Source organism: Electrophorus electricus, chromosome 14 (genome assembly GCF_041902795.1).
Source record: "Electrophorus electricus isolate QZ-2024a chromosome 14, ASM4190279v1, whole genome shotgun sequence".
In the NCBI taxonomy this organism is placed as follows: Eukaryota; Metazoa; Chordata; class Actinopteri; order Gymnotiformes; family Gymnotidae; genus Electrophorus; species Electrophorus electricus.
Genome location: NC_137510.1, coordinates 18,418,725 through 18,545,000, shown reverse-complemented (window position 1 = coordinate 18,545,000; position 126,276 = coordinate 18,418,725). Strand labels below are relative to the sequence as shown.

Here is a 126,276-nt window from a genome sequence, read left to right as displayed (position 1 = left end):
TGTTTTATGTTGAATTCAAATCTGTTTTTTAATATTTTTTCTATCATATTTGTTTTTATATGTTACCTATACAGAAATAAGACTGTTATTACACTTAAAATGTGTACACATATTCTTCTAAAATGTACAATGTATGATTTTTGCCTGTATTTGGCTTCAGGAGCATCTCTCTGCTGTGTCCAGCAGTAGTCTAACAACATAGAGGGGATCCACTTTCCTTAGTACTTCTTTTCCATGCTATAAGTAATAACATATGAACATACTAAAAACATTATGGGTGACAGAAAAATTCTGAAACCATATTTGGATTCAGTGTGCAAAAATACATAATAAACAGGTATTTTTTGCAGAAAGCAAAATAACTGTTTTGCTTCCGACCGGTGAATTGGAAGCAGGGGAGATTAGTCTGAAGATGACTGAATGTTTGGCACGTTAACATATTGAAAAACTCAAGCCATAAGTATTTTATTAATACACTATACCAGCAGATATTGACAAAAGCTAATATGTTTATACGTTTATGTGTTTATCACACCACTGTAAAGCACTGGAGAATAATCATTTATATTTTTTGATTTCCAACTAAATTTATGTAATTTATAGGGCATAGCTCAAGGCTGTTTTTTCAGAAGGCTGAGATGTGTCTAATGGTATTCCAGACATATTTCATATGTTTGCATCTCAGACTGGGAACTTTGGTGTAGTGGAAACAAAGTATTAAGAGGAGTTTTGGAAAGCATCTGGTTGAATCATACCTCTTTCACACTGCACGTCAACAGAGGTTTGGCACAACAACGACACCAAATAGTGTTGAATACAAATGGCCCTTGGGTTACAAGCCACTGCCTTCCTTTCTCCGAGAGATACATTTTCTCTGGCGTTTTGCAAGGGCACACATACTCCAAATAGAAAAAGAAAGGGATCTTTCATGCATAACCAAGTAAATGAAAGCTGAAAGCAATGAAATGTAATTATGACTGCGGACCAAAAAATAAACACATCCATTGTGGTGTGTGTGCTTTCATATGAAGCTAAAGGAGCAGAATTTATGGCAGTGGGAGGTGAAATAGATGAGGCTCTGACCAGTAGGCTGTTGAATTGACCGTCCATTTATGGCTGGCAGAAAAATGAGTCCCAGCTCCCCCGTGATGGGTCAGAGGATTTAGGGTTTCGTCGGGCTTGTAAATGACTCTGTTGCTTGTCATTGTGTCATTACACCATTATGGCGCCATTCTGCCTCATGCTTTGTGGTTCTGCTCTAAAGAATTAGAAGCATCAGGTCTTGCAAAGTGGGAGCTACGGCAGAGTTGCAACCACAGCTACTCAGCTTCATATGTGGCTCCCTCGGAAGCCTACATACTGCATTTAGCTTAATATGTTGACGGGGTCTCAGTGAATCGTCTCATCTTGTCCTGCTCTTTTTCTTTTTTTGCTTGTGTGGCGATGTTGCCTCTCATTAATGCAAAGAGCCTGAGTCTGGCTGTATCTGAAGTGTTTTTTAATCAGCTTGATTTGCTCCTCTTGGTGATGAAGGCAGAGGGATGAAGAGGAAGCAAGTCCAAGCCCCCTTTCATTTCTCCACCAGCAAACATCCTTGTTCTCTCTCTATTCAAGCACTTGGATGTTCTCCATTATATGGCTGATGGGTCTGGACCAGACCTCTGGTGCTCAAAGCTTAGCACTGCTGATGAGGCCCGAGCACGGACTTCAATGTAAAGTTGCATTTTCTACACTTCAAACCTCTTGTCAGCAAACGAAGGAGAAGGGAAGTTGAAGGCATGCGTGAAACTGTCATGTTACAGCCCCGCCCCCCTCCTCAAACGTCTCCGTGTGTGCGTGTTCATCTGTGTTGCCACGCCCTCTCGTGTCGTCCACCTGTTCTGTGTTATGTGTAATCGTCTTGAGTGTATATGTCTCCTGTGTTGTAGTACGTGTTGCTGGTGTTTGAGTCGTGCATAGCATTTGAGGTTGTCGTATGTTTTGCATGGTTGTAAGAATAAAGCTGTGCCTCGTCCCCACATCCTGCTTATCCTCGAAACGTCACAGAAACAGTGAGGTAGGGGTAGTGGACGGTGAGTGTGCTGCCTGAGCTTCTGGGTGTGCTCACGGAGAAGATGAGTGGCAGCCTGATTGACTGCTGCAGCTACTGTGCACTCTGTTACGGCCACATGCCTAGGCCCCTTGCTGGGCTAATAATGCCTTTTGTCCAATCAATAGATGGGGAGATATTACAATGCAGACATCTCTGTTTACCAAAGAACCTTAAAACAATCACCGCAATTTGATTTTTTGGTCATTACTGCAAATGTTCTTGTCCCTGCGGCAGACCCAGGGTAATGTGAAGATTTAGAATAATTGCAATCGATGAGCACGTCATTGAACACAGGGCTTCCGCACATACACTGAGGCCCTGCTCAATAGCTTGCCTGACCTGTCCAGGATCAGCACCATCTGTTCTGTGGACAGCTCCCCTTCCTAACAGTCCACTCTAGCTAAACATGTACTGCCTTTTTTTTTTTAGAAATCAAAGACAAGAGTTTCTCAAAAGATGTCTCTTCTAAAAACCATAAATGTAAATGTAAAATGTCATCACAACCACAAAAAGAAAAAAAAAAAAAAGCTAAAAAAAACAAACAAACAAACAAAAAAACAACTGAAATATCTTCTGGAGACAAATGGTTCACTTTCGACACCGATATTTGGCACAAGATCACTCCAAAACATTTTTTACAGTGACCCCAGCCACTGCATGATGATGAACAAAAGGGAAGGGAAGAGAGAGAAAAGGCTCGAGTGAAGAATTCCCACCCAGCTGTCCCGCCGGCTGACGTGCTGAGCGTGCTGATGAGACAATAAAGGGGAATCAAAGTTTGGGGCCATCTTCTGAAGATGATTGTATGGAAGTAGATGAAGGGCTGTACTGAGTGTGACAGAGAGATGGCCTGGCTCATTAGGGGGTGGCCATGCTCCCCTGCCAGGACGAGGGGCACCCGCGCTGCGGCCCCCGCGCTGCGGACCCCTCTGAGACCGGCTTTTGTTTCTTAATGTTCCAAGTCGATTAAGAGATGATCAGGGCCGGGGCGCTAATTAAAAAGGAGCAGGTGCCAGGAAGTAAATAGTGCCAGCGCCAGGAGGAGACGAAGGAGCCTGCAATTACTCATCCCAAACGTTCAGCCCTCATAAAGCCAAAAAGGCACAGAGACATTAAACTAATGGAGATTTACTTGCCCTGAGCAGTGCTGTCCTAAGCATGCACGCGCATGCACGTGCACGCAAACACACACACGCACACACACACACACACACACACACACACACACACAGAGTCAAACTCCTAGAGGCAAAGAGAGATGCAAGGTCCCACAAATGACAGGAATGACGGGAGTAAGAGAAGACATGTATTTCTTTGTCCTGCACTTTGCAATTACACACACATGCGCGTACACGTATAAACACACTCCTCTAGCTCCAACTATCTGAGTAGCTCTCAGGTGAAGCCACAAACTCCTAACTCACACTGCAGAGGTAAACAAGGATTTGTCTACTGTTGAAGATATCTGAAGTCAAACAGATAAAGTTAAATAAGCACAAGAAAAGGGCGCAGTGAGATTCTCCAGGGTTTTATTTCCAGCTGTCCTCAGGTGACTTTGGATGACTGAAGTTCAGCATCTCTACTGTAGTTTATGGGAAAAAATATCACACATACTGCAGTGTCAGTGTGATCAATGATAAATCAAAAGTTATTCATAGAGGGAATAATAATAATCTGTAGAATAAAAGTAGGACTGCAAGACACTTCTGCCTTTCCTCACCCATCTCCCCTACTGACAGACAGAGGGAGGTACATGAATTTTCATTAAAGTGTAACACACTGAACATAAATCACTGCCTTGAATACACACTGGAGAGTGACAGACAAGGAAATAACTCTTGGTGACATGTGAGCTCAGCTCCACAACACTGTGGATTTCAGCAGGCTATCAAATACAATCGTGCATTCGAGATTTATGTCTTGTAATGCATCCTAGTGGCACCATTTGTAGCATTAGCTATTACACTTTAAATTAGGAATTATATGTCTTCTGCCCCAGAGTCATAGTATGAATTAAGAGATTTGTTCTTGAAATTGGCACAAATTTAGACAGTGATATTGCAAACACTGTAAAACTAGAACAGCATTGTAGTGGTGCAGACAACTGGATCTTTTCAATCAAACTATTCACTGCAATTTTGAAGAATAAAATTGCACTGGACACTGTAACAGTTTTTCCACTGGGTTCATATGAAAAGATTAATAGTGTTCGTGAATTATATTATGAAACACCTGTAGGCTGAAATTGAAGGTCAGCTCGTGTTCTCTGAATGCAATAAATTCACATGCACATTCAAATTGCCAGGGATTCCTCCAGCTTTTCTACCAAGTGAATATGCAGAATGCTGTACTACAGACTATTCCAGAGGCAAACCTTTTCAGATGACATTGGGATGCATTCACTGCACCTGCTGCCCTGCTCACACGTGCACCTCCCTCACATGCACTCCACCTTTCCCAGGCATTCAGCTCGTCTGCGGAGCCGTGCTCTGACCCGGTCGATATTCGGAACGAATACCCGATCTTCCATGAACGGCTAAAGCATATTGGCTACTACGCCAATCCATCATGATGAAGACATCATTTGTTAAGGGCAATCGCTGAATAATATTTCATCTGCAAAGAATAATGCTTTCCAAGGCCATCGACCATGCTCTATTGGCTCAGAGAAGCATGGAGCTCTACCAGTCATGACTGAGTGGAGAGACCCAATTTATTTTATTAAGACATTGCCCATCTGAGTCCAATCAATGATGCGAGGGCCGATTTGGGGTTATGGATGGTGAAATCACCCTGGACCGCAACCAGGTGCACCATCCGTAATTGCCACTCAATTGGCTCACATCGCCCGTATCGGTAATAGTTGTAAATCTGACCTTTTAAACTGCAACAATTAAAAATGCATCAAAGAGTGACATGGAGACTGGTGTGCGAGTCGTCCCTTCAGCCCCTGCCATGCAGGCCACAGAGGGAAGAACAATGGTGAGAACAGAAGCGTTATTTGAGTGGTACAACACGGACACGCAGGGAATCAGCTACAGAGGCGTGCAGGATGCTGCAGGGCTTATGGTGTATCTGAGCATGCAGTGCAACCTTTGATTCCCTTCCCAGTGAGGGAAGCAGACAGGGACGTGCTCCGAGACCTGCACGCGCGTCTGTGCGGATGCTACTCGACTGGCAGGCAGGACGGCAGATTTGTATTATAATTGACCTTGTGAATCACAAAGGCATTATCTGGGAGACATTCTCTCTCCAGATCCAGGTGCAAAAAATCCTTGTTCAGTAGTATCCTGATCATACCCCTCCCCATCCTCCCAGCACACACAAGTAGGCATCCTCAGAAGCAAAGATGAAGGAATTAGATGGCGTGAGGTGGAAAGGAATGCTCTTGGAGAGCCGACACAAACAGCAGCTCATTACTTCCTTATTTCACGTGATTTAAATAGCACCAATTAGGATGTGGTCTAACAAACACTCCATCCAAATATCAGCTTCTCTATTCATAGCATGGCCATTGTAGAACATCACATTTGTTTATGTTGGTATAATTATTCACTCATTCTCTCATATGTAAGACGTCATCACGTCGGCTGTAGCAGTGTGTGTGTGAGACTAAGAGATGCAGAGGAAGTGGCTACAGGCTGGTGAGCTCCCAGCATCCCTTGCAGCCCAGAAAGACATATTTTGTTTGTTTACACTGTTTATGTGCTGTTCCTTGTTTTTATTGTACTGGTTTTGCTGGGTATGTGTTATTGAGGGGTTTGGGGAGTCCATTCTGTGTAATTTTCAGGGAGGTGTGCTAGGCAGTATGGGATAGTTTGTAAATTTTGTTAATTTTTTTTACTTTTTCTCTCCTAAAAGAACATGAAGTGAACATGTGTTTCTCTTCTTTCATCTCACCAACAGCATATTATTCAAATGTATATAGAGTACTACTGAGTGTATGTTCAGTAATACTGAAAATTACAAAGAATTTTCATTCTTTGTTGTGCCCTGGAAATATAAAATATGGGTTTTCACTGCCCAGTGCTTGATTTAAATTGGTACCTGCTCACAAATGAGAGATTAACAGCACATCACAAACCTCATATTTTCTGTATGACCATAAACATGTAGAAGTAGAACACGTATCATTGAGCACACATTAACACTAATCACCCATTACAGCATAGCTTATGGCAAACCCAACATCACACTCTATGGAATTTATACACTCCCCTGAGACAGAACACACATGTGGCCATATGTGTGCATGTGTGTGCGTGTGTGTGCGTGTGTGTGTGTGTCTGTGTGCATTTGTATGTATAAATGTATGGTGAGAGTGTACCTGTCTGTGAGTAAATGCAGAAGCACTACATTGAACCCAGTGACCCTCCTCCTTAAAGACATTCTATTTTAATTCTGTCTCACTCTCTCTCTCACTCTCTTACTCTCTCTCTCTCTCTCTCTCTCTCTCTCTCTCTCTCTCTCTCTCTCTCTCTCTCCCTCTGTCTACAGCAGAAGTGGACAGATCTTTGCTCTCCTGATGCAAGGCTATCTCAGGTTTCCATATGTGAAGTTATTATGTTGTCTGTGCAGAAGAATGAGTGCTGTCATCACTGCCTGCTCCATGGAGGGAGGGGGGCTACACTGTATTACATAAAGAGTGCAAGCAACTATGAGTGTATGCATTGAAAACAAAATCCCACTGTGAGCTTTCTGAAGAAATTTCATAAACAATGACTTCAATCGCTGAGAGTGACAACTAGATATAATAGCTTTCTGCTTTCCTATTAGCACACTAAGTTCAGATAAATTGTTGAGACTCATCTAGTACCCAACAAGCACTCATGCACGTGGATTAAATGTACACAGATGAAGGCCATGTCTTTATATTAAGGGTGAAATACATGAGGAAGTACAGTACATAGCTTACTGCATTTAATATACATTATCTACAGTAAAGCAGTAAACAAATAAGTCCACATTTTTTTATTATGATCTTACTTTTTTTTTTTTTTTTGCTAGTTAAAAAGTTATATAAAAGATACATAAATGACTTAAAAGGTCACTCCTGAGATCGGTAAGCTCAGAGCCATAATGGTGTCTGGTTTTGTGATGTTTAATAGTGTGAGACTAATAATGATTTTAAAATGGCTGCTATTCATCCATTCAGTGTCCATTAGCTTATCTGAACTTTTACAGGAGGTACAGCATATTTCTTTCTTCATCCCACTGCTCTCTTATCGCTCTGTTGTTGTCGTTTCTGGGGACCTGCTTGACTTCCATCATGAATTGTTGGCCGTAAACATGTGATTCATTCCCTCAATCTTAAATACACGTTTGAAAAGCTGCAGAGAGAGCAGTCTAACATGCATTATCTCAGCAGCAAACCACAATGCAATGAGAGACAGAAAGTTTATTTATAGGGTGAGGTCAGCAAGAGCCCTGCCCCTTTCCAGAGTGCGAATGCTTAACATGAGCTACTAGGCACATGTCAAAGCAGATAAGAGAATGACTCCAAGATTAAATATCTTCTTGGTGACCCCCAGCCAGGTGGAGCTCAAACAATTAAAATCTCTCTGCACTACAGTTATAAAGTGATTACGCTTCCTGGCAGTCCAGCTGGGCTCGGACTGTCTCCTCCGCATTGTCTATACTACCATCTATTGTTTCTTGTTTTTCTCAGCTTGTCAGCCTCATATATATATATATATATTCTGTCAATAATAAACACTTACACCCACTATAGCACTCAAAGGTGGGTGCCAGGCAAGAAAATAAACAAATATTAAGCTGTCAGTCAACAAAATTACACAGATCTCCATAGGCTGTGAGCAGGGCTGGTGATGGCTGTTTAAGCAGGTTGAGCCTCCCCAGGGCAGGCGTGGGGGTGGGGAGGGCTGGTGGGACAGGACAGCCAGCCTGGAGCTTCCTGACCTCACCCTCCCACTGAGACTCTATCTCACCTTGGCACACCAGGAGGGTGCATAGCCAGCAGCGTGGAGACCTCATCACCTAAAGCTCATCACCTAATCCTTATTAAACATCATCATTCACTAGAATTGGTGGAGATTAAAAGCAGACTTAGTCCTTTAAGTCCTTTAAAGTGAAAATAGAATAGCCTATAGAATAGTCCAACCGGCAGCTTGTAGCACAAACAGTATATGGGTATACTGAACTTTAAGAAGCTTGCTTTGTGTACTTTAGGAATGGAAGTATTCTCTCTATTTCACCTCATCTTTTTGCAGTGCGACAAGAAATCCTGGTAATGAGTAAAGACTTGTATCTCAACTGAACCCATTTTTCTGCCAACATATTACTGTCCTCTCTCTCAGTCTAATTACCTATGTGTATGAAAGCGATGTGAGCAGAAGACTGGCTTTCAGGTAACGGTGTGTGTCCAGACCCGAGCCGAAAGGCGCATAGCCGGCAGCTTAGAGAGCTGCCAGAGTGAAGTGTTAATCAGAATAGGCACATCCTCCGCCCCTAATGAGCTGCACTCATCCTCCCCTCACACGCCACCACACAGCCGGCGCACAAAGTGCCCAGCCGAGAGAGGTGCTGGCCGTTTACTGTATGCTTTACAGAATAGCAAAAGACCAGGTGCTGCTGTGACAACAAGTATCAAGTATCACTTGTTGTCATTATGGAGGCTATCCCGGAAAACATTATCATGGTCTTATTCATTGATGATTGACTTGGGTGAGGTGTGAAAGAAATGAACACCCAAGCCTGTGATTTCATTGCTGGGAATGGTCTGAAAAAACAGCAAATCTATCACTTGCAGTTATTTTTGTCCAGCTTCACTTCATGTTTTGAGACGCCATGGATTTGCTAAATCATTGTAGGGTTTCCTGTTATGGCTATAGTGAATGAGATACACAGACTAAATATAAACATTCCTGTAAAAAGGTTTATGCTTCTGTTCCCTAACATTTATTTCCTTGTCTTTCTCAGTGCTTGTCTTTCTCAATGCTGGCCTAAGTATAGCTGATTGGGTCATAGCTACCTGAAGCCCATACATAAGGTCTACAATGAAGCCCAGACATAAGGTCTACAACTTTCCCCAAGCCTATATTACTGTAAAACAATTTTACAGACTTTTTGCTGTCATAATTCCTATTTATTTGACAAATTGACTTAATTTATCAGTGTTGTTCAAATGACAGAGTAATCTGTTTTACATTGTGTGATCTTAATTTTTTAAGGCAATCAAATTACATACATTTGAAAGTACAACAAAACAAAGCATTATTAACAACATTTTAAAAAGTTCATAAAAACATGGGCCCTAAGAGGTTAATTGACAAAAATCACACATAGCACTTTTCCACTGGTGCCGATCATGGTGCCAAAAGCTCGATCGGTGCCATGCTTTTCCTTACCACCACTTACAACTAAAAGCACGAGAACTTCAGCAAATACAGCAATAATGAATCAGCAGTGGTCCTTGGAAGAAACAAATGCATTACATTGCGATATGGCCATGTAGTTTTACAAAGTCTTCTGACTTCTGTTTCCAGGTGATGATGGGACTCCCACATCCACATACGTAATCACTGGGCTCTCAAACTAGTGGAAAGGCGGGTCTGTTCTTAAAAGGTTCAGTTTGCAGAACAGGCACCAGCTCTGGCACAAGCACCAGCCCTTTGTTGGTGGACAAGTGGTAACAGCCATTATTTCTTCAGATAAAGTGATTAGCTCTTAGCGTCACCAGATATAGCACAACAAAAATTTGCACTAAAGTATGCATCTGGCTGATCATGCTTCTATTTCAAGGAGAAATCAAAAGAGTGTATCATATATTTCACTGTCCTGGGTCTTCATATGACACCAGTCTAGCGCTATCCTGCTGCAACTAGACCAAGTCAAATGTTCCCTAAAATCCTAATTTGACCAATATCCATACATTTCCGCTCCAATAAACATTATTCTGTCATGACAGAGTCTCTTAGCATCCACATCAATAACTCACTTTGTATGTATACATCTGAATGCACTTAACAAGCAGTGAGGTCCATACCTCTTCAAGCGAAATAACTAGATGACTAGAAACAGCTTAGCAACAATTACTGCAGCTGAGGTATACTTTCTCCACTATTGAATCTACTGCCTGGAGAGGAAAAGTTAAAACTGTGAATTGATGCAGGAATTTAAAGCTGGGCTCAGGTGGGGGCATGTTAATAGCAGACTAGGAGGGTCAAAAAGAACACATTACTGTGCTAATAACCAGACTTTTGTCTCTCTACAGAAATGAAAAGGTGTTTGTGGAGAGAATACCTCTCATTCTCTATTCTCCATCAGTTGTCTTCTCCTAAAGCCAGGAGGACCTGAGCTCTCTTTGGGACAAACCTTTAGCTAAACCAGACCAAAACAACTCAGCTATTGCCACCAACCTTCAACACCCTTTTGTTAATTTGAGGATTACCTTGGCTGGTGTGGAATAACATAAAGATATGTGGAATAACATAAAGATAGTCTGAGAAAAAGAAAAATGAAAACTGAACTAGGAAAGATTTGCTAAATTTAAGAAACAATACAAAGGCAATTCACTCATGACATGGCTCGGAAGCAATTTAAATGTTTAAAGGCTGGCTAATTTAATAATATCAATTATAAATGGAGTATTCTAATTTCCAGGCTGTTAGTGTCAACGAACTCTGCATTTCTTTATCTTTGTTCATTAATCCCTCACCTGAGATAACTTTCATTTTTCATTAAAAAGAAAACTTGAGTATGTAATTTATCAACTCTAATTTGGTGTCCTCGATAAAATGTTTGGTGAGGTATGACATGCAGGTAATGTGCATTTCCGTATGTATTTGTGAAAATAGCAAAAACAGGACAATGGAGGAAAATAGTATTCATTACACCATATAACTACACTATCACATAATTTAAGATGTGGATTCACTCCGTGCTGCCTATTCTAGGAACACTGGTCAAAACAGACGATAAAAGTTAGCTCAAATTTCCCATTTACAAATTAAATGGACAACATCAGACAAATTCAAGGGCAATAAAATGATTTGATCAAATATGTTCTATTTTTTCAAACTGACATTTACCACTGAGGATTAAATGTGATTTTTTTATGAACACAAGTTTTTTTGTAGAAGAACGGAGGCAGAGGTGGAATTCCTTAACCTCAATACTTACACACACACACACACACAGACACACACACACACAGGACTCTTAGGGGAATGCTAAAGTGATCTGAGCTCACTCCCTGTACTTTCTGATGAGAGATGAGATTAACTTGCAGCCTCCTTATGCCTTTTTACTGAATCAAAGTCAAAATAGATTGGACAGAGTTTTGAGGTTTAGCTTTGCAGGGCAAGTTCTACAAGTCATGAATCAGGACTGAAGGTTTTCAGCTTTTTGATGAATATTTAAAACCCTAGAAAAACAGTATTAAATGCAATGGGCTGCATTGATTTTTACATGTAAGGATATCCATTGTAGAATGAGATGTCCCGGGCCAGATGCTGGTACTTAAAGTGATATGTGGCTGGGGTTTTCATCTTGTACTGAAGAGACTAGTCGGTGAAAACAAATCTATTTGTGAAACTTTAATGCTTTTATGTGTGTGTGTGCGTGTGTGTGTGTGTGTGTGTGTGTGTGTGTTTGTGTCTGGAATGTGAACAAAACAGTGTCCATTTAACACTTTTACACAAAATGTCCTTGCAAACATGTATCCTTCAAAATTACAGAAAAATGTAACTCTAAAAAATAGAAGCTCTTCCTATAACTCTTTCTCTTTCATGCCATACACCCAGTTCATGGCCCAGGAGAACAGCAGCAACTGCTACAAATATGCTTGCAATATTATTCATGTATTAGTTTTTCATTTAAGAATCATCACGAAAAGCTGCAAACATGAAATAACAGTATCAAATTGTTTGTCAAAAATGTTTGCCAGTGTAGTTCATTTATAATTTTTAGAAATCTTTGCAGTTCCAAGTCACCCAATTATTTAATGAAGGAACTGAAAATTTTCACATGAGTTTCACATGATATTTATTAAGAAAACTGAAGTCTGATAAATGATTAAGCCACCCATAGCATATAAGCCTATAGATTCTGAATACCAGTGTAGAGAAATATTCAAAGGTAGTATTTCCTCAAATATTGCATGAATGAAAATGTGGAACAAAAATTCTATGATTGTAGTTACAGCACACAGCACATTGCATATCAAAAAAACAACACAAACCACAACATCAACCTATCAGCACTCATTTGGTTTCAGTGTAGCTATAAAACATAACTGGGTCCCATGAGCATAAGCAATTGCTATTGATAGTGATCAGGTATTTACTGGTAATTGTTTCTCAACACATAGTTACATAGCTGGAAAACAGAACTGAGGGCTGCTAAACAATTTGAAATTATATACAAATTTATACACAAACAGAATGATACACATAACTACTGAAATTTCATCTAATTTCAGCTATTCTCTCTGCCATTATTCTGGTCAACCAGCTTCTCTCTGTGCATGTGTACAACAGGGCTCTCATCTGAAATACCCCTGATGTGCTGCATTTTAGTCTGCAATTTTGTATCTTTTCACTATTGCTTTCATAGGCTGTTTGCATATACACAGAAAACATTCATCTGGTCTTCTGGACCAATGGCGTGATATGCTGAGTGTCTGAATTCAAAATAATTCATTGTTCTCTTTTATTTTATCAGTGTATCAATTTATCTATGGAATTCAATTTGGAGGCACTATTTCAAGGGCACTGGCTGCCTGTGTATGGGATGGCAGCAGACACTGCTATTAACGCAGTGCTTCTCCCTCTATGGCCCATTGAAACAGAACCATTTTCCAACTCTTTACCGCACTGCTATGGGCACATTGATTTCCAAATGCCTCGTATTCTGTGGCTCCTCATCAGCACACACAATGGCACGTACTGGTCAGCAACATCAACCTTGCTCCATTCTGCCTTACTGAAGTGATCCTTGACTGAGTACTCACTGGAAATTGCACCACACAAATTCAAAAGCTAAATGCTGAATGGATTATTATTGCAGTATTAATCATTTATTATTTTTGCAGCATTTTGAAAGGTTTTAGGAGGCACATTAGCCTAGTTCATTTTCTAGGCTATAGAGATGACATTTTAGCAATCTTTCATAATGAGTTTGATTAATATATAGCAGGAGCTCTACTGGGAGTAACACATTTTTGATTTGTTCATTTTGAGCAAATACTAGAACCTTCTCAAAACTAGAGAAGCTTTTTGCTTTTGGTTAACTGCCACTTTACAGTGAGGGTGCAAAAACACACTAGTTTTGTGGGGATTTCCTGCAAGCCTGTTATTGCATAACTGTGAGCCAGGTCAAATGTATCCTTGCAAAATTTGCCCCAGCATCATCTCTGGTGAAAAAAAAAATGTAATGAAATAATAAACACACAAAACTCTGATATTTCTGAACACGTATGGCCACAACTGTGATAATAGTTTAATTAAAGTAATTAAAATGTAAAAAAAACAAAAACAAAAAAACAGTTAAAAGGCATTGTGAAATTGTCATCACAAAACAACAGCAATTAATTTTGAACTGACACATAAACACATAAACTGACCAAAGTCCACAATTGTGCTTACAAAATTTGCAAATATATCACGCTACAATAGAACTGTAAGCCTTCCAATCACTTGTTCTTAAAAATTATTATGATTAATCCTGAAGTAGTTTCCTACAGACAAGAGTGTATACTAAATGCTTACTACACATCATATTGTAAAATAGCAATAAAACTAGATAAAAAAGCACAATTTTCATTTAGAATGACAATTACATAATTTCCACTGATTTGCACATTTCAGGCATGAAAGGACAGCACCAATCATAAATTGAAGAAAAGGCCATAGTTGATTTTCAAGGTACTCTATGAGTACATTTGTTGAATTCCACCTTGTGTATGTAATTTTAACTTCAGTGGTGAGTGAAATAAGTTTACTCTTTATATGAATGTCTAACCACACCACAAACACTCTTTCAGCATATAGCATTAGAAAAAGCATAACTTAGTTATAACAGTTTTTGTGGTCCTCTAAGGAAATTTGCAGGACAGTTATTATATGTACATCAATTTTCTTTGTGGCTCTGAGTGGCCTGGTAGGAGCTGCCAAATAAGGAGTACTGCTAAGAGACCTTAGCATATCTCCCAGGATACAATTCCAGCCCAGCGTGCACGTTACCCAGAATTCTCCAGGTGGAGAAGGTCCTGGCTACCCTCTCTGAGCCCCTTCTCCTCTCCAACTCTCGCTTCCTTTTTAGACCTAATTGCTGTAATTAATTTGCATGACCTACAGTCAATCCAAGTTCTTGTTATACCCTGGTCAGGTTATTAGTGAAGTGTGAAATCAATTTACTGCTCTCAATAGAGGGGAGATGAGAACATGCATTAGAGGTGTGCAGACCTGCATTCTGCTGAGCCTTTGTTGCTGCAGTGTAACAAATTAGGACGTACAATATAACTAAAGATGAGACCAGTCAATTGAGGGGAGAAAGCATTTGGAAAAAGTAACTTGGCCCTTTGGTTTCTACAGAACCTGAGGGTTTGATTCCAGCATTACCCAATCACAGTGGGCACAGAATGAGTAATAAGTTTGTGTGTGATACTTGTGGAAATGTGTGCAATTTTGTGTGGTATAGAGTCAAGTTAAGATAAAGAAAATTAGGTTAATTCATTACCATAAGGAAGCATGCATCTGCATGGATAGTACAGAGATGTGTTTTCCATGAACACTGTGATCATAAAGTGATGCTAGAGAGAAATGTTGTCTTTAATAGTCAAGATGGTTTTAAGACTATGCTACTTTTGAGAAAGCCTATGCGCCAACTGCCTTAAGGTTCTGCTGGAACATATTAAGAATGAACAGATAGAACTGAATAATAATTCCACTACATCTCTCACTGTGCACCAAGTGAAGCTATATTTATAAACCCAAACAGGTAATGAACATCTTCCACTGCCCATGAAAAGGGTTTTGGATATTCATAGAGCCTGGAATAGCGCAACAGGCTTTATACAGCACAGGCAGAAGCTAGCAAGTGAAAGAGACTCAGGTGACAAGAGTTTCCAGCATAACTACTGACCTTTTCAAACAGCACATAGAGGTTCACGCAGTCCTTTCCACTCTGTCTTTTTCTGTCACTAATGCTTCTATGGCCAAACGCATCGGTCGAGCCCTTGATGCCGATGTGACCCACTACTTGCCAAAATCAACCCTCTCTCTGAAGGTCAGTCAGCGAGGGCCCTGTCATCACTCCCTCATACAGCTCTGGTCTGACACACAGCTGTAAGAGGGGCACAATGCATCATATCATATATACGATGCAGTACCAAGGCCAAGCCGCTGCTTGAATTCCATTGTTTGTTCTGGTCTTGTGATTTCCTTTCAGAATCAGCCGTATAAAGACTATTTGAGGACAGGCTTTAGTGTGGCTGGCATGTCTTTGAGCTTCTAAGGAAACACTGGCACCTGCTGTCAGAACAGAGCTACTAATGCTTTGTGACACGTGTGTTAATTTACCATTCTCAGACCAATTTGTTTTTTTTTTTGTTTTGCTCTTAATATAGTTCCATGTTTGCCTTCCCCACCCCCTTAACACAGATATGCTCATCAGGCCAATTCAAGTTCTCACTGGCCAATCCGGTTTCTTCTGCGCAGTTAAAGTGACCGTGGGATAAGTGGAGGTGGAGTGGCTGCCTGGAGCCAGTTCATTCGTATTCACTGCATGTCCCTGCATTCTTTTTAAGCCAGTGTGTCTTTTGGGGTGGTGGTGTAGTTCAGCAGCAGTGCAGCCTGGGGCTGGATCAGCGAAGCCTCGGCCCCAAGCCGGCATTTACCGAGTGGAGGTCAGCCCCTCCCCAAAGCTGCACACCCAGTGGAGCAGCCATGTGGACCTGCCTGTAGCCTCCGCTTCTGCATAAGGAGATGTGGGAATGCAGGCCTGCTCCTCCCACAGTGGCCACTGGGCTCATGCCAGGTAGGGCCAGTTCTTGCCATTGATCCCTGTCATGACATGGGAGCTGGAGAAGCCAAGCAAGTGTGATAGTGAAGGAGGAGGAGGGGAATGCATTCCAAACCATGGCACCAAGGATGTTTTTCGTGTCTGTCTCTCAGTATTATATGCATACATGAATACTGGTCATGTATGGAAGCTGATCAGGTTGCATGATTAAATAACAGTAATTAAAGGCTTTTGACATTTTGCATGCAATTTATAAAGCATAAGCAACATTAAAACCTCTGCACCCACCCAATGCATGAATGCATGCATTTTGTCAGACAATTATTACCTAAGGCATATAAAACTCTTCTCTTTCTCTTGGGCTATTACCAGGAAGAAATACTTCAAAAGAATTACATTGACAATATACACACACAAATCCACACATTAATCCCAGGTCAAATGTAATACTTGCAATCAGCAAATATGCTTTTTTTTGGGGGGGGGGGGGGGGGATTTTACACATTGCTGTCTAATGCAGTCTGGATGCCCATTAAAGGAGTACTTTTTTTCCCCCTCAAAGCTTTTGTTATGTATATTAAGGCTATTATGTAGTTGTGAAAAATGTTCGATGAAGGGAGGTAGGGAGAGCAGGGACCTTGGTGGTATTAATATTCCTCCGGCATCAAAGATATTTCCCTGGAGGGCCCCCTTTAGGCCACACTGTTATTACCGTGTCTCTCCATTATCTCTTGCTGTACTTGATATTAAGACAATAATGGAGGGAGTGGGATTATGGGCAGGCGACAGGAAAACGTAAAAGCAATTCATGGGCCTGGACATGGAGGAGTGGAGGAGGGGTCAGTAGGCCGAGGGTGTACGGAGGATGGCATCCGTGCAAGAACCTCACCAGATAAAAAAGACTTGGAATGAAATCTTTGAACTTGAGCAGTTTTTTCCCTGTTCCTTTTTCAAAAATGAATGGTTCCTCCTAATCCCAACAGCTTAACCCCCTTGGCAATGGAATTTGTTAAAGTACTCAGATTATGGAGAGAGGTGCAGTTCAGGCTCCAGTTCATACAATGCATTCAAAAACCCCTGCAGCTCGATTTGAACAGATTTCTACTCAAAGAGTAATATTATTTTTTTTCTGAATGATGTAGAAAGAAATGTAATATTGTGATAAGTAATAAGGAAAATTATATATATATATATATATATATATATATATATATATATATATATATATATATATAGAGAGAGAGAGAGAGAGAGAGAGAGAGAGAGATATGTAATTTGTCACTGAGGAATGTATACACATTTATAGAAAAAAGTAAGGTATTAACATATTAACATAATAAGACATATACAGTAAGACAACTTGATGATGAACACTTGCCTTGTTTTTGTTTCACTCATTCAGTCATCACAAAAACATTGTAAATTCGTTTTAGATAACTGTAATTTTACCATTTTAGCGCCATATACCAAACAGCTGCAATCTAGCATTTCGAACAGCAAAATAAATCATAGCTATGGGACAGCCAAGCCTCAGTATAAAAAATTGTATTCAATACCTCAGCATTCTACTTTTTGACCTGGATGACAGTACCTTAGCCCTCAGACCCACATTGTTTCACGGTAAATTGATTTCCACATAAGATATTCATTAAAGCCAATTGGAATGAGCAGTTAAGTTAGACTGGCTGTCATCAGAACTTGTGCCTCATGTTCTGCTGCTGCTCCCAAACAAGCCTGGCACCAGTGTTTATCGATGGGGAGAAGCAGCAGCAGTAGCAAACCAACAGGTTAGCTCCTAATAACAGCACCCCTGACATGGTGCAGAAGTGTGCTTTAGAAGCTGGCCAAGACATGTAGAGAGGAAACTGCTGGCGGCTCTGATAAGGTTAGCTCCGGGTTGAGACACTCACATGGAGTAAATCATTGCTTAATGAGACAAAATGCCTGTGCTCCAGGTTGTTTTTCAGGCTAAATATGGGAAGAGCTGTTCCCTCTGTGCAGTCATTTGTCTTCAGCACTTCCTCCCCCTCTCACCCTTCCACATGGCTCGGCACTAACCCACTAGTTGTTGTTTTCACCTGAGTGACACGAAAAGCATCAGGAACTCGTGTGGCACACATACAACGATTCCCACTCTCTATGAGTCATGCTTCAGAGTTTGTATTGGACCAATCAAGATAGAGTAAACTTGAGATTTTTCTAGTGTTTATACATATAGCAACATTATTAAAAACTGGAATGACTACATTTCAATGCTCTTACTTTGCTGTAGGATAAAAATCATTACCCGGAAAAAGACGTTCATGGCATGAGTGAAAACACTATTTATGAAATTTTTTGACTGAACAGAACAATCCTTAAAACATAACCACTGTGTAATTCTAAGATCTATTTATATATCCACAAACAAGGGCAGGGGTCACAGTGTGAGCATGAGCAGTTGTCATGTATGTTACCATTGAAATCTTAAAACATGATGCTATAAAACAAAGCAAATAGTAGAATCTGAAATAATTGATAGGCCTTAAAATCATAAAGCTGCAACTAAACTATTTTAGACCGAAAAACATTATTTTAAATGTTATATCCTCCAGATTTCCAAAATAAGTTATAAATTATAAAATCAAAATGAATGAATACACTGACTAACATACAGAGCTGACGTTACTGAACTCATGCTCTGAATGTAACCAAACCATTTAAAATGTGAATCTTATACACTCTGTTCTGAGCTTTATTCTTAACACAGACAGGTGCAGCCAACTGACTTTATTCAGTCAACCTATTTCCTAAGTGGTCTGTCTTTCTCCCCCAAATGTGCCCATCAAAGTTATAAAGAGAGAGAGAGGAAAATCTTTAAGCCCTGAAGAGCCACTGAAAAGTGTGGGGCGTTTCTGTCTTCCATTAAGAGTATTAGGCACCTGTCACCAACAAAATGCCCCTTAAAGCACCCTGCGAAAGATGGAAGCAGCGTTAAAGCACTACTTCTTGTGCAGCACGTCAACATGACTGTAGCTGAGTTTAGTAGGGGGTGTCCCCCCCCCCCCCCCCGGCCCCCATGAGTACCAGCAGCGTCACTAAAGGTGGATAATGCTAGGGGTCCTTGTCTTGGAGTGGGACACAAAAGCTTTTTTTGTTGTATATAAAGAATGTATTACTGGAAATAAATTGTGTCTGAAACAATGTTGTCAAAGTTTTGGAAAAAGCGCAGAGAGAGACTGAAGTGAAAGTTGCATTTAGAAAACTGAATAAATTGACTTTTTTAAAGAAGGCATAACCAAAACTGTGCAGGGATTCCTGTCATAGTTTAATCTTGGAGATTAAGGGTCCAATTTATTCTGAAGATGCAAAAAAGTTGCTTTTGCAAGTTTTTTTTTTCATCCCAAAAGGCCACTTCAGCACCTTGTCTGACACAATGCATTATAGTTTTGTAATTATAATTTTAATGTAAACAATTACCTAATAAAGTTATATAATAGAATACTGAAGCCTAAAAATGCTAGCTATCATTAGATTACATTAAGATTATGACATAGCCGATTTTCAAAGCACTTTATGATTAATGACCTGCTTGTTGGTCTGTTAAATAACATACTATTTTTTGCCTGAAGAATTTTGTGAAAAACATTCATGAATAATTTTAAGAGATTTTGATTCATTTATCACTAACTCTACTATGCACTTGTAGATATGAAAATGAAAATGAACAACCTGATGTTGAAATCGTAACATTCTCCAGCAGTTTCTCCTATGTTTATGCATGATAGATGAATGAGAGTGGTGCACATTCTCTGCACTAACTGACCCATTCCTGCCTGCACACAGAAACAAACTCAGTGCTGCGCCTCACAGGCCTCAATGAGAATGCTAGAGAGAGGAGCTTCTGCTCCTCCCCTTATCTACCTCCTTCAGACACACACTGACTCCTCACAAGCTCAACCTGAAATAGAACCAGGGCCATAAGAACCTGTTTGTCAATTGCCCAGAAAATAGGAAATGACAGGACACGTCCATCCTGCATGCAGAAATAGACCGCTTCCCTCCCCCCCCCCTGTGTTGTCTAATATCATTATTACCTCTCAAATGCACTGTGCAAAATTCATCATTCTGCTCTAAAATGCCAAGGCATCCTTCACCAGAAAGGAACGGTTTCTGAATAGGATGATGATTTTAACAACTGACGAAAGCATTCAGCATTCTGTTGAGAAATATGAGGATATTTTTGTAAGAAATGTTCTCTTTTTGTGCATTTCTCTTTTTTCTGTTGCAAGAATAACTCCTTTTAACAGCAGAAACAGTACTGATAGCTTACGGTGCATATTCAAACTTCTTTAAATAGTTGTTTTACCATTTCTTACTTAGTGTTCAAATGAATGTCTATAAAAGAAAAAAAAATCTGTTTCCTTGAGTTGTGAGGTGCTCCGAGCTATCATGTACAGTCATTTTGAGGCAGATATATTTGTCTGGAGAGCAGCAGGAGGGTGTAGGCTGACTGGGACAGATCTGGCCCCCTCGTTGGCCAGTGCGATAGCAAGAGTCCCCTGCGTGACATTAGATGCAGAGTGGGTGGGCAAAGGGGAGGAGCAGTGGGGGGTAGTGGTGGGAGGGTGGGTTCAGGGACAGGACCAGAACGCTCCCAGTAATTAATTGCGAGAGTTTTATTTCCAGAGTTGTGGCAGCTGGTAGATGCAGACCTTTTAAGCACTGGCATAGCTGTCATAGTGAGGCACTCATACAGGCATAGCAAATATCACAGGGCTCAGAATCAACACAAGCAGCCAGGAAGAGAAACAGTTTGTGCTTAACCTTCCCCATTCCTCAATTTCCTTGGGAGACAAAGGCCAGGGTGGTTGCATTTACAGCTGGGCTCAGAGACCAGCTTTCTGACCGGCTAGTGCAAACAGAATCATGGGAAATTGGAATTAATAATGTAGACTCTAATGTGTTTATTCAAGTCGGATTATCGTTTCAATAAAATATGAACAGTGAGGAGTGCCATCAGGAATGTCTACAGATGGGCGTCAGCTGCTGAGTAAACACAACTGAGCAGCCGTGAGGTCACCTTGCCTATTACACCTCCTTAACTCCTCAAACTCCCCTGTCCCCAGATAGGTAACGCTGACAAACCTGGCACTAGTGCAATCTTAATTTTAGGCCCGGTTACTATTTTTTTCATATTGCAGAGTATTTCATGCATAAACAATAAAATCAAGTAAAATACATTAAATTAAATATAAAAGTTTGGGACTCAAACAGTATTATTATTATGAACAAGCAAAAGCACTTTATTTAAAAGGAAAGGGTTTCTTCTTCACTCAGACCTTCACTTAGTCTTCTTCTGGGGGATACCATGGATCCTTCTATATTTAGACCCTTTCAGTTCCTGTGAAAAATGCAGTCTTTTACTTTCCCATCGAGCAGCCAGTGTGAATTAAGTAAGTGCTGTATCAACGCAAGCAGACAGTTCTTCAATAAACAGCAGACACTGAGATGTTGCCACAGAGTCACTTCCAGGTCCAAAGAAATAAAAAAAAAGGTGGAGGTGGGTGGAGGGAAAAACGTGTTCTTACGGATGGATTCCCCCTCCGTTGCCCCTACGCCTCTTTCACTCGCCAGTGAGGAAATGGAGAATTTGTTAAAAGGTCGCAGTGGATCAAAGTCATGTTGCGTCAGGCTACCTGCCAGGCTGCTGGAGTGCTTACACTTGGCAGACCGTAGAGACAAAGAATGTGCCATCTGCACCCAGATCAATGAACATTAGGGAGAAGGCCTAAAAATGGAGTGGGCCTGAGGACAGTGCACGGCCACCAATCACTGTCACATTACTCCCCCTGCTGGCCCTCTCCTAGTGCCCTCACATCCTGACACACACCCCCCATCCTCCCCCACCCCATTGCCAACCAGCCCCTGATGATTTGCTCAGTTGCCGTGGAAATGAAGATGCATAGAGTGTGAGAGAGGGCTGAGGTTTGTAGCAAAACAGGTGTGATTGTTAATGGGAAAGGTGGTGTGTCTTTAGAAAAATGAAGAGCCAGGGGTCCTTTAGTTTTATTTTGGGTCCATTTTTCTATTACGCTTTTTTCCCTCACCTTCATCTAACTCTGCTGAACACTGAGTAGCTGCAAAAGGACCAACAAAAGACAAATGAGCTCTTTCTGAGAAAATGTATTGCTTTGATTTTATGTTTTTTTTTTCTAGAGAGCAAAGTAAGCCTGTTTATAAAGAAAACATTATTTTCTGATTTTCCTTGTCCCTGATTTGACAGCAGCTGTTTCATATTCATGCTGAATGAAAAGCATCTTCATACATAAAAGGATCATTTTGGGAAATCACCAATAATATATTTTTTAATTTTAAAATGTAGAATCTACTCTGGTAAATAACAAAGATGTTCATAGTAAAATACTGCAGCTGACATGTCCTTTAAGAATACATTAATCTTATCATTTTTTTCTTAAAGTACTTTTTTAACCTAGAGCTTCCTCTTTTTAAAAGCTCACCCAGAGGAGTGAAAGGAGCTCATGTGTGTGTGTGTGTGCAACAGCTGGACCTTTCTGTGTGGAACAGGTTGAAAGCATTTGGGGAGATTTCTGCAATTCGAGCAGTGCTCCTTCCTCCAATCTGCGGTGTTTCCCTGTGCTCTGCTGCCCCACGATCTTACAGACACTGCCAATTCCTGTAGAAACTCCCCAAACTAAAGGGCAGTTTGACCTATTCAACTCGCTCGGATCAAGTCTCTTTGCTTGTCTCCCTCCATTCCTAACTGGTTGAATGGATGCAGTCTAATCCCCCTCTCTGACAGCCAAGCCTAAAGTGAATATATTACTTTATGATTAATAGACATGACAATCCCCTCTCAGCTAGCCAGCTTCAATGTCCCCCCTTCTCCCCTCCACCCCGGCAGCTGAACCCAAGCTCCATTACCTGCTAAATGCCATGGTGGTCTGACATGAACAGAATCGGGAGGAAGGAGGAGCAAGACTGTGGCATGCCCAGCAGAGTCCCGGCTATAGCCTGGCGTATAGGAGAGCTCAGGCAGGATGAGAGCATGCGTTTGGTCTGTATAGATTAGGGGTTAGAGAGATACAGAGAAGGCTGCCAGAGGGAGATACTGGAAGAGCGAGAGCTGGCTGGGTTTTTTTTTTTTTCCCTTCCGTCCTTCCTTTTCCTATAATGGAGCCATGGGTTGTCAGAGCGAGAGGAAAAGCACTGCTTTCCTCTGAATGAGTCTGGTTACAGAGCTCCACTTACATCTCAGTGAAGCCCAGACAGGCAGCAACAGGGCTGCTGTGCTGGCGTGTGCTATATACTGTAGCGGTCAATGTGTTTAAATGTCACTACAAGGGAGGAGAGTCTGGAAATGGCTTGCTGGTGGAGGTTGCATTTGCATGTCTTTGAGCACTGAACAGTACTCCTCTATTCACCTCTCAGTAATCAGCACCTAAACAGAAAACTCCCAAGTGGGACCTATGACAGAATTACAAAAATTAAAAGGTGATTTAAACCCATACATGATTCCAGCAAAGAGATGCAGTTTCAGATCAAAACCTATGCTGTCTTTCTCTTTGCCGAGCACCTATTTTATGATATGCGACCAAAGATAAAGAAAGTGTGACTCTAGGTATCATTGGTTTTGATCTGACATCAAGCTTTCTAATTTACAGCTCAGGCAGCCTGGCACTCATATCATGCTGTGGCACTTAGAGTAGTCGACAGTGGAGACCAAAGACATTTTTAATAAAGCAGGGAGAAACGGGGAGTCCTGATAAATTGGATTGAGGAGAATCTAACATTGGTTGGTGATGACATTAGCCTGTGATGCTTAGGACTTACCTTGAGAGAGCAATTAGATAAAGCAAGAAGAGATTGTGCTGCCTAAGGTTAGGGTAATGGCTTAATTGCTTGGAAAAGTCCATTTCACTGAGCGAATAAAACTTGCAGATCATTCATAAATGACCACGAATAATGAAGCCCATTATATTCCACTGTAAGATTTGGTAGCTGAACTTTGATGTCACGTAAACCAGATATACTTCCTGGAAACTGTAGAATCTTAGATACGGTTTTAACAAAACGTAGGAAGTGTAGGAGAACATTTTCTCAAAATGGTATGATTTTTTTTATCAGGATAACTAAATAAGGTTTGCCCAGAATGGTTCATTAAACATAGTGTTAGAGATAAAAAAAAGTCAAACTTATCATTGCAATGCCCATAAAAGCTCTGCAATAGCAGGATCATCTATCTCAGCTCGAAATTGACAAATCCTATTTTCTCCCATTGATTTGGCACTTGTATTAAGATCCTGTCATTTGATGTAGCAACAAGCAAGAGGTCACTGTCAATCTACACCTCCTCAGCACAGCCTATCTGGAGATCTAATCCCCTAGCCCAAACAGGCAGATCGATGCCCTGGGTTAGGACTATTCAGCATGGGTCAGTGTAAAAACCCAAACAGCACCAGTCATCTTATCCTTCCAATCATGAAACTCTATCATACAGAGTTTCATCTAACTACATAGCAGTAATCGAGCAGCATGACAGACAGGTGCAGTGCTGAATGAAACCCATACACACACAAAGCTAGAAACAAGCAAAACCACACTTCATGCACACTACACAAATTTTATAAGCAAGTATAACTTAATTTTCAGGCTGGCACATTTCTGCCAACAGATAAGCACACCATTCTACCAACAGATATTCACACCAGTCTATATATGCGACTTGAAAGAAACTAAACAATGAAATATGAGGGCAGACAGTACTGATGTCACTAGCGGTAAACTACATTACTGTGCACTATTTAAATGTGAGGTTATATTCCCAGGGACAGAGCACACCAAGAGGGGTTTGCAAGCAGTAGTTTTTATTACAAAACAAATTGCAGTCCCACAGAAAACCACACAGAAAACAATGCAATACCCAAAATTATGACTAGGAATGTATAAGCAGCTATGCAAAAATTTCATCCTTTCTATACTGAGAGAAGGTGCATTGCACACTTCCTTACTCCACCACTGCTCTCTTCATTTTTATTCTAAAGTGCGATATAGTCCATCACATTATTTAACACTAACACTTGGTTTAGATGCTTGTGTATACGGCTAAAAGTGGATTAATCTCTGGTTCCTACATAGTCCACCTTGTCTGTTTGTTTTCTCAAAAAACAATGAACAACAAACAAATAAACAAAAAACAACCTAATCGTAGTACTGTTCAAAGAAAAAGGTTTCTTATCCATGATAAAGAAATGGTTCCATAATACACTACCCTGCATCATGGCATCTACCACCCCAAACCTTTAGCTGGTTATTGCAGCCAATTACTCTCTATAGCAGGATGGTGACACTACCTCTGGAAAGATCAGAGCACTTGATATAATCATCATAACCAACTATTTCACACCAGTTCTAGAAAAACCCCAGGGCATAGAGGCAACCGTCTACCTGTCCAAAACAGATCTTGGATAAGACTGGAGATCTGTCTATCTAGGGATAAAATAGCCTCTCTTCTCCTTTCTCTAATGACAACTGGTACACCTTGGGACTGGTACAATGCACTACTTTTGCAGGCTTGTCTTCCCTCTGCTCTAACCCTATAAACCAACAAGTTGGGTTTGGCAGCTTCTGCTGCTATCTATAGCTTAGGTCTTCAGCAAGGGAAAAACTCACCCTGGACTCACTAATGAAAACAATCGCTAAATGGTGGTATTCTGGTTGTTACATATTTTCAGACATCCTGGTAAGATGTGTGAGTGCTTGTATGACAATACATCCCGTGTGAGCAATTCTTCATTTGGACAAGGGCACCCAATTTGAAGACTCTCCTTCCTCCATGGAGGCACTTATCTTCTGGTGTCCTAGCATTTCTACCAAAAACCAAAAAAAGTAGTAATGTGTGCTTAGTGTGGACAGCGTTCTTACAGGTTTTACCCAAGATGGGTAGCTTTTCTGGCTAATGAGGCATTGTCTGATTATGCTTTTTATATGCTTCTTGCAGATGCTTCTTGCAGATGACACTTCTTACAATACACCTGACATATACATTGCTTTAGCTCATGTAATCAAAGACATAATCCATTATAAAGCTGTACCGTGAAAATAGCCTTTATGGTAGTATAGACTGACTAGAAACAAGAAACTAGAAAATCATTTGCCCAGAGCATTGTGCCTTTTCTTAATTTTGTGGTCTACTCAGTTCATATGTTCCATGGCATATTCAGTAATGGATCCATTAAATTGTCATAAATTCTCATAAATGATCTTCATAGTTTTGTTTTTGGCATGTGTTCATTAGAATTATGAATTAGCACAAAAAAATCCTTATAAGGCTAAGCACCCTACCTGCATTATCTAATTAATTAAAAAGTAATTCATAAGATCTGTACCATAACAGACATAAATACAAAATAATTCGATATTAAATCAACTAAAAAAAAAGCTACGTTCATGACTAAAATGGAAGGAAGTCAAAGGGAGGACACATAACCAAACACATGAAAACACATAACCAAACACATGAAAATACATAACCAAACAACATGTTATTATAGGTGATGGTTCATTTACATTTACATTTACGGCATTTAGCAGACGCTCTAATCCTGAACGATTTACAAAAGTGCTTTGTCATTTACTCATAGAATATATCCAAGTACAGTATAGTAGGTTAGAATTAAACATACTAATGAATTGTCAGATATTCCCCTGGAGGATGTTTGCCTGGACAGCAACTGTCAATATTAACTTTACGTTCTGTTAAATGACTGAAATTAAGTTTAATTAGTGTTTAATTTGTTATTGTATATAAAGTCAATGGGCAACATCATAGCATGTATACCTGATCAGATGAATGGCTACTGTCACAATTTAAAATGTCATGGGAGATTAGCAGAGCACAGGCAAAACACCTATGTCAACAGGACAATTGGATCATGATTATACATTAAATTTTGTATTTTATATTAAAATTAAAATGAACTAAAAGTTAATGAAACAGATAGTTAAAATAGACACAGTCCTTTCATCCATACAATTTTTTACTCTGACAAACAGGACTGAACTACTTTTAATTTTAGATGTTCCTAAAATTTCTAAACAAGAAAATTTGTGACTGTGGCATGTATGATCAATTGATGGATTTCAATGATGGATTTGTTTGTGAGTTGATACCAGTCTCCAGCATGGTTCCACCTACACTGCATAACATTCATTGAAACTCTTGTGCAACAATGGGCAATTATTTATTTATTTTGGGACAGTTTTTGGCCAGTCGACTTGGCAATGTGGTAGAAAAATCAGTTCACCCAAAAGACAAAAATGCAAACTTCCCAACTGAAACAGTTTATTGTCTCAGTGAATTGAACAGGTGCGTTTACCTCCCCCCTTTTAGACACTCATCCAACCAAGCCTGGAATCTTAGCTCATCCTGGGCCATAACAAATACTAGCTTCCAATGCTTACTAATTCTCTCCACAGAGGTGTTTTGTGATATGTCTCCTGCAACATCTTTCAAATAGTTTAATGGCAAAATTGAAGGTTCCCTAAAACTTCTAACATCCCCATGCGATAGCCCTGCACCTCAAACAATGTAGCATTTCCTGCAGGGCTTATTGTTCCTTCCTTTTAACTGCACAGCCTCTGAAGTTTCGTGTATCCCTGCTGTCACTTGTGCCACTGGCTAGATAGAAACAATGATTCTTTATCTGTTCCATTTACACATATTGCCCTGTCAACACTGCTGTTCTCCACCTGGGACTCTGGACAAGGCAACAACATTTCTCAGATTGGTTAAACACTGAATTTAAAAATCAAAGTGTGAGAGATGGGCTTGTTTCACCATGCCCAGCCTAGTATCTCTCCAGTGTACGAGAGCTCAGTTATCAGTAAATACAAACAACAGAGAGATCCTGATTTAAATCAACTATAAATGCAGTTGTTAAAGTCACTGGAGATTAAACTATAATTTGCACAAGAAAACATTTGTTGTTGTCCGAACTGTACCTGTAACTTGACTGCATGTGGTATACACAAGCTGCCACCATTGTATATTCTAAAAAGTCCACATAAGCCAGAGCTCATGCAGTGCTAAGACTTGTTTTCAGCCTCTCAAAAGCTTTTTGGCAGCCAGCTGCACAGTTAATTCCCTGGTGTTCCTTTTTCTCTTGGCTTTGCACCTGTTGGTTCATAGGCCCTGCTATCTTGCTGAACTCAGGCAAAAATCTACAATAATTCCCCCTCTTGTAACACCTCCTATTCTAGTGCCTTAGTCTCCACACAAACATCTGTAGATTTCAAGGTTGGAGCCCAGAAAAATAACCTCTGTATCTTTGCAGTTTGAGGCCAAACTATAGTCCTTATCTGCCTTAGTTGGGTCATTTGCTCACTAGCTATGGCACTGTTCACATAGACAAAGGCTAAAAGCCCCTGCTCCTTCACTTGTATTTTTTTCATAGTGAACCGCATACCTAAATGAACTGTGAATTCTTATCTTTGAACTAATCATCTACATTAAATCTAAATATGGACTTTATAATTTGCTAAGGAAGGCAACAAACTCTGTTGCTTAGCCACTCTTTCTAGGATGGATGGAATCTACTTTTTGTTTTCAATTAAGTTCTTGAGCCCTAAGGAAAGTCTCTGCCTGGGTCCATCACTCCATAAATTTTACATTGTACTATTTTCTACTAAAGGAACCCCTGAGCATGAACTACACTGGGATTTCCCCCAGTCATAGCAGCTCCTTGGTCCTCCATCTTGTCCGTAGTGCAGCTGGGAATATCCTCCTGACAACACCAGAAAATAAAGTGTCTTCTGTAGGAAGCAGCACTACCGCAGAGTACTTAAATGTAAGGTTATATCCCCAAGCACAAACCACACTGAGCAGGGTTTGCAAACAATAGTTTTTATTACAAAATGAACTGCAAAACAAACTGCAGTTTAAAAAAAGGAAACAGCAAAAAGTTTAATTCAAAACATCCAAGAGCCCTGAATAAAAATACACCACAAAGTCAGTAGGGGACTAATGTAGCAAAATATTTTTTATCACAGCAAAACACATGATAAAAACTTCCAACCTCAAATGCCACACTGTAATATAAGCTACAAAATAAGCTCCTGACAATTTTATTTTCAAAATTGAAACAGGTGACCTTATTCTTTTTTCTTTGTTTTTACCTCACTGATCTTCCCAATTACTAGCTCCATTAAATATACAAATACAAATAACTGCTATGTTTGAAATAAAAAGAAAAAAAATCAGGCTTCTTGTCTCCAATTTCCCAGTCTGTCCATATTTAATAGAATCTGCTGACACAGTTGTCAGCAAACAGAGGGAAGGAAACCTTCTATGATGACTACGGATACCTCAAATGGTCTACATGTACAGTCTGAATTCCCCAAGCAGATGCTCTGCTCAAGAGTTGCCCTGGTATTTTAATGTATAAAATGGCTATAAATGGCTATAAATGTCTTTTCTTGGTTAACCTTGTACATGCCATACTGGAAACACAGAACTCCAAATAAGAATTAAGTAGCTGTAAGCACTCAAAATTTGTTTACTGCTTGCTGCCCCATCCCAAAAATCTGTCTTGTCTTAATCTTTGTAATACTACTCCTAAACATGCTAAAAATGAGCAGTGGAATCAAACGTTTGTTATTTCAAAATATACATATGTGAAGTCCACAACATTTCACTACAATTCAAATCAAAAGACTAATTTCCGATAAAGAAATAGTTCCATAACACATCATATTTGTCTTGCAGTAATTAAATATTTCTAGCTTCAGAATAAAAAATACATTAAATAAATCTAATATTAACTGCAAGACAAATTTGGACCTCTCCTACAAGTGAGCGGAGTATTTATTCAGGGTCAAAATTTGTTATATCCACTGATGTTGGCACAGCAATGCTTCTTCTACAGGCTTGTGTTTCAAATGGTTGATCCCAACTATTAGAATGCAGGCCAAACAGGATCAATTTGCCAACACGACAACCACATAATCATAGAAGAAATATTTCTTCTTAAAAGAATGCCATTTGAATTAATCATTTTTAGCAGTTGGTAATGAACAGAACACAACCAAGTAGAGATTTGAGTAATAATCTGGATGAAGCCTGTAGTCTGCAGACAGTAACAGTCCAATAGGAAACCTGTCATAATACTTATACACTTCAGATCCTGTGTGTGAGTGCAAACAGTAAGCTGTGATCCAGTAGAAGAAATTGGTCTCCCCTGTAAATAGACAGTAGACTGTGGGGAGATTCCCAGACTCTGCAGTTGAAGATAATGAACCATGGATAGCTGATAATGAAAGGTACTTGCTATTCTGGAAATTATATTTGTGTGTTTATATGTTCATTTAGGGATTTTGCTCTATTTACTTTTATATTACTAGGTCAAATTTTTGTTTAATGCAGATGTGCTAATAAGTAATTTTGTGGACATAAAAAGCATTTAATTGTATCGTATATCTTTAAAACCTAATATATGTAACAGTACAATTTCAGTCTGCTGAAGTTTTGTTTTGTTGAAGTTATTTCATTCCCACATAATTTTGTTAGGCTGCATATGCTTAAGCTCCTTGAGTTCTTTGCAGCAGAATTTGCATGACTTGGTGACGTTCTCTGCTGATCAGTGAGCACACTTTAAAGAAGCAAAAAGAATGATGAGTTCCCCACTCAACCACCTGCTCCCCTAACTGCGAATTTGTCAGGATTACTGCTGTTTCCCTTAAAGCAGTCTGCAGCTGAAGAATAATTTGAGACAAGACTGCTTTCTTGCTCCTGTACATATATTAAATAATTGCAGTGCATGAGCCAGGTGAGCTCAGCCTGATATCCTAAAGTTATATAGTGCAGTTAAAAGGGATAAGAAGAAATCATTAGGCACAGTGATATAGTCAATCACCAGCATTTTTATTTTCGATCATTAGGCTGAAACAGTCAGCCATATAACGAAGAGATGAAATAAAAACAGTGATCAGATAAGGATTTGGGGAAGGCCGTGGATTTTGTGATGGCATATTGGCAAGTGTTGGACAGATTGGAGGTGTTTTGAATAAGATTGAAGATCTGGGAGTAATTACAGAATGGACTAATCACCTATAGAGGTGCATTGGACAAAGATTCACATAATCTCGTGTTTTATCCAGAAATTACAGGCTGTGCCTCTATAGTCATAGGTCATCCCCACATGTGTGCACACATACACAAACAGACACACTCTCCCTCTCTCTCTCCCTCTCCCTCTCTATCTCTCTCTCTCTCTCTCTCTCTCTCGCTCTCTCTCTTTCTCTCTCTCTCTCTCTCTCTCTCTCTCTCAAACACACACACACACACACCTGATAAGAAAGATAAATCCTGATCATCCAAGATGCCCAATAAGGACTCATTCTTATCCCCAGTTATAAAAAAAATGGCCTATGGGCTCTAATCCTGCACAAACAATAACCCACACCATCAGATGGGTGACACAGATTTACTGAGTTCTTCATTGATTTGAAGACATCCTGTGAAGTTTGACAGATATCTTGGTTATATCGGACAGTTCATTGGGAGACCTAAGCAAATAATTACATCGAGAGGTCTCTACTATCACAGATTTCAGGATAAAGTAAAATTTACCAACACAACTTTATTATTAAAGATTTATAGCACTGTTTCCAAAATTTTTGTTACTTTTGAGAAGACATATTTCCGCATTCCATGGTTTATAGGGTAAAATGTTGGTCAGAGCAGTATCGATGATTAAAAGGTATAACATACTTCTTTGTTAGATTTTTCATATTTTTCATATTAGTGATACAGCACAAAAACATTCTGAAACAGGGGCTTCTCATGATTCGGAATTTCAGAATGATTAAAAAAACATAGCAAGTCATAGGAACCTGTCAGAAATGTGTAAATTGCTATTTATTTTATTAACCATTCACATTTAATGATTTTGCTCCCAAATGACACCTCATTTAAGCTAGAGACTTCATTAAAGTAAATGACTGCTTTTGCCAGAGCAATATAAACTTCTGCCCTCACTTCCACAGAGCAGCATTTTGTAGAACCTCATGTGAGGGCAGGGCTCTCTGATTATTACTCCCCTCACACCTGACAGTGTCATTATCCATGTGCTCCCATTTGATGACTCCCAGTAAGGCCCTTTCAAAGGCTCCAGGGGAACTGGAGTAGGCCAGCATTTAATGAACAATGTTCCAAACAAGGATATATGAAGGCAGCTGTGGTGAGGAACAGGGCTCTTACGGGAAAGGTACGATTGTAATTACCACTCTGGGTCTGTCTCGTAGGAAGCTGAATAAAGATGGCATCCAATGGCGACAAATGTTTTACAGCTCTCCATTGTGAAATCTGAGTGAGGTGTACATATTTTGTTGCTCATACATAATTGAGTACTTGTAAGTCATGAATTCTTTTTAGCACTCACTCTTTCTCTTTCCAGATTGCCTTTTATGTAGCCATTCCAACAATCTTCTTCCATCCTGTTTGTTTGCTAGTTTGTTGTATACGACACAAAAAGGAAAATGAGATTGCATAACCAAGATAACCCAGACAAGATCAAATTATCCTGCAAAGTGCATTTTTCACGCCACAGTAATTATAACACTGGGCAACAAAACTGTTACTTTTCTGTCCCACAAACTAAAATAGGTCCTTATGGCACTTTTTAGTACCTTATAGTACTTTTTCATACTATACATAATGATGTGCAATTTCCCTGGAACAAAAAGCAAGATGACTGAAATAGTCTCAAAACATATTTGGATGTGTAAAAATATTTATGAAACAGGTATTTTTGCATGAGACAAAATCTTTGTTAACCAATGCAAGTACTTATGAAATTTGAATCATTTTTATATATTCTGATGGAACATAAAAATTTGATTATATTTAATACTGTTTAACATTGTAAGTTTAAGAGGCATGCAACATTTATTTCACAGAAGCTTTACATTATTACTATATTTTACTATTATATTTCTATAAACTCCCAAGAGGCATTAAATACATTTTGAAACTTTAATTATTAACAGGAATGAAGATCAAAGTCCTCAGATGAAAAAACTGATCACTTTCTTCACAGATTTCAACCTTGGTATTTTAACCTTTTCTTGTTTAAGATCAAAATGTTGGTCTCTCTCTTGTCATCTTCAGTCTTCCTCAGTTAACATCTCCTTTGTCTGGAGTCAATCAAGCATTCCAAAAAATATTAACAAAAGGAAAGGCATACTCAGAAGCCCTGGCAAACTGGCATTTGAATGTATGCCTTTTTGATTATGCATGAGAGAACTCGGGCACTCTGCTTTACCTGAGTTCAACCACTGACACCTGGATGAAGGGGCACACTCTCTCAAGTGGAGAACAGACACGCCCGTAGATCTGCTGAACCCGCGACCCCATCACGTTGCCCTCCTCACGGCTCGGCCAGGAGCAGCACATAATACCACTCCTTATCCCCAGCAGATTAAATATTCCGTTTGATCGAACTGGTGAGGATGGGTACACAGCAGAGCAGCTCTGACCTCGACTCCTGACAGGATAGCGGGCAGCCGGAGAAGACGGCGGCTGCAGATCTTCGGCCTACTCCTCATCCTCAGAGGTCTCCAGGCCAAGCAGGCATCACGGAAGCATCCAGTGTCTTAAAGAGGCCTGCAGTTCAGCTTAGGTGAAGTGCAGGTTTTGTTTTGGGTTTTTTTGGCAGCTGTTAGGAGCATTGGTGCACAGATTTTACCACCAAGATATGAGGCAAGATTTGAGCATTCATCCAATGTCCTGCCAATTTATTCAGCGTTACCTTCACATTAAATGTTGAACTTTATCCACTACTATGCAGTTACCAGAACCGCACTATAATTCTTTAGTCAACACATATTCAAAGGAAATGCAACAGCAATAAAGGTTAATACAAAAAAAATTTATAAATATAAAGAGGAGGTCAGCAATTTGGATGAGCTGAATTACAACAGCCAGGAGATTCATGCTTTGCTCAGGGGGCCAGTGGTGCTTGACACATAGCCTTCTCCCTACAGTATTACTGTGAGGATGTGGAACCCAGTTTGCAGATCACTGTGTTAGCACTGTGTTAGGTCCCCATTGAATGTGTACTGCTTTTTGCCTTTTAAATGTATTAATTTAGCAGAGGTTTTTATCCAAAGAGACTTACAAATGAGGCAAAATACAATGCAAACATGCAGCTATTACAGAATAAATTTTGATACAAGTGGCCTGAGACCCCAGGTTTTCAATAACTACCCAGATAAAATTACATAAGCTGAAGAAAATAGAAAAGCTCCAACCTAAGAGCAGGGCTCGAGTTCTGGCAGTCATAACACTTCTATAAGCAGCTGTCATCAAGGTCAAGCCTGAGGATTTTAAACATGCTACAATCAAGATACATGTTGCAATCAAAATACAATATACAATCAATACAGTCAACATGAAATATACAATTTTACCAATCACTCAAGATGAGGACTAATAAGAATGTCTGGTGATATACATTATGGTGGTGTAAACAATGAATATTGAACAAGTTAGCTATAGGATGGGGGTCTCTTGAATAGTAGTGCTGAGAATTTGAGTTCAGGTAATCAAACATTCAGGTGCTCACAAAACAGCAGTGTTTCTTCTTCTTCTTCTTCTTCTTCTTCTTCTTCTTCTTCTTCTTCTTCTTCTTCTTCTTCTTCTTCTTCTTCTTCTTCTTCTTCTTCTTCTTCTTCTTCTTCTTCTTCTTCTTCTTGAGATAGCGAGGGGCTCTGAACATTAGTGTTTTAATGTGTAGGACCAAAACACACACTGTCCGTTTGCAGGTTTTTTGGGGCAAATGTACAATTACATTTCTTTATATGTTATTTGATGAGTGGGATGTTATAAAATACATGTTTCATATTTTTAAAAGAAAATTGGTTGGCATAAACCTGCCAAGAGTGATCTGGGGTAAAAAGATTTAGGGATACCAGAAATCACCATGACAACAGGATTAGATCAGGGAGGTTAATATGATCTCAAATGTGATTAAGTTAGATGATATATGATTAAAATAGATGAGATTAAATTTTTATTAGATTTTTGATGGCATCATCTCTATAGTTTACTTAGGTTCTTAATGAAGGGGAGACAATTTAAAAACAATGGAATTACATGAAATAAAATCAGTCCTGATATGTAAGTGGCACAATCTTCTGTCAGTGGCAATTAGTGAAATTAAATAAAAATGTTAAAATTCTTAAACCTTTCTTTTTATCTTGTCTGTTTCAAGTAAAGAAAATATACTTTAAGCACTCATTTCTATTAAAAAAAAAAGCACAGACCAACTTTATTTACTGTAGTACTCATTACTTTCTAAAGTACAATACCAGTAAAAAGTTTGGATACACCTAGTCTGTTAATTTTTACTATTTTCTAAAAAAACAGCAGAGGTTTCAAACATGAAATAACATATGTGATTGTGCTGTGATAAACAATATTGACTATCTTAGATTTTAGATTCTTCAAAGTAACTTTGCTATAGTTTGATGACAGCTTTGCATGCTCTTGATGTTCTCTTAACCAACTTCATGAGGCAGCTGCCTGTGATGCTTTTTTGTTTGTTTTGAAGACATTCTCATATATGCAGAGCACTTGTAGGGTGAGAAACTAAAGCTCTGAAAGAACACTATTTGCTGAGGGTGCATCTAAAATTGTGTGTGTGTGTGTGTGTGTGTGTGTTTGGAAATCGGGCCTAGAAATAGAACAGTGGAAGGAACTGATGGGCTCTGGGTCCAATATCTAGCTGGCTGGCACCCAGCTTCTTTCCTCAGGTCCATATCCTTCCAAGTTCTCCAGGTACTAGAGCCACCTGGAGTCCAGCAGTGTTGACATGGTAGGCTGGAGCTCCCTTCATGTCCAAGAGTGGCGGAGGACAGGATAGCTGGTGAGTACCCTCCGACACTGGAATGGGTTGAAGGCGTAAACATGGAAGGGCGATGACATGTGGCTACCCAGGTCACACTCACTGTGCTCCATTTTGTCAGCTTCACATTTTGTAACATGGTGCTGGAGTGAAGAGCGAATGAAGTGATAGGCACATGTTTAGTAAAATACGTGGAAGGTTGATAAGACATTATTGATGCACTGGTGTATGGGTTAACATAACTGAGCTGCAGCTTGCCACCAGGACTAGTCCTGCTGTCCTTGGTCATAATCCACACCTGGTCTCCCGACTAGTAGAAAGGTGTTCTCCTGGAGTCAATCCACTTTTCACTTGAAAGTGGTGATGGCAGTATGGGCCAGACACTGTGTCCCCTCCCATCCCTTCTGGTTACCAGCAAACCAGGAATAGATGGCAAGAAGACCTGAGGACAGACTGTTCCAGGGGTACAAGGCCATTTGGAGGCATTGTGTACTCAAATGGAGTGAACCCAGCAAAAGCCTGATGCATGGAGTTTTGAGGTCACTCCACCCAGGGTAGGTTGCCACTCCAGGCATTGATGTGCACCTGGCAGTTGAGACTGAAACTTGCCAAGCTCTTGGTTGACATGCTAACAAGAACTGATGGTCAGAATCACACTGAGCTTGCTGAGGAATTAATTCCATACCCTTGATGTGAACTATATTCCACTGTCCAAGGTGATGTCCTCTGAAAGTATGAACCGCAGGAAGACATGAAGGAACAGCAGGTTGAAGCCAATGGTTTCATCTTGGGGCTCACACCATACTGCTGCAATAACACTGTTCCCACACACATGTCTGAGGCATCCAACTTAATTATGAATAACACACGGGGGTCAGAATGCTGAAGGACAATGGTGAATAGTCTGTTGCAGGTCTCCCTTAACTAGGCTGGTCATTTGGCCATGGAGGAGGGTGGGAAGGGGCTGGGCCATGCTAATAAAAGAGCAGATGAAAGAGCAGATGAACCACCTATAAAAATTTGTGAACCCCAGGAAGCATTGTAGTTCACGGTGCATCTGAGCTCAGGCCACTGTGTTCAATCAACATGCTGATGGACATATCATTGAATACATAGCCCAGGATACTGACCTGGTGAAAGTGAAATGTAGCACTACCGGAACTGATTCTCCTCTTTGAAGAGTGCAATCTGTGTTCTTTATTGGGGAGAAGACTTCAACAAGGTTCTAGTACGGAAAAAGGATAGGAATGTTGGAGTCTGCGCCCAGGCTCACTACGGAGGTGGACTGCAGGGGAATATTCATGGACCAGAAAGAGTGTGCGTGGCAGAAGGGGAACCAGTACATGATTTGGTTGTCAGGTCAGGCGATGAGGGGTTTGTGCTCAGTTGTGTGGAGTTGGTGTAGAACTGAAGCAGTGGTTTATTAAAAAGAAAAGAAAAGCAAGCTTGCCAAGCAAGCAGCAAAACAAAAGAATAACAAGACAGGCTAGGAAGCAAGCAGCAGGCTTGGAAATGAGCAAGCAGAGCTCAGAATGGCGTGACACTCTCTCTTGAGGAGGATACTGTAAAGCAAGGCTGGATAGGACCTGTGGGAATAAATACCCACAAAAAAAACCCAAGAAACCAGTAAATGCAATTAACTAATAAGAAGGTGATTGGAATAACGAGATGATTTGGGCTGTTGATTGTTGACTGGTGCAGGTGTGTATGGATGGCTGGGTGCTGAACAGGGAATGACACCATAATGTTAATGATTAACCATTTATACTGTAAAAAGAATATTAATGCATGCAAAATGTTACTGGTTTTAGAAACAGTGCATACTTTCATACTTTAGCTCTTTTTTGTGGTTTACTTAAAATCTGTGCACTGCCAAATAGACAAAAATTACATACAAGTTACATGAAGAGCAGAAGGTACAGTCCAGTACAGCCCAGACAATGAGAGAACAATGCAAACCATTTTCAAAAAGATTGATTCCCAACATAATAAAAGACAACATAGTTGTCAACAGAGAAGACAGAAGAGCATTGCTTTACTTTGTCTTTATGACAGTTGACAATGGGTCAGAGAAGGGAATGCGTGATTTGGGGTTGAGAAACACAATTTATGTGCTTAAATAGACTAAAACATTTTTTTAAAAAGGGTTACTTGCTCTGAATTAAATACAGTACAAATTGTAGTTAGTTAAATTCAGTTGGGTAAATTCAGAACAGCTAGTAGGATCTTTTCATAGTAGAAAAAAAAATGCTTTTTTTCAAGAAGGCTGCACAATCTAAGAGCAGATGGTGTTGTGGAATAAGTAAAAATGAGAAAGTCTCAAAGAGTTTGCAAGGATTATTTACAGTGCCTTGAACTTTTGTTTTTTTTAAAAAAACCTTCTTCAGTGACAGTGGCAAGCCTAGCTTGGAGTGTCTAATAAGCACATAAATTGTAGATCTGTTTGGTTTTCATCTTCTGTCAGTTGCTTACATCAAGGTCAAACAAATTCAAGGATTGAGGATTGAGGCAGAGTGTATCAAGGTAGTGTGATCTGATGCAGTATGTATTGAAGTAGTGTCTACTGAGGTAGTTTATTGATGCAGTATGTATTAAAGTAGTGTACAGTGAGGTAGTGTGTACTGAAGTATTGTGTTTTAAAGTATTGTGTACTGAGGTATTGTGTGTTACACTGTGTAGAGGTAGTGTGTATTGAGGCAATACGTATTGAGATAGTATGTACTGAGGTACTGTGTTTTGATGCGGTGTGTAGAGTAGTGTATACTGTATTGAGGCAGTGGGTTTTGATGCAGTGTTTAGCGAGGTGTGTGGATTGAAGTGTGTTGCAGTATTGTGTATTGAAATTATATGTGTTCATGCTGTGTGTCCTGAGGTGAGTGAAGTGTATTGTGGTATTGTGTATTGATGTAGTATGTGTTGATGCAGTGTGTACTGGGGTGTGTGGCTTGAAGAGTGTTGTGGTATTGTGTATGGAGGTAGTATGTGTTCATGCAGTATGTACTCAGGTATGTGGATTGAAGTGTATTGTAGTATTGTGTATTGAGGTAGTATGTGTGTGGTATTGTGTATTGAGGTAGTATGTGTGTGGTATTGTGTATTGAGGTAGTGTGTGTTGTAATATAGTGTATTGAGGTAATATGTGTTGTAGAATTGTGCATTGAGGTAATATGGGTTGTGGTATTGTGTACTGAGGTACTATGTATTGTGGTATTGTGTATTGAGGTAGTGTGTGTTGATGTGGTGTGGAAGAGCATGTATCAGCAGGAGGATTTTTTCTGTTTTTTTAGACTGCAAAATTTGCTTTAGTTCCTGATTTTATCAAGGTTTTCAGAATTTCCTGACAACAACATAAGGCAACAATAAATATGCTATTTAAAGTATTTTAGAAATTGACATTATTACTTGAATGCCCTTTATAGCTTGCACATTTCACGTGTGCTCCATCTACATTTATATGTATATGATTAATGGATAAAAACATTTACCTGGGTAGGTTATAATTGCCATATGCAAACCATTACATTTTGAGTAATATAATGCAAATAAAGACTTAACTAGTATAATTCTTTCAATAGTTTGCATGAGCAGTGCTGTTCTTGGTTTAACATGTTGCATTTAAAAGCATAATACTTGTGTGCCTTAAATGTAAAGAGATAACTAAAAGCACAGTTATCACTTAAAAAATCTAAAAATTATACTGAAAGATTTTTTGGTACACTGAAAATAAAAATGGAAATGGAAAATCAGAGTAAAGAGTGGTTACGGTGGCTAATCTGCTCCTGTGATAGACGCACATATCTGCTATGCAGGATTACAGTAATGTGCATCCACTTTAATACAACATAATGAAGTCTTCTGGATCTATGACTGCTAAAGCACAATAAATACTACATGTAGATTTCAATGTTCATTTGTTATATGTAACCATACAAGGCAATTCATTCTTAAAGCCAGACATTAACTCTATATACACAGTATACACTAAGTGACCACTTCATTAGGTACACTTTTGTACTTGTAATCTATAGCTGTACCTTATAGGCTGCCACACATTTTACAATCAATTGTAAGTTATTACTTACAATTGTAAGTAATTCACCACTGCTGGCACCATTACTGCACTCTGAAGGCAGCTCAATGACTGTAGTGGAATCCTGTATCCTGTTTGCATTCTGTCTTTACTGGCCTCTCTCTTTAGTGACCTGGTTTTGACCAAAGGCTATGTGTTACCTGGATCCTTTAGTATACACTGAGTCTAATTGCACTTGTAAATATTGTTTATTACAATCAATTTTTTAATCAATGTAAATTTCTTTTAAGAATTATTCCATTTATTTTTATTTCATTGCCTGTTTAAGTTATTGAACCATTTTAAGTTCTATGCACTCTTATTCTTGTTATGTAAAGCAATTTAAATGATTATTCTTGTTATGCAAAGCAATTTAAATGATTGCTGTGTATGTATCTTAAATGTGCCTTGACCTGCCTACTGTCTTACAGTATACCAACAATGCCTATAGATGGTAGATAGATTGCAGATTGCTCTTTATCTGGCTACCTTTGAAGTCATACATGCTCTTAAATCAGTATGGTAAAGCTCTTGTCTTGAGTCTGGTGATCTTTAAACCTTTGTGGGTGCTTGGTAGTTGCACTGAGTGGAACATCTAGTTAAATCAGGATCAGGATGAATCAGTTTGCTGAAAATATCAAGTAGCAACACATGAAATGCAAAATATCTATTGCCCAAAGTAATAATGCTAAAGCTAAATTTTCACTGCACTTTTTAGTCTCAGATGGTGGATAAAAATAATGCATCCAATCAGCATAGTAGAGAAGTCTTTCCTCACTGCTTCATGCCTTGTGTATGAATGTAAGACAAGGTGATATCAGGACTGGCCCTCGTTAAAGCAAGAGGCCAGTCCTGATGCATGCTGGCTAGACGTGTAGAACAAACATGTCTATTAGTGGGAGGGGGGCAGCCTACAGAGGCTGATTCCCTGCCAGGTCCAAATTGCTGCCTGAAAGTGTCTCCTTGCCATATGGGTTTTGCTGTAGAGTGCTGAATGGGACCCAGTGCAGGTTAAGATGTGTCACATTTAGCTGGGGATTAATTGGTGCTGGGAATGGACCATGCCATCTGTGCAATCAGTCTGTTCCCTGCTAGTCTCCCCACCCACCCTGAGCTCCTGTGTGGAGAGCTCGGGAGTTTTCCTCTGTGCTACTACCCCCAGCACAGTGAATGGAGCAGTGTGTGCACACCAATAATGGACCATTGAAAATCCTCAAATTGATTATCTAGAAAAATCATTTCTGTGTATGCTTCTCTTTCTTTCTTTTTCTTTCTCTCTCTCGCTCTCTCTCTCTCTCTCTCTCTCTCTCTCTCTCTCTCTCTAGTCTTCCTTCTCAGAGCACAGTATAAAGAGTGGCCCTGACACATTTGTCCCATCAGTGTAAAAATCAAGCATTCTGTTTTCTTTGTAAAACACTCTGGAACTGAATGAATGTGATCGCAATGTGAATATTCAAAAGTCAATCACTCACTGGGAGCTGTTTTTTCAGGATGAAATAGAATTCACTCTTTCTCATGCTGTAGTATACTAATCTTACATGTCTGTACATTTATGGAGAGAAGCCTCTTTGTCTTTTTGAGTTGTCAGAATTGTTGATTCTTTAACCTTTTAGTCCGTGCAAGCCTTGGCAGTTCTTACAAAGATGACAAAAATAAAATGTAACAAAAGAAAAATATCTGTAATCTAATCATCACATAAAGACTGTTCTTGGGTCACTATCTGTAATTTAATCATATAAACACTGTCCTTGGGTCACTATCTGTGAACTAATCATCACGTAGAGGCTGTTCTTGGGTTACTATCTGTACAGCAACTGGGATTTAGATTTTTGATCTATTCATATATGCACCAAGAGTGTAGCAGCCAACATCATTCAATTAAAATCTAAAACTGTAAGAACAATTGAAGCACCTACTCACTGACATCATTTAGATATAAGTTATCATTGGTAGGTGTACAATTATTAGAGTATACGATAAGTACAATAATTAATTTAGTCAACTTAAGTTACTGAGTATGTGTAACGATGAGCGGTAAGGAGGCGGACGCATGTGCAGAGAAGAGCGAGATTTAATAGTGGCAAATCCAGAATCAGAGTCGTTAAGCCAGTCCAGGGTCATAGAGCCGACACGGAGAGTACGTGGATACATGACTAACAAACAAAAACACACACGAAGGCAAACGGGGAAGCAGGCTATAACTAAGGCTAGGAAAACACTCGGGGATAAACAAGACAGGCTAACAAAAATGAAGGCTTTGGAACACAGATTCAAGAAACAACCACAACAAAACACATTCACAAATTCAATGAACAGCAAAAACACAGGGCTCAAGGCATGGTTTAAATACATGAACTTAACGAGGGCCAGGTGTGGAAATTCAAACGAGGGGCGGAGAAAACAAAACTATGGTATGGAACTAAAAAACACAAGACAGGGAGAACACGAAACCTGGGAGGGACTGATTGTGACAGTATGACATTCATGAATGAGATATTGTGACATCTATTATGATGTGTAGTCTATTATAGATCATTGGTAATTGTCAAGGCATTTCATCAATGTAAAGTTTATTTTGGGCACCTTCAGTCTTAATAACTTACTCATTTTAGCTTTAAATTTCCACTCTTGAACTATCAATGTCTATTCTTTGAAAAAGTTATATCATCACTGACTTTTGACCTAATCTCCAACCTAATACCATAAGCATACAAAGTGACTAATCGCTATACCACGTAAATAGTACATTCTTTGAAAGTCCTATTGATTTGTGAATTATTTAAATAAAAAACCATGATAAGGAGTCTTGTTATTTAATTATGTGGATTAGAGTAGTGTACAAATTAAACTATTTATATTAAACAGTAAAGCTAATATTAGTATATCAGTGTGAATCTCTTATTCACCTTCACTTAGTAAGTGCAGAAGACTTCAAAAACAAGAACAAGGTGAAGTGGAGGGCACTTATATTTACATTTAAATTTACATTTACAGCATTTGGCAGACGCTCATATCCAGAGCAGCATACAAAGTACTTTGTCATTTACTGATCGATTGCATCCTAGCCAGTACAGTAGGTTAGAGTTCAAGATGCCATTGAACTAGAATACTGTTGAAATACAAAGATCAATGCTGATGCCTAGAAGTGCAAATCACATAAGCTCTATAACAGACAACAATAAGTGCAATAAACAATACCCTACAATAAGTACTAGAGTTTTAGTTACTCAACATAGGTACAGGATCCGTGTTCATTTAAATATTCCAAAAATAGATGGGTCTTCAGTCTGCGTTTGAAGACAGCTAGTGGAAGTTCATTCCACCATCTGTAAGCATAGAATAGCTTCGATGCTTGAATCATGGTGTTTCAAGCCGAGCTGTAATTGAGGTTCGAAGTACTCGTGGTACAGATCAGGCTTTGACCATTGACATCATGTATGGAGGGGCTGGTCCATTTTTGGCTTTGTAGGCAAGCATCAAGGTTTTAAATCTGATGCGGGTAGCTGCTGGACACCAATGAAGGAAGCGCAGCAGTGGAGTGACGTGTGAACTTTGGAAGATTGGAGAACAGTCATGCTGCTGCTTTCTGGACAAGTTGTAGAGGTCTAATGGCTAGAGGAAGCCCAGGAAGTAGCAAGTTGCAGTAATCTAGCACTGAGATTACAAAAGACTGCACAAGCATCTGAGTAGCTTCCTGTGAGAGAAAGGGCCGAATCCTTCGTATGTTACAAAGGAAGAAATCTGCAAGAATGGGTCAGATTTAAAATATGAGTTGAGATTGACAACTGGTTGTCCAAAGTTATGCCCAAGATATGAGCAGCTTCAGATTCCAGGGAGTTCTCAAAGGAAACTGTGAGGTCATGGTAAGGGCTGGGAGTTCCTGGGATGTACAGAAGCTTGGTTTTACTGGGGTTGGGCTTAAAGTGGTGGGCAGTGTTGTGTAACTTGGCAGTCTGCTGGAATCTTGTCAGATTGGTCATTCTAAAATAAGAAAGTTGTGAAATTATACGATAGTGATTTAAACATCTGAATTAATTTAAACAGCTGAGATTTGTTTTATGGTCAGAGGATTCAGTCATGCAGTCATACATCCCATTGGGAGAAGGGTGATAGTGCAGATGAACAGATATAGACTGGAATAGTGGCACAAGTATAGGGTCTAGTGGACTCTTGTTAGATTAATGAAGCCTACTGTAACTAGTTGTAGAACGACAGCCTCTGGAATGGGAAACAGTGCCACAGACATTGGTGATTGGGTTACAGGGCCATCATGACAAATTTCCAGGCAGAAACAAAATGACAATTTCAGCCTCTCACCCACTGGCCCTCCTCATCCACAGCAGTAGCAAATTACATCAAATTACAAGCAAATTACATGAATATAGGAAATTCCAGTAATGATCAAGCTACTCTTTCAGGTTTTACAAATAAGCACTAGTTTGATTTTTTTTCCCAGCAGAATCTATTCATGTTCTGGTATACTGCTGCCTACTATCTATCCAACAAAACTCATCCCCACTGACATGTCAATATCCTATACTTTCTTAAAACCTCATCTTGAAACATCCAACATTGCAGATGCAATTGACATTGCAGACTGACATACATGCAAGATATCACATCATAGCAGAAATGTTAATGTTAAAGGTTGCTAGCCAGCTTCAAAACTGTGATGATAACCTTGTATAATAAGCTGGTTATTAAATGTTATTAGTTGTGTCTACACAAAGCTGGTAAGATAGGTCGCGGTGCCTTTACAACCAGCAGGTAGCAGAATTGCAGTAGTGAGCAGGACTGGTGTAAATCCAAAAAAGGAAAAACAGGAAAAACCTTTACTCCTGTAAGCTGCCATTTGAGAGCTGTGTGAAGGAGATGAATAACTATGTATTATTCTCATATAAATATGTAATGCCCAGATCCCCAATATCTCACTGTATAAATAATAAGAAATGTAATATTTTATGATGATATTATGGTATTAATGAATGGCCACTTTATTAGAGACACCTGCCCTTTCAAGTGTCTAGTAACTGCAGCATCCCTATATGGAACTTAAATACGTGACCCTGGAGTGCAGCATAAAATCAGGTGAACAAGTTTTTTATGGAGCACTTTCAGTGTAATTCTACATTAGAATGGGAAAATAGAATGCATGCATGACCATTGGTGCTAGACTAGCTGGGGCCAGTGTTTCTCAAGAACTGCCAACCTTGTGGGGTTTTCTTGTGCAATGGTGTTGAGAGTATACAGAAGAGAATGGTGTGAGCCAAGAAAAACATTCAGTGAATGGGGACATGTTCTGTGGATATATACAACTCATTGACAAAGGGGTCAAAGGAGGATGTCAAGACTTGTTCTGATGATGTCCCAGTTGGCCACCCCACTGGTGTCCCTGTTTCCGTGCTTTCCCTGTTGTGTCGTTTTCCTTCGCTTCCTGGTTGTTTCGTTCCTTGGTTTCGTTTTCTCTGCCCCCTAGTCTGTTTTTCCACGCCTGTTATTACTTTCACCTGTGTCTAGTTTTGTGTTAATTAGTTCATACATTTAAACCCTGTCTGATGCCCTATGCTTCTGCTGTTCATTGAATGTATGTCTAACTACCTGTAAACCTGTATCTGCCTGAATGTGTGTACGTTTCTCAGAGTTCTTCCTAGCGTCTTTGTTATAACCTACTTCCCCTGTTTGCCTTCGTTAGCTTTTGGTTTGTGTTTCCTAGCCTTCGTTATCCTAGCCCACGTTTTGTTTATCACATATCCTCGTATTCTCCGTGTTAGCTCTTTGACCCTGGACTACCCTTACGACTACGACTCTGGATTTGCCCTTAATAAAGCTCACTCTTCTCTGCACATGCGTTCGCCTCCTTACCACTCACCGTTACAGATGAACGGGCAGAAACTTTCCGACGAACAAGCAAATTGCAGCCAAATGCAACACTAGTGCTCCAACTAATGTGTCCGAACAAACAACTTGTCATTCCTTAGCACAGATGGGCTATAACAGCAGACAACCAGTTCGAGTGCTATTGCTGTCAAAGGGAAACAGAAAGGAAAGACTTCAGTGGGCAAATTAGTGCAAACATTCGATCACTGAGCAGTGGAGAAACATCACCTAGTCAGATGCACCCAGATTTCTGTTGAATCATGCTGATTGGAAGGTCAGAATTTGGTGCAAGCAGCATGAATCGATGAGCCCTTCCTATCAGGTCTCAGCAGTTAAGGTTGGTGGAAGTGGAGTAGGCAATGTTTTCTTGGCACACCATGGATTCTCTGATGCGTGTGGATGGACATTTGGACAGTAGGTATGTGGGCCTTACCTAAGAATTACCTAAGTATTGTGGCTGACCAAGTTCATCCCTTCAAGGAAGCTCTTTACCCTGTGGCAGAAGGATACTTTCAGCAGGACAATGCACAATGCCACAAGGATCATATAGTTATGGACTGGTTCAGTGAGTTTTCCTTGCATTCCTGGCCTTCAGAGTCCTCTTAATCCTAGAGCATTTCTGAGATGAGAGAGAACTGAGGCAGAACTGGCTGTTCAGAGCATGTCAGTACTTCCATCTAATTTATGGAAACTGCAAAAATCTATAATGTCTGCATGGGCCAAGATTTCTGCAAAATGATTTGAATACTCAGTAGAAGTTGTAAATACTGTTATGGAATCACCTTTTGTACGTTAGAGGAGTAATAAACTGTAGTGTTCTGAGAATTTTTTTCAAAAACTCTTTCTGCTTTCACACAAATGTCGAGGCCCACTGGGTGCACTGTAAAGGTTAGGGAAAGTAGAATAAATTAGTTTTACCTCATTTATATTTTTCATAGGTGTAAACCAAACTGTTTTGTGTTTGCCATTCATATAACTAGTGTAGCATCAACAATTAACATATAGCATTGCTACATCTGCTTCGTCAAAGTAATGTTTAATGACTCTTCCATTCATGAATGTTCTGCACATATCTTGAAATCCAGCGGTCATGGATATCTTTTTTTCTTTAAAACTGAGAATGTAATATGATACTTAAGTACACTCAGTTAGGTTTAGCTTTGACAGATATTATTGTATGCCATTTAAGCAATAAGTTTGGTTTTTATATAAAAAATAAATCAATTAGTTAATTTTAAAAGACCTGTCTTATATTCTCTTTTGCATATTTACCATTGTTGTCTAATAAAGCTAAAGTATTTCTTCATAGATTCAGCATGAGAGTTCTCCACAGTCCAACTGTGTTAGTGCCCAGGCAGTAAATATTTGACGTTAGCATTAAGTTGCTATGAACTAAGCCTTTACATGCACTTCATCTACAGCTCCATACTAGCTAACTTTGTCAGTTAACAATGGCGTAACTAAAGTTGAAAATCTCCAGCATTGAGTAAAATCTCGTCTTTAGAGAAAGAGTAAGCTAAGGTCTATCCATCCATAAACATTCAGTATGCAAACTTGTCTTGCAGTCAAGCACCATATGATAAAAGATCTTGATCAAAGACTTTTAAAATGCTTAGCTAGGTTAGCTAGCTAGTAGTTTCTCTGATGATCTCACTTTTTTTCCATTCCCTTCTCTCTTCCCATGGCTGATGCTGTGGACACGGACTGGCCACTCACACATGAGCAAATAGGGCAAGAAAACTTAATTGAATTGATAGTACTTTACTTTCCTCCATATAATTTTATGTTTGTTTTACTAATAATGCCATACAACAGGCAAACCTTTTAAATAACAAATTTCAAAAAATATCTTTAAAAAAGATTAAAAAGAGAGTTTAATATCTTGCATATTTCTCGTATTTCTCTCTTTTTTAATCAGGCTATAAACTCAATAATATACTCAAGTAAATACATCTATGAGTCATTTTGGATAGACCTTGGAAAATAGCCTTTTGTGTGTGTGCGTGTGTGTGTATGTGTGTGTGAACGAGAGGCCTAAAATGTGCATGTTGTCATGTGAGTTTCTCATCAACAATTTGTGATCTTTTATATTCAGTTTGTTGACAATTTTGTATGAAAGGTAATGCAGAATAATGATATACGGTGAAGTGAAGGTGAACATGTTCATTTCTGTTTATGTAGCTATTGTGACTGAGTAATGTTGCCAGGTGTAGTCTATATGTGTTTTGGAATTTAACACATTCTGTACAAAATTCTGAACAAAAAAGTACAGACATAACCCTGTCACAGTTGGCCCCTCATAGTGTCCCTATTCTCCATGGTTTCCTGTCTCATGTCTTTGTTTTGCTTTACTTCCTTGTTGTGGTTCTGTTCCTTAGTTTAGTTTTTTCCGCCCCTCATGAGTTGCACCTGTGTCTTATTAAATCTTATTGTACGTGTATTTAAACCCTGCCTTGCTGCTTGTGTGTGGGCTGGTCATTGTGAATCCAAAGCTCTGTTTGTTTAATTCCCTGTTGTGGGTTTGCTGCATGTATTTGTATGCCTAGCCTTTGTTGTGTTCGCTTGTCATAGTTATTTGTGCATATCCCTAAATTGTGTTGTTCGTTATAACCTGATTCCCTTTTCTGTTGCTGTGTGTTAGGGTTTACAATGTATTCCTGGACTCTCCATGTTGAGTCTGGACTGTTCTAACGACTTTGAATATGGATTTGCCCTTAATAAATCTTGCTTTTCTCAGGGCATGCATCCGCCATGTGATCGCTCCACATTACAAACAGACAATCCATAATTTTAAGAGATTTTATTTGTAATACTATATAATACAGTGTCACTGGCATGGTCATTTTTATATTTATTTCCAAAACAGCTACTGCCATATTATTTGTACTCTATTTTCAGTTTTCTACACTACAGTTTTTTATTTGATTTGTCTTGATGTTCTCCTACTGCCTAGAACATCTAAAAAGGGAAAAGACCCACTAGAGCATCATTTGTTGTCCTCATCTGTCCAGGCTACACTTACTTTCTGGAAGGCTGCCTGTCTGTGCATCACGTGAATTTGATTGCATTTTCAGTCTCCTGCTCTTTTATTCTTTCTCATTTTACATGAGATACAACCTCGATTGCTAGCCACTGTGTGTGCTTTTATCAATGTAGTATCAATGGAACTTCTTTTAGATTTTAGATCTAAACCATTTACTAAACCATTTTTACCAGACAGGCCTAATAGATGTTGGTATATTTTGACTTACTGTTTTTTTTGGGGTTTTTTTAAGTTTTCCAGATTCCATCTCAGTTTTTTCAGACGTTTGCTGATGTTACACTAGTATGAATCTCAAATCTACCCCTAATGTCAATCCAAGGAAGTGCTCAAGAAAAGCAATCAAAACATATTCTGCACCTAGTCAGCAAAATGCAAATCCCCATACACTCAGACTTTGGCAGCATGCCACCAAAACCACTGGACTGTAGGATGTCTTTCATTGGTCACACCACAGAACAATGACATTTTTCAAAGCAATTCCTATTTGGCCATGTTGTATACAGCCTTCGCCACAGTTGAATTGCATGTAGTCAGTCTGCTATGAGCTAAATTTGAAATGTCAGCTTTGGCTAGGTCTTTAAGCAGCAGGGTCACAAGGTTGCTCAGGTGGAAAGGAGAATCTTTAAGTTTGTCGTATCTACCCTGCTCTCATCTTGGCACTGTCTCCAGAGGTCAGAGGTGACTTCCCGCAGAGCAGAGTGCTGGAATTCTGGCGGACAGGGCCAGCGTTGACATGTGGGCTCCAGCAACCTTGTGTGCACACCATGAGATGATAATGTGAAAACAATTAACTTTAAATATCAATATGGCACCTAAAGTTGAGAGAGATGTTCAGCCATTCCCTTCCCTTCATTCTTCTCTCCCATCCTCCCTATTGTGCCTTTCCTCTCCCTCGCTTTGCCACTCTTTCAACAGAGCCCAGTAGTTCCCTTAGTACTACACCAACTCATTTATCAAATCTACAGCTGCATAGTGGTTTCTTATTTTTTTCTATTTTAAAGGGAAACATTTCCACCTCCTCATCCAAGAGGGCCATCGTCACTGCCATTGAAAACCATTCAACACACAATTAAGTGGAGCGCTCATTATATACTTAGACCATGGGCAGGACCCACAGATAACTACAGCATGTTGTCTTGTATAGGCTATGTGCAAGCACACTGTAAATAAAACCATTATCATGTCATTCAAGCCTGTTGTTCATAATCTAACGCCTGTTCTCTTGTGGATGTTCTTCCCTCTATAGCTCTATTCTCCATGGCTTTGGTGTGGCAGCTGTCATGTGGTGTTGACCCTAAGGAAGGCTTTGTCTGTGGTAATAGGCAGTGGGTAATAAGAAGCTGAGCAGCACACAGCATGTTGACATGAGCCGCTCTCTCCAGCCGGCTCCCCTGGAAGTCCTATTGCTGCAACAGCAGCCAGCAGAGGGGGGCCTGGCCTGATTGCTATTCAGCCTGGCAAAAGCTGGCCTCCCCAAAGCCGCTTTCACAAGCGGCCCATGTGTGCTTTCAGAAATGGCTTATGATGCTTCAAGTAGGAAATTGAAAAAGTGCAGTAATCCTCACCCCCCTCTATGCACAAGCACACTTACACAGACACGCACACGCAGACACAGTGCCACTCAAAAACACACATATACACACCTGTCACACAGAGAGATATGCATGGCTAAGAAAGGCATTATACTCAGGCCTAATCCCCACCAACACCCACCCATTGGTGGTTGAAGTCTCAAAATGTTTGGAGATCCCTGTGCCAGATGACCAGTTAGGTAGAGAGAGGAATGGAAATTGCCTGCTAGCTGAGCTCCGCGACTGAACAGACCCCATCATCTGTCTCTCACTCCTCACTCTTTTAATTCACCTCATTCTCTGTTTGTCTCATTCTCTTACTCTTTCTGTAATCTTTCTCTTTTCTCTCTCTCTCTCTCTCTCTCTCTCTCTCTCTCTCTCTCTCTCTCTCTCTCTCTCTCTCTCTCTCTCCTTCAGTTTGGCACTGTTCATAATCAGGGGACTAAATTCCAGACTGCCAGTGGGAGATGGTGCCAGTTCCAGCTCTTAGATCTGGGGTGGTGTCTCTAACACTAATCCATGTGGATGTACCTATTTAGCTGCCGCTGTGCTGTGAGCTCAGACAAGACACCTCACTCCCCCTCCCCCTCCCTACTTGCCACATTAAACGCTGACAAATTACATTTGTTAAGAATTCAAACAGCTCATTTCTCTACAGTATCAAGTTGGACTGAGGTAGTGTATGCCTCTTTCTAGTGTCACAAGCGTGTGTTTGCTAGTGGATGCTCCCTGTCTTTTAAATTAGTATGCTGCAAGGAGCTAATCTGACTGCAGTGATTTCAGTATACTCTAAAATATGACCACAAGCTGCTTGAAGGTTCATACTTCACACATGTAAAAATAAATCTCCCTGTCGAAATGTTTTATTAGTAAAACAGTAAGAAAAAATAAAAAAGATCCCATGATAGCAACTGTTTCTTTCTTCTCATCTCCAGACTGACAAAAATGTATGCAAATAATTGTGCTTCATGGGAAATGCATTTACATGAATATTCAGATCAATCTTGTGGTTTTTGTTTTGGAAGAGGGAATCCATCCATGCATATCCTAAAGTCATATAGCTGCTTCCAGAGCGCATCCATCTCCTGTCAAGGCTCAACGGACAGGTCAAGATTTCATTTGTTAGATCAGTGAGGACCGGCGATTGGCCTCCTCTCACACGTCACAGTGCAGCGAGAGAGCTTCATTCTGCGCCAGTCTTACCTAATCATAATCAAAATCCATCATCTTTACATGCGGCGGAGGAGGGGTGGTGGGTATGGCTACGGTGCTACAAAGCTGACATATCCTACCCCTCCCTCCACCCCCCTTCTCCCCCACCAGCATATCTTTATTCCTGTGTACTAAACATAAACAGGAAACATTATATTCTTGAAAAAAAAAACAATATATCCTTGAAAAAATATAGAATACATTGCAGTATGTGTGTGTGTGATATGAATGTCCATTTAAACCAGGGTTGAGCACAGAAAGCAGACTCCCAGCTCCATATACACATGACTTGTATGTACATAAATATATAAATACATATTGCAAGCACTGAGCCTGTCTGTGTTCAGGAATACTGTACATGATGGATGTGTAAGACAGCCAGCTTTGCTGCCCTTGTGGAGCAGTTGCACAGGTGGTAGTGGTGCTAGTGGGTGGGCTTGGCTGTCTTGGATGTTGTGGTGTGGGACAGCTTTCCTCCACTATCCCAAGAGCCTCTTAATCATCTGGGTGAACCTGCAGCACCCTGTGTTTAAGGGCCAAGACCATAAATAATGTGCCTCGTCTGCACTTCTCTCTCACGGAATGAGGTCTTCCAGTCCTGAGCTGCTAGTGCACAGGTCTGTTCAAAGAAAGGAGAGCAGATCACAGAAGCACAAGACCCCCATCCAGAGAACCAGGGATCTGGTTTAGATGTGTTTATACACACATCTATACATAGTGCTGAAAGTGCAGCACATGCTTTGTGCTACAGTAACAGTGGAAAAACACTTTTTCTCCCTAATGAATGATTAATTTTAGTAGACTTTACCTCAGTCAGCTTTGAACATACAAACCATGTCATCCTTCCCCACCACTATAATCAGGATTTTTTTCTGCATACAGGACAGACGCCAGCTTGCCATTAAGCAGGTGGGTGTAGAGTGCCATTATTTCTTTTTACGCCAATTAAACACGGCACATCTTCAAGAGCTCTGCCAAAAATAAGCACTCAGTAAATATGCTCAGGCAGAAAACTTTTGGTGTGGTGGCTTCTGTCTGGGATGGGGATAAGTAAATAGGAAATGAATCATAGCTTCCATCATGTACATCCCTCATGAGTAAACAAAGCAGCAGGCAGAAGTTACTTGACCATACCACACAGAAAAAGCCTTCAAAGGCCTTCCAACACTTGTTTAAGGTACAAAGAAAATTTGTAAGGTGAGTGAATCGGATGCCCAGTAGTTCATATTGCCATCTGAATCTCAGGTGAATGTGTGAATTCAATGGTCCAGTTAAAGTACCATCTTCAAAAAGTAATCATTCTCATATCCACCAGTGTGGTAGTACACACTGTGTCTCTCTATAAATGAGAACTAATGTGATACTGTACTCTGTACAGTACTAATGTGTACTATATACTGTATCACACTACAGCATTCTTACTGTGTCACTCTATAGCTGAGTACTAGTGTGATACTGTACACTGTGTCTCTATAAATGAGTACTAGTGTGTACGCTGTGTCTGCCTATAAATGAGTACTAGTATGATACTGTACACTGTAATTCAATAAATGAGTACTAGTGTGCTTCTGTACATTGTGTCTCTATAGCTGAGTACTAGTGTGATACTGTACATTGTCTTTCTGTAGCTAAGTACTAGTGTGTTACTATACATTGTGTCTCTCTATAAATGAGTACTAGTTTGATACTGCACATTGTCTTTCTTTATAGCTGAGTACTAGTATGATACTGTACACTGTGTCTCTGTAGCTGAGTACCAGTGCATTACTGTACATTGTCTCTCTATAGCTGAGTACCAGTGTGATACTGTACACTGTGTCTCTCTGTAGCTGAGTACTAATGTGATACTGTACACTGTGTCTCTCTGTAGCTGAGTACTAGTGTGATTCTGCACATTGTCTAGCATGCAACATTCAGCTTTCAGATTCCAATTAGTCCTTTAATAGTAGGAGCAGAAGCAGAGGCAAGGGCCAAGCTGGTGAGAAACAACATCAGTCCGAGGGGGGACCAGAGGTTGAGAACAGAATGGGTGGGGGGTGAGTGGGGGGCACACATCCACACAAGCAGAAAGTCAGTAACAAAATGTGTTGTTCATTTTGGAATTAACAACGTGCTATTCAGAATAAGCTTGTTAGCCAGATAATGTAGAGCCAAAGGAATAAAGCAGTGAGGTCTGGAAGGCTGCAGTCAGAGCAGAGTGGTAAGATAATGGGAGCTCTTACCGTCTACTGGCTGATTAATCAAGCTCTGCAGTAGCACCCCTGATACACAACACACACACATAAACACAGTCACACATTCCCGCTTTACATGTGCTCTTCCGCATTGTTCCAGCAGTCATAGGCCCACTCTGCTGTAAAGCACACCACCAGGGTTACCACACCACCACGGTTACCATGCCACCAGGGCCCCCATGCTGCCAGGGTGCCCATGCCACCACAGTTCCCAAGCCACACACACCCTGTGCTTTACCTTGATGCTGTGACAATAATGAATTTGGTGCTGAAAAGAAACAACTTGTAGGCGTTGTAGGGAAAAGGGTGTGTAGCAGAAAGGGTGGGCAAGTGTTTAATGCAGACAACAATAATTCTTTGGAGGTCCTGGATTTGCTTGGGAAGCTGTGTGCCTTTGTTGTTGGGGTAAATTTCAGAGTGCTCAGAGTCTCTCAGATAACGACATGAAGTTGAAAGTCTCTTGTGTTCTCAGTGCTGAGCCAGTGCAGGGGAGGCAGAACACCAGCAAGATAGTCAAATGAAGCAGCCCTTATTGGATTGCCATTGATTCTTTCAGTGACCCTGTGTCTGGTGTCTGATGCTTGAAGGGAAGGTAGCTGGAACAGTCAGGTTGAGGTAACAGAGAGGGCACGTGCAACGTGTTTGGCCAGGTTTGTGTAAAAGGATCAGTGTCTGACTTTCCTGCTTTGTCTTATAACTCTTAGAATGGAGATTCAGCATTCTTACTGTTCTCTGTACAGTTTCCTCTCACTTGACAAAGAGCCGCAACCTCCCCTATTCTGAATCTATTGCAACTTAATACAGTACTGACGCTTCTTGGTATTGGTGCTGGCCACATTTGGAGCTCCCCCACCAGAAACTCTGCATTCTGCCGAATATGAACCAGAACAGGCTGTAATTATGCATCTCCCTTTGTCCCTGCTGTGATTTCCAAAAGCCTCTTGCTCCCCTCTGAACTCTCACGCAGACTCCCAGCTACAGGCCAAGATGAACATGCCTCCCTGGGCTTGACGATGAAGCAGGCTCAATCAGCAGCAGCATCAGTGTGGAGAAAGACTTCCTCAGTCCTGCGGACATCCGGGCTTTGGTTCGGAGAGCCGCTCCGCTCCGCCGATTCGTGCCTGCAGGCTGTGGGCTTTGCAGGGCTGAGATTTTTCGGCCTCAAACTCGCCGAAGCCAGAGCTGGTCCTGAGTGGAGGAGGGCGCCGTGCCAAGCGCCCAGAGGGCATCACCAATAAAAGACAAGAGAAGAAGGAGGAAGGGGGTGTACACAACTGGAGGAAGGAGAGTTAAGAGTCAACGAGTGTTTGAATATAGTCTTGCAAATCAATGGTCTTGCAAGCAGTTCACTGGGGCAAAGCATGCCTGATTTGAGAATAAAAGAGAGAGAGAAAGGCCAAACTGAGGTTTCATTGCACAGAAGTCCATCACTTGGGAAGTTTTATATGGTTACACATTTCTGCTCCCTTACTGAACAATTGGAAAACATAAATGTTCTCTGAAACAAATCTTGTGGGAAAATTATGACACATATATGAGGCAAAGCGGGAAAAAAAGAAAATACAATGCTGTAAATCTATATTTCTAGCACCCAACAGTGAAGGGGAAGTTTGATACTAGAACAAAAAAAGGACAAGTAATCATTTCCTGTCTCTGTGTGTCTCTCTTTTTCTCTATCTCCTGCTCTCTCTGTCTCTTTCACCTGGTAGCACACACTCTTTAAATATGCTCTGACAGTAAGTGTTATTTAAAGAAATCCAATTATACATAATTTTTAACATAATCTGTCTATCCACCTTCATTAACTTGAGTTTATATTTAAAAGAACTTGGGAGGAGTAGCAACATGAGTTTCAGGCATGCAAGGTGTGGTTTTGAACGGGGCAACAGCGCTCTCTGGTGTCCAATTGTTCTGCCTACAGCCAAAAAAGAAGAAATACATACTGCTTTTTGCTTCTTGCATTCATGTAGGTATATAATGCTTTGTACTAGCAAAATGACTTTTTGTTGCCTTTCTTCCATATAGATAAACAGCTCCCATGGAAATTGTACTCCCTTGGCCTTTTAAAAAGGTTTGTTGCCATGATGCTGTTCCCCTGGCATGATGTAGACAAGAGGACATTTGTTTTGGAAAATGTGGTGTTGCTACAGAAAGTACAGCACTGTGCTTTTTTAATGCACATTTTTAAAGAGGAGATCAAGGTGTTTTTTCACATAATAGAAAAAGAAGCTTTGGTAACTTCAAGGTGTATAGGCATTATGCTTGCTGATTAGCAACAAGAATATGCATCTGGTAGATAACATGATCAAATGACCATAGACAGGTCATTTCTTTAAATCTGTTGACTTGTCTTACCCTTTGGCAATTAATATGTATATTTGGCCTATTTAGCCCTGTGACTTAACAGGAGAGGACAGGCTAATTAGTTATAAAGTAATAATAAATCATGATAAAAATTCAAATATATTTATATATAATAAAAATATAATTATATGACAACCTGGACCCATGCTGATTGCCAATGCCAGCAACTCACAGTGATGATCCACATGACCCATGCTCCCTGTCTCTACCGTTTTTCCAGTCTAACAAAAGGATTTGGACATCAGAACACTAAAACCGAAACCACAATAGGTGGTTAATGGGTGACTTCACCAAAAGGCTACCCTCAATCAGCCATCTTCCCTAAACTTCGTTATAGGGCCAGTCTCCACGCTGATGTGTAGAGCCAAAAGCTACTTGACTGGGTACCCTGGGGGTAATGTGTAACATACTGGTCAAGGCTGGCTGCATTTTTGCCATTCGTTTCCATTAGCAGGGCTGGAATGGCGGTTGCGAAATAGTAGGGGAGTGGGATGGTAAATCCATTTTGGGAAAGAGAAGGGAGCGTTGGGCTGTAAAGGGCCAGGTTATATTGGAAGTGTTTCTCCCCCCCCAAAAAAAGGTGCAGCACAAGATATTGAGCTTATCAGGAAGTGCTGGGTCGGTATGTACACAGGAGTGCGATGTTGGTCACGGATGATTAAAAGCACCCCCCGAAAATTTCCAGGTTTCACTTATATCTGGGTAATAACTTCTCCATTGGGATGGCAGAGTTCGAAACCAGGAAGTGTGCTATAACATGAGACAGCTTGTAACGTGAGCCCGAGTGCCGAAGGGCGTGGAGGAGGACGCAGACAGACACTCAACGTGAGAGACATTTAATAACAAAACACCAATAACAACGCGCACTCAGGTGTAACAATGTAAACTGTAACGCAGTTAACAATTAACACGAGTTAGACCAAGTTACGAATGCTACGTTTAGACACTAACACACAATACGCTACAATGACCAACGCACCGCACACGTTGATATACATATATATATCATTATATACATATAGTCAAGGTACAGGTGTGTGCAGGCGTGGCCACAAACAAGATCCTCCCACCGCACGTGGCGGGCCAAACCACGTGACCCGCGAGAGGCGAGCGTTCCGTGACAGAACCCCCTCCCATGGGTCGTGGCTCCCGACGCGTCCTCCCAGTGAACGCGAACCTCAGGTCGCCGTGTACACGTAAACAAAAACACAGCACGGCAATGCCCGGCGCGCCAGGTACCGCCAGCAAGGGAGATCTCGCGGCGAGAGGGAGAAAGGTAGCTTCCCTGCCTCTACCATGGCAGTCCGTTACGTTCCCACCGATGTTGCGCCTGTAAACATATGAGCAGACAGATTATCTATCCATCTATCGAGAGCGAGCTTTGACGTGGCAGGCGCCTTAATGTGTCCGTGGCCTCAAGGGACACGCGGGGGTGCACGTCCGCCCCGGTTCCAGACGTGCTACCCTCCCCCACAGTCCTCCTTTTGCCTGCTGCTCTAGGAGGGTCCCAGAGGCGCTCTGCCTCCGGGGCTTTGGGCAGACCCCGCCAGTCTCGCTGGCGAGCCCACTGAAGGGACGGGACTCGGGCTTTAGCTCTGCCCTCCGGAGATCCCGCTGGCTCCACCCAACCGCCCTCTTTCTGGTTGTCGTGGGACACATCGGTCCTCCTCGGCCCAGGCCCAACAGCCCCAGGCACCCCCCAAGAAATTCCTGGGGGCTTGGCCCTCCCCCACTTCCGGAGTGGACACGGACAGCGGTCGCGGTCCTCTCCCCAATGTTCTAGGAGTCAGGCAGTAGTGCGGGGGGTGCTTACGCACCTCTCGCTAGGAAGTCCGTCTGTAGCTGAGGGAGCTGGCGTCCTGTAGTGGTTGGTCATCCTGTAACGTGAGCCCGAGTGCCATGGAGCAGGACGCACAGACTCTCAACGCGTGAGACATTTAATAACAAAACACCAACGACAACGGGGCACTCACGTGTAACACAAACTACATGAACACCGACGATGCCTAACATTAACAATTATTAACATGAGTTAAACTAACAGATACTAATGCTGCGTTTAGCCGCTACCACACAAACCACACGCTTCGACAATGACCAACGCACTGGACACATTGACAAGGGTTTATATACATATAGACACGACAAGGTACAGGTGTGTGCAGGCGTGGCCACAAACAAGATCCTCCCACTGCACGTGGCGGGCCAAACCACGTGACTCGCCAGAGGCGAGTGTTCCGTGACACAGCTAAACCTCGTTGCTGCTTTCACATTCGCAAGCTGCTTCTTTTGGGAAGCTCCTTTGTTGGACTGGTTTATTTAAAAAAAAAAACTGATAATAACAAAGGCATTTCTTACCAGGATGGTTTCTTTGCAGTTGTATAATTCGTTCTCTTAGCTGCTGTTGTGCAGTATGGGTTTGTGTTTATGCAATTCTGAAAGCTACATATCTCCGTGTTGTTTGGAAAATGAGAAAATTTTAACTTTGTAGGAAAGCATGGTTTTTAATTAAAAATTGAGCTTTTAATTGAGAAATTAAAGTGAAAAAAATGATTTCCATTTGGTTACTCAGGCTGAAGTTATGTTTAGGTTTAGATAGGCATAGCATTATTTCACTGCAGCAATATGTAAGTGACTGAAAATACCCCCAAAGATAGAACTACAAGACACGTACGTGTGTGTGCATGCATGTGTGTTTATTTGATATGGAACTGTCCATGTATCCTAGCGAGAATGACCGAGGTGAGTTTTCTCGGTTTACAATTTATGGCCGTAAGTCACTTCCTGGAAATTGTCTTGATTTGGCTCTTCCAAGACCAAAATTTATTTCTTATGTTAAAAACAGTTAATTGTATGCAATTAACAGAAAGGCTGCATGCTTCTAATACTTTATTCAAGTGCATGTGAGGATGCATGCTAATGAGCTAATGCATCCCTGCTGCTACTGCAATTAATAGAGTACCGCCAGTAATAAGGGGCATACTGTTAATGCCATGCCATCTCTGGAAGGTAACCATGTCCCCTCTCCAAAACTGCCCCTCATTAGAACTGTTCTGATTTTAGAGAACATACAGTTCTAAAAATGGTTTTTAATATTGTTGGTGGCTCACAAGAACATTTCTAAATGTATTTCAGAATGCTTCATTCAGAGTGGTGCACACACTGGCTGAGCACAGAGCACATTAGGAATGAACACAAAACCAACGACTCCACCAATAGCAAAACCAGCTCTTCCATCAGCATTTTTACCCACTGCTATGTGCTCATGAGATTATTAACCTGAACCCATTAGGCTAGAGGAAACAATGATATCCAACCATCCACAATATATCAGTCCATAGCCAGTCAAGTAAAATATAGCCTTTGTAATCATCAGAGAAAGTACAAGACAAGTCAGCTTCTGATAAAACTCTGCTTAAGAGCCTGCATCCTGGAATTAATGCATGAGTCTCAGGATGTGACACTTCACATGTCAGATAGCATATGACAGACAGTTCATCTGACGACTGATTGATTGGGTATCCCTGCGTTGCGAGTCTCATCTCTTCAGAAGTGGTTTTGCTTTGAAACCTCCTGGCACACAGTATCCATTCTGCATCCCACAATCCCACCTACCGACCTGCCGCGAGGACTCTATTTATCTACTGTATCTCCTGATTACTATCATTTATACTCGCTCATCCTCACACACACAAACTGGTATTATTAGAAACCTGCCGAGATAATCACACGCATGCTAAGAAATCACTCTCTGTACATTCGTTTTTCCCTTTGGGCAACAGTGTCTCCTAGTTTGACAAAAAAAAAAAAAAAAAAAAAAAAACAGCTAGAGGCAGGGGTGAGACAGAGAGAGAGGGTGAGAGAGGGAGGGAGTGCCTCTCCTCTCATTTCGTGTTTGTATTTTAGTGGCTCAGAATCAATCTGTCCCTCTGGTTTATTCCCCATCAGATCAGGCTGTGGGCTCTTCACCTGCCATCATACATCATCCCCCTCCCCCCCCAAAAAAACTCACATACAGGGGGTCAATCTCACGTTTGTCCTGCCTATGTCATCGCAGAGAGCAGGCACTTCCATGCCCTAAATCCGGGCCAATCCAATAGGCCAAGAGAGGCTTTAGTCCACTAATGAATCCAGCCTAAGCCTGCAAACACAGGTAGGCCTCCCAGGTCACCCACCCATAATTGGATAAAAGATAATCCTTCAGAGCCATTACCGTACATGTCCTGATATGAAAACTCACGACCAAGCCATCACCATTAGAGTGCATAATTAAGCTACAGCACACTTCAGACACCCAAAAGAGCTCTTTTTAATTCAACATTAAGAATTAATTTCCACTAAAACACTTGTGAGGCAAGAAAGCAAAGCTCAGAGTGATTAGATTTATACCCATGCATGGAGACACATGGAAAGGAAACTTCACCAGGCATCTACCCCAACCCCACCCCCCCTCAAAACACACTATATACCAAAAACATTGCTCTCATAGTGTAATGAGATTACTAACTTGGCAATAAAATTCTAAATTATACATGGCAGCACTGTGTTCTTGTCAGAAACAAATACAAGTCAATCATTTTTTTGAATAAGGTCTAGTTCTTGACTGACATCACCTTTGGAATTTTGTTGGTATAATAGGCAGGAGAAGACAACTCAAATATAACACCGATAATAAAAAAAAAAGAAAGAAAGAAAAAAGAAACAAACAAACAAACAAAAACAAATAAGTCCCTTGACTCTCCACTCTTTGTTGTAATTGTCCAGCAGAGCAAGGGGTGTGCTGCCCATCAGACAGGTTACTGAGCACTTTGCCAGGATCGGAACACAAACGCTGATTAGCACTATAGCCAAATCAAGGAAGGAGGGCTGCTCGTCTCAGCAGCACTTGGGGAAAATCAGATGTTTATGATGTTAGTCCATTTCAGTCCACATTAGTCTCAAATGCACGGGCATGTGGATAAGAAGCTCAGCCATTGTGGGGAAGCAGGTGGGGGTTGGCAAGGGGCCGCAGCCCATACTCCAAGCATTTAATTGCTTCAGCAACTAATCTGGAAAATAATTAGTGTTTGCAAGGCAAATACCTTCCAGTTCAGCACGAACAATAAGTAACAATGATGCAAGGGGACATGTGCACACACATACTTCATAAAGCATGCAGTGGCAGCAAATGAGGTCACAATGGCCATAAGTAATCGAAGTAATCCAACAGAAACACATACACAGTCTCTCGCGCTCTCACATACACATGTAAACACACACACACACATACGCATGCCATGTGCACACACACACAAACACACTATTTCTTTCTCTCTCTCTCTCTCTCTCTCTCTCTCTCTCTATACATATATATATATATGGAGCAATAGAAGAAAATACCCTCTGGTGCACTGTGGGAAGAAGGCAAGACAGTGATGGTAGTGTGATGATCGGAATGCTACCTTAGTATTGTTGTAGCCAAAGTACACTCTTTCATGACAATGGTATTCTCTAATGGCTTCTTTCAGCCCTGCCACACTGCAAAAATTGTTTAGTAATGGTTTGAGGAATATGACAAAGGGGTGACTTGGCCTTTAGATTCCCCAGATGAGGTGTCGATAGGATGTATCCATGGATGCCTCACCTAGCACCGTACAGCAGGGCAGGATCTAGTTTATTGTAATGGCTAATCGGTGTGTATATGTGTGTGTGTGTGTGTGTGTGTGTGTGTGTGTGTGTGTGTGTGTAGAGTGTATGTGCATGTAAGTACATATATCTATGTGTGTGTATGTACATATCTATGTTTGTATTATGTTGTTATATGCATGTTAAAGATGTAGAGGAAAGAAATAGTACCAAAGAAACAGGACATTTCAGGCAGAGGTCCTTCAGCTGTGTATTTTAGAGTATAGTATTTTAGAATTGCCTGACTTCCCTTTGATGAGGCAACACGGCTAAAGGATTCAGCTGAGTGCCCAGTGAGCCAAACAGGGGTAGTTTGGCTCCAGTATTGATCCAGCAGAGCAGGACAGGATGGCACAAGCACTGCTATAGTGATTACACTCATACTGATATCCCCCCACTCAGTTAGCAGCTTCATGGTTTCACCGGGCCTCATTAAAAAACAATGCTGGAGGAAACCTATCTTGCTGTTTGCTGGTTGACTGCACCATAAAAGTCAAGACCTCATCACTCCCAATTGAGTGATAAGCCCACACACAAATTGGAACCAGTTTGATTATGCCTCACTGAAGATGTTTTTTTTTTTTTTAAATCCACACCTCCTCTGCCTTTCTCAGCCTGTGTGTTCTCTTTTTTCATCTCTCTGCTGCAGTGTACACATGCTTCCTCTGGGATTTACATCTGGCTCTTTACCAAAGCTGTAGCCAGGACTCTGTGAGTCCTTTTTCATAACATTTGAGGTACTCATGCAGACGTTTACACACACACACACACACACACACACACACACACACACACACACACACACACACACACACACACACACACACGCACACGCACACACATCCATCACAAACACAACATTTTGAGGTCCATGCACAAATCCTAAAGTATTTAAAAGCCCACAGGCAGTGTGGTGTGTGCATAAATGAAGCAGGGTGAGGGAATTAGAGGGCTTTGTTGCTGAATACTAACTTGAGTAGATTTTTCCAACACCGAACAACATGGCTGGGGGGAAGCTGGACCTGCATCACTAGTCACTAGGTGAGTTCGAAGTAGGAAGCACCTTGTATATCACCTTTATTTCACTGCACGGTCATGTTTTCCCCTTTGTTATTGTTTCTATCATTATTCCTAGTTACTTCTTAGAGTGCGCATGAAGCAAGGTTGGATGCCTTCTAGATAATATTATAACTACATGTGTTCTTAGCATATCAATCCTGGTTATAACAGAACCTCGGTGGATATTCCCATCAATGTCTTTCGTTCTTGAATAAAGCCTGCTTAACTACTGTTTTATTCTCTGTGTTAAAGAGATTTGTTAAGTATTACACTGTCACTTACACAGATGCCTTATGATATTTTTGTCCATTTTCAGAAATTTCTGGATGCCACTGTAATGCTAAGCAAAGCTTTTGTAGGAGCATTGTTTCCAAAAGGAGCAGAACACACAGCAGACTGCGAAAACACAGACACAGAGCTCATGCTCATTCTCTCCTCCTTGAGTCATTTTTTTTTGTTTGTTTGTTTATTGATTGGATCAGATGAAGTTGAGTTGGACTTTGTTCTGTACAAAGTTGGGCAATCGATAAAGTCTGGGCACCCAAGGTCATCCAAAATCATCAACATACCATAGCTAATGGGAAAATCACAGATTATCTGTTCCTGGTTGTTGGTGACATGTCAGACATACCATGCATGCAGGAAAAGTGCACTGGGAATGCATGAATGCATGTACTATGTGTGTGTGTGTGTGTGTGTGTGTGTGTGTATATATATATATATATATATATATATATAATAGTGATTAATAAAGTGCTGTGCAGTTGCTAGGTATCGTTCAATTGCTAGACAACACAAGCTGTTGAGTGTGCAGGGGTCTGGCAGTTGTGTTCAGAGCAAGGATGGCACGGATGTCAGAGCCTGCTGCTCCCTGCTCTAGGTCAGTATTCCTCAGAGCAGCCCCTGATCTCTGAAAGCTAACAGTGCCTCATTCCTCCCTGCAGTGCCTTGCTCCCACAACAGTGCCTCATTCCTCCCAGCAGTGCCTGGCTTCCCCTTCCCCCCCCCCCCCCCCCCGCCCCCCCACCAACAGCCACTGTCTCCTCTTTTCTGCAGCCATTAAAGGGGTTTTTCAGTTCTTGGAACAAAGATAAATGCAGCTTCCTGTAAGGCATTTGCTCCTAGGGCACATCGTAGAATGACAGGCCTTTCAAAATGGTCTGATTCCATTAACCTAATGAAATTTTTAAAATAATGATTATTTTTCCTTTATTGTTTACATATAGCCAGAAAACACAAAGCACATTTCTTACCATTGTAAGCTTTTTGTGCTAGTGTTTGTGTGTGAGTGTGCATGTGTTTGTTTGTTTTTTATAGCTAATATAGGAGAAATGGAACTAGTTGTAATCAATTTAAAGCACTGCCTGTTAAACATGCAATTACTCTAAAGCATGTGACAATATGTAGTCCTATGACAGGCTAGATGCTGGAGCAATCATTTCCCATGGGAAGAGCTAAAGTACACTACAGGTCATGAATGCACATGCTCTCTGTTTCTGGGCATGAACATGGCATGTAAAGTGTTCATTGCACAACAACATGACACTTCATATGTTTGCTCATAGTGTACATCTGTGACACCTGTTTTTGTTGACATACACACAGTAATCTACACAAGATTCAGAAAGACTTAGTAGTATAGTTGTGATGAAGCCTTGGTAGTGTGCTTAGCATAGCACTGTATGGTTTGGTATGTAAGCAGAGGCTGGAGGGCTGTGTTGTGGGTGATGGATGTAGAGGATCAGCCAGTCGCACTGAACCACCGCAGGCTGGTTGCTCTTTACTCTGCACCACTGGGGCTTGCCTGTCTGCTAAGCAGCAGTTCTGTGAGAAATGTAACATGCACATATGTAAACTACTGCATCTATAGTTTCTGTGTCTGCATGAAGAAAGTGATTCACTGTACCATAGAGTATAACCTGAAATACTACAGCTGAAATAACCAATCAAACAGGTCTCCCGGAAGCTTCTCTGAGTGGGAGATGTCAAACTCTCACTACAATCTACAACCTTAGTGGGTTGAGACAGGGAACACAAGGCTTAATCTTGCTAGGAGAAAAGCTCTTTCCCACACCCACTCATCAGAAGTACACAAGCACCTGATCCCCTGCCACATGCACACGCTCACAACACACCTTTATTTGTTCCTCAGCCAAATTTCAAGGATTCTTCCACCTGTCATTTTGTGAATTCCTTAAACTTACTGCACTGGTTGGAGTGACCATCACCTATCAAAAACATCCACAATATAGAACCCAGAGTGATATAATCTAAACCTCAAGCATAACAGTTGAAAAGTTGTCCCACTTATCATCTGAAAAAGCAGATATATGCTTGTCTAAGGGCTCCATCTGCTGGCAAGCAAATCACACTGATTCTTACAATATATTCTTGAATTCACAAGACCTTACCTGGGACAATAAATGAGGGGTCATTAATGGTGTATTAAATCTGTGGGTTAATTATTTTGATGATAATACATTTCGATTCACTGTTATATTATGCTTACATAATCCTTGCAGTGGCTATGCATATATATATGTACACACATACAGTTAAGCATTGTTTTCAACTTTTTTTAAACAAGGAATACGCAAGAATTTGTTTCCCCCATGAGACTTTATTGTATTCGTCTACATTAGAAGTGCCATTAACACTGAAATACTTCAAGGAATTATAGCAATTTTCTTTTTTAAATGTTATGAGTAACACTACAGAACGCAGTTTAAGACAAAGTCTAGCCTCAAACAGGGGTCATTCCTAATCCTGGCAAAAAGTGTGGAAATTCAAACCACAAACCCTTACTAACAGATGTTGCCACTGCCCCAAATCTCTCCAAATGTACTCATTCCTCTGAATGTGCTCATTCCAAGTCATTCCAAAAACATTAGACAAGCCTTTGGGACTTTACTCATGGTAACAAATTGTTGTGTCCTTCCAAAGTGATTAGCCCTAATATGAATTTTCAACTTGGATATTTCAGTAAAAAAAAAAAAAAAAAAAAAAAAAAAACCCACAGGATTTTCAATGACTTCAGAACACAGATCACTTAAAATGGTAGAAAACCACGATTGTAGAACTGTGATTTACCATTCCCTTAAATCACATCACATACTAAATGCTACAAAAAAAAAACCCCAAAGTATATGTATGCTTCAGAAGATGCTTCAAAAACATTTACAATCTTACCCCTCCAGTTATGCAGAATTAAACCAAGACATTATATAAACAACCATTTTATTCATTCATATTTATTCATACAGTAAAATTCTCAGGGTTCTTATTTACATAATAATACAGAGAGATGTGAATGTGTTTTGGGCAGTTTAAGATGTCCAGCGCCACCAGGCCACTTTTATTCGGTCACACACTGCTTCAAGAGAGTCCAGAGCTGGACGCACATCCAAGACAGAGAACTGAAAAGTGTCTTTGTCAATGTCTCCTTCATAATAGTCAATCACATATCGCACTTCTTTTCCACAACGATCTACTATCCAGTCATGACGGTCAAAGGGTAATTCATAGCTACACATAAGCAGAGAGAGAAAAAAATAAGATAGACAGACATCTAGCCTTTAGGTAACACACTAGCAGCCACGCTACAGGGATGTTTCACCAACTCAGGACAGAAACGTTACATACCCCATCCAATGACGGATCCTGGCCCTGGGTGAAAAGTCCTTTGCTTTACCTCCAAACCTTTTTAAGGATGGACCACATGGACAGTCACTACAAACCAGAAACATACCAAAAAGTTAAAAACCATATATAGATGTGTATTGTTCTGCTGTATGTGTTATCCGTATCTATATAAACAATAACTGCAGCTCTTCTGTTCACCCAGCATGCAGGGCCTCCCACTTCAGGATCTCATTCCAGGCCTGCTCATTATTGCGATTGTGAATTTTGATGATATTGGTCATGTCATCTGGTGAAAGGTTATCATCCTTCCAACGCCATCTGTACAAAAACCACATAAGAGTTCTCATGCTTCTTATATATTTAGAATATCTTAATTTTCTTTATATGGAAAGTAGAATGTTATCACAGGTCACCGCATTGTCAGCCTTATTACTGAACAAAGTACCCTTGTTCTTACACAGCATGACCTCCAGAGACAACAGCTGTGTTGATTTTATTTAACTAAATTATAGGATATTTTAACAGGACAAACCTTTGTATGTTTGTATTGCACAATAATGTAACGAAATATAAATAAATCCTAGCTAGATTACGTTAATGGCATAATAGTTTCATAGCAAATATCCATGCAGCTTTAAGCACAGTGCATTGTACCACTTCCCACATGGTCTTAAAGCCAGAGTGGGCAAAGACCTGAATCATCTATGTGGAAACATTAAAATATCAGATTAAAATGCTCCACTGCACAGTATGCAACAAAGTTGGAATACCATAGAGGCTAGAGGGAACCGATGTGCACGACATGTAAGTGATCCCCACCCATGCAGGCCTATCATTCAGTAAGCTATATGCACTACACATTTCACATGTCATCTGCTCTTTAACTGGTACATATGATCACATTTTGATGATTCTTCTTTTTTCTTTTTCTTTTTTTAAACAGCATTACAATACTTGTTTAAAAAAAAAAGCAACGAGCATTTTAAGTCTGTAAAATGTTATTTAGTTTAACCTTAAATAAATGATGGTACATACAAAATTAGGATTATGTAAAAGTGCACTGCTAAAATTTAGCATTTAATAGAAGTTGAACTCATTTACCCCTTTCTCAGCATAGCATTCCAGAACATTTGTGCTGAGGGATACACCCAGTTTTGATCTGTTCCAGTTCTGGGGATTTTGGACTCCTCTCTGTTAACAGCCAGGAGAAAAGGCTGGTCAGGGGCTGGCTGCTGGTTAGGTGGTGGCATCTATCAGGAACACACAGACAAAAAAAATTAAAAATCTGTACACTCAACTACAATACAACACGAAACTATGAAACATCATTCTGCCATCAGTCATAAACAGATCGGAACTGGTTACCATGTTTGTTGGATCGATGTCAGACAGCCTCTGCGTGCTTCCCTCTGCAGCTCTCATTGGGCACTCCACAAACTCATAGGCCCGTTCTTGGTGTACTGGCCCAGCAGGAGGTGTGGCTTGAGTGCCAGCCTGATGCATAGGGCACTCTGATGGAGGGGCTCCTTCATGTTCAAATATGATATTAAACATGATTCAAGTCCCACAGAAATATGCAAAAAGAAAAAACACTGTATTAGAAGTCTAATTTGCATAATTCTCCAAATTAGCAGACACAACATATATTTTCTTTCTTTAGTTATGTACTGGAGCTAAAAGGCCAGTGTCATTAACTTGTAAGGAAAGCCTACATCCAGTCAGAATCTTTCGCAATGCTTGCTTAAATGACACTTTCTGTCTGTCTGTCTGACACTGTAAAAATTGACACCAAACATGAACCTTTCTGGTGTTGTTGATGCATAGGACAGCCCTGTTGAGGTAAGCCAAGCTGAGCTGGTACCGTCGCTACCTCTGCTTTCACAGTGGTAGCAGGGCTGGAGAGTGAAGCACCCATCGTGCTTCTACTGTAGCTACCTGCCAACAGAAATGAAACAGGGACTTAGACAACTAGGTTAACTAACCAACAGCATGTGTAATCAACAAGCATTTTTTTTTTCTTTGATCATATTAATGATAGTGTGCTATGTATAGGCGAACCTTTTCCAAGGTTTTCAAGGTTTACAAAACATCAAATATGTAACAGAAATGAATAGTCTGAGAGCTCCCAAACATGACATGGAGTTCAAAACTTTAGCAAACTAGCTAGTTAAGCTAGTAAAGAACAGTTGACTTGGCAGTACTAGTTAGTTGGTTATTCCACCCAGCCAGATGTCCACATGTCCACAACAATAAATAAATTACTTACATTTTATAGCTACACATTTGTCTTTCGTAAATACCAAGCTGAAGAAACCATACACAATTAAATACAAACATTGTTACAAAATCACATTTTGGCTTTCTAGGTCAAAACAAACAGTATGTTAGCTACGCTACCGGTAAGTAGCTGTAATGAACAGTTAAAACTGATAACCTAACTAGCTAGTTAGGTTTAGCTAACCTACGAAGATAAATCTTGCAGGCCAACCAAACTGTTTTAAAGAATCTTAAATATAGCAGTTACTCTCATGAAAATAAAATCTTTTTACACAAGTTAAAACACTATCGGTGTCATCCAATTAATTCATAAAGGTTTTACCTTAGGACTTAACCAAGAGTTGCAACCTGATCCCCAATGTCAACGTGCTAACCTGCAGTCATTACGCAAAAGGGTTTTCTGCTTCTTCTTTATCACTAACCTCAAACCTTACTACTGCCACCTACAGCTCAATATAGGTAATCGTCATACTTGGCGTTTGCAGAGTGCAGAATATTTTTTCTAAGGGTAGTAGCTAAAAGGTTATATAAAGATACAATGCACAGTAAAACAATAGTACAACGTAAAAAAGGGACCGTTAAGCCAACATTTTTTTTTTTCATCTGTGTTTAATAGGTAGACTGCAACTGGTAATGATGATACATTTTATCTGCATGCACCTTTCAAGAAACTCAAGATCACATTATAAGTAACGGAAGAAACGTAATAATAATAAACAATAAACAAAAATAAACAAGGGGGAGGGGCAATGGAGAAAGGGGCCAAGGTATGAGTTCTGAGGGATGTTTAAACTGGCCGTTTAAAGCATAGCAGTAAAAATTGCTGTAACGGGTAATTGAGGCATAGTAACTCCCCTAAAAGGGGGAGTTTTATTACTTCTTTAATCGGCACAAGAGTTTTTAGTTGTGCTCTAATAACTGTAAAATGGATTTATAATGAGTAACTTGCTTATTCATCTGTTAAACTTGGATTAGGTAACATCCAGTGTGCCACTTGAACACGAGTGACGGTAACGGAAAATGGCTGAAAATTAGCATGCCGACACTGCACTAAAACATTGTAATTTCCAGCAAAATTGTTGATCATGTAGAATATTAACAATATCTTCAATGTACTTCTGATCAATTTAATGTTAGTTTAATTGATATAGCTTTTCTATTAAAATAAATACATTTCTTAGTGAACCCAAACTTAACTAGTACTGTACGTAATTAATACGCTTCAAGTTCAGTAAGCACCATTACTAATGTACTCTTCCCCTCACCAATTCATGTTCAGTTTTGTCCTTTAAATGGCAGGCAAGGATCGTGTCGTTCTTAAATGTGGCATCAGAAAGTGACATCATGGTGGTCAGCATTTGTATAGGGACAGAGCATCTGTTGTTCAAGCTGTGTGCTGATCTTGATGAGACCAGCGCCATCCACTCTGCTCCTACTCATGCGCACGTATACCTGTCGTGATCATACTGTGTACTGGGGAGTTCAAACTGCTAATGACCTTTTTATCCATTTTTCTGAGGTCACAAGTGTGACTTCTGCCATTATCTTACTTTTTTTTTATTGGCTACCAGCGTTGGACGTCAAAGAAATGGCTATACAAACTCCTGGATAATCCATCAAGTGTTTGGCCTGTTGGGATGGGGGTTTGGTTTAAACAAGGATTGCACAGAAGATGAAACAAAATACATTTAGTTAATTCAGACATTGTAGTCTAGGATTGGTCAAGTAATTCTTCCAAGTAGACTACAGCATACTCAAGACTTCAAAAAACCTGCCATCACTTAACGTAATTTTGTAACATTAGTTAGCTAGCTAGGTAATGCCATTTGTCATTGTAAATGCTAACAAGATTGAACAATACTGGAAAGTGTTAGCTATCTGATAAAATCATCGAGATGGACGTAATCAGTAGTAGAACTTATTCATAAGAGTAGGCAGCTAACGCTAAAGTATGACGGACTAAATTCGAAAATGTTGGCGCTGACAATGTATCCAAATTTCTAACAAAAATGTTAGGTTTCAAAAGTAGAAATCCCCCCCATAACATTACGTATGGAAACAAACTTGTGCCACAAACCTCTTAACTTATTTCAAAAACTAGTTTGCTTGTCAACTTCACTTTCAAAATTATAAGACCATTCAAGACTTATTTATACCTTAAATTTGTAATATGTAATTTCAGACAAATTAATACTTTTTAAGCAACCGCGGGAACCCTGGTTATTAAAAAATAATAATCCAATTTTCCACACAGGAATAGATGGTGCTGAAACTTTTCCCTAGCGAAGTGAAATTGGCAGTGAAGATCTGTGGCAATTAACTTTAAACTCACTTTTCAGTTGGATAAAGTCAGTAAATGGCATTTTGGTTGGTCGATTTGATAACCTAAACAATGATTTTTCTTTTAACTTAAAAATTATTTAGCTGTTATGGGCCTTGCACACTTGGATCTGAAAGCAGGCCATAAACTACCCATGTAGGCTGCTGCCTGCGTTATATACTCATGTTATTTTTATGCAACTGCTGTGACAGTTACTGTCAATTTATTTAGTAAGAGGTACAAATATGTTGCAGATGTTGATTTCTGGTTACCAGGGGAGACAAGGTTATACTCAAAAATCAAAATTAACATATTGCTTTATTGAGGCAAATGGCATTAGGCTATGTCAGAAAAAAATAAGACAAGTCAAGTTTTGAAAATAAATCAATACTCACATATAAAACTCCAAGATCATCTTCACATATCTCTCATCAATGAGTATGTGATTATATATTAATTATATATATACACACACACACACACACTTTAAGAGATGCAATCTTTTACAATTTTAAGAAACATTTTACAAGATAAAGTGAGGAAAACAAAATGTAACATGAAATAACTGTCACATAGATAGTCAGGCACAGCAGACCTCACACTCAAGCTGTTTAATCTGTGAAGCTAGCTGGAACAGTAAAATGGTTCATTAGCCAGGCCAATGCAGACAAAGTTTTTTACCCATTAAAAATGTGATGTGAGCTGAATCAACACATTCAGAACTTGTTCAGAATGTAAGATGCATTCTACAAATAATACCCCGAAAGGGAAAAAGCAAATGACCAAACATTTACTGAGTTACAGCCTGCACTATGAGGTTTAGTCCTCAAAATTATCAGTACACTCTAGGTTCACCCGGAAACAGACCCAACATTTCAGCCTCGTACTTAACTATTACAAGACAAGGCAAGCCCTACTCCATTTCAACTAATCAAAAAGAGAATTAAGTACATTATCAAAAAGAAATGTAGTTTCTGTCATATTTAGTATGAAACTTTTTTGTACTGTATTTTATTCTACTGACTAGTTTAGAACGAAAGTCGACAAGGAAAGGTGGAATTGGCAGCAATGATTTCTCAAAATGTTAGAAAGGCAAAGTCTGCAGGAATTTGGAGATGTTTGGAAATTAAAATGTTACGACTTGTCTTGTGCTGGTGTACCTGAATATGCAGTTTCACACTAAACAGTGCAAGTATAAACATAAAAAAGTAAACTTTCAGCTCAACTTTCACACATTACCCAATTGGAGACCGCAATAAAATAGGAAAACCGGCCATGCCAGCCTAATACAATCAAAATTATATGATAATCTTACATCAATGTGACATGAAAATTGTAAAGAAATCGCATAGAAAAGACATCCACAAGAAACACATCTGCAAAGCAAGTCAAAGCATTATGACTGGAATTATCTTGCACATACTGCAATTAAAAGAATTTTCAGTGCCTGCCTTTCACAGTAAGGTAGAGCAAGGATTCAAGTATTTAATCATTTAAAAATAGAACTTCTGGCATTTTTAATGAACAGACCATTCTGATATATCTCACATCATCTTGCTCATATCCATACATAATAAATACTTTTTCAGTTAACAAAATACAATAACATATGGCATCCTCCATTTCTCTAATCTGTGTAGGTGAATTGCCATTGGATGCAAGAGTTGTATAGTATGAACACTCTATGCTAAAATGTCTTACAAAGTGACATGTGATGCATTCTGAACTGATTGTAATATATTTCCTTATATTGTCAATTCCTTTATTTTGTATATATCTACTTAAATAAATCACAAACACCCTTTACCAATACATCATACATTTCCTTTAAAACAATAAATATGTAAGTACATGCTGTTCCAGTGCTGGACTGGTTCAAATAAATAAGGTATGATGCAGAAAAAGATCTCAACATTTTGCAAGAGATCACATGAACGTTATCCATAACGTCCATGACTGAAACATCCTTTAAAATCCCTTTCCAAAATATTAGACCATTTATGTCCTATATTGACTGGATACACTGTACACAAAAATAATTAAAATGTGTATTTTGCATGTCTAATAAACATTTCTATCTACATTGCAAACATTCAGGGTACCACATCACCGCTGCATGCACCAATCATTTTTACAAAGAGGACACAGATTGTGCTGCGAGGACACTTTATTCGCATGCGTGAACTCTCTGTCTAATATGAAAAACTCTTCTTTTAAATCAAATAAACTCATCTTTTAAATCAAAGTGTACTGAAAAAGTATCAGATTATGCCTACCGTCTCCAAATCAAATCTGGGGTGGAAACATCTTGGCTGTTCTATAGACATTCCATAATGTCCTTTTCATGAGCAAGATTTATGATGTGTCCTCTAGCACACCAGCAAAGTGCACTGCTCTCCAATCATTATCTCAGTATAAAATACTTTACATAAATGTAAAATGTCTGTGTAGACTCACAGATAATCCTTCTGTTTTGTTGTCACATAGTTGGCATCTTAGGTTCTGTTCAGGTCCGGCCTGTAGTCTCAATGTATCCTGGTATAGTGCAGGTGAAAGGATGAATGCCTTTCAGTCAGTGTACAAGGTCTAACTTCATCGTAAACAACATGGGCAGATGCTTCTCACACTGGCCCTTTACAGAAGGCAGTGACTTGGATGATTAAATTAGAAGGATGTGGCACTTGCTGTTTTCAGGAAGTCATGGTCATTCTACCAAGGACTAACAGCCAAAAGTTTAATCAAATGAAGGTTAAAAATGTTTAGCTTTCAGGACATAAACAAATCAAACAGATTTGACATGAGCATTGGCCCCTTCAGCCTAGAGCACTAACATGGGCAGGGTGGCTTTACCAGCACTGGCCATCTCGATGCAACATCAGTGGTCCGCTCACAGCGTGAAGTTCTCTGAAACTTTAAATATTGCTCTGGTGTTTCTCTCATCTACTGTCACATGACGTCCAGCTTCATCTCTCCACTTCCCTTCTGAGAGCAGTGAGGAACAAACAAACAAACAAACAAAAAACCAATAGCACTGAGAGAGAAACTTTGTGGAATTCACCCCACTGCTGAGAGTGATCTCCTGGTCATGCTTAGTCAACTTTTCCATTCTCCTGAGTCTGAGCTTTCAACTGTCGACTGGAATGCAGCACTTTGTAGCAGCCACGAGCAATCTTATGCATCCACATGATGTTCATGATGTCCAAACAGAAGCTGGAGAAGATCCAGGCACTGCGGCCACCAAAGGAGACGTGGTAGAAGGCCTCCGTGCCATAGACGGAGTACATACGACTGTAGTAAACGGGCATGACTGCGATCCGTACCATGAAAAACACAACCGCCATCAGCACCCCGTTGGCAATGTTGGGCCTGGAGCATTTAGGGTAACCTAACACTTCAAAGAACCAGCTGCAAAACACAGGTGAGCACATTGATATACAGCACACAAACTGCCTTCGAAGGAGGCTGTCTGACAAGGTACAAAGCAAATCCTTAGAAGCCTTATGAATGATACAGTGAACAAAAGTGCAGCATGCTGAATATGTTTATTCTGCAGAATATACTGTAGACTCTGTAGGTCAGAATAATCAAGTTGAAAAGCAGCTTGCAAGTATCTCACGTTGCACATTAGACGGAAGCAGCGGAACACCTACCGCTGGTTCACACATGGGGTGGAAAACTCTGCAAGCAGACGGAAGTTAGCAAAATAAGGCAACATTCCTTGGCCCTGGAACAACAAAGTGAAGAAGAGACAATGACAAGACAAAATAAAATGACACACATAGCCAGAACCTATATTGTAAAGATCAGCACTTATAGACATTAATTTGCGAGAAACCCAAGTGGAGCACTGGTTGGTTGCCTGATCGTGCTGGTTATCCCCCATTCTCCTTTGAGAAATCGGCAATTTTAGTAAAGATGTGATCTGAGAACATCAAGACAATGTCTTGAATGTACATAATTTCAAATCTAAACTCTTTCACTAAAAATAAGACTTATTTTCACACCAAACAAGGTTCAAAATCCCTTGGAGATATTTTTATTTGAGCATTTTGATATAAATTTCCTTGCACTGTTCTCTGCCATTATCTGAAGGGGAAAAAACAGGTATATTTTATAAACAGTACACACACAGGACAACAGGAATTACATAAAATATAAAGATGGTGATCAAAGCTCAGGTAATACACCCCTAAATTTCCACCAGATAGCCAAACACCACAGATGCACAGGAGGCATAAATCAGCAAAAAAGAGAATAGTTAAAGAGAGATAAATGCCCTAGTTTTCACCAACTAGAGTATCAGTATACCATTATACCAACTTTGTAGTACTTTAGTATATTAGGCTATTTGATTAACTGACATTTTACATTTAGAAAGTTTCAACAGTAAATCATGACATTTATGATATACAATATAGAATGAAAGAAATCTGTATGAGAACACAGTAGCTTCACAGAACATCCAAGATGCACACAATTGGAGACTGCAGTGATCTGATATCCTGTGATGAATCTGATCCAATTCAAAGTCTACCCTGAAATATCAAAGGATTATTTGCAGAGCAATTTAATATGAAGCAAGTATGTTTACTTAAAGAGATATTTGATTATGTTTTAGCTATAACTGATTTTATTATATTTGGTATGAATAAATATTATACTCCAATAATATTTATAATAAACTGTCTAATTTAATCATACGTTCACATTGTAAATGATCTCAGGTGGATTTCTTTTTTGTGAAATTTTCCCAATTAAATCTGTAGTTTTGTATAAGCCCTGCTTAGAGCATGGTACTTTTAGATGGCTCAAGTGCTTTGATTAAAGACAACATATTTTAAAACTATCAGTTATATCATTCTACTCAATTTACACTATTATCTAAATACAAAACAAGAAACACTGTTGCATTTGACACTTTCAGGATAATTATCACAAACATTCAAGATATTACGTTCCAAGCTGAATATAAAAAATCTCAAACTTTCATAGGATGATCACTATATTGCTCTCAACTTTGTATGCACTGTATTTGAGTGATGTATCACACGCTGATGTTTTCTCATTGTCAAACAAGCTCTCAAAAAAAGTGCCTTCATACCAAATCAATACTGCAATTGGAAATAGACAATTACAATGAAGTTTCACAAAATGCTTTTCAAACTCTTACAGTTTTTAAGAATAAAAGTCTAAGAAAGGCAAACTACACACGTCTAAGGGAAAGGCCCAGAAAAAAATGATCATTATCATAAACTAAAAACAGAAACAGTCAAAAACAGTGAATGCATGCTGAATTTACCTCAACAAAGAATGACCTGAGAAGATGTAATGGAAAATGTTCAAATATAATAACAATGTCTAAATAACCTAATATTAAGAGTACAAAAAATGGTAATAATTCTAATTGCAAAGATACATTTTGGCATTTTAATAATGTGCAAAATGTTTCATTAAACAAAAGGTTTATGTTAACAGCCAGGTACAACCTTTAACAAACTTGAAGGATCATTCCACAATCTTCAGACCAGCACATGTTTACCTGGCATACAAATGCCTTCTTTAGCAAGAGGATCTGATTAAGGGTGATTAGGATCAGCTGTTCTGCATTTTGAACCAGTAAATGACCTTTTGCATGTACATACCAGGTAAAGCACCGGCATATGTATAGCTCACTTACCTCAAGGACTGAAATGAAATGCTGAGTTTAGAATACTTACTCAAGGGGAAAAAGAGAGAGACAAAGAAGGAGGAAGAGAACAAAAACACCAGCATATGCATGCTAGTACCCCTAGGCACTGGTAAGTCCATACTGTAACTGGGCTTCATAGCTGCTCAGTGTTCTGCAACAGCACAACAGCAGACAAGACAGGAAGGAGTCCATCTAGATCAGCCCGGCCCATGCCAAGCCCCTTTACACATTAAACACATCTAACAGATTCTGGTAGTTTTTGCATGAAGGGTTTGTTGGTCAGAAGAAGTGCTACTGCATTGTTCAAGAAGTCATGTTAGGTGAGGACAGAGACACACAGACAGATTCTTGAAAAAAGGGTGCGGACTGAAAGCAACAACAGAAAAGCCGCAACACCGACATTAAAGTTTTGTCTGACATGCACTATGGATAAAAATCAAACAACACACACACACTTCAGCTATAAACGTTTTTACTAACTTTCAGGACACAAGTCCTTTATAGGCCATGATATAAGCCTGCAATTCAATTTGGAACTTCTCAACATTAGGATGAACCATAATAATAAATGTCCATCAAAGATACCCAGAGTGTACTCTGTTTTCACAATAACTGGATTCTTAAAAACCCAAAGGTGTATTTTAATGTTTGACATTAAATGTCGCTAAATGTTGATTAAGTACTACATGTCTTTGTTGCAATTAATTAATCTTAGTGTGTGTATATATATATATATATATATATATATATATATATATATATATATAATAATGAGGCAGCATTATGCCAATGTAAAATCTATTTATAACACTGACAAACTGCCATAAATAACACAGGAAACAATAACAACAAATAATGCTTATGATTTTTCAAACAACAAATTTAGTGGTACCAACAGGAATGAAGCAACGCTGAGAGACTCAAAGCTTGATGTGGAATCCTTTCTGATCACGTTTAAATCATGTTTGTAATTGTCATTTTCTACCTGACTTGAGTTGGCAGTCATGAAAGTGTCCAGTGACAGTATGGCCCTTCTGGAGGATTCTCAGAATTTATCTGGAGGCAAGCATTGGTCAGCATATTGTCATTTTCTTTTTACCTACCAATATTTATGCTGTGCTGCTTTCTAGAAACAGAACTTTTTATAGACAGAACAATTATAGCACAGAGCTGAGCACACTCTAAGCACATTCTTATTTTGAGTGGGTCATTTTTGCTAGACTAAGCGAATACTCTCATGCTGTTTACCACAGACTGAATCAGAATTCACTGCTGTTGCTCAACATTTTTGCTTTGGTGATCTGACAGTTCAATAACCTCAGGTCAGCTTTTAGCCACAGAGTATGATTTTCTCCTAGAGTTGAAACATGAAATGCACATTCTGTGCCAATTTTGAGCAAGGGCAGTTAGCAAAACACAAGGCAAAGCACAAGAAAAAAGCAATGAATCTCTTCATGAGCCACATCTGTTTTGCAAAAGAGTAAAGCAATAACGATCTGAGATTTCTTCAGGCTATGGTGCACTATCATCCGCCTACCAGAATGTGGCCCTTTAGGTTTTGAAAGGGATGCAGGAGAAAAAGTGAAAGACGGCACACGGGAAAAAGGGAGCATAAACTGGGGCAAGGGGCGGGGAAGCAGGAGAGAAAGAGCGAGAAAGTGCTCAGCTCCAGCACACAGCAGAGGACAATCATCAGAGCATGCACACACAAGCCCCTCGGCCCCTAGGGGCCACACGTTGGCACGCCATGCACCCAGCCAGGCCTGGCTCCACCCAGAGCAGGGCCACTTCCTCAGGGGACCACGTGAGGGAAGCAGGGAGAGGTAAGGGGACAAAGGAGGGCTTCCGCCATTTCTATCAATGAGCATTCCATGCAAAAAATACCATTGTTATCATAGCCATAGTCAGAAACAGAAACTGACACCCTCGATGACTACAGACCAAAAGAGCCAAGGGTGAACAGCGATGGCCTTCAGTGTGTCTGGCCCAATGAACTTAACTTGCTAAAGGTAGGTACAGACCGATGAGAGAGAAAGACTGCTCCACCCTTTAATCTGTCCCACTCTGTGCTCTGAGAGGTCACCATTTAAGCAGTAGGTCTGTGAACAGTATGAAAATTTTGTCTGAGATTTGGGATTCAGTGCAAGAATCACATGGCCAAATCAGTGAAACCCAGCTCATTAAAACTTTACAGAGCTACTACAAGTGATCTTGTGAATGAAGCAACACAGTGTCTCAGACTAACGCTTATGTAGATCTGCTGTCTGCCTTCTGGAGTGCTTTTTGTCAGGAGCATCAGATCACAGAGAGCAGTCTGTTTTTTATCCAATATACCGAATTAGCATGTCAGTGTCATGTACTACCAGAAACACCTCAATGTGTTGACAGAGAACAGCAAGCTTTTAGCAGTAGCAGCTTCACGTCTTGGGCCGCAGCCTCCCACAGAGTAGCTCCACTGCTCACCCTTGGCCATCTCTTTCCCATCTTGCCTGCAAATTCTGCTATTGGACAATAAGGAACTCACCAGTACATAGTAGTAAGCATACAGCGCTGCCAGGTGGTGAATTACAAAAAACTTGTCCCCTATCGCCCTCCAATAGTAAAATATGAGCAGCAAATCTGAAAAAGATCACAACAGAACCTGTAAAATCAGTCAGCAATAATTACATTTTTATATAAAATCCAAATGAGACCAGAGTTACAGCAAAGTCACATATAACAAATTCTTACACAAAATTTTTTATTAGCTACTTCAAGCAGCAAACAGTTCTTTGCACCCAAAGATGCATTCCTCTGTGAAATGGTGCACTAACAAAGCATAGGTTCTTCCATTTGTGCTGCCTTATTCTGCTGGTCTGTTATAGCAAGGGAAAGAAAGGTAGTGGAGGTCTGAGGTTTGAAGGCTATACTAATTAAACTGAGGCCAAAATATGAAATGTACTCACTATATTAGAAAAATTTGAATCTTCTTATCTTATTATTGAATCATATCCGTTAATATTATAGCACTTATAGTATGCAGTATATCTTGGCCAAAGGTCTGCAATTCCAAACCAATGAAGTTATGCTAAGAACACCTGTGTAAGAGGAGTCCATCTTAATAATTGAGGAAGTGCAAAACTAATCTATGTAATAAATGTTCTATTTTTCCAAAACAGAGATAATCAAACAAAATAGAAAAAAAAAACATATAAAAAGCTGTGTACCCTGGTTTATTTCCCAAAATCATTCAGTCTGGTTGTGAGAGCACACTGCTGTCGTAATGGGGGAGGATGTTGCACGATTTAGTCAATTCAGGAAATGCACTATGATAAACGCTTATTTCAGGTGGTTTAATATTGCAGCAGCACTGGTCATAAACATTATCTGTCTGAAATGTATAACTGCCATAAAAGAAACCACTTTCAATTTATATTGTCTTTGTACTTTTTTAATCCCCTTTACACAGAAACAGAAACTTGCACAAATAATGTTCAGGCTAATCAAGTTCACTATATATTTAGCTCAAAGCTAAATGACAGGTTCTTGAAAAGTAGAAATACTCAAAAAGAAATTGAACCCAATGTCCAAGTACTCCAACTGACCATTTATTTGAACAGCCCATTATTGTGACTTTTACCCTACAAGTTCCACTGTGATGTGATATGACATTCACACTGCACTTCACCCAGCATTCACCGAATGCCCCATCAGCCCCTCCATACCTACTCAGACTGCATGAGTGGACTCTCACCAGATATGAGGTAACCTGTTGTTATTCCCACGTTTATCTTCACCAGCGTAGGATCTCCCCTGCAGAGATAAAGACATGGCAAATGGGTTAATGCCACTGTGCTCCTGCAGGGGGTGACAGAGAGGTCAAAAGCACACAGGGGCTGCAGGTGTCCAGGCAGAGCTTCTGCCTCTCCACGGCTCTGCGCATGAAGTGGAAGGGACCCGACCCAATGCCCAAGATGTCTCACCACACGGGGTCCTGGTTGACGGCTTCATCGAAGAGAAGGATGTAGAGACAGAAGAGGCCGACGATAATCGCATGGAGCGTGGACACCGTTCTGGAAAGCAACGACATGCACCACATGTAAGCAAAACAACATCCGGTTGCACAGCCTGTGGCACTCTGTTCTCTCTATACAATCTAGGAGCCTTGAGAGAGCAGGGAGAAAGAATATTGCTTGGTGACAGTAATACATTTGGCAGTAAGGGACTTAAAGCATCCAAAAGATGACAGATGTCTATCTGCTATTGTAATTCATGCCACTCCATAGCAACAGTATTACAACTGCAATTGTATAAGAAACAGACAAAACTTTTCATAAAAGGTGTGCTAATGGCAGATCAATGCCCAAAGACAGTGTTACATTTATCTAACACTTTTATCCAAAGCTACTTACAATTATGACTGCATACAACTTGAGCAATTGAAGGTTAAGGGGCGCAGGGGCCCAACAGTGACAACCTGGCAATGGTGGGGCTTGAACCAACAACCTTCCAATTACAAGTCAAGTACCTTAACCACTGAGCTACTACTACAGTGTTACATCCATATGTGTGTATATGTGTGCAGTGTGTTCTCTCTGCCTGTTCTAGCCTGTTCCTATGCCAGGTTTTTCAAGGCCCCACTCTGTTCCTCGCCAGATCTACAAGCCAGCCAGTCCTCCTATATAAAGACCCCAAAAAGAGGCTAAGAGAGGGAGATGAGAAGGTGTTAAGGAAGGAGATGAGAAAGTGTCGAGAATGCTAGAACTTTGTGGACTTTTTGTATTATCTGAACCTGTATTTGGAGTGATGTATGATCTTCTTTTTCCCATTGAGACACCAAGTTTGCTACTTCCCTTACAACAGTGGCTGCTATTGTATATTTGTACATTTGTATAGCGTATAGCTTTTCTCTTGTTTCAGGCACTGATGGAAGGGAGTGGCTGCCATTTTTTTGGGTTTGGGTTTTTCCTCTGTTTTTGTGTTGGGCAGTTAGGGTAGATCCATGTCTGTTTCTTTTTGGACTAGATTAGATAAATTGGGGGGGTTTTGCTCATGGAACGGGGTTTGTTTACTATTTTAGCCTGGGCAAACATTGTTTGTTGTACAGATGGTAAGACTGTTGCTAATACACCGGCATAACCCAAATATCCAGTCATTTCTAATTATTTTCGTAATTTCCCACACCCACTCAATAGCCGTACTGCTCCTGTTAAAATTCTAGAGCCTAGTTGAGTTCATAACACAGGACAAAGGTTGTGAAATAAACCTAGTTTTCAAAAATAAAACCTCAAATTACCCTATGAAATTCACTTTTCCTGATCAACACTAAGGCTTTAAGACAAACTAAGGCTTTAAGAGGAAAGTGATTTAAATGTTATGAAACAAGGCAAAAGGGCTACTGGCATACATATGGATATGTATAATAAAGTGGCTCACTTAAAAGTGACAAACATTTATTTTATTTGAAATGGCTATCAATGTTAGACTACATCTAAATCAGACAGCATAAATGTCATAGAGCAGTGACAGCTAAAGCCATCAATAACTATGTCACGGAGGGTCGGGCTCTCCGCAGGCGAACCACCCCCACTCACCGTGAGATCCACGGTAAACGCCTACCCCATTCCCAATCACCAACCTCCTAACCCGGTGCACCTGTTCTTTGTCTCTCCCATCACCTATTTCAACCCGCAGGTCGGTAGGGAGGACGCTGCGCATTAACAGATTACGTGTTAGGAATTGCCAAGCCAAGCCAAGCCAGGCATTTGTCTTTTGGTCTTCATTTTCATTGCCAGACATTTGTGCCTTCACCCATGGAGAATAAAGAACACTTTCTGGCAACCTCGCCTCTTCCTCCCTCTATGCCGCCACCGTCACCCTCTATTCAACTCTGTGTCTATTAAGACTCATTCTCAATTAAAACAAGGGGGTGGCTTTCCTCCTTATTTAGTTTTTTCATTCTATGTGCACTGCATCTGCACTATGTGCAACTGAATACTGACCACGGCATTAAAAAGAGAATCTCAGAATTAAAAGTTGAAAAATCCAAAACAGGCTGAAAACTATCATAATACCACCAGCATGTATAATTTGCTAATGCTAGAACAAGTCTTAAAAAGGCCTGAGATTGTTGTTGGTAAAATGACAATATGGCCATATGTACAGCTCCTATCAGTCTGTGATGAAGCTTTTGCATTGTTATGCAAATGTTTTGCACCCCTGGTAAAAATAAATAAATAAAAAATATATTACTGTGAATAGCTAAGGGAGTAAAAGAGGACAGGATTTCCAAAAGATTTAAACTTATGCAAGATTACTTCCATCTTAAATAACAAAAAAGGGCCCAAAGCAAAGGTTTGGGCACCCTGCATGTGCACTACTTAGCAACACCTCCTTTAGCAAGTATTATATTTTCGTAAATGTTTTTTGGTAGCCAGCTATGAATCTCTCAGTTCTTGTTTAGAGGATTTTCACTCATACTTCCTTGCAAAAGAGTTCTGTGAGATTCTCGGGCTGTCTTGCATGCACTGCTATTTTGAGGTCTATCCACAGACCTTCCCACTACCAGTGAAATGTTCCCCCTGCCACGGGCTGCAACACAAGCATAATCAATGTACCTCTGTGCATAAGTTGAAGAGGCATTAATTTCATCTAATTTTGCACCCTTTTCCTCCAAACACACCTTTGCTTATCAAAACGTTGGACAAAACATTCTATTTGAACCTCATTAGTTCACAGGACTGATGCATCAGGCTGGCTTTTTTTTTAGATATTCCTTAGCAAACCTCTGGTGCTGAATTTTGTGGTGAGGAAGCAGGAAAGGTTTTCTTCTGATGACTGCCACGAAGGTCATATTTGTGCAGGTGTTGCTCAAGAATGCTAAATCATCCTTAAGGTTTTTGCAGTCCAACGTCAGGTGCGATTTGTTTTTCTGGCAATCCTACAAGCATTTCTCTAAGAAAGTTTGCTTGGTCTTTCAGACCTCGTCTTAACCTCCACCTGCTAACTGCCATTTCATTACATTATGAACTGAGGAAATGGCTACCTGGAAATACCTCTTCTTCTCTGCTTTAGGCAGCACTTATTTGAGTTTTAGAGTGCTAGGCAGCTGCTTAGCACTACCCATAGAAGATGATTGTTGGGGCAAAGTTTGAGGAGTCAGAGTTTCTAAAACTTTGAAATTTGCATCACCTGGCCTTTTCTAACAAAAACTGTGAACAAGCCAAAGCCCTAAAATACATAGTCTGAAACCTTAGTAAAAACTATCTGAGAGCTCAAATCTCTTGGGGTTTGTATGATGTTCCTTTACTTTTTTCAACCCCAAATTGTACAAAACTAAATTACATTAATCATAGATAAAATGTTGAAAAGAACATTTCATCTTTAAATTTATGCCTTTTGGAGTTCAGTTCATCTTCTATTCACTTAATTATTTACAGTAACAGAAATACTGACCTGCGGTACACCACATAATCGTGTTGCCACTTTATTTATCAGACAGTGACAAAGAAGTTTAAAACTCAAACACATTTTGTCACTTTGCATTTTACTGTGGTGACTGAGTAGATGAAATAACAGTTATAGCAGTGTAGCACAGTCTTCATTATTCATACTGCAGACAAACGTGTGGGAGGTCCCATTCACGTGTCCACTACTATTTATTTATTTATTTGCTGCGCTGCCACATAGCTTCCAATTCCAGTAATTATTCCACCCTGGAAGCAAGCAACCATTTCAATGTCTCCCTGAGGCAGATAAATATAGTGGTAGCAGGGCCCAATGCTATCTTTTTTTGCAACTTGCATGGTCAGGCAAGCAGCTGGAAAATTCACTACCCTGAACCAAATTTCTATTGTCCCAAACAAATCTTTGTATTTTAAAAGTGTCATTCATATACAAATAAGTACACATAAGCTAATATATTTAAGTTTATTTATTCTTAAATAAGTATACATTATTGTTGTGATTAACTTTTGCACATGTCGTTTGCACATGCCCAGTGGTCCAGACGCACTAATGGCCATTTAAATCACCATTTTCCTGCACACCTCGCTCTGACGTCATTTGTCAACAGATAATATCATTACCTTTGTGCATCCAGTCAAAACAAACCACAGTTGTGGCCAAAGGCTTTGAGACTAGCAAAAATGTTGGTTTTCACAAGGTTTGCTGCTTCAGTTTTTATGGTGGCAATTTGCATTAACTCTAGATTGTGAAGAGTGATGAGATTAATTGCAAAGTCATTCTTAGCCATGAAAATGAACTTAATCACAAAAATTACTGCATTCCAGCCACTGCATTTCAGCCCCTCTACAAAATGGACTGCTAACATCATTTCAGTGCTCTTCTCGTTAGCTCAGGAGAAAGTGTTAACGAGGACATGGCAGCTGATATCACACTGTCATGCTGATTAGAAGAGCAGACCGGTTGCTTTAAAAGGGTGGTGGTGCTTGATGTTTTGTTCTGTCAACCATTGTTACCTCCAAGGAAGCACATGCAGTCATCATTGCATTGCATTAAAAGGGATTCACAGGCAAGGACATTGCTGCTTGTAAGATAGCACCTAAATCAATCATTTATCACACATCAAGAACTTCAAGGAGAAAGATTCAGTTGCAGTGAAGAAAGTTTCAGGGTGCCCAAGAAAGTCAAGGAAGCGCCAGGAGCATCTCCTATGCAGCTATGGGATCGGATCACCACCAATGCAGAGCTTGCTCAGGAATGGCAGAAGGCACGTGTGAGTGCATCTGCACACACAGTGAGGCGAAAGCTTTTGGAGGATTGCTTGGTGTCAAGAAGGGCAGCAAATAAGCCACTTCTCTTCAAGAAAAACATCAAGGACTGATTGACATTCTGCAGGAAGTATAGGAATTGGACTGCAGCAGACTGGAGTAAAGTTATATTCTCTGATGAAGCCCCTTTCAGAGTACTACCATGAGTCCTGTGTCATGCCAACAGTGAGGCATCCTGAGTCCATTCATGTGTGGTGTTGCTTCTCATCCAAGGGAGTGGGTTTGCTCACAATTTTGCATAACAATAATAATGAATAAGGAATGGTATCAAAACATCCCCCAAGAGCTACTTCTCCCAACGATCCAGGAGCAATTTGGTGATAAACAATGTTTTACCAGCATGACTGAGCACCATGTCACAAGTCAAAAGTGATAACCAAGTGGCACAGCGAACAAAACATAGACATTTTGGGTCCATGGACAGGAACTCCCAAGATCTCAATCCCATTGAGAACCTGTGGTCAATCCTCAAAAAGACAGTGGACAAACAAAAACAGATAAACTGATCAACTTCAAGCACTGATTAGGCAAGAATGGGTTGACATCAGTCAAGATTTTGCCCAGAAGCTGATATCAAGCATGCTAAGGTGAATTGTAGAAGTCTTAAAAAAGAAGGGTCAACACTGCAAATATTACATTTTTTGCTTAAACTGGATGTATTTGTCAATAAAAAGTTTAAAACGTATGAAATGCTTATAATTGTACTTCACTATATCATAGAAACATCTGACAAAAGGATCTAAAAAACTGAGGCAGTAAACTTTGTCAAAACCAAAATCTTTGTCAGTCTCAACTTTTGGCCAAAACTATAGAAGAATTTTATTTGCATTACAATGGCTTAGTTTAGTGAATTTTTGTGCAGTTGTCCCAATGTTGTGGCTTACTTGCGCTGGGAATTCAGGCAATCGTTACTAGTGAACCCTGGTGTGTTTGCAAAGTAGCCATTTAGCTGACACTTTTATCCAAAGCTACTTACAATTATGACTGCATACAACTTGAGCAATTGAAGGTTAAGGGGCCCAGGGGCCCAACAGTAGTAACCTGGCAATGGTGGGGCTTGAACCAGCAACCTTCCAATTACAAGTCAAGTACCTTAACCACTGAGCTACTACTACAATGTTACATCCATATGTGTGTATATGTGTGCAGTGTGTTCTCTCTGCCTGTTCTAGCCTGTTCCTATGCCAGGTTTTTCAAGGCCCCACTCTGTTCCTCGCCAGATCTACAAGCCAGCCAGCCCTCCTATATAAAGACCCCAAAAAGAGGTCAAGAGAGGGAGATGAGAAGGTGTTAAGGAAGGAGATGAGAATGCTAGAAATTCTGTGGACGTTTTGTATTATCTGAACCTGTATTTGGATTGGTGTTTGATCTTGTTTTTCCCATTGAGACACCAAGTTTGCTTCTTCCCTTACAACAGTGGCTGTTGTTGTTGGCAGTGGTAGTGGTGGTGTGTGTATGTGTGTGTGTGTGTGTGTGTGTGTGTGTGTGTGTGTGTGTGTGTGTGTGTGTGTGTGTGTGTGTGTGTGTGTGTGTGTGTGTGCGCGTGTGTGTGTGTGTTACCTCGAGTTCCACTCGATCTGCTGCTTGTGACTGAGAGTGAGGAAGCCGAGGCTGACCCTGGACGACACCCAGGGACTCACGCTGTGGAACAGCCACTGGAAAGTGCAGAAACTCACTACGGCGATGAGCAGGATCAGCTGGCTGAAGGCATCCATGGCCACGCGAGCCCACTGACAGACAGAGCAGAGCAGAGGTTGGGGGGCAGCAATAGTGTACGCAGCCTGTGACAAGAACAGCCGCGGCGCTATCGGCACGACTGGGACCACTCTCCCCACGCATGCCCCTGCCGTGGAAGACAATAGCAAATAGGCTTAACCTCCAGGCAGCAGCAAACCATGGATTGAACCTGAAGTCCAACTGCGCATTGCACATGCAGACATCAGCAGAGTATGTTCAGTGTACTTGTAACAGGATAGCGGGGGGATATCAAACAGATAATTATGCCAATAAGGGAGATTTATTTTCCTCAAAAGTCCAGTGACAGGAGCATGATGCCATAAACCAACAACAAAAAAATGTAATTCCAAAAAAACAAAGAAAAAAAAAATAATCCAGTCATCCACGCCAACAAAAATGAACCCAAAATAAGGCAACTTAACGTGCTCCCAATTATGGCATTCAATCAGCACATCTCTCTACTTGCATTCCAATGCCACTCCTTATATTTAATCTTCGCTCCTTAGACCAAACCATTTTAGATACCCAATTTATTAAATTCATAATATCTCTCCCTTATAATTCAAACAAAGGCCATCATTTAAAACATTTTCCCATTATCCCAATATTCTTATTAAAATAACTACACCCATATTCAAACACAGAGCCATTAATCACAATTTTATCCTCCCCCTTTCTATTTGGAAAATTACCTGCTCCAATAACGTGAACCAAAACGACAACTCCCCCTCAATTCTGGGCACGACTCTTAATTTGTCCCCTTACAAATGCTGAACAAAACAAATAGGTACATGCTTTGAACCCAAACTCCCGTTACCTTATTATAATAAATATAGCTGTATCTACACATATACATTAACTCTAGTAGTTATCTACAAATATACATTAACTCTAGTAGTTATCGACACAGTCAGTTGGCCACCCAGAACAATGTAAGACAATTACAATAACTTTATAGAACTCCAGGGAGAAAAAAAAGGCAGGTTTGTTCCCTCTAATAGCGGTGTCTTTCAACCCCCTATATTGTCCACATTATCCCGCTAATATTTGGCTCTGCTGTTTGTCCACATGGAACGGGCCGGAGTCCCGTTACAGTTCTGTACACAGCTTTGACAACCTATCATGCCTTACTTTATTTAAAGCGCCATTCAGATGCCTGTCATACACATACTACTGCCAATCATGTCATAAGATACTACTGCCTATAGCACTAACTCAAAAGAATTTTAATCTCAGTGCATTTTATGTGGAGGATATATAAAAGCTACTTTGCACCACTGTTTAACAAAGCTCTATGACGTTATCCAATAATAAATATGTAGTAAATAAGTTCATTTGGTTCTAAATCTTCAATTACATATCATAACCTGAACCCTACAGTCCATGCATCAGTTCCACAGTTGCTAGTACTGAGACTTTCCCAGCATTGTGATAATCCTTTCCATTTTGAGGCAAACTGAGCCAGAAACGTTTTTTTCCAGAAAATCAGGATGGTCGGGGCAGTTACCATTCCATCAAGGTGGAGACTCCACAGAGAGAAGATAATGCAGAGCTCAGTGTCACTGAACTGCACTTTCCAGTTTGTGCTGTGATGTTTTTTGTAGAGCCTGAAGAAATGTACTAACACAGGTAATGCCTTATTGTTAAATACATACACAGGCCTACATACATACATACTAGTATTGAGGTCTTGCAGGAAGTATAACATTCATAAAGTTACTCATTCGTGCTAATCATGCTTTCTGAGTTACGGAGTACACTGCAAATATTCATTGTGCAAAGTTTTCAACCTCACCAGTGCGCGAAATCAGTTTCCAACCCGGTAAAATGGGAAATACAGTCATTTTAACATGAGCATTTCAGACCAATCCATGAAGTTCTCATGTGTATTGTAGCCTACTTCACTGGCAATACTATGTCAGTCACGTGAGGTAATCCCATTACCAACCCGCATGTAAACAAACTGAAGTAACGTGAGGAAAAGTAATGCAATTTGTTCGGTTGATCTTGGTATTTGGCAATTGTCGTGCTTGTTGTCAGTTGTCTCTGTCTCCCAGTTTTGAAATATAGTCACATCCACCCAATAGGTAAGCGTTGGTAAAATCACTAAAATATCGTCAGACTTTCACCAGTTAGCACAGCTTTTCTGAAATGCCGATGCAAACATGATTTGTGGAATATTAGTCTACTGCAAGCGTTTCTTTTTTCGCATGATGGGGAGCAGTGAGTGTGTATCCTACACAATTCACCATTTCTGTTATTAATGGTAGAGCAGCAGACAACACACTGAATGTGCAATCTTCCATTAGTCTAACCTGCAGTCTGAAGATGAAGAAATGCACAGCCCCGTTTTAAGTGGGAAGCAGTAAATGCGAAATGGAAGGTTTAGGGGACAGTTACCAATCTATAATAAATGAACAGATTATTCCATGTAAAGTGATTAAAGCATACACTCATTTTTTTTGGATCAACATACTACCATTTTGCTATTTAAAACCCTGTTAGACCAAGCCTGTAAAACCTGTTAGGAAAGCAAATACATCACTTAATTGTCTAAATATGTTTACAATATAAAATGCTAAGTAATTTAATCTGCAAAGACTTTAATGGGTAATAAAAAATTACAAACTAAAAATAGGTTATGTGAGAACTTATTATATGAATATGCACAGTGTCACAGTTGTTCCCTCCTCCCTTTGATGGTTTCCCTGTCATGCATGTTATTTTGGTTCCAGTCCTTAATTTCGTTTTCTCCACCCCTCCTTTGGTTTTCCACGCCCATCATTGCTTTCACCTGTTCCTCGTTACTAGGCTTGTTAAGTTCATGTATTTAAACCTTGTCTGGGGGCCTGTGTCCAGTTCCCAGGTCTGTTTCCGCAGCTATGCCCCCAGACCTGCCGCTGAATGCTGCAGCCCTGGACCCGCCCCAGCCTGTGTCTTCTGCTAACTCCCCCCCTGTGTTCCTGCCCGTCCCGCCCCAGCCTGTGTCTTCTGCTAACTCCCTGTCTGTCCCACCCCAGCTTGTGTCTCATGTTCCCCATGGGCCTCTTATGTATCTGTTTTTGCCTTTCCCTGTGCCTGTTTGTTTTTGCTGCTGTTGTGTTGTCTGTGCCTGTTCCGGTTCCTGTGTCTGTCCTTGTGCCTATCCGTGTGTTCGTTCCAGTGCCCGTGTCTGTTTTTGTTCCTGTTCCTTTGTCCCTGGTTTTTACGTTTGTTTTCTTTGTCCTTTTGTGCCTCTGGTCGTACCTCGTTTGTCGTCTTGTTGTTTGTCCTAGTCCTCCCTTCCTGGCACTTTTTTCGTCCTCGTTCTGTTTCTGTTGTGGGGTTCTGTTCCTGCTTCCACGTCCTGTTCTGTCTGCTCCTGTGTCCGTTCTGTTGGGTCTTCTGTTCCAGTGCCTGCTCCTCGTCGTATCCCGTGTTCTGGCCTGTCTGGGGCCTGTTCATGTCTTGTCCTAGTGTCTTTTTTCCTCCCTAGTTTTGGTGGTTCTTGTCTGCACAACTCTGGGATGCGCAGCTTTTTTTGGGCAGGAGGCGGGTACTACTGTCACGGTTGGTCCCTCCTTGCTTTGACTGTTTCCCTGTCGTGTGTTTTGGTTCCAGTCCTTAGTTTCATTTTCTCCACCCCTCGTGTGGTTTTCCACACCAGTCATTGCTGTCACCTGTTCCTTGTTTCTAGTCTTGTTAAGGTCATGTATTTAAACCTTGTCTTGTTCCGTGTCTTGATTGTTCTTTTTTTTTTTTTGGATGTATGTCCAAGTTCTGAAAGCCCATCTGTGTTTCGAAGTCTTTGTTTGTTAGCCCATGTTGTGATTCTAAAAGTTTTTTTTTTTTCCTTACCGACGTGTGGGTTTTTCTCCTAGTTTATTTGTTATAGCCTGCTTTCCTAGTTTGCCTTTGTTTTATCATGTATCCCTATACTCTACGTATTGGCTCAATGACCCTGGACTGCTCTCACGGTTCTCAATCTGGATTTGCCCTTAAATCTCGCACGTGTCCACCTCCTTACCGCTCACCATAACACATTTTCTCAAAATGGCATCTCATAGTATGCTGTAAATTGAGTGTTTCCATTAAAGGAGGTGGGGGCGTGACCTGTGGAGATGCAAACATGTCTGACTGGGCATGCCGTGACAGCTTTTACTAGGATGACAAGAGTCCTTGGCAATCAGGCAGCTCTTAGTTTTTAAGGTTTCAGTCATAAAAAGCCAAGATAAAGTAAATCAAGATGTCTCACATATACACTTATAATTTGGAGACAGCATTGATAATTTTATTTGTCCACCCATGGCTTTGAATAACTATATATGAGACCTTGAGTGCAAATTTCTTCTCTATAATGTATTCCCAAGCAAATGGTAGCTCAAGGCATCCTCACACAGATGTAATAAACTGGTTAAACAAGCCCTTGATCTGTTTTCTAGTCTGATTAAACTACGACTGATCAGCCACCACTGAGATTAAAATCTAACTGTATATATATAGATTTGAATGAGGAAATTCACTTTTAAAACATCACCATTCTCAGCTATAAACCCATTCTGTGACTGTCATTTAATTAAGGAAATTATATTTTGCATAATGTTATCAGTCATGACACTAAAATGCTAGGCTAACTGAATTCTCAATGGGAATTACTGACATGCTCAATTTATAACCCTCTGCTGAACAGCATCGCAAAAATACATACACAACAATAAGCATGAATCTGACAAAGTGGCTACTCTATAATAGCCAGATCAATGGCTACATTGGCTAATTATCTAAGACTGACTAAATGGAATGTATCAGTTGCAGAATTCTGTGACAGTTGGTAAGGCCAAAAACTGTGATAACCCAAATAATTGAGCATCCCGATTTTGTATAAGACATCATGCACTGAAACCTAAGTCCTCAGCTCTTATATACTTATATCTTACTGATCAAGTTTATAAACCTGTAGCTAATAACCACATGCAGCCAATTAAAAACATTAAGACTGTTTTTACCTAGGGCTACAACAGCTTAGGTTACAGGATGTGCAGTAAACAATCCTAGTCCATAACATGAAATAGCTATACTAACCACAATGGGCTGCCATTTTCAAACCTGTCCCATTACAAAACACAGGCTAAATGTGTAAGGGAATGTTGACATGACTTTGGTCAAAACTATAATACAGCACTTATGGAGACAAAGTGTCATGGCTAAATCGAGCCTTGAACCTGCAACTAATAGGCATCCAGCGGGGGCATGTATGCAGCCGAACAAAGTCCATCACAGCACTGCAGTGTGTGCAGTCAGAGCGATCTATCACACTGGCTGATGCGCTCCGATCTGACTGCTTGGGCCCTTGATGAGTGGACCAGTCCAATCATCTTTACTGAGCACATCCCTCTGCGCAGATGTTCCTGCTAGTCCCTCAGCTTATCTGTACACCTGCTCTGGCCAGCACGGTGCTGTGTTGCAGAGGAAGTTAAACGCAGGGTATCAACACTAGCGTGTCTCAGCTTGCTCGGTGCTCCCAAAGCAGCAAATGCTCACTTCTCCCAGACTACTCACAAGACCATGAGGGCTAATATTGGCTGTACCTATACTAAAGCTTAATGAAGCATTTACTAAGCTCCGTTTTCCACAGGACATTCCCTTAACATGGAAGTATACCACAGTCATGCCATTTTAATAAGTGTACAGCCCTTATTAAACCCTCCAACAAGCATGCCTACATGGCTCTTCACAGTGTAATGTAATGTAAAGTGAGGAGTGAAATTTAGAATTTAACAGTATTTATGGCTACACATGCCAGTTGTCAAGGGCATGTGACTACAGAGGTCATATAATATATGGAGGCATACACAATGCATACCTTGATGTCCTAAGAACAAAACAAACATGAATCAAACCCAGTCATGTCAGTTTGGTCTCAATCTTTCAAGTGGCTTTTGTACACTAAATACTAAAGCACACTTAAATACATGGTTTGACGGAAGGCTGCATGCATGAACAAACATCAGTGTTAGTGTGAGATATCAGCACTGCAATTCCTGTCATTCTCAGAGGCAATCAAAAGTTTATTTATTCTAAAGATTTCAGCAGGCAATGTCTGAATTTCTTCATTTGTATAGTGAAAGCCTGGTCTAAATATTTCAGGATGTCTAGAACATAAAAGGATAAAAATGTAGCCAAAGCAAACGCTAAATTGTTTAGCCATCATGACCCTAAAAATCACAGCTAAATACAGACTGGGAAAAGGAAACAGTTGAGACAAACAGCAGCAATGATGTGACTTCTCCATACTGTATAATTGGTGATGGACAGGGGTGGTGATGTAGGAGGTTAAAAGTAGCTTGCAAATCTGATTACTGCAGTCAGATTCCTTGGTCAGTAATCTTACAAAATTACCTGGAAACTGCATGGGCTGTGTCTAACCCTAAATTACTAAACCAAATACTCAGCAACATAAGTTGCATCTGTTGCAGTACTGTTAAATGGAAATATGACATTAGGGTCCTATGCTACCGATACCAAAAAATAGTCAACGCTGTTAGCAAGGAGCTAGATAAGATACCTGAATTTGACAAGTAAGTTAACCAGCTAGATGCGCTTCATAAATGCCGCATTGATTCTCTACCGATGCTAAATATGTGGATATATGGAAGATGCACGTTAGCATAGTAGTTTAGCTAGCTAGCTAACGCTACGTCTGCTGCCTGCAAGTGGCCAAACGGCCTTCATCGTTGCGAAACAAGAGTCGATAAACGGAAATCTTCTCGTCATTACCAACATTTGTGCTGCCCTGGCCGGTTCTCGCCAGAGAATAACACAGTAATCAAAATACTGTTCGAAGTGCCATGCGATAAATGGATGTTCACATAACAGTTAGACTTACCTCTTGTCAATCATCAATTGTGTTCGCTAGCTCCGTCGCTTCTGTATCTACTTGTTTACTAGTTGGGCATGATGGCTGAAAACATAATGGGCTGGTAAAATCTGTTCACTGCCTGCCAGTGTTTCTAGTCAGTCAATAGCCATCCGCCCTCCACGGAAATAAACGTCCGTGCTCATTTTATCGCGATAACCCACCTAACGTATCCAGATTAGTGCCATGCGTTAGGTTTAAAAACATGGCAATAATAACACATGTCATCCAGGATGCTGCGGTGGATCTGGAGGAGGTTACTGCAGGGCAAGGCGCTTTCTCCTAGAAGGATCCAATTTTAGTTTCATTCTTAAAGAGATATTGTTACACATCAGAGCTTCACACGGTTCACGTATTCACAAGGTTCATGGACACAGCTCATGAACTCACGGCCTCCAAGTAGTTGCTCATAGCATTCATGATAATACTGTGTTTTTACAGTATTTTGTGCTTACAATTACATGTATGCATTCTGAGAATAATGTACATGCTCTCTTTAATAGTAGTCTGTCTAATACCCCGTGTATGTGGGTTGTTGTATGCCTTACTCCTAAAACGCCAAACACTAAACACACTGGTGACTCGGTTCCTGGTACGTTTAGTTCAATTTAGAATAAAATCAAGAGGACAGCTTTAATTTTAAGATAGTTGATCACAGTTGCAAAGCTCAAACGTTGAGTTTCTAGAAACATCTTATATATATATATATATATATATATATAGAGAGAGAGAGAGAGAGAGAGAGAGAGAGAGAGAGAGATATCTCGGCTTCTATTGGCTATTATAATTCAAGTGTTGGTTCACAGGACATATTTTACAAATCGACATTGTGTTTTTTTAACAACAGTTCAAATATTTGTTAATCCTTAGTAAAACATTAACAGTACAATCAAGAAGTCTACAGTCTCTGTACAAGATGGCTCTTGTTGCATATTTCAGTTCTCAGTTCAATGTGAGGTCAGTGCTGTTCAAATATGGCAGTAAGATAGGACACAGCACTCCTGTGCGTATCTTTCTTACAGCTGTTAGACCGCCACCTGGGACAAACAGGACAGCAAATGCTGTAAGTCAGCATGTGCACTCACGCCAAGGGCTATTTAAGTCACAGCATAACTGTATTTTTAGATTTGCATTACTCTGCACTTTCACTTGTAAGCGTCTGTCACGGTCGGACACTTTTCTCCTTAGCAGTTTGGTTCCCACTCGAGGCAAATTTAGCCAACTCTGCATCCTGCAGCAATGACCACAATTTATATTACTTTTGCTGTCCGCCAGAGGGCAGACTGTGCATGCTTCCTTCAGATTCTTAACCATGCCCTACAGTTGCCATTTACCAATATTATCCTGTTCTAAGGGAGGATGCTCCGCGTATGGCTGCGAGTAAAGTTTTCATGTCAGATGTCATGCATTGACTTTAGCTCTTCCACGTCCTTTCATGTTGGCACTCTGAGTCAGCTTTCATGGAAAGTAGTATAGTAATAAAGTAAAGTAGTAAAGTAGTAAGTTTCATTAGCAGAACTGACTGTTAAAAAAATATTAAAAGCTTATCGGCAAAGCGATGTTTGTTTGTTTTTATTGACCGAATTCCACATAACTGGAATCTCAACAGATTCCTTTGCCTAAAGTACTGGGGAATTTACCCTATGTATACACAGGCAGTGAGTGAAGATTGCTTCACTGAGGGTAGCTTGTTTTTACTTCAACAACAGATTGGTACTTTTTTATAATTGGTAGGGCCAAGCATCCCAAGTCATTAAACTCAGCAGAGGCATGTTATCAGAATACTCCCCATTTGCAAAAATTTGTAAAAAAAAATTCATCATGATTTTATAGATACTGCTTATTAGATCTTTTTTTTTTGCAATGGCTATAGCCACTTTTATATACAATAGATTTTGTATCTGTGCTCCCTATCATACACATATTACAACTTGGTAATTACACATGCAGGTCCTCTACTGAATATCTGTATTATGAAGTTTTATGTATGTTAAGGGACAATAATCTTTGTATAAATTATACTAATCCTATGCCAATGTATTATTTTTTAAAGTATTTTATATAGCATGTTTTATTAGCTAGGGTTGTGTGCTGTCCTTACTTTTTGGTGACTAGGGAATGCAGAGCTCTCTAAAGGAGAGGGCTCTCCTTTTGGTTCCATACACTGAATTCTATAGACATTTCACATGCTGTCATAATGTAATTACTCATTTTGCTACAGCAGACACTGTGTTGTTAATATTGCCACAGGATACCCATTTTTGAAATGCTTCCTATTTTCAGTAACATAAATGTATCCCTCTGTTAACAGTCTGTATAATGATGATCTTTCCCACCAGCCTCAACTGCATCAAGACTCCCTCCTGTCCAGACACTGTGGGAAACTCAGGTGTCAGTAGAGCCATCTCCATGGTCACATGGCCCTTGCATCTTTAACTTTCTGCACCTGTCTTGACCCATCCTGCTGTTTTCATCACACCCTGACCCAAAAGAATCCTGAGGAAACAAATAGTGACCCCACATAGCAGACCCAAACACAGGCAACAGGGATAGCATGGCTGTATGGGTGTGACTGCTATTCTGGATCTCTCTTGTCTAGGTCAAACTGTGGTAGCTTGCAAAGGTTAATGATTTTTTAATCATTGGAATGACAGTGTTGGCAGCATGTAAGAAACCCTAGGAGTGGATACTCATAGTGCCTTTTCAGCTAATGCAATAGGAAAATCTTACCTTTTTCACAGAAGAAATAGAATACTCATTGTGCATAGATATTTGTTAATGTTTTTTCCACTTTCACTTTTACCTTTAATTGTTGAATTAACTGAATTTGAGTGTTTTTCAGCACTAGATCATGAGATCACACTTTTGTAAACTTTGTTTATTATCACAAAATATTCATATACATGATATAAAAAAGACTTTACACAAAGTGCATGCAGGTAAAGTGTAAAGCTGCACAGAGAAAGATAATAGAATTAGCATATTTGCTTTATAGATTATTCTTTTATTTCACTAATAGACGTTAAAGGGGTGGTGTGGCAATATCAGTGACGTATTGTCTTGCATTGTACAGCGATGAGTAGGTGACTAAAAAAGACTATGGTAAATGAATAACTTCCCAAAAATGTTATTGTAGGGTCAGTGGAATGCACTACTGTAAGATGAAACCAGGCAAAGAATTACAGACATCTTGATAGGATATCAGTATAAATATGTGTATGAGTGAAAGAGACAGTGACAAAGAGAGAGGAAAGAAAGATTATAGACTATGAGGACTGTTACATAACAGTCCAGAGTTTTAGTCAGACCTATCAGCGCATAGTCTGGGCACTCCATCAGAATTCCTCCTCAACAAAACCATTCAGGGAGTTCTGGTCCAAGAAAACACACTGCTCATTGTCGAAAGGTGTCAAAAGAAAACACCAGTGGTGGCCCTTTTTTTAATGAAGATTCTTTTAGCAAGACCATGGCATGTTTTTTAATGATCACTGACTGTCAGTCACTCACTCAGTGTGTGATTCTTTTTCTGGACAGGAGCAATGAAATTTCTGTGTACCCTCTCCTGAAAATTACTTACCATTAATGGTTCCTGCTTGCACTTGTGGAATTTAAGGGCCTGATTATATCAGAGTTTTTTCTTAGAATTGAAGTAAATGCTCTAAAAATGTGCCATTCTATTATCAGATTACACCCACCAACATATTACACCCAAGCAAAGATTCCTGAGTCCTTAAATTATGAGGAAAAAATCCCATTGTGTGAGTTCCATCACATGCTGCAAGAGAATTCTGACTTGGCCTGTAGACATGTTTCTGTCCCAGGCCTGCTGAACTTTTAATGTCTGTAAAGGGGACATACTAGGTGACTAATTGGCTGTAAAACAGTGGAAAGCTTACCTCCCCTTTTTAGTAACTGATATCAGATGTCTGTAGCACCACATCACTCTGAAGAACCATTCCATTGTTCGAAGGATCATGGTGCTGGTTTGTTGCTTGGTGTTTAGGAAGTACAGATTTACATTCCATCACCCTTTCCTACCATGAGACCAGGTTGGCCATGAATGTGGCTTTGTCTGACTGGATGTCAATGCCCAGGAAAAGTAGACCTCATCTGAGCCTGAGAAACAAACAATTCAGAGATAATGCTATACACTAACTCTCATTCAGAATCCAGCTGTTTCTGATTAACATAAAGACACGGACACACATTGCATAATAATTACTAATATTGTCTAAACTATTATTAATAAAATCTATTTTATTATAATGTTAATAATAAACCCACTTTGGCAAAAGCTACTACTCCTGTCAATGAGAGTGTTGTCCCTCTTTTTTGTGTCCTGTCTGTAGAATAAGGGAGGACAGGCCTCTGGTTTGGCTGTGGAGGCTGTGGGAAATCTATGCTGCCGAACACCTTGTTTATACAGAGATTTTTTTCTTTCGACAACTGGGGAATTTACTTATTCTGCCTGAAAATGCCTACAGGCATGCAGGGAGATCCTGGATGTCATGGATCATGGAGTTGTTGGGGGGAAAGCCATAGTATGTGGCTTGTTTCACCTCTTGATCTTCTGTATGTGGCATAAAAAGTTCAGCTAAATAAAATTTTCTAATGTAAATCATACCATGCACCATCAGTGAAAACACACACCATCAATTGAGTTTAAACTGTTAGCTACAATGTTTCAAGAAATACTTTCCGAATTAAGAATAGTAAAGACATGGTTACACTTATCAAGACCAATAAAAACATAATTACATAATTAACATAATTAACATAATTAACGTCACCATCCTCAAGTGGTTCTATTTACAAAGGCATGACAGGAATGTTACCGCTGGCTGCAGAACAGGGAAACAAAGGAAGGTGCAATGGCATTAATCTAGGGCTATTTCCATTCAAGTCCACTCAATGTTGGAACTGCACCAGCAACTAGGAAAGCTACAGTCTCCCAAAGACCTAGCGGCATCCCCCAGGCAATTCCAATGGTCTTGGATCAGTTCCAGCTTTAGACAGCAAGGGGGCTGTATCTCACTGTGATCAGCAGCCTGTCAGCTCCAGGAAATCCACCTCCCACCAGTTCCCTCCCTCACACCCTCTTGGCGTGTCTGCCTTAAACCAAAATCATCCTCACTCCATCCCCTCCACTCTTCTCCCCGTCTGAATTGCCTCTTCTCTTATGCTGAGGTGTGGTGAGTTACAGCTTGAAGAACAGCATGCAGGAAGGATCTGCGAATAAAGTCCAGACTGCAGACCTGAGACTGTTTTTACAGATCCAGTTCAGTCCCACTCACTATTGTCTTTGGACCCCTATGAGCTGCTAGGCTGCTGAATACCTTGATCATGTTTCACATATACAGAACTGAGAAAAAAAGAACTAGTTTGTTTTTTATGATGTAGCCATTGGTCAAATCAGTATTGATCATGGTTCTGTATAATTTAATATCTCCATTGTTGAATGGCTTAATTAATGCAATTACACTAAAGTTTTCCAATAGCAAGAGACATTGCCTCATTTTTCACGATAAAAACACAAAAACTACCAGAGGCATTAGGTAGATGTTGTAGCAGTTATTGCTCAGATGCAGAGTTGGGGGAAAGTCTTCAGGAGCGTGGATCACTACACTCACAGTAGAACAGCAGGCTTTGAAGAGTAGAGGTTGAACATGGTTTGGGCCCTAAGTACTCACAGCAGTTAGGGAGAACTCAAACTGCAAGCTCTCTGCTGTGTGCTATGCTGCATGACTGGTTAGGTTTCTGCCTCCCTTTAAAGGCCCACAGTGGTTGCTGCAGTAACAGTCTTTTTTTTTTTTTAAGGCCTTCCCTATAATTGAGTCTTGCGTTTTCATCCCAGATTCCACAGCTAGTACAAAGCACTTATTATTCCTTGGCAAAGAAGGGGGAAAAAGAGGGAGACAGTGTTTGAAAGGATGCCATAGATTTTTTAGGAAGCCCAGCAATGGTTCTGTCACTCTCTCGGTCTTCAGCTCCTCTCCTCACATGGCCTCACTCTGGGACCTTTCGCAGCCAATCACTGACTGTCAGGTCTGGTATTATTCCCACATGAATAGGAGAAAGGGAGGGAAGAACATTTCCACAGAACAACCTGTGGAACTATTTTCACATAGTAGCAGATCTTCAATGGTGAAGTATTGTAAACGTTACTTCAAAGTTTTAGGGAATTTCAGAGGCTAGAGATTTTAGCTAATCTTGCCATTTTATTTACAGGATAAATAATTTATGCATACACTGCAAGTTTCCATGATGTGACAAATCTATAAATGTCACCTTGCTTCCAAAAAAACCCCAAACAAACAAAAAATTTGTATTCAAACTTGAGTGAAAAAATATGGCTTATAGCATCGACTCTCTATTAATCAGCCATCATTTCAGAGAAATGAGGACTGGTATTCTTCTTTCAGCACTCAGCTTTCACAGCTGGAGGAGGAAGTCAGGTTACATAACTAAATCTATTTCCCTTGGACCCGGAACAGGTTTGGACCTGTTGACCCAACAGTGCACTATTTCGAGCACATAAAGAATCATATCCCAGAATGCATAAACATACACAAGCCAAGATGCAAACCTTTCAGTAACTCACTTTAAACTCTCATCTGTCATGATATATGTATAAGCACAAGATGCAATTTCTTTCCAATGACTTTTATTCACAGATATTTTAGCTTCTGGTTTTCCACTCAAAGAAGTTATATAAGCATTTCCAGAAACCTTGGGCTGCTGGTTCAAGGGCTAGCATCCAAAAGCCCTCCTGCACCATCTGAGGGTAGCCTCAAAAATAGCCTCTCTGTGCCATTCACCTTCATAAAATATACAGGTTGTGTGCCAGCTAATTACATCAGAGGCTTTCTAGGTAACCATACTTCAGCTATAGACTACTACTCTGAAACACTTCATATAAAATAGCAATTTTATAGAGGGTACTGAAAAGGCTATACATTGCTTTTAAAAGGACATATCAAGTAACAAAATATAAAATTGTAACTCTTCAAAAGGGAAATTCTTGGACAAACAGGGCATTGAATGCTTTATTCATAAAGAATTTAATCATAAAAAATAACCATATGACAGAAGAACAGTTTAAATGAGAACTGACAATAAATACAGTGGGAGTGGAATTTATATGAAAATTAGAGATTATGGCACAAATAAAACTATTTGAAAAAAGCAGGAAACTAGAAGGGCTTTTTGGTAATCCAGTCTAATGAAGGAACTTTTTAAAAGCACCACAACATCAATCTTTCTGAGCTAAGAAAAATGCAAATTTCCAGTGATGTAAAAACACTTTTGGTCCACTTTTTTCCCCACTTTTACATCAGTCCTTTTAGGCTGCAGTGGAGCACAGGTTGTCTGGCAATCTTCAAGACTGGTAGGACTTATTCAGTCTGAGATGTGGAAATCAATTAGTTAAAAACATACAAACCAAACAACCAGTTATAGGATATAAAAGTAGAACCTTACAGAGCAAATGCTGCATAGTTCAAATGGGTAATCTTCACAGTTCTCCATACTTTATAAAAACAAACATTTTAAAAAGAATGTTATGATAAGCAGGTTTTAGATTTCTTGCCATTCTAGATTATCTGACCAAATTAAAACACTGCCACTTAATACAGGAGCTGCAGTAGAGGGATTTGAGAGAGGAGAAGCCCAAGGCAGTAACACCCCCCCCCCCCCCCCCCCACACACACACACACACACACACACACACACACACACACACACCCCTCTCATCCCTCAATACAAGAGGAAGACTAGCAAAGATAGCAAAAGACTTGCTCTGTTGATATATAATGCATTAATACTGCTTCAACTAATAGCACTGCTCTCCCTAGTAGTCAATGCCCTGGTCATTGTAGTGGCTGCTGTAGTCATCATGGTAGCTCCCCTGGTATTCCTCTTCCTGGTACTCGGCCTGATAGTCACTGTCGCTGATTTCAGAACCATTTGTACCTGTGCCCTGGCTGCCGTTGGCATGGATGACTGCATCCGTGGTGGGGGCACAGTACTTAGGGTCGTAGACCTGCCTGCCCAGCCCATACACACTCATGCCCTTCTGGGAGGCCACCTTGTTGGTGCCCATCTGCAGAGAGATCGTGGAGTTGTCCAGCGGCTGCACTGCGACCTTCTGATCATAAATGTCTCTCCTGGTGCCTGGGGCAGACATGCCAGCCTAAAGAGAGAATACAACACATGTGAGATGCCTGCACATAGGAATAATACTCATTGCCAAAAAGGAATTATTGAGCACGGCTCACACTTAAGCAGGATGCATCATAAAAATATTCAATCAGCACATTTTAGATAAATTGTTTTAAATTGATTTATTTTTTATTTTGGGGATACCTGGCTGGCTCCTTTGTTTGTTCCCATCTGTAGGCTGATGGTGGTCTGGTCATAAGGTCTATCTGATTGTGTCTTTGGGTCATAGAGATGTCTCCGTGTGCCATAAGCAGTCATACCAGCCTGGCTTGCACATTTGTTAGTCCCCATCTGAAAATATTGGCTAATAATGACTTTGTCCACTTGTACAATATGCTACAAGATAACATAACAGGGCTCCATCAGTCTGATATTATAGCCATTAGATGGTGCATGTCTTACCTGAAGTCCAATAACACATTGGCCAGCCTTCATTTTCTCCTCATCGAAATGTCTTTCCTGTTTATCTGCATATTTCACTCCAATATCAACCTTTGTGTCAAGTCCTTTGGTTTTTGCCTACAAAAAGGTAATAAAATAACCTTTAACTACACAAGGATAGAGATGAGCAAAAAGTGTAAAAATATGCAGGTAAATGGTAAAAGAAATGTGAGGGAAGACCTCACTGGATTTCATTTGAATGTCAGCGACGGAGAGCATACCATACTGGCTAGGGCAAGCAGTGTAGTCTGGACTTGAGTCATGTTCCCATTTTCAAAGAGGTCATTGGCTTCAAAGATGTCGTTGGGCTTCAGGCCATACGATAAGATAGCTTTAATAAAATTCCCAAGGTTCTCCAGCTAAAGGAAACATAACAGTGAGGGCTCATCAGAATGTAATAAGATAAAAGATCTGGTGTTAGTGAATGAGTTAAATGCTGCTGAATGGGTCCATGTATTCCCACAGCATGGCAGTGCAGAATAGGGTTCTGTAGAGCCATAACTGTGCTATTTCTGAAAGCATCTCCCTCTTTTACAGAACACAAAATGCCTTGCACAACAAAGACTTGGAGATAGATGGAAAAAAAGGTGTAAATCTACCTTATGCCAGTTCAACTGTGAGTGGTTGATTTTCTTTATGGCACCTGGCTGTAGCTTGTTCATTAACCTAAAATAAACAACAATAAACCATATCAAAGTTTATAATGCATTGTCCTGTAAAATAAATCTGCTTAAAACAGAAATGGAGAACATAAAAAAAGAGGTCATTTCCATAAATGCCTGATCCAAGATATCCTGAAGATGGAGGACACTACAGTGTGACTGTCTGGCCATGCATGTTGAGTCAGCATACTCTCACTCTAATGGCAGACTGCACAGTATTGAGCAGGAGGGCACAGACATAGATCAGGACATGTGCAAGTTCTCTCCCCCAACCCCCCCCCCCCCCCCCCCCCACACACACACACACACACACACACACACACACACACACACACAGCCACATCCAAACCTTTCAGCAGAACAATCACAGCAGACTTACTCGCACAAAATGACACCATCCTTCAGACCTTTCTGGAAATTGTCTCCAATGGGCATGCCTGTTACCTCCTCAATCCAGAAGCGGAGCTCTTCCTCCTTTTGAGGGTCATATTTCTGAGCAATCTAAACAGAGAAGATAGAAGAAACTTGAACACTAGCATTCCTCACATTCTTTACCCAGAGGTAAAAAGTGTATTACAATATTTTAATGTTTGTTGCTGGAATGATCATGGCATGTCTTGCGTCCTCAGAAAGGCATGGTAGCTGCTTGCAGATAGCAATCATATTAATTATATATTAGGACATAACCCCTCCATGTTCAGTCATGCCAAACTACATCTAGCTGATACTGTGAAAAAGATTCATATAGAAATGTTTACAATATACCATCAGTGCCACAAGTTTAATTCAGTCAAACTGAAAGGAAAGTTGCTCAGGCTTCATGTTTTGTTTGTTTGGCTCTTTGTTTTTTATCAAAGTCATGTGATGCATCAGAGACATGTTTATGATGAACAGAATGGAAATTCATATAGCGAGCCAGAGTATGGAGCCTCTGTGGCTGGTAAACTCTCCTTCTGTAATTGTACGCATTAAATAAAACATGATTCAACTGAACTTTGCCAACTGGCAAAGTCAACAAAGCTAGGATCTATGAAGGTATACAATCCAACTGTGAGCATACATGCTCCTAAGAGCTGGCATGAACGCAAAAGCCAGGAAATGACATTTATTACTGGTGTGCTGTTTCAAGGACAGCTTAGGGGTCATGTCCTCCACTGACTGGGCAGATGGAGTCATCAGGCCTGGCATGTGAGTGAGCAGGGAGAGCCTATGATAGTTGCAGCATGCACTGACCCAGGTCCCTGGGACAGCCAAGACAGACTGAGCTGGTGTCCACTTTGGCCTGGAGCTGTCCCCACAACCCCCCACAGCCCCATGATAAGCAGGGGACTTCATTAAATATGGTGCACTCTGCTTCAGCCTCTTGCCCTTCCAGCTGCGGTGTACTCGCAGGCATGTACAGATCCCCGGTATGGTTTGTTGTATGTGGTTAAAACTACTGTGCAAAGTGCATCAAAGCCTTTCAATATGAAGTTATAAAATGAAAGAATGAAGACAGATGTACAGTATGAGGAACAAAGAATATGTTGTCCATGTAGCTTTTAAAAAATTTAAGTTTGTCATTGGCAGCTTGTTTCTTTATGAATGAATCTCAAAAAGAAGAAATGCTAAGGTGCAGGGCACATGAGATAAACAAAAACCCATCAGGCCTCCAATGCCCTTTCAGTTCCAAATATAATTTTTTCCTCACCAGCCTTTTGCCACTATATCACTTATGCCTGGTCAACACAGGGTTAGGAGAAAGGTCTCAGGGAGTAATATTAAAGCGATGCAAAACAGCTGTCCTTGAGTGCTCTTACAAACATATGGTTAACGGTAGCCTTTCAAACCTAACCAAAAGCCTCCAGGCCTTAGGAATGCTACTTTCACCCCCTCTTTTCAGTGCCGAGTAGGCCAGTTTTGGCTGGAGTGCAGCGAATCACTGGTCCCTTGCAAAAAAGCTTGGCTGCTGGAAAAAGTCAGGAAAAAGCAAAACAAAAAACAGCACTGTAGGGCACCGTCACTCCCTCTGTGCAATTTGAGGTCAGACATGAAGGCTTTTCTCACATAATGACAGACAAAAGGGCAAGCCTTATAAAGTCTCATTTTCAAAAGGGCAAATATGGAGTTGTGTTCCATAAGTTTCAAAAGATCAACTGTTTTTCTTGTGTGCAATATGAAAGGTTACCATGGATTATAGTTCTCTCTCACAATTATGGTCCCTTCACTGGGCCAATTCATTTAGAAATTAATTGATGAAGCAAAAGAGCAGTAGAAAACAGAGACACTCCTATGTGGCAGAGTGGAAGATTACAGGGCAAGATTAAAGGGCAGAGTTTCTCACTTCTTCCAATACTCATCCTCTGGGAGGACTGCCAATTGTCCCCCAAAAAAGTCTAGTTAAGTTCTCCTTTCTTGACGATGTCATTAAAGTTTCTAAAGAAAAATCTGAAAAACTGCAGTTCAATCCTACAGGGGTTGAACTGCCATTCACTCCTCCTCCTCGTCCTCATCATAACCACCACCACCACCACCACAGCTAAGCATTTCCTGATGCCTGAGCTAACAGGACAACCACTGAGACCATCAACCATCAAGAGAGGAGTAAGGCAGCCCCAGCTTTCAGCACAACATTCAGCTCAACAAACAGGCCTTACGACATCAAAAATAGATCAGAACTGTGCTAAAACATGTTTAATGTGGGATGTCAGATATTTAGATATTGGAGCCAGATTATTACGAAATTGCAAGAGATAGTAAACGGAATTATGAATTTCCCTATATACTGTATTTACATTACGGCATTTAGCAGACTCACTATAAACCATGGCATAGTATGTCTTGATAAAAAATATTACCACACACTGGACAAAGGGTGTAGAGGTATTCAAACTTGTACTCATTAAAATTTAACTTACAGTTAACAGGAGAGGCAACCAGAAAAAGGAGATCCACTGCATGCGAGGTCAACTAGAACCATTTACACATTAGCAGAACATGAATACAGTTCAAACACAGAACTTGAAGGGCAAAGTCACTAGATCAGTGATGACAACACCACAAAACAAAAAGTCATTGAACCCTCAAGGATCAGTCCTAAACAGGCAGACATGGGTGGATAAAACAGGAATTACAGAAACAAACATAATTCTTAGATAACATTGTCCACCTGGCCTTCAAAGCTTCTTATAAAGTTCCCTTAAATCAAGATCCAGATCACTTAGAAGGCCCTGTCAAAGGCCTGGTTTTACAGCCTGGCAAAGGATGTGGGAGGCAAAAGCAGTGCAACAAAGGCCTAAGGAAACTGACTTTCCTGTCCAGCTGCAGCCTTCCACCCAGGCTGAACCAATCTGGGAAAACGCTGCTCATCAGCACATTGCAGAGAACGCAGCAAGCCCCCAACCCACTCTGCCACCCCATCTGCACGAATGACGCATCCGTAAAGGTGTCTTACACCACAGCCCTGCTTAGAATGTGGCATTAGGAAGGAATGGCTCGTGGTCACCTGGGTAACATGATGTGGTTATACCAAAAACCACGCAATCATACTATACCCAACCTCTTGTCTAACACTACCACCCCCAGCACCAAGCCGTCATCCTGCAAGAGTGCAGGCCTGCTCAGAGGTGATGTGGCTCCTGTCCCACTCACTCTGTTCCACAGTCTCACCAGGCAGGCAGAAAGCAAGATAGGAAAGCTTGCCAAAAGAAACATGAAATTCACTAGTGATGAAGGGTTTGTTTCACAAGCCAGAAAAAAAAAAGTGTCTTCATTCAACAAGCTAAAATGTGGGGGATCATGCATTGCATACAACTAATACAGAAGTCATCATCAACTTGAGAAAATGCTATACTAAAACCAGTCTCAGCAGTAAATAATCATATCACAACAGCCATTTTCTAGGCCATGTCAAACATTATTAAATGAAAAACAGAGTCAGCTCCTATGCCCTGCACCCCCAATCCCTAGAGATCTGATGACTCAGGAATATAAATAGTTCTGGAAATTGTACTATTTCCTTACTTAAATAAAATTAGCTAGGTTACAGCAAGTGTAGTTTGTATTAACTGTTGAATGGGGAAATTATGCATTTTGCCAATACACTTGTAATGACTGACCTTTGAGTAACGCATTACGTAACCAGTGAGGGTCAATGTGGGTGGGAATGCATGTGATACTCAAACTGTTCTCTCTCATCTTAATCATCCAGAAAACATTGTACAAACGAGAGAACTAACTCATAGAAAATAGCTGACCCTTGCTTATATGCTGAATACTCACAGCCTGCTCCACTTTCTTCCCATGGGTCACAGAATCAAAAAACACAAACAGCAACGAGTGCTCAGCTTTCAGCAAACCCAGCCACTACTAAAACTAGAAGAACAAGACCAACAAGTCTCCAAAAGCTCATTGTAAAAATTTTTGAAACAAAATGCTCCTGAGACGGATGATGTTCTAACACTACTGAAGTCAATTTTCACCCAGACTGTCCCTTTACAAATGTCACAAAATATACAATAAAGGGAGGAATGACATCAACTGCTAACTACTTTATATGAACTTCTAACATTTTTATATAAAACAGTCAAAATCCTGCATAAGCACAATGTCTGTAGCTGGTGTATAATTACTGAAATTATAAATCCAAAATTAGAAACCCAATAAGAGAGTGATATAAAAACTCTAGAAATACATTTGCAAAACTATAAAAAGAGTTGGAGGTGAAAATACTGTTTCACTATTATTTTCAGCTAACTTCAAATGTTTTACTTTAGGATTAATGGCTTATACTGTCAGTCTTGCAAAAATAGTGAATCAAAGCAAATTACTTTCTAGCATTATTTAACAGTAAAGTGCTCTACAAGGCAGGGCTTGGCAGAAAAATGTGGATCACATGATTCAGAAATATCCTTGGCTACAGGAGGTAAGCCAGTAGAGCCACAACTTTTATATAGTTTAACTGTGCTTCCACAGACATTCCAGGACAAATTCATCACACTGTAGCAAGTTGCCTTTCTTAAATACGTATCTACCGTATTTAAGTGCTGCCTGTTTATAGACATCTTGGTCAGCGGAACCGTGTACCCCTCTGCTTCGGTAAACGTCAAAGCTCAGGAATGTTCAGAATTTCTGGGTTTTAAATACCAAAGACTTTTACTAGAAAGCTCCCACAACAATGATTGCAAAATACTGAATTAGTATTATAGACTGCAAATCAAACATTTCTGAATATTCCGTAAGACTTGCAAAGCTCTCTCATTACTAGAAATCAGCATTGTAGTTTATGATGTCACAACCAAAGGAATTCCATTCTCATTGAAAATGCTACTTAGTTGGAAGTTTTCCCCTTTCTGGTAACAGAATAATCATTTTAAGCAGTGACCAGCATGTAACATCTAAACAATAGGCTAACAGGCCAAAAGTGCTCCCCCCCTCCCTTCTCCCTTCTCCCTTCTCCCTTACAACGTCAACTGTGTAGCAAAACTTGTTTATGCATTCCCGGTACGACAGTCACAGAGTAGCGAGCACCTTACATCAACCTCTACCATTATTTTACACAAGCACATCATATATGCAATGCAACGTTACGATGAAGTAAAAACATTTGGTATTCCCAATGGTCTACTGCTACTCCGAGGATACTGGGAGGGGGTGCAGACTCGCCGGCTCCTCCCATGGCTTCCAACAATGAGATAAAATGTACTTGGCTTTTGGTCGTCTCATCCGTAATAAAAGTTACTCACTTTAATAGATTTTTTCTCAGTTGCTATGAAATAAAGCTATTGGCCTATCGACATATAGGCCTACGTATTACTAGGACCGCAGAATTCCAAAATATTAATATTTTTAAAAAATCTACATATGGATCGACACTATAGCTCATTAGCGTATATATCTTAGGTCTGAAATCATTCCAAAGGAAAAAAAATAGCCTGTACGGTTCCATGACACTTTTAGTAGCTAATGTTTTTCAATGAACGCGCAATCAGGCCACATTTTTACTTTATCCCTAGGCAAGTTTTCCTCAGTTCAAAAGAGTGGCTAGAGGTAGGTTACTCCTCTGTCACACTTTTATGTATCTTCAAGAAAAAAAGTTTTTCTGAATAAAAATATGAACAAAGTGTATACATGGGAAGTTATCAGTATCTGTAAGTGGACGCTGGGAAGATGCCTAAAAAGACATTGCATTACCAATGTTTTATCTCATTAAGACAGGAGTCTATCATTTATATGTCAAATATTTATTGCATTTCATGTTACAGCCGAAGAAAGTTTCAATTTAGATTTACCTTGCTTTTAACCTCTGCAGATAATCCGTAGGCTGGTCCCTTGTTGAACTGAGTCATGATTCTATAAAGTTTCTTTGTATCAGTGTATCTGGAACCAAAGTGTTTTTAAATCTGATTTCAAATCACAATCGAGGTAATTCGGCAATCCACTTCTGCACAGCCAAAAGACATTAAATCCGCACGAGTTCACCCACTTCGGAAATCTCGTGATATTGCCTCCGCTCACTCGGAAAGTTCTCGCTTCAGTAGATGATTTTTGTGAGGAAAAATGTCGCAAGGCCATTGACGGATTTCTTTCACCCAATCACAGTGGCTTGATTTACATACGATACCCTGCCTATTGTTATACCAACCAATCACAGTGGGCTGATTTACATACGATACCCTGTTTATTGTTACACTGGTGCTGTGGTCGGGATCTATTGACGGCTGAGATTCCAAACATTGCTGAGCGATATGCATGAAAACATATTCGATATGGTTTTTTTGATATTTAACTGCATACGGCGATATGTTATTTCACTGCTTTTTTTTCATAATAAACAGCGGCTTAAACAAAGGCTCAGACTTGTATAAATTGGCTCTGGTCACATTTTTACTTTCCAAGGTTCTTCTGAGGAGGTAAAAGAACGTAGAACCCACTGACTCTACTTTCTAAAAGTTAAAGTATGTGCAATATACCTTCTATAATCTATTACTTTTAAATAAGTGACTGAAGATTAACTGTTATTACATATATTTATGTGCATTTAGTAGTCCTTATCTATGTGTATAGACTACAATAGAAAATTTTGGTTCTATATTAAGTGACAGCATTTGAACATATGAACACAGCTGAGGGAATTTTAAAAATCTAAAGATCTTGCAAACATTAGTCACCTTTGACTTACATATAGTATGCAATACAACAGCATGGTAAAAGTCCAAATAGCTTTGGCACCAAGACTGAGCTCTAAAGAGACAGGCTAGTTAAGTCAGCCAGGTGAGGTAAAATGTTTTCTGATCAACTATAATAGGTGAAAGGATAAGCTGAGAACAGGTGCTGAGATCTGGGCCACAGCAAGTCTGCTTTATTTTCCAGTCATCTTTCAAGTGTTATTTACATACCCAGCATGTCAGGAGGTAACGTGACTTATGGTGAAGATGTATAATGCTCATCCCTCACTTACCGTAAACATTCCAGTCAGTGCTGGATCACTTTAACCTGAGTGTTGGAGTTCTGCTACACCGTCTGCACATCTCAGCCCACTGCTGTTGACTTAATCACTGCAACCAGCTGCCAATAACAGCAGTTGCCTTTCCATGCTGCAGTCCTGCTCAATATACACTTCTTCCTGGTACTTTAGCAGAGTTGTAATACATTTTCTAGATGTAGAGGATCTTTAAAAAGCCCTACTGTTTTCTACGATGGCATATGCTTATACCAAGTCATAAGCTGCATGTCTTGATTTCTGAAACTCTATGCAACATTCCAGCTGTCTGCTTTCTTGTCAGTCACTAGCCTGTAGTATAGAGCAAACACAGTGACTTAGACAAAATGAAGAGACAACCTAACAAATCAGTAACCTGAACTTTTCAGGGAGGGGGAAGCCTACTCAGTCAGTATGGCATAAGCAGTCATGTGCAATCAGTCTAAAGTTCTTTATTCCCCTATCAATCAAATATGCTGATCAAAAATAGCAAGACTATGTTTAAAACACTAGTATCCAGCGATGAGTGCTGAAAAAGGAAATATTTCAGCAAAGAATCCATGCTTGTCCCCTTCCCCCCCCTCTTCTTACACTGCCGGAAAACATCTCAATTATTCACGCTGCTTCCTCTCAGCATGGGTCCAACAGCAGTAGCATGGACAGGAAATGCTCCACAATGTGAATGCACTCTGCACAGAATCAACTTTGGGACCACAACTACGAGGTGTCTGCACACCCCACAGAACAAGCTTTAGGGACATAGTCACAAGGCACCTGCACATTCCACAGAATAAGCATTAGTAACACTTCAATTTTTACATAGATGAAGGCAATACATAAAATACATAAAATCAGCCCAGTTATAGTTGATATTCTTTAAAAAAAATCCACAAATGTCCTAACCTGGTTTTTGATATTTTATCAGTAACAATTTCTCAGATCTTAAAAATATGCTCATTTGTATGTTGACCTGTGTAAATCGAAATATTTCTTTAGAAATGTAACAAGATATATCATGTCTGAGCATAAGCCTAGCCCTTAATAGACTGATGCACTCCTTTCATTCAGGTAAAACCTTTAACTCAAGAGCAGTAAAAACCACAGCAGTTTTCCACAAGTTTACAGTTCACCGTGACTCTGTGCATGTCTGCAGTGCAGAGAAGTCTTTCTTCTGCAGTACATTTTTTTTCTGACATCACAATGACTGCTCTTTCAGCAGCCAATCTTCTGGACAATACTTCTGCTTTTCAAGTGAAACAGAGCAGAAAACCCAGGTTATTTGACAGGGACATTTAATCATCAGCATGTTTACCTTATATTCTCTTAAGGACCACTGTGGTCCTTAAGTAACCCCAAAGGAACGAAGATGTATAACATACAAAAAAAAAAAAAAGCACTTCTTTATTTGACTCATAACATGAAGCAATGTATTCCACCAATAGCATCTGTGCTATTCTGCATATTTCTAAATGTCAAAGTAACAGACGACACATGACCTACTGAATTACATGTGCCATTCTGATAGTAAATTATATGTCAAGTCAGGTTTTACTCATACTACTCTTCCAATGTAGATAGATTTGGGATATTTAGTTTGCAGAGGCTGCCACTGCACAAAGAAGTAGTCGGCGAGGTGGTAAAGGATTTTTCCAGACAGAGAGAGGCTCTCCACACGGCAGATACTCTCCACATAGACCAGCATCACCCTCTTCAGCCCTAGGGTCCCCAAGAGCAGTCCAGCAGTGCACAGAGGCACGCAAGTCCCAGGCCCGTTACACAGTACCTGCAGCACACACACACACAATTTAGGTCAGATCTCCTAAACATAAATTAAAGGTTAAATCTCTTTATAGACTGAGGGTAAAAGACCACAAGTGGCAGAAATACGAGAGACTGTAGACTGGAGAAAAGGAGCTGCACAGGAAGGCGGTCAGACTCCTGTGGAAAGAGGCCATGGAGTCTGGAGAAGCCATCACCATACTGAGCCCTGAGCAGGGCGTGCAGAAACGCTGGAAAAAGCCAGGCTTCATATATATATATATATATATATATATATATACACACACACACACACACACACACACACACACACACACACACACACACACACACACACATATATATATATATATATATATAAAATCTGTGTGTGTGTACTCCATTTCTGGCTCCTGTAGACTTGGACTGGTCATGTCCCAGTCATGCACATGGAGAAGTGACTGGAGAGGGCAGGGCCTCGGTGGGTGCTCTTCCTCAGAAGTATTTGCACTTCACATGTTGCTGCAGGTCTACTCGGGCATGAGGTCATTGTCACCCAACAGTGAAAGGCTGAATCCAGCTCTATGGATGCCTGCACTTGTGTACTGAAACCTCAGAGCATTTGGTATGAGTGCTGGCCAAGCTGTGAAAAGGCCATTTGGATCTTCTGCCAGGAAGATGCAAGTCTGAAAGGACATGATGTTTATATTCAATACAAAATAAATAGTACGATTTTAAACATCCCTGCCCTTTAATCATCCAGGAACTAGTCAAAGTACAGCACATCATTGTGGACATGAAAGAAAAAGTAGTTTGCAAAACAATCAAAAAACACTTTAAAAATTAGATCTAACAGCTTTCATTTTCATTTAATTCTTGTACTCAGAGAAAAGAGCTGGTGCAGTCACAGTCATGAACAGATAAGCCTTACAAGTTAGCACTACATTTTTGCTATGCTTCCATTCTCATCCCTATATCAAATGACACTGTGGGACGTACTCTGATGGAGCACGACTTAAAGTAGGCTGATGTGGAAAGTTTGGCTTGGTGCATCTCTACAGCTTTTGAGGGACAGGGAAAGAGCACAAAGTTGCCATGTATTATACTGAAATCAAAAACTACCTGAACATTCCTTACATTCCTCCACACACCTGCCTATCGAGAGCTGAGGCCTGATTTCACAGGACAGCTTGACCTTTCCACACCTTAGTGACTCACCACACACACAGAATGAACTCAAATATGCAAACTTTGTACAAATACCAAAACACTCACTCACCTAAAAGCAGGCTTGCTCACTCACACTCTCATACATATTACTGCACTCATATTCATACACTCCCCATCAATGAGGTAATTTATCTCAGTCTTATCAAAAACAAAATAACCATTTCATTTTCCAGGTCTGTGAGCTCAGAGATACACAATGAAGCTCCCTCTGTGATTCACACTTTTAAAAATGGCTGTTTCTATTCTCTAATGCTAAAACAGGTGGATATGTGCACCTGTGCTTTCCTCAATCGTTTCTCTACAAACCTGCTTAAATAGTTTCCTAATTCCCAGGAGAATAAACAGTTCTAAAGGAGGTGTCTGATTACAGACTGATGACATCATCTTATCCTACAGCACGCAAAACATACTGCATCAAGGAGTGTGAAAACAGGTGAGGCTGAGCATCAGCCTGTGTCATTTCCTCCCAGACAGGGTGAGTCAGCTCACACTCGACTAAACCACAGGCTGAAACGCTTACATCTAAGCTGCAGCTACAAAATAAAAGGGCTGCAAAGACCCAGAAGGCTATCAGACAGATACCTATAAATCATTTACCAATCTTCTGAAAACTCAGACAAAGACAGAGACTAACAAGACAGTCGTCATGCACCTGGCAAGAATAAATATATTCAGCCCAATGGGCTGTTTTTAACACCAAGGCTGATCAAGCATGCTGCCATAGCCAGGTCCTGAAGCTCAATATAATGGAGACAAACCAAAAGTGGGTCACCACTTCTGCTCTCCTCACAGGAGGCCCAGACACTCTGCGCGGATGTCTCCCTCTCACTGAGAGCCAGTGCGTTTGTACAGCCGTTCTACAAAGCCCTAGTTTCTGTTATTGTTATGTCTGACAGCTGGATGCATTCTGCTTATACATATGTCGGTCTGCATAAAACCAAGTGCAGATGGAATAAAACTACAGGCACATGTTTTTCATTGTTAATTGTTACACACAAAAAAAAGCTGCTGATTTTTTGGCCATGCATGCTGATGACTGGGGCACCACTGGTCTGTACATTTCTAAAAGACAATAATAAAATCAGTATAGAGTGACAGTCCCACACATGCATGTCACAATTATAGTGATATTTTGTCTTGAACTGCAGATCTTGACATGGTTAGTTAAGTGTCATTCTCCCAACACTGCCTGGTGAATCCTTCAGTCACTCAAAGCATTATATTCCATATCAGAGTCTTCCTTAAAACAATCAACAGGCCATTCCATTCCATCCCCTAACAATTTCCTTATAAGGTTAAGATGAAACATATGGGGCTGAGGCACTGGCCTGGATGTTCAAAGGAGGGGGAAAAAAAAGAAAGAGGGGGGAAAAAAGGAGAATGCGGAACCCCGAGGAGCAGAGCCGCATGGTCCTGCTCAGTGAGGAGCCGGGTCGGAACACCACCAGGATGGGCCGCTCACCGTGCAACACTCCAGCCACCGCCATTTGTTTTTGGAAACCATATGACCTACACGACCCCTCCTCTCCCTGCTCCGTTTTTCCACACAAGGAAAAGCTGGGCCCCTCTGGCACTGGAACCAATGGAAGAAAAATGTCTCTTTTTTGCCCTCAAACTTTTTGTATGTGTGGATGTTAATTCCTCTGTCTAGCACTGGAATTTATTGAAGCCTCTACTCCAACATGGAGCAAATAGAAACTGGGAACAAAACTGTGGTTTTCCTCGTTACTAGTTTATTTGAATATAATACAACCTTTCATTAAATTGACTCAAATAGATCTTAAATATAATAACATAGGCATACGTAAAGTTTGTCTCAAATGCTTTTTGGATTAAGGCAAACTTTACTGTTAACTTAGTTACTGGTAAGCTCTATTTTTTGACACTTTTACTGCCATCATACTGGAATAACTCTAATCAATGGATCTAACCCATCAATATAAAACTAATTCATGAATAGACACCACTGGTTATAGCACAAAGTGGCTTTTCAGTATAGCCCTTATGTAACTTCTCAATGGCTCTAAACCAACAGTAGTGCTTGGCTTGAGCCGTAGCCCACTGGCTTCAGACAGACTGTATCACATTATGCTGGGTCTGACGAGACACTGTCAGCCTTTTGGATTGTGCTGACACATCTGGAGGTGGTGGGCTGTACTGATGGGTGCTGTGATTCACGCATGCCCTTTTATGGCAAACCAAGGTCTGAATCCACCGCCCCCCTGACTCCCAAGCCTTGACCCCCACCCCCCACCCCCAAAGTTCCCTCGGATTCCTCTTTGGAATGCTGCGCCCACGACTGAGCGCCTCTTGCCGACATGCTCAAGTTTGGTAAAAACAAACAGAGACGAGCTTTAAGTCATACTGAGGAATGCCGCCACGCGGTGTCGACCTGTACGTGAGACGTCACAGCCAGGGAAAGAGATCCCATAAAGACGTGCTTCTAAATGAACAGTGGCAACAGACAGCGTGGCACAACCAAAAGATGTGAGGGTTATCCAGATAATACAGCTCACTTAAGTGTTACAAGTAAAGTTCTGACATGTAGACCTACCTACTGACAAAAAGTTAGCAAAGAAAATTAGCAGTGCTAAAAAAAATGTAAAAGTAAAACCTCAAGAGAAATGCCAAGGCAGCACTACGGTTTTGACTGCACTCCGACCCTACACCTACCTCCGTTCTGAACAGTGCACTGAAAAGAAAAGTGGAAAATGATGACAATATGCGAAGAAGGCCTGATAATTAGAGATTTGCTGAACAGCATTCTGCTCCCTCTTTATAATCAGGCTGCTTCTATGGGGTGAATTCTCAAAAGGAATTCACCCTCACTCACAACAGCTTTCCCTCTTCCTCTCTCTCACCTGGACTCTGCTACTATAACTCTCAAATATAACCTGCTTAATTAGGCTCCTCCACATCCTAGAAATTTATCTTGGCAATGGAGAAACCTAATGCTGTTTAGCTCCACCTATGCTGAGGACAGACAGGCCAGCCTTACAGCTGGGCCGACGAGCCAGTCAGGCCCCGCCACATCCGGAAACCAGACTCCACTCCCACTATACGACCTCAGGAGGAGGGGCAGAGGAAGGCATCCAGAGTTTCACTCCTACTCAACTCCTCATGCACTCTTCTTTTTATCTTTCTTTCTCCACATATTCTCCATTTTTCACCCTACTTTCACTCAACTGGAGACAGAATGAGAAATGCCATATGTTTTTGAGTTTCTGAATCACAGTTAACCCTTACATGTCATAGGAAAATGGCACTAATCTACTAATATAACAGTACCAGGCTTTAAACTAATGGAACATGTCAATTCAGAGGGCATGTGTGACTATTACTGATGGAAGAAAGTTTTAGCAAGTTATTTATTTACAAAGTCCTTTATAAGTAAAGCGAAAGCTAAATTTCTCTGTGAAACTGCATATACTATTTCTTATATATGCTATGAAAATGGGCTTAATTAATTGCCATGTGGGAGGTTTTAATTTTCATTATAATGTTGAACCTTGTGACACTCATGACCTTCTATTCTATGCTTTAAGTGGCAGACAGCACAGGCCAAGGCGCCACAGAAGACATACAGCAAGATAAAACAGAAAGGGACATGACATCTAGTGGTGATAGCACATAGGATACAATGTCTTTAGATATAAATAAGTGAAGAATGTGAGATAATATAAAAATACAGTCTCAGCATTTCATCCTCAAAACAGAGCTGAAGCCACCTAATAGCAAAATGCATAAATCTGTTATGAACTTTCAAGTCTGGTTGCATATTAAACAACAACAGGAGGGAAATAGATGGGCTGAGGAAAGGTTTGTAATGAAAAGTTAATGAGGGTGTGGGATATATGGGCAGAGGTGGGGAGCACGGCGGCTTACCACGTCAGGTAGGAGTCTGAACACCAGAGGAACTGAGTACACCAGAGCGTACAGAGTACTGTGCACGGAGGAGCTCCATGACTGGCGAACTTCTCTACTGCGAGGGATCCGATGAATAGTAAACTGAGACAGAACAAAACAAGAAACGATGTGTGGAGCATAAGTGACGACGCTCATATAAAGGATAGGTTTGCATCTTACGTAAGAGTTGACGAATGAACATTAACAGTAGAGAACGAGTCAGAGTGCGAAGTGTTACAGCAAAGGAAATCCTGCCATCTACTGGTCATACGTGAATGTCCATCTCATATGAGAAGCAGAGAAGCATAGATGCATGCTGAAAACAACCATTACCTCTTGTGGAATGTTGCCTTTCTGTTTTGATGCCTCAAATGCGCGGATCTTGTCTTCACTCATCTTGTCAGTGTCTGCCATTACATAATGTCGTGGGGTATATGATTGGGATAAACTCCCCATCAAACGAATTATCTCTGTCGTGTGACCACCTATAAGTGATTGACATACCTGATTAGACATTGAACGTCTATGTTGTTCGGATGGTTGTAGCATGGAATGTGTTCATTTTACCTGATCCGGCCACAACAAGAACGCACACTGAGCCCTTTTCCCCTGGTTTGCATTCTGTACCTCTCCGTAGCACCAACAGTACACGTAAAATCAAAACTACTACAGCCAGAAAAACGCAGCACAGAATTCCACACAACACTGCCACTAGCATTATGCACTAGAGAGCTAGCTAAAGGTACTTCTAGAGTACCAGCTAGTGTTATATAACCAGCAAGTTACCGTTAAAATTCACACATCGTGCCAAGTAGCAAGCTGTAATTTGTAGCGTTAAATGACAAATACTTCAACACACGGGAATTCAAAATTACCTTAGGAGCAATGAACTTTGGAAAAACAACTAATTAGCTAGCTACTAGCTAAGAAGCGATACATAGTACCGTAATCGACACAATCTATGCCACAGGGAATTCCGACTGAAAGTTTTTTACGTCGTCACAAACGTAAGGCTGAGTTTTATAAACAAGATTAGCTAAGATGAGTAGCTATTAGTCAAATGATACATTCTGCTATACAGCACCATACACAACTTTAGTTAGCTAGCTAAGCTAGCTAGCTGCGTTCGTCACAGACGCATCTACGGGAAAACAGACAGGTCAATATTCGTATAAGGAGTCAATAAACTGGAGTAAGGTTTAAAAAGATTTTATAATTTACTTGGTAGAGCTGATACGTTTTTAAAACCATAACGCCTCCTTACTACCTATATATCATTTTTAGAATAGTTATTTACTTAACAAATATTAACTAGCATGCTAGTTAATATTTGCTGAAAAAGGTAGGGGCTAGAATGTAACAACCACACAGTTACAGGGATATTACTCTATTGCCTGTATTAGTTGTAGAAGGTTAGCTAAAGGAGCAGTGTCCAGTCTCCTAGTTAACAAATTCACGACACGCCGGGACCGGAACGTTAGGAAGGAAATCCCGTGATTGTTCCTTCAGTTGCGCATCGTTGGGATTGGCAGAGTGCCGCTATCCGGTACCTAGAAACCAAGGTAGCAGACAGTCAACCACATCCCAACCAGTAAAACCCACGCGCCCAGTGACAGCTGTACCCATTGGCATCCGTCATGTGACATCATAAAGAAAAAAAAAAAATAGAGTGTGCTCGAGAAGTAAAGGGGGAAGAGGGGGACTATGCATGCAGGAACATGCGTAGATGCAGGGAAATGGCATCCAATCGTCGCTTGAAAGCTGCAGGTGTGGGTGCCATAACGACATCCTCAGGGAGGGAGTTCCACAAGTCTACAACCCGCCTAGAGAGCAGAGCCTCGAGTCTGATGCAATCAGACCTTGGCTTAGTCAGTTTCCTAGAATGTCCTGAAGGGCTGGTAGGGGAGTTGGTGTAAATAGCCCAGTTAGGTCAAGTCCAATCTTATGCGTGAGTATACGATAGGTGAGTATGAGGTCACCTCGAAGCTGCCTATAGTGCAAGGAGAACATCCCTAGGGTTTCAAGCGTAGTCCTTGCCTCGCATGCTGCATACCATCTTGGTGCCAACCCGTAAAATGCGCTCCAGGGACATTTTGTCCCTCACAAGACAAGGTGGGTTCACCTGAACACAATATCCCAGATCTGGCCTTTGAATATCCTAACAAATATGTCACTGGTGATTTTACCGAAAGCACAGAAAGCCTTGGTGGCTGAATGCTGCCATTGATCACTAGCCTTGAAATCATCAGAAAGGGTGAAGCCTAGGTCTTTGATCTGGCTGACGGAGGGGATATTAACTTCCAAACTGATAGCTTGTTGCAGGCAATTTGGGACCGACATGCAGTAGTCAGCCTCAGAGGTAAATGAAATTGTTATATTAAAGTGAAAAAAAGAGCATCCATGTCTTAAAAATTATCTCATGTGCCATCATTGTCTATATATGTGATTTAAGTAACTTTGAATGTGGCAAGGTTGTTTGTGCTAGATGGGCTGGTCTGACTATTTCAGAGACTGCTGAGCTACTGGGATTTTCACACATCATAAACTCTAGGGTTTACAGAAAATGGTACAAAAAAGAGAAAATATCCAGTGAGCAGAAGGTCTCTGGCTGTCAATGCCTTGTCGATGCCAGAGGTCAGAGGAGAATAGCCAGACTGATTCAAGCTGATTGGAAGGTTGTGCGCTCAAATAACAGCTCTGTCACCCAGTCACTGTTGGACCCTAGAGCAAGGCCCTTAACCCACTCAACTCTAGAGGTGATGTATAATAGCTGACACTGATAACAGGAATGATGGCAATTGATTATTCTATGCTAGTTATTTTAGTGGCTGTGTTAATAAATGTACATGTAGCACATCTAGAGTAGGTGCTGACTACAAAACCACAGTTATTCTTACACTTGTCATTTATCTCAGTCTTAAGGAGCATGTCTTTGATGTCTTTGGCTCATCTGTAGGAGATTAGTGGAGGATCCTTAAAATGGGATGCAGTCTCTGCACCATCCCAGAGGATTCTGAAATGTTTAAGTATAATTTTAGCCACTAAAATATTTCTTGTTGTCTTAATAGTAGATTATAGGTCAGAGCATCTATTCTCTGGACAGGTAAAACAAGATAATCTATGGATCTAACATGAGAAATCATCTATGGATCTATCTATGAAATCCAGTTATTCACACATTTCCATAGTTTTCTGGAGGAAGTCTTAATTCTCGCTGCAAATGTGTTTAAATGTTAATTGTGAGTAAGAGATGGAGAATATGAAGAGTTGTATTGCAAATAAAAGAGTCCAAAGGTTTATAATAAATTGTGATATTTAGAACATAATTTTTTGACTTAACTGAAATATCTAAAATGGTTATCCTTGTGCAAGGTTTGGATTTTTTCCCCTTAATAATAAAAACCTTAATTTAAAAACTTTATTTTGTGTTTACTTGTGTTATCTTTGTCTAATATTTAAATTAGTTTGATGATCTGAAACATTTAAGTGTGACAAACAAGCAAAATATATATATATATCAGGAAGGGAGCAAACACTTTTTCACACCACTGTATATTCCATAGCCGGGTGGAGCTTAAAGGAATAAATAAACATTTCAGGTAGGATCTGTTCTTTCAGGTATTCAAGGATTTGCATGGTATAGGTAAGAAAGATTATTGATGCTTTAAAATAATATTGACACTTTGTGTGTGTGTTTTCCAAGGATGCAGGCATCTTTTTTTTCCACTTTCATGTTATGCACCGTCTTCAGCAGCCTACACTGAATGCAATAAAGTTCTTTTTTATTAAGATGTAATTTTAAATATGTTTTAAAATAGTGAATATTTTACATGAAAAGCAAATCTGGAAAAACCCAAATAGTTTATTTGATCAATGTCCTATGCATATAATTATATTATACAATTGTTATTACGTTTATTGTTAGTTTCTTATCTTTAAACTCTTTGTTTCTCAACAATTCAGAATCAAGATAAATAATGTGAGATTAGTCAACTGATAGGAAATGTGGAATTTAACATTTCACAAATATATAACAACGTATATAACATCACAAACATTGAGGATACATTGTATTCTTTTACATTCTAGTTTATTTGTGCAGTAATACACCATGGAAAGTTTATATATGTTTGCACCAGACATCCTGTTTTGTTTTTTAATAAACATCTGTAGTTTGTTTGTGATGCTCTTCTGATGAGTTAAGCAAGGCCACTTAAAGCTCTCATGAACTGGATGACATCATGTCCAAGTCTGGTTCAGATATTCATTTCTGTGGTTACTGCTAAGATGACACCTAGTTATTTTGGAACATTTTTCTGAAATTGACAGGTCTAGTTAAGTTTATTTGATCTGTTATGATCTTAAATTTAATTTGTATGTTTTTCATTGTTTGATGGGTTCTGTAATCAGTTCCTCATGTGTTATTATACTAATAGAATAATACAAGCAGTGACTAATCTCCAGTGTCAATCCAACCCAAGTTTCAGTGAAAACTGTATAAAGTGCTATTAAAAGAACAAAGCCTGTGTTTATCAGAATGGGACAGCATATGCTGTAATTACAATGACGCGAACATATGGGCAGTGGGTCTTTGACACGTCACTGCCCTCACAGCCTTCCAAAGAACACAAGTTAAAAGCTTTGAGCTTAGCTTGGTAAATTACTTGGTGTTTCTGTTTTTTGACTTTCTGATTTGTCATCAGAACTGGTCCACTACATTCATCAGAGCATCACTGAGAAATCTCTGGCTCTGCTGTCCCACAGACTTTGAAGGTTCATTTGCAGGGCATGAGTCATGTGTTTTGCTGGAGGACCTGTTCACAGATTTACCATTCAGGGGCAGACTTGCATGCAATTCCAGAGCTGAATAGAAAATGATAATTACAAATTCAAGTAGTCTTCTGAGTTCTTTCTTATCATCCTTAAGTACTCTTTGTATTCATATCCATTTCTCACTTCCTGTGTACAAAGTACTGTCCTCATTATTATTGTTATTTTCCCTAGGAATTTGGCATGCTAGTAAACTGTACTTCTAATGTTTTTTTTTCAAACCGCATTCTTTACAGAAAAACTTGATGAGGAAGAAAAACTTGTATGCTAAAGTTTCTAAGTCCATCTAAAGAGCTCTGATGTTTGTCATTACTGAGGACATTTAGCATGTAGATATTATCATGCATCCTGTCAGTTTTCCTTCCATGATCCTGCACTGAAATGTCAATTTGTTTTTGAGCTGTTTTATAGCCTCATCACTATGGTATCAATAAAAGATTGCTCAAGCCATCCTTTTACAGGTTTCTTAGCACAGTTTGTCAAGGTTACACGAACTGCTTCTAACATTACCTCAGATTTAACCCTCTGTGGAGCAGTTCTTTTTTCTATCTCTCGGAGGAATGTAAATGCAATGAACCTTGTATTGCTCAACATTATCTTTGCTTTACCTACTGAAAACATACATCATTATAGTGTTCTTGCTTAATCAGATGGTTTGACCAAGAGCACTAAAAGACAGTTTGATGTAAATTTGCAAAAACAAGCACAAATCCACATTGATTGCTGGTTTGAATGTTAAGAGCTTCTTTGCTAACTCTGAGCCTCAGTATTGGTGCAGAACCAGTTTTGTAACAGCAAGTGCCAAGAAACCTAAGTGGCCTTGTTTATTCACCACTGTGGATCACAAAACCTCTATTGTTTTTGGAGCCAGGCACAGGCCTGAGGGATGTATCTACAGGTGTGTCTAGAACACTTTGTCCTAAGGGAAGAATCCATACAGTATTCAAGTTCAAAGAACCAAGGCTTCGGGTTAACAACAAAGAATACTAGATGACACGTCTATTAAAAGTAACCTTTTAGGCCTGTGTTCTCACAATAAACTGGAGTAAAAGCCTACACAGTCATGATAACATGATCATACCAGAAATTAGTATAAATGACCCCTTGAACAAAATATAGCATGTGTGTACATGAGTCACTTACTTGAGTCACTTTTAGTTTGGCAGACACATTACTGTAGATAAGGGTAACCGTGTCAGTCAATTATTACCAGTAAGGAATGCTCAGAATGGAATGTTCTATTGTTCCAGCAGTTTTCATCTATTCTATCTGATGGACACAGTGGGGCAGTTCCCTCATATGTGGACATGGATATTTACTCAGTCTGTGACTTCAGAAAAAGAGTGTGAGCCCTGTAAGGGTTTGTAGTAGGTGTTGTGTCAGATGCAAATCTTACACTCCTCTTGCAGTTTCACAGTTCCTTGAAAGGAACTCGGTCACTCAATAACCTGTGCTGGAAAAGCAATCTGTGTGGGAGATCCCAATGCCTGGAAATGGTATTACAATAAGGATGTTGACACATTGGTGCAGACATAACATGTGTGCATATACATTAACCTAATAACTATAATCTAAAAAAAGGTCAATATCATAGGGGAAATGTCTAAATTATTGTTTAGTCTGTTCTATTCTTATCGTCTGGAAATAACAATATAAATCATTATAGGAAGAAATAAAAAATCCATAGTGAACTGCAGAACTTATTATGTAAGTCACAGGCATACTCGTATTTCTTTATTCACACGATGTAAATTAAGTAAGGCTGATTAAGAATAAATTCTAATAATCATTCTAGAATCTAAAGAACAGAATCTATGAGCATTTCTATAACAGTAAGACCTACATGTCTGGACAAGATAAGGAACTATTTTATGTTACATGATATAATTATGCAGACATGTAAGAAAATGAAACTCCCATGAGTACATGATTGTTTTAGAATTTTTTTAAACCATCAGCGCAATGCCATTAAGCTTCATCAGCATCTACAGAAGGAGTGTTAATGATGTCTGGGCTTCTTTCCAGAGCCAGGGCTTGTGACTCCATATGGCAATTCTAGCCCTCATCACCTCTGTCTGTTAGGCCTCTGGAATGTACTGGCCATGCCAGTGTGCCAGCACCGCTCTCACCACATCAGCTGATAAGGACAGCTTGCACATTTCGCTATTCCGTATGGTGTCAGATGTGAAACTCTCAGTGTATTAAAGTGTTGTTATTTAAGTAACGGTGTATTGAAGCTTTGTTATTTAAGTAGTACATCATTTTATGGAAATGTGTCTATGGATATTTGTCTCTGAGTCAACTTCCTGTCCTGAGAATTCTAAGAGATGAATGGGCAAGATAGATAACAGAGTAGGTACTTATGCTCCTAGGACAGACTGAAATAGTTCTCATGGTCCTGTTTGATGTGGTGTGAGAAACAGCTAAAGAGAAAGAATGATTTATGTATGAGAACTGTGAGACCTTGTGGAGCTCTTTCTGGCATTGTTTCAGATGAACATTAGCATATGCACATGGCATCCCTAGAATGATAGTTATTGGAAGATGTAAAAATATAATTCTCTGATCATTTTCTAAGCATTAATAAACAATGGCTTTGTCCAACATTTAAAAAGTTCAATCATAAATAGAAGACCAGGAGGAAGGAAGTGTAATACGGAGCTCATATTCTGAAACCAAAATAGGGCTTTGGTAGCTCAGTGGTTAAGGTACTTGTAATTGGGAGGTTGCCAATTGCCACTGTTGGGCCCCTGAGCAAGTCCCTTAACCCTCAATTGCTCAGGTTGTACTCAGTTGTAATTGTAAGTCACTTTGGATAAAAGAATCAGTTAACGCTGTAAATGTAAAATACTACAACTAATAGTCCGTATTAACTGTGTCTTTGCCTGTTTGCTTAAAGTTATCCAGCTAAGAGGTTTTTTAGGAGTCAATCCAGTGTCCATTTCTGAAAAACAAACTTGTCTCTGGAGAGTTAAGAAGAGTGTTGTCCACCAGAATGGACACTATCAAGCTCACTGTGGGGGATGGGGTCCCATCAAAGCTTCAGCATAACTTCCTACATAATACATACAGGCTTGGAAGACTTTTCACAACATTATGAGCTATTCACCCTCTATAAAAACTATCCAGACATAAGCTGTTCTGATAACCATAGCATAAACCCATTATGAGTCATGTCACTGTGCATTGTGACACTGAATCTTTTTTTGTGAAGGAAATTTCCATTGCAACTATGAAAGAAAGTGCGGATGAAAGTAGGACCACCACAGCTGTCACCAGAGAGGAGAGGCTGCTAACCCCTGGAGAGCTCTGTGTAGTAACCCTCTATGTTCTAAGTAGTTCACTCACAGCATTTCTGTTTTCCCAG

General features: G+C 40.2%; 4 protein-coding genes across 6 annotated transcripts; all 4 read right to left on the bottom strand.

The window, feature by feature from the left end:
• Window positions 1-65,672: 65,672 nt before the first annotated feature.
• hccsb (holocytochrome c synthase b) lies at window positions 65,673-69,400 on the bottom strand. Its single transcript, XM_027015127.3, has 7 exons — window positions 69,314-69,400; window positions 68,515-68,649; window positions 68,080-68,240; window positions 67,816-67,964; window positions 66,913-67,032; window positions 66,715-66,801; window positions 65,673-66,597 (listed from the first exon to the last, which is right to left on the bottom strand). Exons 2-7 carry the CDS (start codon window positions 68,627-68,629, stop codon window positions 66,399-66,401), a joined length of 831 nt encoding a protein of 276 aa, XP_026870928.2. The 5' UTR covers window positions 68,630-68,649; window positions 69,314-69,400; the 3' UTR covers window positions 65,673-66,398.
• A 2,210-nt stretch (window positions 69,401-71,610) lies between these two features.
• Window positions 71,611-94,692, bottom strand: tlcd4a (TLC domain containing 4a). Its single transcript, XM_035530808.2, has 7 exons — window positions 94,374-94,692; window positions 87,332-87,501; window positions 80,963-81,052; window positions 80,734-80,792; window positions 79,525-79,619; window positions 74,962-75,035; window positions 71,611-74,716 (listed from the first exon to the last, which is right to left on the bottom strand). The coding sequence occupies exons 2-7, from the start codon at window positions 87,484-87,486 to the stop codon at window positions 74,401-74,403; spliced, it is 789 nt and encodes a 262-aa protein (XP_035386701.1). The 5' UTR covers window positions 87,487-87,501; window positions 94,374-94,692; the 3' UTR covers window positions 71,611-74,400.
• Window positions 94,693-101,435: 6,743 nt separating this feature from the next.
• On the bottom strand, window positions 101,436-110,259 carry cnn3a (calponin 3, acidic a). Its single transcript, XM_027015753.3, has 7 exons — window positions 109,996-110,259; window positions 104,106-104,227; window positions 103,664-103,730; window positions 103,286-103,423; window positions 103,026-103,142; window positions 102,768-102,914; window positions 101,436-102,594 (listed from the first exon to the last, which is right to left on the bottom strand). Exons 1-7 carry the CDS (start codon window positions 110,050-110,052, stop codon window positions 102,253-102,255), a joined length of 990 nt encoding a protein of 329 aa, XP_026871554.1. The 5' UTR covers window positions 110,053-110,259; the 3' UTR covers window positions 101,436-102,252.
• Window positions 110,260-111,617: 1,358 nt separating this feature from the next.
• On the bottom strand, window positions 111,618-119,488 carry alg14 (ALG14 UDP-N-acetylglucosaminyltransferase subunit). 3 transcript variants are annotated; one of them, XM_035530882.2, is made up of 5 exons: window positions 118,647-119,488; window positions 118,413-118,564; window positions 118,059-118,181; window positions 113,073-113,209; window positions 112,767-112,968 (listed from the first exon to the last, which is right to left on the bottom strand). In XM_035530882.2, the coding sequence occupies exons 1-5, from the start codon at window positions 118,795-118,797 to the stop codon at window positions 112,902-112,904; spliced, it is 630 nt and encodes a 209-aa protein (XP_035386775.2). In that variant the 5' UTR covers window positions 118,798-119,488; the 3' UTR covers window positions 112,767-112,901. The 3 variants fall into 3 exon arrangements, with proteins under 3 accessions (XP_026871515.2, XP_035386775.2, XP_026871523.2); XM_027015714.3 differs by lacking the exon at window positions 113,073-113,209 and having other exon boundaries at window positions 111,618-112,968; window positions 118,647-119,241; XM_027015722.3 differs by lacking the exons at window positions 112,767-112,968; window positions 113,073-113,209 and adding an exon at window positions 113,273-113,629.
• Between the last annotated feature and the right edge of the window lie 6,788 nt (window positions 119,489-126,276).

Bases quoted from the DNA above. Each gene is read 5' to 3' on its own strand.
- tlcd4a (XM_035530808.2), bottom strand. From the start codon at position 87,486: ATGGATGCCTTCAGCCAGCTGATCCTGCTCATCGCCGTAGTGAGTTTC. The intron at 75,036-79,524 runs GTGAGTTCCTTA...TTGTTGTTCCAG, and splicing joins ATGCTTACTACTATGTACTG to GGCCAAGGAATGTTGCCTTA. The intron at 74,717-74,961 runs GTAGGTGTTCCG...TGTGTTTTGCAG, and splicing joins ACCCCATGTGTGAACCAGCG to CTGGTTCTTTGAAGTGTTAG.
- hccsb (XM_027015127.3), bottom strand. From the start codon at position 68,629: ATGGGTGCTTCACTCTCCAGCCCTGCTACCACTGTGAAAGCAGAGGTA. The intron at 68,241-68,514 runs GTTCATGTTTGG...TTGAACATGAAG, and splicing joins GCATCAACAACACCAGAAAG to GAGCCCCTCCATCAGAGTGC. The intron at 67,033-67,815 runs GTAAATGAGTTC...GTTTTTGTACAG, and splicing joins AATGCTATGCTGAGAAAGGG to ATGGCGTTGGAAGGATGATA.
- alg14 (XM_027015714.3), bottom strand. From the start codon at position 118,797: ATGCTAGTGGCAGTGTTGTGTGGAATTCTGTGCTGCGTTTTTCTGGCT. The intron at 118,565-118,646 runs GTAAAATGAACA...AATCACTTATAG, and splicing joins TCTTGTTGTGGCCGGATCAG to GTGGTCACACGACAGAGATA. The intron at 118,182-118,412 runs GTAATGGTTGTT...GTTCTGTCTCAG, and splicing joins AAGGCAACATTCCACAAGAG to TTTACTATTCATCGGATCCC.
- cnn3a (XM_027015753.3), bottom strand. From the start codon at position 110,052: ATGACTCAGTTCAACAAGGGACCAGCCTACGGATTATCTGCAGAGGTT. The intron at 103,424-103,663 runs GTAGATTTACAC...TGTTTCCTTTAG, and splicing joins CACAGTTGAACTGGCATAAG to CTGGAGAACCTTGGGAATTT. The intron at 102,915-103,025 runs GTAAGACATGCA...CAATATTTTCAG, and splicing joins AATGTGTTATTGGACTTCAG to ATGGGGACTAACAAATGTGC.